The following is a 142,468-nucleotide window of genomic DNA, read 5'->3' on the forward strand; positions in this document are numbered from 1 at the left end:
ATTACTATATGCCAATTCACAGTCATTCCTCCTATGCATGTTCTAAAGAAAAAGTGTTATTATTTTCTTGGTTAGCTCTGGGACCTTCCTCTTTTGTATATAATGCAGGTTAAAAAATTAACAGACATAGAAACCAAAGAGGTCATGCTGGTCATCATATAGATAAGCACAGAAAAGGGATAAAAAGGATGAGGGCAGAAAGCCTTTCTTAGTTGAACATCACATAGGGTTACTCATGGTTTGGATGTGAAAATGAGAGAAATTGTGTACAGTTGTAATTCCAATCTGTAGGCAAATGAGATCAGAGATTGCAAGGAATGAACATTAAGTGTTAGAAATCATAGCAAGGCTTTGGTGTTACCAAGAAAACAGCAACAAAAAAATTGAAATATTATTTGATTTATTTTTCATTCTTTAAATTTTTTTAAGCAGTTTTATTTATTTACTTATTTTTTCGTGAGGAAGATCAGCCCTGAGTTAACATCCATGCTAATCCTCCCCTTTTTGCTGAGGAAGACTGGCTCTGAGCTAACATCTATTGCCAATCCTCCTCCTTTATTTTTTTTCCCCCAAAGCCCCAGTAGATAGTTGTATGTCATAGTTGCACATCCTTCTAGTTGCTGTATGTGGGATGTGGCATCAGCATGGCTGGAGAAGCGGTGCGTCGGTGCGCGCCCGGGATCTGAACCCAGGCCGCCAGTAGCGGAGCACGCGCACTTAACCACCTAGCCATGGGGACGGCCCCATTCTTTAAATTTTTAAAAATTAAATTTGTACATATTGAAGGTCTATGTTTTTATACAAATACACATAGTGAAATGATTACTACAGTCATGGTAGTTACCAAGTCATTCTCCTCACATTGTACCATTTTTGCGTGTGTATTGTGAGAACACCTGAAATCTACTCCGTTAGCAAATTTCCAGTATATAACACATTATTATTAACTATTGTCATCATACTGTACATTAGATATCTAGAATTTATTCATTCTGCATAACTGCAACTTTGTATCCTTTGACCAACATCTCCACATTTCCCTATTATTTCATATTGCCAACTTGGGTTTACATATAATATACATTTTTCTTAGTGCTAATCATACATTCTGAGTGTTATTTGTTTCCCCGAACAAGAGCAAAATTTCTGCAAGGCATTACCAGATTTTATGCCTTTTCTAGTTTACCGTACATTGCTTTCTAGTTAACATAAGTGCAATGGTAACTTGATTCTACGGTCCTGATATCATTAGCCTCAAGTCACCTTCAAAGCACAGACAACTAAATATCTTATACATTTCAAACTATAGTCATCTCTTCTTTTCCTTTTGTCTTGAGGTGTATGAAATGAGCAGTAATATTGCCCATTGAGTTTGTCCAAGGTCACCTCCCAGAGGAAGCCAATTACATTTTGACATGCATATTTAAGATAAAATATATGTGTATAAATGTTAATATGTATCTATTCATATACGTGTGCATAAGTATATATTCATAAATAATATATATTATCAACACACACATACATAAGGGATTAAATGTGGTTCTTTATGAAATTGGGCTCATGTAACACATGTTATTCTACAACTGGCTGTTTTTCTTCTAAACAATATGCCAAGAAAACCTCCAAGATAATAGAAACTTTGGCATATGGTTCAATGGACAGCTTACAGAAGAGGAAATGGAAATGGCTATTAAACATATGGAACCATTAGAGAGGCGGAGTCAAGATGGCGGCGTAGGCAGACTCTGAACTCACCTCCTCCCGTGGACACAGCCAATTTACAACTACTCGTGGAAAAATTACCCCTGAGACAGAACTGAAAACTGGATGAGAGGAACTCCTGCAACAACGGACAATCCTAACTGGGGTGGAAGAGGCAGAGACTCCCTTCCGGAGAGGAAAAACGCCGCCTTCACAAGCCGCCAGCGTCACGGCCGGCCGCCGGGAGCAACTCACAGGTACGCAGCCTCCCTGGAGGCGCGGGGCCCTGAGCCGGGGAGCACCCCCGCTGTGGGCATTTTGTGGACCCAGCACAATCGACACCAGTGGCATAATATCTGACCTTGCCTGCTACTAAAGCATTGGGGAGCACCCCCAGAAAACCCGGTTCACAAAGAAACTAAAACTGGCTCTTAAAGGGCCCGCGCACAAACTCACCCGTTCCAGAAAGCATCCTAAAATCACCAGAAAGAAAGGTGCACACTGCTTTGGTGACAAGAGACTCATCTAATAGGCCCTGAGTGCATCTCGGTGAGGGGTGAGACCTCTCCAGGGACTGGGACATTGGCGGCGGCCATTGTTGTGGCCTGGTGTGAGCGTGCTGACACAGACGCCATTGGAGTTTTCCCTGAGACCTGCTAGCCCAGGGTCTGCCCCACCGGCTAGAGCACCGATTTAATCCAGCTCAGCCAAGGCAGGCAGCCCACCCTAGAGACTGGCCCCACCTAACAACAAGCCCTCAGGCAACGTGTGGGCCTGCATAGATTGGTGACTGGATTTTCTGCAGCCTGGCAACTGAGCTGACTTGAGCGGGGCAGGGTGTGCACAAGGAGCGGGTGGAGAGTGTGGGGTGGTGGCGGAGTGTGTGGGGCTCCCGCCGTGGAGAGACTGGGTCCGCTTGGGGAGGTCGGGGTGCTCACACGGGGCAGGACTGTGTTGACTGTGTGTGTGGACCTCTGGGCGGCAGGGTTTGTCAGCTGCAGAAGACTTGTGCTTCTCAAAGACCCACATAGGGGGTTTGCCCCACCTTCGAAAGCCTGAAACAATTGGGTGCTCCAGTGCCTGAGGCCAGCCCCACCCAGCTGCAATCCTCAGAGAGCTGACAAGAGACCTAATAGGCTAGAGGTTTACAGCAATTCTAAGGTCCTGAGCCTAACAACCTGACACACTGGGGGCCTACTCACTTAAAAGAAATACTGCAACACAAATGTGGTATTAGAACTTACAGCCAACTGTGCTGGGGCTCCCCACACCTGATAAAGAGACTGAAGGGCCCACAACAACTACAAGCAGCTGAGCATTACAACAGCTGGCCAGGAGCATAACTCAGCCTCCCTGGGCGCCTATAGGGAGAGCTAACAGGCCACAATAGAAGGACACACGTAGCCCACATAGGGGCCACCCCTGGAACATTGAGAACTGAGGGAAGCACACTGGAAGACTCCTAAGCCATCACTTACATAAGGTCACCTATCCAAGAGCAGGAGACGTAGCTGACCTACCTAATACGTAGACACAAGCACAGGGAAAGAGGCAAAATGAGGAGGCAAAAGAATACATTCCAAGTAAGGGAACAGGACAAAACCCCAGAAAAGGAACTAAGTGAAACAGAAATGAGCAACCTACCTGACAGAGAGTTCAAACTAAGAGAGTTAAGGATGCTCACTGATCTGGGGAGAAGAATAGATGAACTCAGTGAGAACGTCAACAAAGAAATGGAAGATATAAAAAAGAACCAATCAGAAATGAAGAATACAATACTGGAAATGAAAAACTCATTAGAGGGACTCAAAAGCAGAGTAGAGGATACAGAAGAACGGATCAGTGAGCTGGAAGAAAGACTAGAAGAAATTACCCAAGGTGAACAGGTAAAAGAGAAAAGAATTAAAAAGAGTGAGGACAGTCTAAGGGACCTCTGGGACAACATCAAGCGCACTAACATCCGTGTTATAGGTGTCCCGGAAGGAGAAGAGCGAGACAAGGGGGCAGAGAATCTATTTCAAGAAATAATAGATGAAAACTTCCCTAACCTAAGGAAGGAAACAGACATCCAGGTACAGGAGGCACAGAGAGCCCCAAACAAGATAAACCCAAAGAGGCCCACACCAAGACACATCATAATCAAAACGTCCAGAATTAAAGATAAAGAGAGAATCCTAAAAGCCGCAAGAGAATGTCAAGTTACATACAAAGGAAACCCCATAAGGCTATCAGCTGACTTCTCAGCAGAAACCTTACAGGCTAGAAGAGAATGGCACGATATATTTAAAGTGCTAAAAGGAAAAAACTTACAGCCAAGAATACTCTACCCGGCAAGGTTATCGTTCAAAATGGAAGGAGAGATCAAAATTTTCCCAGATAAGCAAAAATTAAAGGAGTTTGTCACCAAGAAACCAGTGTTACAAGAAATGTTAAAGGGACTGATTTAAGGGGAAAAGAGAAGACCACAAATAGGAAAAATTATCTATTTCCACGATTAGAATATAATGGATACAAATGCACAAAAAAGAGGTTAGATATGATATCAAAAACATAAAAGGAGGGAGGAGGCTAGTTAAAGAGTACAGCTTTCAGACAGAGGTCAAACTAAAGTGACCATCAATTCTGTATAGAAGAAGTAAGGAACAGAGAAGGACTACTTAAACACTGAGGAAAAAAAAAAAAAAAAGTTAAAAATGGCAGTAAGTACATACTTATCAATAGCTACTTTAAACGTCAATGGACTAAATGCCCCAATTAAAAGGCATAGGGTGGCTGACTGGATAAAAAAACAAGACCCATATATATGCTGCATACAAGAGACACACTTCAGACCTAAAGACACTCACAAACTGAAAGTGAAGGGATAGAAAAAGATACTCCACGCAAATGGCAATGAAAAGAAAGCTGGGGTAGCAGTACTCATATCAGACAAAATAGACTTTAAAACAAAAACTGTAAAAAGAGACAAAGAAGGGCATTACATAATGATCAAGGGAACAATCCAACAAGAGGATATAACACTTGTAAATATCTACGCACCCAATGTAGGTGCACCTAAATATATAAAGCAATTATTAACAGACATAAAAACAGAAATAGACAGTAACACAATAATAGTAGGGGACTTTAACACTCCACTTACACCAACAGATAGATCATCCAAACAGAAGATCAATAAGGAAACATTGGCCTTAAACGACACCTTAGAACAGATGGACCTAGTAGATATATACAGAGCATTCCATCCAAAAACCGAAGAATACACGTTCTTTTCAAATGCACATGGAACATTCTCCAAGATTGATCACATATTAGGCCACAAAACAAGTCTCCATAAATTTAAGAAGATTGAAATAATACCAAGCATCTTTTCTGACTACAACGGTATGAAACTAGAAATCAACTATAGGAAGAAAATCAGAAAAGCCACAAATACATGGAGATTAAACAAAATGCTACTGAACAACGACTGGGTTAACGAAGAAATCAAAGAAGAAATCAAAAAATACCTGGAGACAAATGAAAATGAAAATACGACATGCCAGAATTTATGGGATACAGCAAAAGCGGTTCTAAGAGGGAAGTTTATAGCGATACAGGCCTATCTCAACAAACAAGAAAAATCTCAAATAAACAATCTAAAAATGCACCTAAAGGAACTGGAAAAAGAAGAACAAACAAAGCCCAAAATCAGTAGAAGAAGGGAAATAATAAAAATCAGAGCAGAAATAAATGAAATAGAGACCAAAAAACAATAGAAAAAATTAATAAAACCAAGAGCTGGTTTTGAAAAGATCAACAAAATAGACAAACCTTTAGCTAGACTCACCAAGAAAAAAACGAGAGAAGGCACAAATAAGTAAAATCAGAAATGAAAGAGGAGAGGTTACAACAGACACCTCAGAAATACAAAAGATTATAAGAGAATACTATGAAAAACTATATGCCAACCAATTCGACAATCTGGAAGAAATGGATAAATTCTTAGAATCATACAACCTTCCAAAACTGGATCAAGAAGAAGTGGAGAATTTGAATAGACCAATCACCAGTAAGGAGATCGAAACAGTAATCAAAAACCTCCCGAAAAATAAAAGTCCAGGACCAGACGGCTTCCCTGGTGAATTCTACCAAACATTCAAAGAAGACTTAATACCTATCCTTCTCAAACTCTTCCAAAAAATTGAGGAGGGGGGGAAGCTCCCTAACTCATTCTACGAAGCTGACATTACCCTGATACCAAAACCAGACAAGGACAACACAAAAAAAGAAAATTACAGGCCAATATCACTGATGAAAATCGATGCGAAAATCCTCAACAAAATACTAGCAAATCGCATACAACAATACGTTAAAAAGATTATACACCATGATCAAGTGGGATTTATTCCAGGGATGCAGGGATGGTTTAACATTCGCAAATCAATCAACGTAACACACCACATTAATAAAGTGAAGAACAAAAATCACATGATCATCTCAATAAATGCAGAGAAAGCATTTGACAAGATACAGCATCCATTTATGATAAAAACTCTGAATAAAATGGGTATAGAAGGAAAGTACCTCAACATAATAAAGACCATATATGAGAAACCCACAGCTAATATCATCCTCAATGGTGAAAAACTGAAAGCTATCCCTCTAAGAACAGGAACCAGACAAGGATGCCCACTGTCACCACTCCTATTTAACATAGTATTGGAAGTCCTAGCCAGAGCAATCAGGCAAAAGAAAGAAATAAAAGGGATCCAAATTGGAAAGGAAGAAGTGAAACTGTCACTATTTGCAGATGACATGATTTTATATATAGAAAACCCTAAAGAATCCACCAGAAAATTTTAGAAGTAATAAACGAATATGGTAAAGTTGCAGGATACAAAATCAACATACAAAAATCAGTTGCATTTCTGTACACTAACAACGAAGTAGCAGAAAGAGAAAGTAAGACTACCATCCCATTTACAATTGCAACAAAAAGAATAAAATACCTAGGAATAAACTTAACCAAAGAGGTGAAAGATCTGTACACCGAAAACTATAAAACATTTCTGAAAGAAATTGAAGAAGACACAAAGAAATGGAAAGATATTCCGTGCTCTTGGATTGGAAGAATTAACATAGTTAAGATGTCCATACTTCCTAAAGCCATCTATAGATTCAATGCAATCCCTATCAAAGTTCCAACAACATTTTTCACAGAAATAGAACAAAGAATCCTAAAATTCATATGGAACAACAAAAGACCCCGAATAGCTAAAGGAATCCTGAGAAAAAAGAACAAAGCTGGAGGTATCACACTCCCTGATATCAAAATATACTACAAAGCTATAGTAACCAAAACAGCATGGTACTGGCACAAAAACAGACACACAGATCAATGGAATAGAATCGAAAGCCCAGAAATAAACCCACACATCTATGGAGAGCTAATCTTTGACAAAGGAGCCAAGAACATACAATGGGGAAAAGAAAGTCTCTTCAACAAATGGTGTTGGGAAAACTGGATAGCCATATGCAAAAAAATGAAAGTAGATCCTTACCTTACACCATACACAAAAATTAACTCCAAATGGATTAAAGACTTGAATGTAAGACCTGAAACTGTGAAAGTTCTAGAAGAAAACATAGGCAGTACGCTCTTCGACATCGGTCTTAGCAACATCTTTTCAAACACCACATCTGACCGGGCAAGAGAAACAATAGACAAATAAACAAATGGGACTACATCAAACTAAAAAGCTTCTGCACAGCAAAGGAAACCATCAACAAAACGAAAAGACAACCTAACAATTGGGAGAAGATATTTGCAAACCATACATCTGATAAGGGCTTAATCTCCAAAATATATAAAGAACTCATGCATCTCAACAACAAAAAACTACCAACCCAATTAAAAAATGGGCAAAAGACCTGAACAGACATTTCTCCAAAGAAGATATACAGATGGCCAACAGACACATGAAAAGATGTTCAAAATCACTAACTATCAGGGAAATGCAAATCAAAACTACAATGAGATATCACCTCATGCCCGTCAGAATGGCTATAATTAACAAGACAGGAAACAACATGTGTTGGAGAGGATGTGGAGAGAAGGGAACTCTCATACACTGCTGGTGGGAGTGCAAACTGGTGCAGCCACTATGGAAAACAGTATGGAGATTCCTCAAAAAATCAAAGATAGAACTACCATATGATCCAGCTATTCCACTGTTGGGTATTTATCCAAAGAACTTGAAAACACCAATTTGCAAAGGTACATGCACCCCTGTGTTCATTGCAGCCTTATTCACAATAGCCAAGACTTGGAAGCAACCTAAGTGCCCATCAAGGGACGAATGGATAAAGAAGCTGTGGTATATATACACAATGGAATACTACTCAGCCATAAGAAACGACGAAATCCAGCCATTTGTGACAACATGGATGGACATTGAGGGTATAATGCAAAGTGAAATAAGTCAGAGGGAGAAGGCCAAATACCGTATGATTTCCTTCATTAAGTAGTAGATAATAACAACAATAAACAATCACATAGGGACAGAGATTGGATTGGTGGTTACCAGAGGGGAAGGGGGGAGGGTGGAGGGTGAAAGGGATAATTCGGTACATGTGTGTGGTGATGGGTTGTAATTAGTATTTTGGTGGTGAACATGATGTAGTCCATGCAGAAATAGAAGTACAATGATGTACACCTGAAATTTTTGCAATGTTATAAACCAATGTTACTGCAATAAAAAACAAAGCAAAACAAAAAAAAAACATATGGAACCATTAAAAACAAAAAATGCAAATTAAAACTACATTGCATACCTTTTAAACCGTCTTGATTGGCAAATGAAAATACCTTAATTAGGTCTTGGTAGAGGTCTGGGCAAACACACAGTCTTGTACATTGATATAATGTCACCTTCTCAATGAAGCCTACCTGAAATTTATAATCTCTCCTCCATCACTACCTTCCCCAATGTTCAACTGCTGATTCTGTTTATATTGATTTTGGCATTTTGAATGTTTTATGTTACTTAAACTTTCTCATAAATCTATGAGGTGGATAGTATTTGTATTAATGCGCATTACTGCTATAACAAATTACCACAAAATTATTGGTTTAAAACAACACAAATTTATTATCTTGCAGTACTGGAGATCAAAAGTCCAATATCAGTTTCACTGGACTGAAAGCAAGTTGTCAGTAGGGCTAGTTCCTTCTGGAGCTTCTAGGAGAGAATTCATTTCTCTACCTTTTTCAGCTTCTAGATGCTGCCAGCATTCCTTGGTTGATGGCTTCTTCTTTGCATCACTCCATCCTTTTGTTTCGGTTATCACGTCTCTGACTATTGACTCTTATCCTCTTATCTGTCTCCTATAAGGACCATTGTAATTATATTGGGCCCACCTGGATAATGCAGGATAATCTACCCATGTCATAATTCTTATTGTAATCACATCTGTAGTGTCTATTTTATTATGTAAAGTAACATATTCAGAGCTTCCAAGGATTAGGCTGTAGACATCTTTGTTGGAGGAAGTGAGGTATTGATTCATCCTACCACACCATTATTATACTCATTTTATCACCAAACTACTGAGGTGATCCTCTGCTATGTATCTTGTTTCTTGTTCAAGGTCACAAAGATTTAAGCGGCAAACCCAGGAGACGAACCAGGGCAATCTGACTGGAAGGTAGAGGTTGCTAACCATTTTGTTACTAACTCTTATGGTGTTTATTATGTATTGCTTATTTTCCTCCACCACAGTACATGTTCCATGGTCTTCTCCAGTTGCCTGTAACAGGTTTAGTTCCTGGTGGGAGTTAGCCCAGTGATCGCTGTGTTCTGAGGTAGACAAACTGAACACAGGGGCTGCAGGGGCCACTATGGAAACATTTCTTCCTGCCAGGGATCTTTACTTTGGCAATCTTGTGGAAATGCTTAAAAATTTCAGTACAGTATCCACCAATGAGACACTGTTTCTCTGTCCCTAGATATCAGTGGGAGGTGGTGGAGGGTGCATTGATAGTTCAAGTGTTCTTAGCTCTTGCTTTCAGACAGAATTTTTCAGGCAGTCAAACAAAGGCTTTCTCTACAGGGAGACAAGGAACTTGCCAGTAGCAATTCAGCATCAGCTGTAGCAAAATATAACACCCTCAACAAGTTTCTTTGTGGAATATTATTTGGGAGCTCCATCACTAGGAGGAGGGGGTGGATAGGGCATATAAGATTCCCAGAAGGCATTAAAGGGATGCAGTCCCTGCTGATTGCATTCTGAACTCCATCAGGAAGCTTGTACATGAGCCTGGGGAAATGTCTCTGACAGATCCTCCCAACTGGCCCGTGGGCACCTCTAGTATGCTGCCTACCAAACCCATACCTTCTGCACTCTGTGGCTGGCTCCCTGTTCATTCTCCCCAGGGTGTCAATGAGAGTCAGATTTTGTAGAAGGCTCAATAGCATGTGCAGAAATGAGGCCAGTGTCTGTGGGCAAAGGAGAAACCACAAACTTGAGTTCTATTGCCACCTTCAGGAAAACAAAAGAGCTGCTAACAGCAGTCAGCCTGGTACATTTTAGGATTGAGAGAAGACATATAAGCTTGAGAATTCTGCCACAAGAAAGAGCAACAAGCACGGAGAAGGTATACCCCTACAAGGTCTGAGAAAGCCTCAGAATCTTAACAAGACTAACAAGAGGTATCCCCACCCTGACGGCAGTTAGTAAACATTAGAGGAGGTAAATGGTATTTCAAATGTAAAAGCAGCAATGCAAAACTCCAAGGAGCATGAAAAATCAAGGAAACATGCTATCACAAAAATAACAGTAATCTTCCAGTAACCAAACCCAAAGACATGGAGAACTACGATTTACCCCATAAAAATTCAAAATAGCTGTTTTAAGGAAACTCAGTGAGCTAAAATAAAACACAGAAAGACAATTCAACAACATCAGGAAAGCCGTACAGAATCAAAATGAGAAATTAACTGAAGAGAGAGAAATCATTTTTAAAAAGCAAACAGAAATTTTGGAGCTGAAAAATTCAATGAATGAAATGAAAAATTCAATAGAGAGTATCAACAGCAGCATAGACAAACAGAAAAAAATTACAATAGAGGATAGGAACATTGAAATAATCCAGTCAGAGGGGGGAAAAAAAAGAATGAAAAAGAGTGAAGAAACCCTGCATGATCTATGGGACATCATGGAACAAACAAACAAACAAAAATCTGTATCTTTAGAGTTCCAAAAGGAAAAGAGAGAGAGAAGAGGACAGAAAGCTTATTTAAACAAATAATGGCTGAAAACCTCCCAAAACTGGGGAGAGATTTGGACATCCATGATATGAGTCTAGCAAATCACCCCATTTTTTCAGTCCAAAAAAATCTTACCCAGACAAGATATAATATAACTGGCACAAATCAAGTCAAAGAGGAAATCCTAAAATCAGCAAGAGAAGAGAACATTATAATCTACAAAGAACCTCCATTAGGCTATCAGCAAATTTCTCAGCAGAAATTTTACAGGCCAGGAGACAGTGTGATGATATTTTCAAAGTGCTGAGAGAAAAAATTGCCACCAAGAACGCTCTATTCAGCAAAGTTATCTTTCAGAAATGAAGGAGAAATACTTTTCCAGACAAATCACAGCTGAGACTACTCATCATCACTACATCTGCCTTACAAGAAATACTGAAAAGAGTTCTTTAAGCTGAAATGAAAGGATGCTAACTAGTAACATAAAAGCATATGAAAAAGCTTTTTCTGATAAAGCACTGATAAAGCCAAATATATAATCAAATTCAGAAAACTCTAATACTGTAAAATGGTAGTGTGTTGACTACTTAACTATAATATAAAGATTAAAGGGCAAGAGTATAAAAAATAACTATAGCTACCATAATTTATTAATGAATACACAATATAAAAATGGTAAGTAGTGAGAGGAGAATAAAAGGGTAGACTTTTACTATGCAATTAAAGTAAAGTTGTTATCAGCATAAAAAACTGTTACATCAATAAGAAGTTTTATGTATGTTTCATGGTAACCACTAAGCAAAACCTATAGTAGATTTATAAAAGATAAAGACAAGGGAATCAGAGCATACCACCATGGAAAATCACCACTTCAGAAATGAAGGCAACAAGAGAGTCAAAAAAGAACAAGGGAAGTACAAAACAACAGGAAAGCAATTAATAAGATGGCGCTGGTAAGCCCCTACATATCTATAATTACTCTAAAGGTAAATGGATTGAATTAGAGAATCAAAAGGCACAGAGTGCCTAGGTGGATTAAAAACAAACAAACAAACAAACAAACAAACCAAAACAAGACCCAAGTATATATTATCTATAGGAGACTCACTTCAGCTTTAAGTATACACATATGCTCAAAGTGAAGAGATGGAAAAAATTATTCCATGCAAGTAGAAACCACAAGAGAGCAAAAGTAGTTATACCTCTATGACACAGAATAGACATTAAGCCAAAAAAGGTAAAAAGAGACTAAAAAGGTCATTATATAATGATAAAGGGGTAAATTCATCAAGAAAATATAACATCATCACAAGAAAAAAATTTATAACTATGTGTGGTAATGGATGTTAACTAGACTTAGTGTGGTGATATTTTGCAATACATGCAAATATCAAATCATTATGTTGTACACCTGAAACTAATATAATGTAATATGTCAATTATATCTCAATAAAAAAAGAGGTAACAATCATAAGTATATACTTACCCAACGTTGGAGCAGCAACATCTGTTAAGCAAATACTAACAGATCTGAAGGGAGGAATACATAACAGTACAATAATAGAAAAAGACTTTAATACCCCACTTTCAGCAATGGATATGTCATCCAGACTGAAAATCACAAGGAAATATTGGGCTTGAACCATAATTTAGACCAAATAGACCTAAGAGACATATAAGACATTCCACTCAACAGCAGCAGAATACACATTTTTCTCAAGCATGCAGAGAATGTTCTGCAGGATAGAGCATATGATAGGCCACAAAACAAGTCTTAGCCAATTTAATAAGACTGAAATCACACTTGCCAAGCCATGCTGTGGCAGTGTCACATATAAAGTAGAGGAAAATGGGCACAGATGTCAGTCCACCTCCCATCTTCCTCCTCAAAAAGAGGAGGATTGGCATCTGATGTTAGCTCAGGGCTGATCTTTCTCACACACACAAAGAAATCTCAAAACAAGTGAAAGTGGACACACAACATACCAAAAGCTATGGAGTACTGCAAAAGCAGTTCTAAGAGGAAAGTTTCTAGAGATATATTCCTATATTAAGAAATAAGAAAGATCTCAAATAACCTAACTTTGCACCTCAGGCACTAAGAGAAAAAGAACAAACTCAGACCAAAGTTAGCAGAAGGAAGTAGAAAACAAAGGTGAGAGTAGAAAGTAATGAAATAGAGTACAGAAAAACAATAGAAAAGATCAATGAAACTCAGAACTGTTTTTTTGAAAAGGTAAACAAAATAGACAAACCTTTAGTTAGACTGGGAAAAAAAGAGAGAAGACTCAAATAAGTAAAATCAGAAATGAAAGAGGAGACATTACAACTGATACAACATAAATACATAGGATCATAATAGACTACTATAAACAAGTATATGCCAACGTATTGGACAACTAGAAGAAATGGATAAATTCCTAGAAGCATACAATATACCAAGACCAAATCAGGAAGAAATTGAAAATATGAACATACCAATAATGGGTAAGGAGATAGAATCAATGTAGTGTAAATGCCTGATGTTAAGCTACTGATTGCTGAGGCATCCGTTTCAAGATACATCCATCTAGAATAAACATATTGCCAGCTGTATGATGCAGACAGCAGCAAAACAATCTGTTAAGGAACTAGGCCCCCCACACCCATGAAGTTCCCTTTTCTGGAAACCCTAGACAACTCGATAATAATTGACCATTTGGTGTGACCGTGCTCCAGTCTCCCAAGCCCTGTTTCCTGCTCTTATGTTTCAAATTATCCAATAATGAGTGACCCTGAAAAACCCCAGATGCAACACCCTTGGACTCTAATAAAGGCAGGGCCCCAGGTCCTAACTCTTTCTCTCTCTACGCATGATCTTGCTGTGTGGCCCTCAGGTATGCCATTTACCTTCTAGGACCTGTGACCAATAAATCTTGTTCCTCAAAGCTTGGTTTTTGCTGAAGTGCATCCTGTAATAATGTGAAGAACTACAAGGGTCAGTCTAGCCATAACATTGGCCCCAGGGAAGGAAATGTCTATGGGATACACTATAAGTAACACAGGGCCCAGGCAAATGCCTTAGGCATTCCTAGCTGAGAGTACCAATATCAACAGACTGGGATCAACACAAAAATCAGTAACCAAAAACCTTCCAACTAAGAAAATCCCATGACCAGATGATTTCACTGGCAAATTCTGCTAAATATTTAAAGAATTAATGTTAATCCTTCTCAAACTCTTCCAAAAAATTGAAGAGGAGGGAACACTCCTAAACCCATTTTATGTTTGAGATATTTACCCTGATATAAAAATCAGATGAGGACACTACAAAAAGAAAACTACAGACCAGTATTCCTGATGACTATAGATGCAACAATTCTCAACAAAATACTAGCAAACGGAGTTCAACAGTAGTTTAAAAGGATCGTGCACCATGATCAAGTAGAGTTTACCCTTGGGATGCAACGATGTTTCACCATTTACAAATCAATAAATGTCATACACAACATTAATAGAATGAAAGATAAAAATTATGTGATCATCTCAATAGATGCAGAAGAAGCATTTAACAAAATTCAACACCTTTTCATGATAAAACCTCTTAACAAATTGGGCACAGAAGGAACATACCTCCACATATTAAAGGCCATTTATGACAAGTCCACAGCTAACCTCACACTCAATGGCCAAAGGTTGGAAGATTCTCCTTGAAGATCAAGAATGAGACCAGGGTGCCATTCTCACCATTCTTACTCAAATTTACTAGAAATACTAACTAGAATAATCAGTTAATATAGAGAAATAAAATTCATCTAAATTGGAAAGGAAGAAGTAAAATTGTCTTTGTTTGCAGACAATATAATCTTATATATAGAAAATCCTAAATACTCAATTAAAAACTCTTAGATATAATCAGCAAATTTAGTAAAGTTGCTGGATATAAATTCTACATATAGAAATCAGTTGAGTTTCTAGACACTAACAATAAAATATCTGAAAAAGAAATAAAGAAAAAAATCCCATTCACAATAACATCAAAAACAATGAAATATTTAGGAATATATTCAACCAAGGAAAGGTAAGATCTGTACACTGAAATCTAAAGGCATTGATGAAAGTAATCGAAGAGGACACAAACAAATGAAAAGATATCCCATGTTCACGGATCATCTGAATGAATATTGTTAAACATTTATACTACCCAAAGCCATCTATAGATTCCACACCATCTGTATCAAAATTCCAACGATGTTTTTCACAGAAATCGGGAAAAACTCCTAAAATATGCATAGAACCACAAAGGACCCCCCAATAGCCAAAGAAACCCTGAGAAAGAAGAACAAAACTGGAAGTACCACAGTTCCTAATTTCAAACTATGTTACAAAGCCATGGTAGTCAAAACAGTAGGGTACTGGCATAAAACATACTCATAGAGCAATGCAATAGAATCAAGAGCCCAGAAATAAACCCGTGCATATATGGTCAACTAGTATTTGAGAAGGGAGCCAAAAATATTCAATGCAGAGAGGATAGTCTCTTCAACAAATGATGTTAAGAATACTGAGTATTCACATGCAGAAAAAAGAAATTGGACTCCTATCTCACATCACTCACAAAAATTCACTCAAAATGGATTAAAGACTTAAATGTAAGACCTAAAATTGTAAAACTCCTAGAAGAAAACATAGAGAAAATGCTCCTTGATGTTGGTCTTGGTAACTATTTTTTAGATACGACACCAAAGGCACAAGCAACAAAGGCAAAAATAAATAAGTGGGCCTACATCAAACTAAAAAACTTCTGCACAACAAAAGAAGCAATCAAAAAAATGAAAAGGCAACCTATAGAATGGGAGAAAATATTTGCACACTACATATTTGATAAGGGGCTAATATCCAGAATATATAAAGAACTCACACAACTCAATACCAAAAAAAATCTGATTAAGAAATAGGCAGAGGGGGCGGGCCCCGTGGCTTAGTGGTTAGGTGCGCGCGCTCCGCTGCTGGCGGCCTGGGTTTGGATCCCAGGCGAGCACCGTCGCACCGCTTCTCCGGTCATGCTGAGGTCGCGTCCCACATACAGCAACTAGAAGGATGTGCAGCTATGACATACAACTATCTACTGGGGCTTTGGGGGAAAAAAATAAAAAACAAACAAAAAGAAGAGATAGGCAGAGGAACTGAATAGATATTTTTTCAAAAGAAGACATACAAAATGACCATAGGTATATTAAAAGATGTTCAACATTATTAATCATTAGGGAAATGCAAATCAAACCCACAATGAAATATCACCTCACACTTGTTATAACGGGTATCATCAAAAAGGCAAGAGATAAATGTTGGCAAAGACGAGAAAAGGGAATGCTTATGTACTGCTGGTGGGATTGTAAATTGGTACAGCCACTATGGAAAACATTATGGAGGTCCCTCAAAAAACTAAAAATAGAGCTACAATATTATCCAGCACTCTAACTTCTGGGTATATATCCAAAATAAATGACAACAGAATATTGTAGAGATATCTGCACTCCTATGTTTATTGCAGCATTATTCACAATAGGCAGGTTGTGAGAACAACCTAAGTGTCCAGCAGTGGATGAATGGATAAAGATGATATGAAATATGTATACACACATATTTGTATATGAAATTCTGAAGCCAATGACCCTACAAACTGTGAAAATTAAGAAGAGCTGGAGACCTACAAAAAGTGATTCAAAGATCTTTAAGGATAGGTAGAAAGAACCATTTAATCCTCTCTGAGACAAATTTTGTCCCTGGAAATAAAATCTCGTGATCATTGGTTGAAAGCTCAGGTGGTTGAAGAAATTCTCATGATCTCCAGACAGAAGGTTGAAGACCCAAGGTAAAGAATCACCTAAACAACAATTAATCTTGAGCTTCCAGAACTGGATCCTCAGGCATTTGATGATCATGGGGGAGTGTTTGTCGGTGAGCCTTGTTCCCTTATCTCTATGGAGAGAGTGCTGCTTCCCCAGGACAAAAGAGTCCCTTGCCTCTCTCTTCAGACCCTCCCCTGGGCTGCCGAGATCCTCCTCCTCCTCCATTACCAACCCACATTTCCCAGGGATCTAAAAGGAAAGTTCTGGGCAAGAGGATGTGATCTACTCCTCAGTTCCCCAAGAAGCCTCGGTGCAGCCATCTGAGCCTGTGTCCCCACCAAGGGGTTCTTGTCCTCCTTTTTGTCCTTTTGTCCCGGATTTTTCCATGGACACCACCTTCCGGAAAATGGCAGTGAGGCATCTCCTAAGTTCACCCAGCCAGACTTGCACCTAGTCATCAAAATTCTGAATAAACTGAGAACTCTAAATCAGCAGGTATCCACTTCTTCAAAAATATTAGTGAAAGGTATTTATTTACTTTCAATTAATATTCTTTTTATGTAGGTTGTTTTCCACTTGCTTCCTTTGCATCTTGACAGTATCATAATTTTTAGGCTAGTTTTATTAAACATCATTTAAGTTATTCTCATTCTATTCTATTTTCTGGATAATATAAGTGGCAAATTTTAATTTGATGAGCCTGTTCACTCTTTCCTAAGCAGTTCAGCCAGCGGAATCATTTGAAATATCAAAACACGCTTCCCTCTTATGATGTTTTCTGTACCACCATGGTAAGAGAAAGCAGAAGGTACTTCTGTGCCTTCATGTATGACAGTTGATTTATAGAAGGGTTGGTCATGGGGATTGAGTGGTGAGTGTGTGTGGCGAGCAGGTGGCTAGACAGAGGCAGGGCTGGTGCCTCAGTTGTCCACAGCACCATCCTGCAGTGGTTCCCTTCCCTACCTGGTCTCATCTCCCCCTCTCCTATCACTGATCATTTCCTGGGCCTACACCTCTTCCTTGTCCCAGTCTCTGCTTCTGAGTAACCCATGCAAGACAAAGGTCAGTGGATAGGGACTAACCCCTGGTCCCAGTGTGGAGAAGTCTCTGAGGTCTGGGAGTGAGTGGTGCTCAAGGCGGGGCCAAGGGGAGGAGAGACAGTGAGTGGTGCATGTGCCTCAAATTAACCTGTCCAGTGCGAGCTACAACTTCTCCTGATCTAAAAAGACACTGACACATGTTGTAGAGAATGGTTAGTCTCTCTTGGTCCTGGTGTTGCTGCAGGGTCCTGGGCCTCCACTCAGAAGTCACATGACCCTACAAGCTATGCTAGGAATCCTCTGATGGACACAATACTGACTGACTATGGCCTGAGTCCCTGCAACCTGAGACTGAGGGCAGAAGAGTATCTGGTGTCACCTTGCCCACATTCCTGCCTCGACTCAGAGACTCTCGTTTTCTCTGACACTGCCATCTTTGGCCTTCTGTTTCTCCATTGCCCTCCTTTGGAGCCCACCAAGTCTTTATTTTCTGCCTTTTTCCTTCTTCTCTCTTCTCCTTCATCCATCCTTAACATCACTGCACCCATAATCACTGAGAGCCTGCCCACTGGAAGGTACCCAGGCCCTTGTGGTGAGCTCAGAACGAAAACTCCATGTCTGCAATTAGAAAATACACCACAGTCTCAGGGTCACTCAGCCTCTCAACCCTGTGTCCATCTTCCCCATAATTGAGCATCAGACTCCCTTAGACATGCACAGATGGAAAGAGCCCTCTGCTTCCTCAGACTCAGGATCATAGCCCTGGATGATGACACATCAACAGTCACAGCATCACTAACCTTCCAAGCCCATCAGCAGAAAACAACATGAGCAGGGCAGGAAACCAGTCCCTGTAAAGCAAAGAGGCAGAGAAGCACTTGGAAGACTGTGTCCTGTCTCCATCTGTCTTCTTGGGGTCATTCCATGTCCAGAACCTTTACAGCCTCAGCTCCATTTGATTCTTGGTTTGATTGTGAGCTATGTGGAGACCACAGCTCTATTTTTAAGGAGTGCAGTTACAAGAGTTCAACTGTCCTGGAGCCTGGCTCAGCACCAAATCTCTGGTTCTCCTAGCCTCTGCCACTGAGGTCAACTGGTGTGAAGGGAAGGAGAGGTGGAGTAGGGAGTGAGGCACAGGCTTATGCTGGTGGGACTCATGGGTAGGAGTTCCCAGAGTACAGTCGGGGATTACAGGAGAGCTTTGAAGGGACATTGTTATTTGTCAATTTCATCCATAGGAATGAAGTTCTCCTGATAACTGTGCAAATAACAAACTTTTGTTCACTAGATCAGCCCAAGTGTCCTCCCCAATTATCTATAAATCTGTAAATTTGAATTCAGGATTAATTAATTAATTTTGTATGAAATACCATTTCCAGTGATTTTTCAAAATTTTCCTGATCCATATATTATGTTTAATATATTGTTAATATATTTTTTATTATGTTTAATATATTGTTTTCATTGCTAAAAATATAGAATGGAAATACTGCAACACAATAGACGTTAATGAAGAAGACATTCATCCCATCTTGCTCACTGCAACAAGGATCTTACCACCCAAGAGAGCAGTTCAGTCTTTGGAATTTTCTAATCATAAGACTTTCAGAGATGGAATTCCTATCATCTGGGCATGCTGCAACCCCACCAGGCTCTACTGCTTCAGGGCATGGGTGCTCTCCTTCAACCTAATAGGAGATCTATAAGGAGTATTCCTCCATGACCATGCAATGCTAAACACCAGGATGTGTCGACATGGAGAAAAACACAAAGGGTTTCATGGAGACCATGATTCTGCACAATGTAACATGGAAAGTGTGTTTTTGTGTCGTGTGTGTGTGTGTGTGATGGTGTGAGGGTTTGTGTGCATGAGTATGTGAATGTGAATGTGTGTGTGTGTTTATAAGAGGTTAAGTTCATTTCAACCCCTATCCCAGAGAGCCACTGCTCCATTAAAGAGTATGGTCTGTTTCTTCTTCCCATGCTTGTGGCTCAGCTGGACCCCCTTAGAGAAAGGTCAGTAGAGATGTTGGGTCAGCAAATGTTGGGAGAGAAGCCACTGCTGGGGGATGGGGAGTTCACAGTCAATGTGCAACAATAATAAAAGAGGGAACTTGACCATGGGCATAGAGAAATAAGTGGCCGTCAAGTGGTGAAGTGGTCATTATCAAGAAGTCCACATCTCCAGGCAGATAAGAGTGGGGAGAAGACTCTGAAGGACATAGAGGATAATCAGCAGGTCATGGGTCCCCAGGGAGAAAAGGATTCCAGTGCTCAGGAACTCAAGACTCCTGAGAGGGGGGGAGCTGAAGGTTACCATAGAACCCAGAGGCGGCCTCTAGAAAGTGCTGCTCCTGCTGCTGAAGTCACTGTTTAGACTGTCCCAGGGAGAGGCCTCAGTCATGTTCTGGAGCCCTGTCGCACCCTCACTTAGTCCTGAGGTAACGTCCCACAGGTCCTGGTTATGCCAAGGTGCTGAGGCTGAGTGGGTTCTGCCTGACCATTGCTGCACAGGTGTTGGTGCCTTGATGGGGGGCCTAAGTGAGCAGCCAATGCCCAGGACCAAATATTAAATATCATGACATGTGAAGATGGAGACAGAGATTGGAGTCATATATATATATAAGTCAGAGGAAACCAGGCACAAACTCCCAAGGGTACTCTCCCAGTGGACTCTCTTACTTCACCTTACCACATTGCCACACAAACTGTACATGCTCCTCTACCCTTCCAAATCCTCCCAATAGAGCTGGAACACAATTTTGGTTAGGTCAGTATTCAGTGCTTATGTTGTTATGACTATGTAAACATTATTCATTGAAGAGCTCAGTGGTGTATGTGATGATTACTCTTCTTTTACTTTTACAACATTTTGTTCTCTCTAGAAGTAGTAAATGTCTGTTTATTCCCATTTGCATAATTCTCTAGACCAGTCTAGATACTTATCATTGGCTCAACTCTAAACTCTCCCTGAGTTGTAAAAAATTAACTATCAATATAACCAAATACAAGACATAGTCTATCAATTTTATCTTCTTGCAGAAAACTCTCCCAAACTTCTCATTTACTCCTAACTGCTCTAGTTGCTCTTGAGATCTGGAGCAGAGCTCAGCTCTTAGAGTCTGCCTTCAACATTGTCTGAGGTTTTTCCTTCAGCTCTCTGGTTTGATCTTCTCCATCAACATCAGGTCTTCTTTTTTCTGGTTTACCCTCTTGCTTGGCAGAGCACATTTATTTTCCTGAGAAAAAATGCATGGGAGGTAAATTTTCAGATATTTTGCTTGTCATTTACTTGAAAGGTGGCTGGGTATAGGTTTATAGATTGTAAACAATTTCTCTTTGAATTTTTAAGGCATTTCTTTAATGAATTATAGTTTTCTTTGTTGCTTTTGAGAAGTTGCATGCCCTCCTGAATCTTGATCCTTTGTGTGAAGCCTACTTTTTTCTTTGGGAATCCTGACGTATCTTCTCTCTCAACTTGGTGTTAAAAGATTTCACTATGAATTGCCTCCATCATACCGAGCCCCTTCAATATGGAAACTCACGTCTTTTAATTAAAGGAAGTTTTCCTGAATTTTTTTGTGGGGATGATTTCTTCTTTTCTGTTTCCTTTTATCCTGGTATCTAGAATTTTCATTATTCACATGTTGGAACTTCTGGACTGTTCTTCTAAATTTCTTACCTTGTCTGTTCTATTTTACATCATATATATGTATAAATCATATATTTTGTCATAGTTATATTCTATCTTTATGCTGAGTGTTCTGTTGTCCATATCTGGTGTCATATGTAATTTGAAGGAGCTCTTTTTTTATGGACTACGTTTCTTAGAGCACTTTCAGGTTTACATGAAACCTGAGCAGAAAGTTTCAAGAGTTTCCAAATACTCTTTCTCTCCCTGCCCATAGTTTCCTCTATTATTAATATCTTCCATTGTTGTGATCTATTTATTAAAATTGATGAGCTGATACTGATAAATTATTATTAGCTAAAGCCCATAGTTTACATTAGGGTTCATTCTTTGTTATACAGCTTATAGATTTTTCCAAAGGCATAATATCATGTATCCACCAATACGATATCATACAGAATAGTTTCACTGCTCTACAAATCCTCTGTTTTCTACCTATTCCTCTCTCTCTCCTTTCCTATCCACCCCCTAGCAACCACTAGTCTCTTTACTTTCTCCATAGTTTTGCTTTGTCCTGAATGTCATATAGTTGGAACTATACTGTACATAGACTTTGCTGATTGGCTTCTTTCACTTAGCAAGATGCATTTATGGTACCTTCACGTCCTTTCATGGCTTGAATGCTCTATTGCAAACTAGGTGTGTTGCCCTCTGTTGGTCTTTTTAGGAGCAACAGCTGATTAAATTTCCTTAGTAAGAGGATGGGGCTCTTCTCAAAATGAGGAAAACGAGTGTCAGGGAAGCAGAGCAAATCTGAGGAGTGGCTGATCCAGGGATGGAGCTTCCATCACCTTTACTGACCTCTCACTGACCTGCATGCTCCCTTCAGCTGAGGGCCAATGAAGTAGAACTGGATGCTGCGTCAGCAAATTTCTTCCAGGGATGGGTTCCTGAGAGGACATGTGGATACCAGTCAAGCCAGTATCAGCCTCAAGATGTCCTCAAGTCATGCTGCCTGGTGTGGCTTCTCACCATGTCAGAAATCAAGCAAATGCTCAAAGACTGATGGACACATTCAATAGAACAAAGAATCTAATCATGAGTATATAATTGGGGCATCGAACAAATACAAATGGATTATAACTCATTAAATACAATTGATACATGATTCCATACTAATATAAATAAATAAATATGAGTAAATAAAAAATATTTGTGAGGCATGGATAGTCTCATATTTCAAAGGTTTTACCCACAAAATGTTTCCTAATTACAAAGCCGAGAAGAATAACTTTATAGTGGAAGAGACTGCTGGACGCTGTCTTAATCAAGTAATCAAAGTGAACATCATCTATAATGTGACAGATTTAAATTGTTTGCCACTGAAAAGGATGCAGTGGGAAAAAGAAGCATCATTCCATGATATTTCTGCCAAAGATTCAAACCTGAATCTAATCATGAGGGAATATAGACAAACTCAATTTCAAGAACTTTATACAAACATCTGGTTTACATTCTTCAAAAGAGACAAGGTCAAGGAATTCAAGGAAAGAAGGAGAAATTTTTTCTCTAAAGTTGATAAAATGGATACGACAATGTGTTTCAACATGTGACCTGCACTGATGTCTGAACTGGACACAAAGGATATCATTGGGATTTATTGGTGAGATACAAATGAAAAAGAGGGTTAGACGGTCATTGTGCATCTATATTAATTTCCTGATTTTATAGTTGTATTATAGGTATATAGAAGAATCACCTGGTATTTAGGAAATACATACTATCATATTTCAGGTCTTTGGAACATCAAGTCAGCTATTTACTCTCAAATAGTTTGACGTAAAAGAAATTCCTTGCGTGTACCTCTGACTCTTCTATATACTTGTGATTGTTAAAAAATATGTAAGTATATATAAATTATATATTTAAGGCAATAATGGCTATACAAGCTATATAAACGCTAGGCAAAAGAAGAACTGATATTGCCAGTGGACATCTGAAAAAGTGCTCAGTTCAGGCCAGCCCCAGTGGCCTAGCGGTTAAGTTTGGCGTGCTCCTCTTTGGAAGCCCAGGTTCAGTTCCCTGGCACAGATCTACAGCATTCATCAGTGGCTATGCTGTGGTGTTGGGCCACATACAAAACAGGAAGATTGATAACAGATGTTAGCTCAGGGGCAGATCATCCTCAGCAGAGAAAAAAAAAGAAAAGTGCTCAGTTCATTAATATTCATGGAAATGCAAATTAAAACTACAGTGAGAAATTATGACATACTCATCGAATGGTTAAAATGAAAAATAATAACTATATAATTGTTGGCAAAGAAGTGAAACAACTGACAATTTTTTTTATTTTTATATTTGTGAGGAAGATTAGCCCTGAGCTAACATCCATTGCCAATCCTCTTCTTTTTGCCGAGGAAGACTGGCTCTGGGCTAATATCTGTGCCCATTTTCCTCTACTTTGGAATGGACTACTTTTGGGACGCTAACACAGCATGGCTTGACAAGGGGTACGTTGGTCTGCTCCAGGATCCGAACCTGTGAACGCATGAACTTAACTGCTCTGGCACCAGGCCAGCCCCCACAACTGGCAATCCTCTAGGAAAATTGTAAATTGGTTCATTGGTTCAACCTTTTGGACAATTCTTGGCAGTTGTTCTAAAACTGAAAACATGCATAGTCAACAAGTACACTTGTAGGTAGGTACTGAAGAGAAATGCAATATATATTAGGATACCAAGAGGATATGTATACGAATGTTCATAACAGCCCCCAAATGGAAGCAATCCAAACATCCATAGCAATATATTTGAAAAAATAAATTGTGGAACGGTTATTAAACACTATGCAGAAGGCATAACTTAACTACTTCTATTGGCAAAACATGAAACATTATAACATAATGTCATAGACATGATAACTGAAAAAAAGCTAGATACTAAAAAAAAAATATATATATATGATTCCTTTTATTTAAAATATATGATATCCTTTTTAAAAATGGGCAAAACTAACCTATGGCATGATACTGAATACATTTAGAGAGAGGGTGGAGGTAGTGAGTAGAGGAGACATAAAGGGGATTCTGGAATCCTAGCAAATTCTTTTTCTTGACCTGTGTGTTAGTTGCACAGCATATGTTCACATGACAATTCATTGAGCTGTATATTTAGTGTGCAACTTTCTCTCTTGCATTATGCTTCACTGAGAAGGATTATTTAAAAAGAAAGAGTTCTAATTCACAATTCTACCCAAACCGAGGTTTGCTTTACTCTGTGACTATGGAGGGCTTCACACTGATGCCCTCCTGATCATGCATCTGGGCAGTGATAGGAACTCTTATCAATGTGAGAAATCACTGAACCAGGAGTTGGAAGCCTGGATTCTAAGACAAGATCTTGTACTAATTTTTTGGGGACATTTCACCTCAGCGAGTCACCAATTCCTTAATTTGTAAAAATAAAGTAGGGATTAGACTAGCAGATTTCAGAAATGACTTCTACCTCTAAAATGTCTATGATTCTTTCATCTGTGAAAATGTTACCGTCCAACGTGGGGCCTTTTGCTCGCCGCAAGACACACCAATAGTCAAGAGGCAAGGTGGTAGGAGAAAAAGGACTTTTTTTAAATTACAGACTGCTAGCAAGAGGGAAGATGGCCGACTAATGTCTGAAAAAAACCATCTTGAGGGGCACAAAGTCTTACAGCAGTTATATAGGCCGGTGGTTTACAGGGGAGAGGGTTAGGACTGTTGACCCTTGGGTGTTACAGACTGGGAGTCACCAAACCAGATCTTTCATTTGTCATTGATGATGGCTATTAGCACAGATTCTCTGTTCAGGGGTCATGACATTCCTAAGGAACTCAAAAGAACAAAGTTATCATCTTATCGCAGCTAGGAGGTACACACACAAGCAGGGGTCGTAAAATCTACAGAGCAGTTAGATCTCCTGGAGGGTACATATCCAGCTGGGTTAGTTTGTCAGAGGTCATTCAAAGTTATAACAGTTTTTCTTTTCTACAATATGGCTTCCCTTATGTCAACCTTGTCTTGAGCCGGTATCAAAAAGAGAAAGGGCCAGGCAGGAGCCTTCCCAGAAGGAAGGACAGGACAGAGACACCATCTCTTCAGTGATAAAATAATTGCTCTAAAGAGAACCATGGAGCTCATTTTACCCAACACAAGTTAGTGCACATCTTTCAGAGTCTAGAGCTGTGATCCAAGCACCAAATTACTACTTCTCTGAGCTAAAGGATTCACTGATACCTGGGATCACTCAAGTTCAAATGTTACAAAGCCATACTTCTCTAACTACAATTTTAATCAACTGGTGCTGCAGTCATTAACTAAATATTTGTTTTGAAGGTACTGGTTAGGGTGAATCCTGAATTATTGAATTGTAGTAGAGTCATGCATCATTTAATATCAGGGACACGTTCTGAAAAGTGCGTCCTTAGGTGATTTTGTCATTGTGTGAACATCATAGAGTGCACTGAAGGGGAACAAAATTTGCCACCCTAAAATGTGTCTCTTTACCATGAGGATTATTTTAGGATGATTTTTTTAAGAAACAAAAGAGTCAGAAAATTTTACCTACCCCTTCATTGCCTAAAGGAATTCAGATTAAAAAAACCTGTCTCAGGCAGCAAGCTACCACCTTATCATAACAAGAACTAGGAGGTAAACAGAGAGGAAACCAGAAGAGCCTATTTGTTCAGCTCCCTTCTGTGTTCTTCATTTTTTTGTGGCCAAACACTTGTTTTCCACACGTTTCCTCCTTTTCATCTACCTCTGAATTCCCTTCCTTCTCTTTGAAATCCCTGACTCTCTCCACCCCCAACATCTTCTTTTGTCTTTGGCTGAGAATGGTATTTAAGGTGAGGGCTTTGGCCATTTTTGTGAGTTATTCAGTTTTCCTGGGTTTCTATCATGTGTACATGTCATTAAACTTGTTTGTTTTTCTCCTGTTAATCTGTCTCATGTCAATTTAACTCTTAGGCCAGCCAGAAGAACCTGAGAAGGTAGAGGAAGATTTCTCCCTCCTCTACAGTTCTTACACAGACCTACACGTTATAGCCTACTACGCACCCAGGCTATATGGTACTAACCTTATGGGACCAGTATTGTATATGTGGCCCACGTTGTACACACATAGTAAAGGTTGAGAATCCTGGTGAACTGAATGTTTCCTTGGAAGGAAGCCTACAAGACTCAGGGGACACTGGCTCTAGCCTCAGCAATGCCATTTGCAGACACTATGTCCTTGGCAAAAGTGCTGAATCTCCAAGGGCCAGCTGCTTCATCAGTAAAACGGGAATAACTTTACCTTAGGCAAAGATAATGGAGGGAATCAAAAGAGTTATGATGGGTGAGAAAATTCTGTGTAAAATGTAAGTCTCCTTGTAAGCATGAGAGATAAACGTTTTGTAACTGAGATATTGACAAAAACGTAATTTTCCCTTAATATCTTAAAAATAACAGCAGCAATCAACTTAGAATAAATGTGATGATATCTTTACAGAATATTCCTTTGTACAACCATTATTATTAGGAATCAAGTAATTTATAGCATACCAGTGACATTTAGATCCTCATGACCATTAAATGTCATCTCCTATTTGGGTCTGCATGTTGTGTTGGTTCTGTGCTGTGGATCTGTTTAATGAAGTCTCTGTCTCCCATCCTGCATTGCATCCATGCCGGGTGTTCTGTCCATATTCTCCCTTCCCGGCTGTGCATACTTTGTTCCATTATTTAAGACAATGATAGGCCAAAAAACAACAGAAGCAGCTGTGTCTGGAGGTGACTGGGAGGTGGGAGAAGCCATAGTTCCTCAAGCCCTCCCCACCTAAATTTTCTGAGATTGGCTCTTCCCTCAGTTACCTGAGCAAGTTTCACCTCTTCAGTGATGGAGAGAAGAGAATCCTGATCCGTTTTTTCTTCTCTTGAGAACTGATGACCCTTTTATCCTTGGAATTAGATAAGGGGCATCCACTTAATGTAAAGCCTGTTGCTTTGTCAAGAGAGTCAGTGAGAGTATACATTCAGAGTAACCACTGTTTTAGGAGTTATGTTTTATTTTTCTAAAATTGTTTTAGATGCAGCTATGATGTAAGCCATTGTGCACCACAATGAGCATTAGAAGGTCTCAGTTCTAATCTCAGTTCTGCCGCCTGTGAGCTGTGTGTTATTGGACAAGTCTCCTGTTTTCCTAGAGTGTCCCTTTCCCCCTTTGAAAATAAACAATAATAATCTCTGCTTTCCAGTGTTTTGGAGGAGGTTTAATGGTAAAATGTGTATAAATTTACTTAGCCCCTACTAATTGCTAGGTACATGTTCGGTCCTTCATGATGTATGTGTTATGTTAGCTATTTTATGTTTAAGTAGCTGCAATTTTAGTTTACTACATCAAAATGTCTATCATAGTTTGATAAAGCATTACAGATTAACCATTTTTTATATAGAAGCCATAGAATACACTGCAATACAATATAAAGTCATAAATTCCCAACTGCTCATCAGTCTGAGAATCTAGATGTTGAGTAATTTTTGGATCAAATAATTTGCTGCAGTATTTCTTGATACTGCATATTGAAATCACCTCTGGTGTATTCTTAAAATAATTACCAATGCCTGGGCATAACTCATAACCAATTAAACAAAATCTTCATGGTAGAGCATTGCAAAAAAGGAGAAAAAGATTAAAGATCATTTTATTTTTACCTTTATCAGTAGGCCAAAGTCCACAAGGAAAGATTAGAGCTGACTCAGTTTATTTATCATTTTGTACATGACAGAATCACAAGTTGAATTGGCAGAGAGTGTTATAAAAGCTTTGGATTTCAGGCTCACAGTTGACTAAGTAAGAAGAGACAATGGATCCAGCTGTGGTCCTGGTGCTCTCTCTCTCCTGTTGGCTTCTCCTTTCACTCTGGAAACAGAGCTCCAGGAAAGGGAAGCTCCCCCCTGGCCCCACTCCTCTCCCTATTATTGGAAATATTCTACAGTTAGATGTTAAGGACATCAGCAAAGCCTTAAGTAATGTAAATATGTTTTATGCTCTCTGGTGGCTTACAAAGGGTAAGGAAATTAATGCTTACTTTTAAATAAAACATATTCTTGGAGGTAAAGTATTAAAATAGATCATTTTACAGAAAATACTCTCTGTGGATTTTGATGTTTCCGTTGTTTGTTTCATAGATGAGTGTCAGAAATATGGAATGAAAGAATGCATTTTGGGAGAGGAGAAATATTTAGCCATTTTAAGATAGAATCAAATAATAAAGTAGTAAAAGAAGGGGACGGTGTTGCCCTTCATTTTTTCGCAGTCAGTTGCTGTGATTTTTTGCCTGAAGATAAATGATAATGGAAGTGTTTTGTGATTAGAGATTTTACTCAAGAAGTCATCCACAGTATATGCTGTGTACATATGTTTTACATATATGTTTATTCAGATTAACCATGAAAATTACAGTTCTCTGAGAACCAATTTACATCTGGTGTCAAGAAAATAAGTGTTCATGATAAACATAAGTGAACAAAAGAATTATTCCATAAGGGCGTCTGAGTAGTTACAGAATCCTTTTTAACTCTGCAAAAAGCTGCCTTCTGAGCTTAATGAATGCTGAGGAAAGGAAGAAATTGTTGTTCTATGAGATGCTGCATGTCCTGGCACTGCTTCTGTGGTGCCCAGTCTCTTTCTGTTTTAATAACATCAGCAGATCACAAACTGGGCTGGGCATCAGAATCTCTGAAGTGATATTACAAAATACAGATTTCTAGTATTCATCACAAAGGTACTCAATCAAAATACCAATGGAAAGAAGTTTACAGGTGATCCTGAGGAAGTCAGCTATTTATTGGTCTCAAGGTGAGCATTGGAGACTGATGAATTGCTCAGAAGTCAGAGATCAAGCAAGCAGGGTTCAAATTTGGTCCTCAGCTTATTAGTTGTGGGGTGCTGGGAACAAAAGTCAATTTCTGGATTTCTAAACTTTAGTTTCTTTACGCGTAAAATGGGATAAATAAACGCAGCTCAGTCGTTGATGTGAGGATTAATTGTAACCTGTGTACCAGGTGCCCAGGAAATGGCTTGGCACTTTGGAAGCCCTCAACAAATGGCAGCTATAACAATCATCTCATGGTTATGTATAAAATTTAGAAATATTTGAAGTTGTGTGCAGCAGGAAAAAAACATCAAAAATACCATGATAATAGTCTCAATCAGGCACAATATGTACACCAAACAGAGAATACTTTTCTAATATTTGCATCTCCTCTCAACTTCCCAGCTGTCAAAGCCTACAGCCTTGTGTTCACTCTGTATTTTAGCATCAAGCCCACTGTGGTGCTTCATGAATATGAAACAGTGAAGGAAGCCCAGATTGATCTGGGAGAGGAGTTTTCCAGAAAAGGCAGTTTGCCAGTGATTGAAAGAGCTAATAAAGGACTTAGTAGGTATGTCAGTGCACATGTTGAGCACTGAGAGTGGAGAGGACGGAAAATAGGAATTTAAAGATCTCCTCAGCAGAACTTGGCCCAGCCACAGGGCTGCCAAGTGTCAGTTTCCTCCTCCTTGCCTAGGACCTCCTTCTCAGTTTCTGTTTCCCCTCCTGGTAGGAATCCTTTTCAGCAATGGGAAGAGATGGAGAGAGATGTGGCATTTCTCCCTCATGACCCTAAGGAATTTTGGGCTGGGAAAGAGGAACGTTGAGGATCATGTTCATGAGGAAGCCTACTGCCTTGTGGAGGAGTCAAGAAAAACCAATGGTGAGTGATTCTGTACTCTGTAACTCTGATTTTAACTGGCTATTCACTTCTCTAATGATGTCCTTGGAAACATTTCAGGGCAGCCCTCATTATAGGTAGTGGCTATCAGCCCTCATGTGGAGGAGGGAGGGTTTGAGGCAGAGAGCCAAGGAAGGTTTTATGTGTGTATGCTAGTGTGTGTACACTTATGATTGTGCATACAGTGTGGGTATAAAATGTTATTTAATCCTATTCTGTCCTGAACTTGTTTTCAAATCATTACATCATAAAGGTAGAAGGCTTTGAGTCTCATTTTTTCAAAGAGCTAAACAGCAATATTTTTCCCATCGCGTAATTGGGGTTCCCTATTCTAGAACATTTCACCAGGGAACACTTGTCAAGTGGACAGGGTGGGAATGAGCTCATCACATCCTTATGGAGCATGAAACAAGTGACATGTGCTCTCACTTTATTGACTGTATTTGTACAGTCAGCCTTACTGACATATCTGAGAGTTTCTTACAAAGTCCATTCCTACAATTCCCACCAGGAATGATGCTTATCTGTGGTTTTAGTTGCCTGGACATCTGTTACTGCAGCCCTTATCAACTGTGATTTCCCTATAAACACAAGAGTATTTAAAAACTATCAGCATGTTTTTTCTAATATTATTGATTACTTATGGTGTTGATTTTTATATATTTTAATAAATACGTGCCACAGCATTATTCTGCAAAATACACAAATATGAGTTTATAAAATGATTTATTTAACTAGATTTAAAGTATGTTAATAATGCTTTGCCGTAACTATCAGTAGGCTCTAAAGGGAGCAGAAGGGCTCCCTTTTGTGAATTTTACCTCCAAGAGCCCTACTAGGTTCTCAGAGGGAAGACTGGAGAAAAATTATCTCTTGCTTCTAGCAGGGGAGAGAAATATAGCCATTTTGAAAAATTCCCAGAGCATTCTTCTCTTCTTAACAAGGTCTGCCCTCAAGAGAAACTATTTTTCAGAGCCTACCCCCTGATGTTTTATAAGAACCTAACCAATCTCAAGGAAGGTAAATACAGTCATCCTCCCTTACTCGTGGTTTCACTTTCCATGGTTTCAGGTACCCGTGGTCGACTGCAGTGGAAAAATATTAAATAGAGTATTCCAGAATAAACAATTCATAAATTTTACATTGTGTGCCATTCTGAGAAACATGATGAAATCTTTTGCCATCTCATTCCATCCTGCCCTGGATGTGAATCATCCCTTCCATTAGTCACTTAGTAGCTGTCTGGGTAATCAGATCAACTATCATGGTACCACAGTGCTTGTGTTCAAGCAACACTTATTTCACTTAATAATTGCCCCAAAGTGCAAAAGTAGTGGTGCTGGCATTTCAGATATTCTCTTACTATGCCTAATTTATAAAGTACCTATGAAGAGTTTTGAGTAGTGCAGTGATGTATCTGGAGACAAATCCAAACAACTCGTTCTCTAGATTTATTACTTTAGACCAACTGGGTAAGTGCCCCACACCTTGCTGATCTGGCCCCAAAATGAGGATATATCACGAAGTGGGAAAGCACATGGGCATTGGGAGTGGAACTACCGATCATGTACAAAGAATGATTTTATCAGTCCCAGATTAGGCACCATTAAAGCTTCAATTGATCCCACAATGGTACCTTGAAATACAGACGGAAATGACTTTTTATTACCTGCTGAGAAAGGCGTGAATCAATCAGTCTTCTTAAAATTGCCACTGTCATCCAGGAAGTGGTGAGGGTCAAACATCTCTGTTTGGGGGAATTCTTTGCCATCATGTAGAACAGATGTAAGATATAGTAAAAGGGTAGTATCCTGACATGATCAGACAAAGATAAACTGAGTTATAAAGAAGTTATAAAACTGGAAAAAATCTTGGAAGTCACTTAGTTCAGGCTCTTGATCTGTATATGAGAAAACTCAAGTCCAAAGTAGGCAATAACATTTCCAGCCAGACAGACCAACAAACAAACAGGGATGTGTTTGATGTCAATGCAGTGATCTTACCAAACTGGCCTCCTATAGTGGTGGAAGTAGTAATGCTATGGACTGAATGTTTGTGTTCCCTCAAAATTTATATTTTGAAGCCCTAACACCCAATGTGATGGTATTTAGAGGTGTGGCATTTGGGAAGTAATTAGGCTTATGAGGACGGGGCCTTCATGATGGGATTAGTATGTATATATATATGAAGAGAGAGCAGAGTTATCTCCCCCCGAACTCCATTCCACCATGTGAGGGCACAGCTAGAAGGCAGCCATTTGCAAGCCAGGAAGAGGGTCATGACCAGGCACCGGTCTGTTAGCACCTGATCTTGGACTTTCCAGGCTCCAGAACTGTGAGAAATAAATGTTTGTTGTTTAAGCCGCCCAGTCTAAAGTATTTTGTTACAGCAGCCTAAGCTGACTAATACAACTGAGTATCTAGGTGCCAGAACTTCTGATCCCTTTTCCTTATCACCAAGTTTGGACACTGGTGTCTATTCCCACCTGCTGTTCTATTTCATCACTCAAGTTTTTATATGTCTCATATGTATATTATGGTTTTATGCGGAAGTTTCTGCTGGCTCTTGAAAATTCAGGATTATTTAGAATATATTCATAGGGTGTTTTTAAGTAGTAGTAAGTGTAATTAAAAATGACCTCTTCTGGGATGTTAAAAACAAGTACAGTAATAACTACTGAATGTTTAAAATAGACCATGCAACTGGTTTATATAAATTTAAAAACATGTGTGAGCTCTTCTTTACAGATGAATTAAAGATTAAAAAAATAAGGAATGGTAAAATTAGAAAGACCATCATTTTAAAATAGTTCTGGCAAAGATCATAAATTCAGGCAACTATCATCATTTAATGCTAAAACTATTGGGTTAATTATTTGGGAATCGAGATATTCACAAGGCCTAAAGTACCATGCCATAGATTTTAAAATTGATTACATATGAAAAATCACATCCCTACAACGGATGTTTCTGGAGGACCCTCTTTACTAAGTGAGGAACTCAACATCGCCAAGGTAGGGATAAGCTGATGTTATGTTTCCTCATCTCCCCAATATCATGCAATGGGAGATACGCAACATCACCTATGTCATTTTCTTGCCAAAAACATGTCACTGGAATCTAATCTCAAGAAAATAATCACACAAAAACCAAACTAAGAAACAATATACATGACAACTGGCTGAAATCTTCAAAAACGCAAGTACTTAAAGGAAAAAAGCAACAAACCAAAGGGAACTGTTCTTGATTACAAGAGACTAAAAGGACAAAATAATCAAATTTAATGCTTGTTCCTTGGTTGGATACATGATTCAAAAAAAAAATCCTTTGAAGGGTATTTTAGGAGAGTTCGGAAAATTTAAATATGGCTATGTATTAGATATTATTGAATTTATGATAAATCCTTTAGTGTATTATTGTTATGTAGAAGAAATTCCTTGTTCTCAGAAAAGACATACTGAAATATCTGGGGGTTAAGTATAGTAGATAAATAGATTGATAAACAGATATAAAAAGTAGATATATACGCACTTCATATTTATTTTATGTAACTACATTTATGTTGTTGTAATTTTTCTCCTAAGTTTTAAAAGTTTTCCAAAGTAGGGAAAAAAATTCCATCCCCATGTATCACATATTGCATTTATAATGTAGTTTTTAAAATCATTGCCTTGTTTGTTTTTAAAGAAGTAACATATGAAAATGCTAACATAAGGTAAAATGCAGATATATTTTCAATATATGGTGTTGGAAATTTGGATGTCCATATGGAAAAGAAATAAAGAATGGCCATTACTTCACATCATAAACAAAAATTAAGTTAACATGGATTATAGATCTAAATATAAAAGCTAAACTTCTAAAAATTTTAGAAGAAAAATAAAGGTACATCTTTGGGAACTTGCACTGCAAATAATTTTTAGATATGACACAAAGCACAAATTGTAAGAGAAATAATTTATTAAGTGGACTCCATTAAAATTAAAATTTCCACTCTTTGAAAGATATTCTTAAGAAACTAAAAAAATAAAAAGCCCTAGACTGGGTATAGATATCTGCAAAACACATATATGATAATGGATTTGTACCCAGAATGTGTGAATATCTACAACAATTCAATAAAAGGAAGGGAAAAACTGAATAAAAATAAGCATATAATTTGAATAGACACTTTACCAGAGATTATATATGACCACTCAGAACATGAAAAGCCAAATCTCAGTATTCATCAAAGAAATGGAAGTTAAACATATGTGATATAAATGTCACTACACACCATCTAGAGGGGCTAGAATTTAAAAAGACTGACGATGGCAAGTGGTGGATGGTACATGGACCAACTGGAACTCTAGTATGAATGTAAAATGGCACAGCCACATTAGAACACAATTAAACAGTTTTGTAGAAAGTTAAACATATGTTTATGTAACAATCCCACCCTTAGGTGTTTACCTATTAAAATGAAAATATATGTTCAAACACAGATCTCTATGCAACTATTTACAGCACCTTTATTCAATAGCCAAAAACTGAAAACAACCAAAATATCCATCAACTTGTGAATGGATAAATAATTTGTGATACTACATATCAAGGAATGCTGCTAAGCAATAAACAAGAAAAACTAAATAAATAAACAATGAAAAAAACAAACTACTGATAGTTGCAACTAGGATGAATCCCAATGCATTCTGCTAAATAAAACAGCCAGAAATAATAGGCATATATAACTGATTATAAATTATTCCATCTATGTCACATTCTATTTTATGACATTTTTGAAAGTCAAAACTATAGAGAAAGAAAACACACCAGTGGAAGTGAGAAAAATGGGTTTGTTGCAACAGGAGCATAAGGGGACTTTGAGGAGTCATGGAAATGTTTTATATCTTGATTGTGGTGGTGGTTACATTATGCACTTATTTTTATTTATTTATTTTATTTTTTATTTTTTAAAATTTTTTGTTTATTGCAGTAACATTGGTTTATAACATTGTATAAATTTCAGATGTACATCATTATACTTCTATTTCTGCATAGATTACATCATGTTCACCACCCAAATACTTAATACAACCCATCACCACACACATGTGCCGAATTATCCCTTTCACCCTCCTCCCTCCCTGCTTCCCCTCTGGTAACCACCAATCCAATCTCTGTCTCTATGTGTTTGTTTATTGTTGTTATTATCTACTACTTAATGAAGGAAATCATATGGTATTTGACCTTCTCTCTCTGACTTATTTCACTTTGCATAATACCCTCAATGTTCATCTATGTTGTCACAAATGGCTGGATTTCATCGTTTCTTATGGCTGAGTAGTATTCCATTGTGTATATATACCACAGCTTCTTTATCCATTCATCCCTTGATGGGCACTTAGGTTGCTTCCAAGTCTTGGCTATTGTGAATTACGTTGCAATGAACACAGGGTGCACTTATTTTGACTGTACACTTTATAAGGTACATTTTATTTTACATAACTTACATCTCAATTTACAAAAATAATATTACATTGTCACAAAACATATATGGTGGAAAGCAAGTTTCTCTCCCATCTAACCTCAGAATTTTATTTAGACTTTCAGAAATAACCATTTGCACTTACTAGTCATATGTCCTTCCAGAAAATAGGCCCTCCATATATATTCTAAGCAGATCACATAGATAAACTTATATACATTTATGTCACTCTTTTTTGACCTATTGTCTTTTATTTAAAAAGTATTGCTGGGGCTGGCATGGTGGCACAAGCAGTTAAGTGCGTGTGCTCTGCTTCGGTGGCCCAGGGTTCACAGGTTCGGATCCAGGGCGTGCACCGACGCACCACTTGTCATGCCATGCTGTGGCGGCATCCCATATAAAGTAGAGGAAGATGGGCACAGATGTTAGCTCAGGGCCAATCTTCCTCGGCAAAAAAAATAAAATAAAATAAAAGAGGAGGATCAGCATCGGATGTTAGCTCAGGACTGATCTCCCTCACACACACACACACACACACACACACACAAAGTATTGCTAACCGTCTCTGGGGTCTGCGGTTCCTATTAAAACACACACACGACCCCCAGACGAGGCCTCTTCCTACACCAGAGACTGGGGTGGTGGGGACTATGCCTCAGCAACTGGAATGTGTGCCCAGGGGGAGGGTGACCTGGAAGTCCTCTTGCTTCCCCACTGTCCCATGCTCCTCAAAATGACATCCAGCTGCCCTTTTGCCTCCCTCCTTTCCTGAAGATGAAGGAGAGGCCGTCTGATCTTCTGAATGCTCTGTGGAAGCCAAGTGCCCATAGGCTGGTTACCAGGCCCCCTGGCAGTGTTGATGAGATACCTCATATGCATTGTGTTCCTGTCCTGGTCATGGATCTTCTTTTCCATCTCCGTCAGTGTCTCCAGCAGTGGGTACCACTAATCAGCATCACCTGTGTTCTGGATGGCAATCTTCACCATGGGCAGGGAGTTCTCACTGAAGGCATAGGTCTTCCAATGCCAGCTAGGCTGCCCCCAAATGCTGCATGCAATGGTGGTGACAATCTCCTCCCTGCTCAGCCCCAGCTCCAAGCGCAGCTTCAGGGCAAGTTTCTCTGGAGTTCTCCTTCTCTGACATGTCCCATTCAACTGGTCCACTAGGGCAACGTTTCCCATGGGGTTGTTCAGCTTGATGATGACACTCTGGTCCGATTGGTCTTTGCAGAATTCTGTGGTTGGGTAGGACTCGATTTGCTGTGTGATGGCGGAGGTGATGGCTGGAACAATGGCGATTAGTTCAAATCCAGGTGGTCACAGAAGACTTCTGAAAACATCTCAGGGGTCATCAGCTTCTCATTTATGTTTCAGGTAAAGGTGTCCGGTAACTTCTGCTCATCTATCTCCATGTCCAGCCAGTTAGAGACCAATACCTCAGGCTGGGATGTGTTCTCATGGATCACAGGTGGTCATGATCATTAAAACAGAGACAGAAGGTTCTCTTCTTGTCCCAGCCCATGCGGTTCCTGTGAATGGTCATGGAGCGTGGCACAGTGTCCAGATGGTGAGAAATGTTGGGCAGGGTGGGCACCCACCGGCTGTTCCACTTAGTTTTCTGTTCCTTGAAGTAGGTGGTGGGCTCCATGCTGAAGGATACACACCTTGTACTTCTCATGGTTGCCATCCAATATCTCTTCCACCCCTGAGGCTTTTAACAGAGTCATGCTGGTGGCCAGGTTCGTGTATCCACAATCATGTGAAGATGCAACTATTTTCCTCCTTTCTTCCACGTTGGCCTTTCTCTTCTAGAGTGAGGGGCATCTATTGTACAGAAAGCTTTGGAAAATACCTTTGAGATCTTTCTGACTTTAAAATTAGAGAAACAAATGAGATAGATGGATTTTTTCTTCTTTTGGGGGAGGGGTAAGGAGGTAATAGTTTGAATAGCCTTTGTTTAAAAAATAAATAAATATATTTAAAACAGCCACATTTATATCTTTCTCACAAGAAACACATAAATTCAACTTTTCCTTGAAATCAACGTGGAAGTCAGAAATGAGTAACCCCAGTGTGTGTTCTACACAGGATCATGGGCATCCTTGGATATTTCAGAAGGTTCTTGATTCTGACAATGTAAATAAAGCTAGGATGAGAAATTACTACCTTCCACTGGAGAAAGTTAAGAGGAAAAAAAAATTTATGCTAGGTTGCTTTTATGACTGCTTAAATTTTTGATGATCTTGGTTTAACGGTTTCTCTCTCGTGCGAACTGCTGGCAGTGATCACTTCTTTTTTTTTTTTTTTTCTGTCAGAGAGCTCCAGCTGACCACTCCCCACATCTTTTGTTCAACCATAATGACCATCTTTTTGCTTCTTCTGGACTTTTTAGAAACCCATAACAGTTGCATGTGTGGTAGGAGGTGATGGAAAAGCATTTATGAGAATTTATTGGCACTTCAGAGACTATGTTTTCCCAGCTTGGGCTCCTTATTAACTGGCCAAGGTTTTGTCCAGAAAGAGCATCTCAACCAGAAGAACGTTTACCATGATGCTGGGCACAAGTTACTTATTATCTTCCTACTCTGCTTTGCCATCTCACCAGCTGTAACCCTTATTCTTCATATCATGTCCACCAGATCCATAGACCTGGTTTCCTCACTTTCTTGACATATCCATAAGTGTTTCACATACATGTTGCTGAATCAGGTTTTTCAGCTATTACCAACCCATATCATACTGTTTCTGTGTGGTCCTACCAAAACTGTCCCTTCAGATCCCTTTGCTTTGCCATTTGCAAAAATGTCTGAAATTGTCAAGTCTCGGTTTCCAGAAGACTTGGTTCCATTGACAGGACACATATGTGATGACCCTTTAGTGGCAATTATGACCTACAATGCCCAGGTTGTATGTAGTATAAAGGGAATTTTTAAATAAGTTGAAAAGTAAGCTGTGAACAAAATTAGAACTTTGTATATTTCTTAATTTTAAAATATGCTGATATGCCTTAAACTGTATTGTAGATCATTGTCATTGTGCTGCTTATCCGATGTGTTTCTAAAACTGTTGTGTAATCTACTTTAAGCATTAATGCAGCATAGTCATCTATGTGAGCTGCATGTCAAACATTTTTCTTTTTTAAAAACTAAAATAATTATATTGATATGAAGCATACAATTTTTTCAACTATGAAAGTAATCACTTAGCAAACATGACCGGTAATTTGGTGTCTGTTAAGGTGAGAGAGTAGTGGACAGGTAATCTATGCATATATCACTAGTGCCAAGACATAAAGTGGGGGAAAATATATTCCACTCCCCCCTTTTTTTTACCTAAATGAAAAGCACTACTTTGGATATTGCAGATATCAGCACATATACATCTGCCTCAATTGTGCTGCATTATATGAATCTGTCATTACACCACTGATGTACATTTAGGTAGTTTTCAACATCTCTTTATTAAGAGCAATGAAAAAATTTTGGACATGCCTCCATTTGCACACGAAGTAGGTACCAAGACTTTGACTTCTTGTATTATAAGAAATTTCATTTTGTATTTTTATAGATATTGTCAAATCGTCCTATGAAATAGATGTACCTTATAATCCTGCTAGCAGTATGTGAAAGTACTTATTTCAACATATCCTCCTCAACACAATGTTTTCTCATTTTTTGTATTCATCAATCTAAAGGGAAAAAATGGTATCTCATAGTTTTAGCTTGCATTTTGCATATGTTGCCTGGTTTAATTCTTGCCACATCGTATGGAAGTAAATAATATAGGTATTTTCAATAGTTTAGAAATGAGAGAACTGAGGCTCAAAGCAATAAGAAATTTACCCATGATGATAGCCTAGAATCACAGAGATAACGTTTGTCCTGAAGTCCTCCTGACTTTTGTGTCAAGTAACTTGTATTTCTGAAAACCTACTGGAGTTTTCCACTTTCAGGACACATTTGGCAGAAGACAGTACCTGATTCACTTAGAGAAGCCAAAGAGGAAATATTACTCTCTGCACAAGTGACACTGCTTCCACTCCTCTGCCCTAAGCATGCAACTTTGCTTCTGATCAAGCATTTTCCAGGCTGGGAAATAACCTGAATACTTGGAAATGGGTGTAATCTGGGCCTGTGAAATGCAAATGGTCATTTTGCAACTCAGAGGAAATCATTTTCCACAAAGTTGTTTTTATCAATCATTTCAAAATGATCTGTAGGGGGACAATTTTACCCTCTTCCTACTTTTCTGCTTCAGCTTATAAAATATGAACATTTGTCTTCTTAAAGTTATAAGAAATCAATCCCTCAACTGAAGACCCTGGAGCCCAATGTGTTTCTAAACTCTAATTGTTTAGCTTTTAAAAAAGATGTTATGATGTATATACCATAGATTTTATAATCCTTCAGATTGATTGTGTGATGGCACCATATAATAAAATACATTGATATTTCTTTTGAGAAGTATATGAATATTCATTCAAAGTGGGATTCATAAGGAATATTAATAGCATTACTTCAGCTCAAGTGAAGATTTGGTCAACAAATGAATTGCACCAAATATATATAGATATCTATCTCTATCTATCTTATCTATTTTATCTATCTATCTATCTATCTATCTATCTATCTATCTATCTATCTATCTATTAGTGGATCCAATCTGTAGTAGATGAAATTGGAAATTTTTTACCTGAATTGATTTGAAGGGTAGAATCAGCCACCCAGTGTTGCATCTTTATTTACTGGGCTGTCCCATGCAGAAGGGAATTAATGGGTCATTCCCTCAGGCTCGGACATCTCTAGGCTCAAACAGCACCAGGCACAACATGGGCCACCATGCAGAGTAGCAATTGGATGTGAGCTCAGAAGATGCAATGCTCCTCTCAAGCAGGTCTGCAAATCTGATGTAGTGGGTGGGGGAGATGGACAATCCTTATCTGATTCCTCAGTCTATTTCCCATTTAGTTTATTATAGGGGAGAAACAACTTTCATAATTCTTCCCTTCAAACTTCAACGTGAAAAAGAAAACTCTTTGTCTGGTTGTGTGCTTTTTTTTTTTTTTTGAAAAAAGAGTGGACTTGAAGCCCTAACCCTTTTACCATATCTCTGACAGGGGCAAGGACCATCACTTCTTGGTAAAGTCCTCAACTGTCTATTCCCCAGAAGGCGGCAGTGGTACTTGCAGTCTTAACAAACTCGCAATCCTTCTCGCCCTCCAAGTAGAATTCTCAGTTATTTTTTTATCATAATAGTAATATATGCTGGCTTAAATGGAATGGAATAGCTTGTAGCATACTAACTAGAAAGTCTGAATAATAGAAATCATGTTTTGGAGGGATTGGAAAGCTGCTGAGACAAAAATCTGTGGTAAATATGTGCAATTATGAGGCTTTATAGCCCCAAACTGGAAAAAACATAAAATCCTTCAAGCTGCCACATGTATAATTTTTGCACCTCTCTCATCCTGTTTGGTAGATAATTGGAACCATATTGTGAAAATGGGAACTTCAAGAGTGCTGAGACAGTGAATGAGAAACAAATCTTACCTTGGAGATGAAGTAAGTTTCTGAATTTAATGTCACAGATCACTGCATGGGGCATGCTGATGAGGATGACGTCATTGTATTTCTGGATGTGGTGCACCATGGCATCCATGTAGGGCATGTTGCTCCTATCCTGCATGCAGGGGCTTCAGTGTCTGCCAATCATATGATCAGTCTCTTCCTAGACTTGAGCTGATAAGATACAAGTAAGACTGATGGAAAAGGAGTAAAATGGCACATATGCTATAGGAATTCAGGGTTACATTAAACACTATGAAGGTGTCCCGACATCATTATAAACATAAGTTATATGCCCAGAAGTACACTTAGAGAATTGCTATAATATAGATACATATAACTCTTCTACAAGCTGGGCATTAGATATAGCTCTACATACCTATGTATTACAATACATTATAATTAATACAAATAGAAATGATCAAATGTTTGAGAATATAAAGTTAGGATAAAATTAAGTCAATAAAAATAAGTCAAGAAAGAAAAAAAGAAATTAAAATTAATTTTATATGAAAATAATATATGGTGTTTGAAAAACTAAATTTTACTAATAGTTGTATACGTATGGATGTGTGTGTGTGTGTGTAACTTGCAATGGTACCCTCTTCACCCTCCTCACATCCCAAAGGTGGCCACTTTGATCCATTTTAGTAGGTGCTTTTGAAATTTATGTTCATATTTTAAAATAATGATTCTATTTACTGACATCCATATTTAGACAATATCTAATGACCTTCTGATATGGGATATGAGGGCTTACTTGTCCACCTCCACTCATACAAAATATACACAGGCATACCCCCAAACCAACAAACACACGCGCACAGACACACACACACTTCCCCTCACTCAACTTTTTTCTAATATATTTACAACACAATATTTGGTAATATCAATAATAAATGTTTACAACATTATGAATATATAAGTCCTGTTCATTGGTGAACTAAATATGATTATGTTTCTTTTTTTACATATTTGGAGTTGAAAGTGTCTATTTCATTCCTAATTTTTAGATGCAGATTTGGAATTATTTCAAAATGCACAGGTAGATGTTTCAAACTCCTAGTAATAATTTTCCAAATGCTTAATCTTCAGATTATCAACAGTTCTCTCGTTCTTGGTGTCTCCTCTCACACCTGCTTTGTCCACTGAGCCCACTTTTAAATGGATACTCTCTAGGTCTGGTGCTCAGCACCTTTCTTTTTTTTTTACACTGGTAACATTGGTTTGTAACATTATATAAATTTCAGGTGTACATCAATCATATATCAATTTCTGTATAGATTACGTCATGTTTACCACCCAAAGACTAATTACAATCCATCACCCTACACATGTGCCTAATCATCCCTTTTGCCCTCCTCCCTCCCCTCTTTCCCTCTGGTAACCACCAGTCAGATCTCTGTCTTTATGAGATTGTTTGTTGTTGTTTTTATCTTCTACTTATGAGTGTGATAATACAATATTTGACTTTCTCCCTCTGACTTACTTCGCTTAGCATAATACCTTCAATGTTCATCCAAGTAGTCATGAATGGCTGGATTTCGTTGTTTCTTATGGCTGAGTAGTATTCCATTGTGTCTATAAACCACATCTTCTTTATCCATTCATCCCTTGATGGGAACCTAGGTTGCTTCGAAGTCTTGGCTATTGTGTATAATGCTACAATGAACATAGGGGTGCATGTACCTTTACGCATTGGTGTTTTCATGTTCTTTGGATAAATACCCAGCAGAGAAATAGCTGGATTGTATGGTAGTTCTATTCTTGATTTTTTGAGGAATCTCCATACTGTTTTCCATAGTGGCTGCAGCAGCTTGCACTCCCATCAGCAGTGTATGAGAGTTCCCTTCTCTCCACATCCACTCCAACACTTATTTCCTGTCTCATTAATTATACCCATTCTGATGGGAGTGAGGTGATATCTCATTGTAGTTTCAATTTGCATTTCCCTGATAGTTAGTGATGTTGAACATCTTTTCATGTGCCTGTTGGCCATCTGTATATCTTCTTTGGAGAAGTGTCTGTTCAGATCTTTTGCCCATTTTTTAATTGGGTTGTTAGTTTTTGTTGTTGAGATATATGAGTTCTTTGTATATTTTGGGTATGAACTCCTTACCAGATGTATGGTTTGCATTTATCTTCTCCCAATTGTTAGGTCTTTTCATTTTGTTAATGGTTTCCTTTGCTGTACAGAAGATTTTTAGTTTGATGAAGCACTTGACAAGACACAGCATCCATTTATGATAAAAATAACATGGGCATAGAAGGAAAGTACTGCAACACAATAAAGGCCATATATGACAAACCCACAGCTAATGTCATCCTCAATGGTGAAAATCTGAAAGCTATACCTCTAAGAACAGGAACCACACAAGCATGCCCACTCTCACCACTCCTCTTTAACATAGTATTGGAAGTCCTAGCCAGAGCAATCAGGCAAGAAAAAGAAATAAAAGGGATCAAAATTGGAAAGGAAGAAGTGAAACTGTTACTATTTGCAGATGATATGTTTCTATGTATAGAAAACCCTAAAGAATCCACCAAAAAACTCATAGAAATAATAAATGAATGTGGTAAAGTTGCAGGATACAAAATCAACATACAGAAATCAGTGGGTTTCTATACACTAACAATGAAGTAGCAGAAAGAGAAATTAACAATATAATCCCACTTAAAATTGAAACAAAAATAATAAAATACCTAGGATAAACTTAGCCAAAGAGGTGAAAGATCAGTACACTGAAAACTATAAAACGTTACTGAAAGAAATTGAAGAAGACGCAAAGAAATGGAAAGACATTCTGCACTCTTGGATTGGAAGAATTAACACAATTAAGATGTCCATACTTCCTAAAGCAATCTACAGATTCAACACAATCCTTATCAAAGTTCCAACAACATTTTTTACAGAAATAGAACAAAGAATCCTAAAATTTATATGGAATAACAAAAGACCCCAAACAGCCAAAGGAATCCTGAGAAAAAAGAACAAATCTGGAGGTATCACACTCCCTGATTTCAAAACATACTACAAAGCTATAGTTTCCAAAACAGGATGGTACGGGCACAAAAACAGATACACAGATCAATGGAATAGAATCAAAAGCCCAGAAATAAACCCACACATCTATGGACAGCTAATCTTCGACAAAGGAGCCAAGAACATACAATGGAGAAAGGAAAGTCTCTTCAATAAATGGTGTTGGGAAAACTGGACAGCCACATACAAAAAAATGAAAGTAGACTATTACCTTGCACCATACACAAAAATTAACTTAAAATGGATTAAAGACTTGAATGTAATACCTGAAACCATAAAACTACTAGATGGAAACTTAGGCAGTACGCTCTTTGACATCGATCTTAGCAACGTATTTTCAAGCACCATGTCTGATGGGGCAAGAGAAACAATAGAAATAATAAACAAATGGGACTACATCAAACTAAAATGCTTCTGCACAGCAAAGGAAAGCATCAATAAAACGAAAAGACAAAGTAACAACTGGGAGAAGACATTTGCAAACCATACATCGGATAAGGGGTTAATCTCCAAAATATATAAAGGACACATGCATATCAACAACAAAAACACTAACAACCTAATTTAAAAATGGGCAAAAGACCTGAACAGACATTTTTCAAAAGAAGATATATGGATGGCCAACAAGCACATGAAAAGATGTTCAACATCATTAACTATCAGGGAAATGCAAATGAAAACTACAATGAGATATCACTTCACACCCGTCAGAATGGTTATAATTAACAAGACAGGAAATGAGTGTTGGAGAGGATGTGGAGAGAAGGGAACTTTCATACACTGCTGGTGGAGTGCAAATTGGTGCAGCCACAATGGAAAACAGTATGGAGATTCCTCAAAAAATCAAGCATAGAACTACCATACAATCGAGCTATTCCACTGCTGGGTATTTATCCAAAGAACATGAAAACACCAATGCGTAAAGGTACATGGACCCCTATGTTCATTGTTGCATTATTCACAATAGCCAAGACTTCGAAGCAACCTAGGTTCCCATCAAGGGATGAATGGATAAAGAAGATGTGGTATATAGACACAATGGAATACTACTCAGCCATAAGAAATGATGAAATCCAGCCATTTGTGACAACATAGATGGACATTGAGGGTATTATGCAAAGTGAAATAAGTCAGTGGGAGAAGGTTATATACCATATGATTTCCTTCATTAAGTAGTAGATAATAACAACAATAAACAAACACATAGAGACAGAGATTGGATTGGTGGTTACCAGAGGGGAAGAGGGGAGGGAGGAGGGCAAAAGGGATAATTCAGCACGTGTGTGTGGTGACGGGTTGTAATTAGTATTTGGGTGGTGAACATGATGTAATCTATGCAGAAATAGAAGTATAACGATGTACACCTGAAATTTACACTGTTATAAACCAATGTTACTGCAATAAACAAAAAATTAAAAAAAAAATAAAAATAAATAAAAAAAGAAAAGCTATATGCCAACAAACTGGACAATCTAGAAGAAATTGATAAATTCTTAGAATCATACAACCTCCCAAAACTGAATCAAGAAGAAATAGAGAATCTTAAAAGACCAATGACAAGCAAAACAATTGAAACGGTAATCAAAAACCTCTCCAAAAGCAACAGTTCAGGACCAGAGGGCTTCCCTAGTGAATTCTACCAAGCATTCAAAGAAGACTGTATACCTATCCTTCTCAAAATCCTCCAAAAAACCGAAGAGGAGAGGAAGCATCCTAGCTCTTTCTATGAGGCAAATATTATCCTGATACCAAAACCAGACAAGGACAATACAAAAAAAGAAAATTACGGGTCAACATTGCTGATGAGCATAGATGCCAAAATCCTCAACAAAATATTAACAAATTGAATACAGCAATACATTAAAAGGATCATACACCATGATCAAGTGGGATTTGTTCCAGGGATGCAGGGATGGTTCATCAGCTACAAATCAATTAATGTGATATATCACTTTAACAAAATGAAGAATAAAAATCACATGAGAATCTCAATAGATGAAGAGAAAGGATTTGACAAGATACAACATTCATTTATGATAAAAACTCTTAATAAACTGGGTATAGATAGAAATCAGCTCAACATAATAATGGCCACATATGACAAACTCACAACCAACATCATACTCAACAGCGAAAAACTGAAAGCTATTTCTCTAAGAACAGGAACAAGACAAGTATGCCCACTCTATCCACTCTTATTCAACATAGTACTGGAAGTGTTAGCCAGAACAATTAGGAAAGAAAAAACATAATAAAAGGGATCCAAACTGGAAAGGAAGAAATAAAACTGTCACTATTTGCAGATGACATAATTCTATTTATAGAAAACCCTAAAAAATCCACCAAAATACTATGAGAAATAATCAACAAATACAGTAGAGTTGCAGGGTAGAAAGTCAACATACAAAAATCAGTTGTATTGTTATACACTAATAACGACCTAACAGAAAGAATGAGTGGTTGAACTTCCATGCCCTCCACTTTGGCAGCCAAGTTTCACAGGTTAGGATCCTGGGAGTGGACCTACTCCACTCACCAGCCATGCTGTGGTGGTGTCCCACATAGAAAAAAGTGGAGGAAGTTTGGCACAGATGTTAACTCAGGGAGAATCTTCCTCAGCCAAAAAGTAAACAAACAAACAAAAAAATCTAATTTACAATCACAACAAAAAGAATAAAATCCCAAGGAATAAATTTAACCAAGGAGGTGAAAGGCCTATATACTGAAAACTATAAGGCACCATTGAAAGAAATCAAAGACGACATAAAGAAATGGAAAGATATTCCATGCTCATGGATTGGAAGAATAAACATAGTTAAAATGTCCATATTACCTAAAGCAATCTACAGATTCAATGCAATCCCAATCAGAATCCCAATGACGTTCTTCACGGAAATAGAACAAAGAACCCCAAATTTATCTGGAACAAGACCCCGCATAGCCGAAGCAATTCTGAGGAAAAAGAACAAAGCTGGAAATATCACATTCCCTGAATTAGAACTATACTACAAAACTATAGTAATCAAGACAGCATAATACTGGCACAAAAACAGACACACAAATCAATGACTCAGAATTGAAAGCCCAGGAATAAAACCACACGTCTATAGACACCTAATCTTTGACAAAGGAGCCAAGAACATACAACGGAGAAAGGAAAGTCTCTTCAATAAAACTGGACAGTCACGTGAAAAAGAATGAAAGTAGATCATTATCTTATGCCATAAACAAAAATTAACTCAAAACGTATTAAAGACTTGAAGGTAAGACGTGAAACCATAAAACTCCTACAAGAAAATATAGGCACTCTTTGACGTCTGTCTTAGCAATATCTTTTCGAATACCGTGTCTACTCAGGCAAGGGAAACAAAAGAAAAAACTAAACAAATAGGACTACACCAGATTAAAAAGCTTCTGCAAGACAAAGGAAACCATCAACAAAATGAAAAGACAACCCACCTACTGGGAGAAAATATTTGCAAATCATATAACTGAGAAGGATTTAATTTCTAAAATATATCAGGAACTCATACAACTCAACAACAAAAAAAAGAACAACTGATCAAAAAATGGGCAGAGGATATGAACAGACATTTTTCCAAAGAACATATACAGGTGGCCAGCAGGCACAGGAAAAGATATTCAACATCACCAAATATTAGGGAAATGTAAATCAAAACTATAATGAGATATCACCTTACACCTGACAGAATGGCTATAATTAACAAGATGAGAAATGACAAGCTTTTGAGAGGATGTAGAGAAAAGGGAACCCTCATAGACTGCTGGTGGGAATGCACCCTGCTGCAGCCACTATGGAACACAGTCAGGAGATTTCTCAAAAAATTAAAAATCCAGCTATGCCACTAGTGGCTATTTATCCAAAGAATTTGAAGTCAATAATCCAAAGAGACTTATGCACCCCTATGTCCATTGCAGCATTATTCACAATAGCTAAGATGTGGAAGCAACCCAAGTGCCCTTCCATTGAGGAATGGATAAAGAAGATGTGGTATTTATATACAATGAAATACTACTCAGCTAAAAAAAAAGACAAAATCATTTGCAAAAACATGGACGACCTTGAGGGTGTGATGTTAAATGAAATAAGCCAGACAGAGAAAGATAAATAGTGAATGATTTCACTCATATGTGGAAGATAAATAAACACATGGATAAAGAGAACAGATTAGTGGTTACCAGAGGGGAAAGTGTTGGGGGTTGGGCGAGAGGGGTAAAGGGGCAAATATGTATGGTGACCAATAAAAATTAGACTACTAGTGGTGAGCATGATGCAGTCTATACAGAAACTGATAAATAATGTTGTACATCTGAAATTACATAATGCTGTAAACCACTATGACCTGAAAAAATCACTGGAGAAAAAAAGGAATACCTAGCAATTGGATTATAAATAAAATAGGGATACTACATCATCCAGCTATTCCACTACTGGGTATTTATACAAAGAACATGAAATCAATAATTCAAAAAGATTTATGCACCCCTATGTTAATCACAGCATTATTTACAATAACCAAGATTTGGAAGCAACCCAAGCGCCCTTCAACGGATGAATGGATAAAGAAGGTGTGGTATATATATACAATGGGATACTACTTGGCCATAAAAAAGACAAAATTTGCATTTGCAGCAACATGGATGGACCTTGAGGGTATTACGTTAAGTGAAATAAGTCAGACAGAGAAAGACAAATACCATATGATTTCACTCATATGTGGAAGATAAACAAACACATAGGTAAGGAGGACAGAATAGTGGTTACCTAAGGAAAAGGGATGGGGGGAGGGCAAAAAGGGTAAAGGGGCACATACGTATAGTAATGGATTACAGCTAGACTATTTGTGGTGAACATGTTGCAGTCCATATAGAAACTGAAATATAATGATATATACCTAAAATTTACACAATGTTATAAGCCAATAAGACCTCACTAAAATAATTTTAAAAAATTAATAAGGTAGATTTGTTTGTCTAAAATAAAAGTAACATGAGAAATTTTTATTTCACACTGAATCTCAGGCAAGGCAAACAAAAAAGTTTAAATTATAAAAGGCGTCCTTTTATTCCTTCATTTCATATATAGAAAACAGAAATAATTTTCTATATTAGGAAGTAGAGTCCACCATCTCCAATTAGCCCCCAAATTTAATTTATTTATACAAAACGACCTTCTTGTGGACCTCTGGGATATTATTCTGCATAGTCATCAACAGAATAATATTTTTTAATAAAGTTGAAAATTTGACTGTTACTTTGTCAATTTCATAATGTTATAGATAAAGAAATTACAGAAGAGGAAAGGTCTTCTTTTTGGTAGAGATATACAAAATGAAATGGTAATAAAATGATCAACAAACTTAATATTTAAAAAGCTCCCAAATTCACTTTTATAAATTTAATTAAAGATGACTTGAATCGCAAATGATGTGAAGACACAATATGGCATTGAATAATAGGAAATTTGTTGAGTTGTCTGCTTCTATGGCAGGCTCCTTTACACCTTTCAGGGTTCTAAACTTTCAAAAAAACTTTCATTTTAGCTAAGTAGGTGAAGAGTAATTTACAACACCTTGGGAATATGTGTGTGTGTGTGAGAGAGAAATTCTCAAGTAAAATCTGATTTGCAGTCTTTCCTTTCACTTTATTTGGGAGATAAATTTTAAACAGGGCAATTTGGAATCCAAGCAGGAAATCAGAGTCATTGTGAAAATCACTTCATAGGTTACTAGCTCTGGTAGTGGGAGGTAAATAATTACCGTTTAATTTTAATCCAAAATCCAATAAAGATGGGGAAAAATAAGCAAAACTGAAAACAGAGGCCATTATATTTAGTGAAAGGGGTTAATAATAGTTGAAGTCTAGTTAAATATATCATTATACAACTTGGTATTTGTGTATTTTGCAGAATTATGTTGTAGCATATATATTCATGAAATAAGTAATTCAATACACTAAGAAGTGGGTAATATGAGAAAATTGCTGCCAGCTTTTAAATAATGCCTTGTTTACATGAAAATTGTAATCGATGATAATTGCACAAACATATGCCAAAGCAATTAAAACCATATATTAAATTATAAACCACACATAGCATCATCACTAGTGGGAACTGCAGGAACAGATGTTGGAAAAAACCCTCAGACTTGTCAGTGAGGATGACACTACAAATATAGTCCAATTAGATGAGAGCACACGTCAGTTGGTTCAGCAAAATAAGGACGTGAAATGTTATTCACTCTTTTTTTTAAAACTAATTAATTAATGTATTTATTTTTATTGTGGTAACATTGGTTTATAACATTGTATAAATTTCAGGTGTACATCATTATACTTCTATTTCTGCATAGATTACATCACGTTCACCATCCAAATACTAGTTACAATCCTTCACCACACACATGCGCCTAATCATCCCTTTCGCCCTCCTGCCTCCCCCCTTTCCCTGGTGAGATGCTCTGGAATAGGTAACCCAAAGTTATGCTATGGGAAAAACAATGCTCTTTAACCTTAAAAAAATTAGACTCAAAACCTTCTACTTTTTTATTGTCATGATTTAAAAATAAACAAACAAAGCTGGGACAGAATAGGATTAAATGACCTTTTATACCCACACTGTATGCACAATCATGAATGTACACATACAACAAGCAGACATACACATAAGCTCCCTTGGCTCTCTGCTTCACACCCTTCCTCTTCTACCTGAGGGCTAGTAGCTGCTGTCTATATGAAAGATTTGGCCACCCCTGAAAGATTTTCAAGGACGTTATTAGAGAAGAGAGCAGTCTGTTAAGGTCAGAGTTACAGAACATAGAATCACTCACCGTTGGTTTTTCTCAACTCGTCCACAAGGCAGCAGGCTTCCTCTTGAACACGATCTTCAACGCTCCTCTTCCCCATCCCGAAATTCCTCAGGGTCATGAGGGAAAAGCGCCGGATCTCCTTCTATCTCTTACCATTGCTGAACACTATTCCTATCAGAGGATAAACAGAACATGTTAAGGGAGGTTCTCAGCCAGGAAGAGGAAGCTGACACTTGGCAACCTCATGGATGAGCCAAACTCTGCTGAGGAGCTCTTCGAGTTTCTGTTTTTTGTCTTCTAATCCCCATTACCAATGCTGAACTTGGACACACACACACACATACCGTGTTCTTTATTAGCTCTTTCAAAAACTGGAAAACTGCCTCTTGCCAGAAAACTCCTCTCTGAGATCAATCAGGGCTTCCCTCACTGCTTCATATCCATGCAACACCACGGTGGGCTCCAGGCCTAAATACACAGTGAACACAGGGCCATAGGCTTTTGATAGCTGGGAAATGGAAAGATAATGCAAATATTAGCAAAAGAAGTCACAATTTGGTCTATATTTTGTGCATGGTTCAGACTAATGTTATCATCATGTGTTTTATATTTTTATTCTGCTATCACAGCTTTAAATACTTCTGAATTTTATTCCTAAACATGATGATTATTATAGCTGCCACATATGGAAGGCCTATGATGTGCCATGCAATGACCTGGGCAATTGGTACACAGATTACATATAATCCTCACATCAACACATTCAGCAAGTTTATTTGCCCTGTTACACAAATAAAGAAACTGAAGTCAGAGAATTACAAATTCTTTTGCAGTGTACCGTGGCTAATAAATAGAAGACCCAAATTTGAACTTATGTTTTGTGAGCATCTGATGCTTGAGCGATTTATCAGTCCCCAGTGCCTCCCACGTTTGGAACACTATGAGGTTTATTTCCTCAGAATCACCTGTGGAACTTGTCCCACAGGTATTCTGATTTAGTAGCCCTGTAATGAATACTAGAAATCTATATTTTTAAAAAAGAGCCCAGATGATTCTAACACCTATTCCACTTTGAAACTACTGGTATTACTAACATAGAAGGAGAGCATGATGGAGGTAACGCCAGAACACGATGAAGAACAATTTCTTCTATCCTGCGGCATTCATAGGGTACAGATAGCAGCTTTGTGCAGAATCCAAAAGGACTCTGTTACAACCCAATGGATCTTGAATGAGTATTTATTTCACTCAATTATGCTGATCTCGAGCCTGTAGCTATTTCTTGACATGAGACAATTTACTTCAGAGAAGTTTAATTTTCATGACTAATATGAACAAAACCCATAGATCATAAAGAAGATAGCTTCTTGAATGAAATCGCTAAGATTTTTTTGCCTTCGGGTAAAATATCACAGCAAATGACTATGAAACAAGAGCAGCAGCACTCCACAATTTTACCCCTGTGTTATTTTGATCCTGTCTTATGATGACTTAAATGTTTCTCTTCTCTCAAATTGCATTACTTCATTCCACTATCTGACAATGACAAACTAAAAAAAACAATGGAAACACTAAAATATAGAGTGAGTATTTTCTGTACAATGATCTATTTTAATTATTTGCCACCAGGAATATATTTTATTTAAAAGTAAGGATTAATTTACTTACCCTTTGCAAGCCACTAGAGGAGCATAAAACATACTTACATTGCTTAAGGATTTGCTGATGTCCTTGACATCTAACTGCAGGATATTTCCAATAACAGGGAGAGGAGTGGGGCCAGGCAGGAGCTTCCCTTTCCTGGAGCTCTGTTTCCGGAGTGAAAGGAGAAGCAAACAGGAGAGACAGAGCACCAGGACCACAACTGGATCCGTTGTCTCTTTTTACTAAGACAACTGTGAGCCTGAAATCCAAAGCCTTTTTATATTCCCTGCTGATGCAACATGTTCCTCTTTGATACATAAAATGACCAATCAATCAGCTAAATCAACTCTAATCCCTTCTGAATGGACTTTTGGCATGTTGAAGAAGATAAAAACAAAGTGTTCCTTAGCCTTGCTCTTCTTTCCAAATCCTTGTCCTCGAGATTCTGGTATAATTGGTCTAGGATAGGGCCAGGAAGTGGTAATTAAGAAACAAACAAATGAAAATCCTCAGGTGGTTTCATGTGCAGCCAGGATAAAGAATCATTGAAGTAAATTATTTGATCCAAAATATAGCTCAACATTCTGGATTCTCAGACTCATGACTAGTTGGGAATTTATGACTTTAGGGGAAATCAGTTCATTCTATGTGTTATATATAAAAAATGTTTATCTTGTAATGTTTTATCAAACAATAAGATATGTTCTCCTTGAAAAGGGAAGCCTTTTAAATATTTTAATGTATTGTACTAAAGTTATAGCTGCCTAAACATAAAATAGCTATCATAACTCACATCTTGAATAACCATACATATGTCAAGTAAACAGCTGAGTAAATATACAGGATTTTTACCAATAATCCCCCTAACCATCACAGGAGAATAGAGTTTATTATCTTTTATTTTTAAAATGGATAAAGGGTGACTCCTGAATCACACACCTCGTAGGTGGCAGGACTGAGATTAGAACTGAGACCTTCTGTTGCCCATTGTGATACACTATGGCTTACACCACAGCTGCCTCAAGAACCATTTTAAAAAAACAAAACAAAACTTCCAAAAAATTAATTACTCTGGATTTATACTGCATTGAACATGTTCACAAAATAACAGGCTTCACATTAAATAAATGGCCCTTATTTGACTCCAAGGATAAAATGGTCATAGATTCTCCATTCTATTCCTCTCTCTATCACTGCAGAGGTGAAACTTCCTCAGTGTAACTGAGAGAAGAGCCAATCTCAGAGAATTAGTGGGGAGAGCTTGAGAAACTATGGTTTCCCCTGCCTCGCAGTTACCTCATGACACAGCTTCTTCTGTAGCTTTTTCGGTCTGTCATTGTCAGAAATAGTGAAATGAAGTACAATATGCAGATGGAGATTGTAGACAGAAAAACAGGTGTGGGTTCAGTGGAGGGTGGAGGCAGGGACTTCATTAAACAGACCCACAGCACAGAACCACCACAACAGGCAGACCTGCAGATCTAAAAGGAGATGACTCTTGGTGGTCATGAGGATCTAAATATTACCAGAATGGTATACATTAGTAGATAACTAATGGAAATGCTTGTACCAAGTCATATTCTGTAAATATATCATAGTATTTGTTCTAAATTTATTAGTCCAGTTATTTCTAAGCCCATTTAGGAGGGGGAAATTAAGATTTGTTAAGACCCCTGTTATAAAATGTTTTAGTTCTCATGTTTGCAGGGAGACTAACAATTAGAGAATTTTCGCACCTATCATAACCCTTTTGATTCTCTAAATTGTCTTTGCCTAAAGTAAAATTATTCCCATTTTAATGATGAGGAAGCTGGCCTTGGGGTTTCAGCACCTTGGCCAAGGACACACAGACTGCAGGTGGTAGAGCTCAGCCCCCCTCCGCCCCCCCTCCGAGTCCTGCATGCTGCCTCCAAGCAAAACATTGAGTTCAAGCAAGTTCTCCAAATTTACTGAGTGTGGAATATGATTCACTATTCCATGATTCACCCTAAAAGTGATGTTAAAAATAAACATTAATTTAGTTAATAATTACAGCAACTGGCGATTATAATGGGGCTCAGAAAAGTTTAGTTTTGTAACCTTCAGAACTTGAGTGAGTCCAGGTCTTGGTGAACGCTTTATCTAGGACAAAGAGAAGCAGTAACTTGCTGCTTGACTCACATAGATCTAAACTCTAAGAGATATTCACTAGTTTATTTTAGATAAAACAAGCTCAGTATCTCTCTTTAGAGTAATTGTTTTATTCCCGGAGAGACAAGTATCTCTGTCCTGGTCCTCCTTCCCTCTGCTGAGGTTCCTCCCTGGTCCTTTATTAGAATAAAAGAGTGATAGATAATTTGGAGATAGAAAATATCTCTGAGGTCAGCTAGTCTAGTCTTTATTTTTAGGAATGGGCAATTTGTAACTCAGTGAAGTGTCAGCAATGCATCTGTTCAAGACCTTGCCTTAGAATTCTCGTTTCCTTACTCCAAGTTCAGTGACTTCTCACATTGAAGAGATTTCCCATTGCTGACCAAATAGACGGACACGAGAGAAACAGTGTGAAGGCCTCCATAGTCAGAGTAATGCAAACTTTAGCTTGCCTTGAGTTGCGGATTAGAGCTGTTATTATTTTAATTAACAGACTTTATGTTTTAGAGCAGTTTTAGGTTCACTGAAAAATTAAGCAGAAAGTACAGAGGGTTCCCACATACTCCTTCCCACACTCATGCATAGTTTCTCCCACTGACAACATTCCACAACAGAGTGCTCCATTTCTTACAATTGATGAACCATTATCAACACATCATTATTAGCAAAACGTGAAAAAACTATGTTTAGTTTTTTAAAGAAACTGCCAAATTGTTTTTCAGCTGGCTGTACCATTTTTCATAACCACCAGCAATGAATGAGAGTTCTTGTTGTTCCACACCTTGCCAACATTTGGTCTTGTCAGTGTTCTAAATTTTAGCCATTCTAGAGTTTTGTAGCATTCTCTCATTGATTAAATTTGTAATTCCTAATGACATATGACTTTGAACATCTTTTCACACGCATATTTTCCATCCATGTATCTTCTTTGGTGAGGTGTCTGTCAGAATTTTGCCCATTTTTCTTATTGGGTTGTTCATTTTCTTATTGTTGAGTTTTAAGAGCTCTTTGTACATTTTGGATAACAGTTCTATCTTATCTGATACATCTTTTGGGAATATTTTCTCTTGGTCTGTGACTTTTCTTTTCATTCTTTTGACAGTGTCTTTCACAGAGCAGAAATTTTTAAATTTAATGAAGTGCACTTTATCAATTCTTTTTTTTTTTATGAATTGTACCTTTTGTGTTATATTTAAAAAGTTATCACTGGGCATCAGCAAGATGGTAGAATAGAAGATTTCCCACTCATATCCACACACAGAAACAATAATTTTTACAGCAATTCATGAACAAAACTACCTTCATAGGAGATTTGGAGTTGAAGAAGGAGGTTGGAAAACCCCAGTGGAGCCCAAGACCTAAGAGAACCATTCTGAGAAGGCAGACCTGCAACCAGGTGGTAGGCTTGCAAACCAGGGTCCTGACAACAGATCTGAAAACAGATCCATCCCTCTTTGCACTCAGCTACAGCCCCATTAGCAATGGTGCTACCTCTAGCACCATCTACCAAGTGACCCCAGAGGAACCACACCCACCCATGCTTTAGGGAATAAGCCATCCAAACTTGGTCCCAGCTGTGGACCCTGAAGTAGGCTATGATGCTTCTCCAACCCCTTTCAGTCATGGTCCTGAAGCCATCCTGTCCACTAGGGATCCAGCAAGAGTCATGACCATCTGTGTTCCCAGAGGTTGGCCTGCCAACTTCAGTCCAATGACAGATCCTGAAGCAGCCCTATAACTCATTTCCTTTCCCTCTCAGTCACAGTCTGGGGAATAATCCTGCCAAGGGATCCACCCAGTGACTCAGCAAGAGCCATCTCAGGGAAGCAACAGGAGCCACACCTGTCCTTGTATGTGGCAACAGACACATATTCTGCAGACTCAAGAGTGGACCATGAAGCAGACCTTTGTTCCAACACTAGCCCTACTGAGCAAGCTCTTGGAGGCAATCCCATATGCTTAGGGACCCAGCAGGATGCACGTCCCACTAAGTACCTGGTAACAAACCATAGACCCCACTGCAGACCCAGCAGTAACCACAATAAGTGGCACCAACCCCTCTCACCTGAGGTCACAGAGGCAATCTTATAAGCCAAAAGACCAAACAGAAGAAGATTTTTACCTGTTGAAACCATTATGTAAAGTCGAGAATACAGGTTTGTTACTGAAATGCATAGACACAAACACAAGGCTATGCAGATCATGAAGAATCAGGCAAATGTAACATCATCAAAGGAAACTAATACAGCTCCAATAACCACCCTAAAACAAATAGAGACTTATGAATTGTCTGAAAATAATTCAAAATAATCATTTAAAATAATCTCAATGAATAAGAGAACACACGTAGACAACTAAACCAAATTAGGAAATTAATACATGAACAAAACGAGAAGTTTAATAAAGAAATGGAAATCATCAAAAAAAAAAAAAACAAATAGAAATGCTGGAATTGAAGAATACAAGACTGAACCGAAATTGCAACAGAGAGTGTCAAGGCAGCCTTGATCATGCAGAAAAAAAAAATCAGGAAACTGTGAGGTGAGACACTTGAAATTAGCGATTTAAAGGAACAAAAAGAAAAAAGAATGATGTACCCAACATAGGATCACCTAAATATATAAAGCAAATATTAACATATCTAAAGGGAGAAATAGACAACAATACAATAATTGTGTGGAAAAACCCCAATTTCACCAATAGGTAGATCATCCAGAGAGAAAATCAATAAAGGAACTTTGGGCTTACACAACACTTTAGGCCAGATGGACTTAATAGACATTTACAGAACATTCCACCAAAAGCAGCAGAATACATATTCTTCTCAAGCACACACGGAACATTCTACAGAATAGATCATATATTAGGCCACAAAACAAGTCTCAATATATTCAAGAGGATTGAAATTATATCAAGCCACATGGTATGAAACTAGAAATCAATTATAAGAACAAAATTGAAAATTCAAAAGTATGTGGAGATTAAACTACATTCTACTGAACAACCAATGGGTCAGAGAAGTTTAGAGAGAAATAAAAAAATATCTTGAATGCAGATCAAGTTCATTCTCATTACTTGTTTATCTTAGACTATTCTCAATATTGTAGGCCGTAAAGTATATTCATAATCATGGATAAAATTAGAAAAATAACACCATTAAAAGGAGCAGCAACAAAAGTCTGTTTCTAAAGTATGCAGGCTTAAATCAGACACGTGAAATAAAAAGAATGACTATAATAAGAGGAAGAAGCCATATATAAGAATCCAAGTTCTATTTTGTATAAAATGGCTATGTTACTTTGGAGAAAATGAAGTTTGATGAAATCTATTTTCTCATCTTGATAATAATATTCAGAGTTGTTACTTTAATAATAATGTCATCTTAATATGGTTCTTTGCTTTCTCTCCGGTGTATAGGTAATTATACATTCATATCACAAGCGAAAAAACAACTTTATACCCCCTATAGTATCCAACAAGCCTGTCAATATATATGAATAACAGCCATTAACAGAGAAAATATCCCTTTGTAAAATTTTAATTGCTACTCATCCTCATCCATATTCACCACCTACACCCTCTGTTTTAATTTTTGTTAATGTACATCAGTTTGTCCAATGGCTAAACTTCATAAGAATGAAATAAATCACAATGTGCATTAGAAAAAAAATCTCGAGACAAATGCAAATAGAAATGCAAGATACCATTTTTTGTTTTATTTTTTTTTTTATAAAAAATGCTGTTTTATAACCACAACAAATTAGTACAGAGAATGCCCTGTGAAAAACAACACAATAAAGATTCAAAGATAAAGGTATTCCCTTAGGTAAGGCTGAAGATTTCAGTCTCTGTTATTTTGAATTTAGGCTGCAGTCATTGTTTTTGGATGTATCACTGGGTGCGAGGCATAAAACTTATAAGATACAGAAAAAGCAGTTCTAAGAGGGAAGTTCATAGTGATGAATACCTAACGTAAGAAATGATGAAATCCAGCCATTTGTGACAACATGGATGGACATTGAGGGTATTATGCAAAGTGAAATAAATCAGAGGGAGAAGGTCAAGTACCATATGATCTCACTCATTAAGTAGTAGATAATAACAAACAAACACATAGAGACAGAGATTGGATTGGTGGTTACCAGAGGGGAAGCGGGGAGAGAGGAGGGTGAAAGGGGTGATTAGACATATGTGTGTGGTAATGGATTGTAACTAGTATTTGGGTGGTGAACGTGATGTAATCTATGCAGAAATAGAAGTATAATGATGTATACCTGAAATTTATACAATGTTATAAACCAATGTTACCACAATAAACAAAGAAAAAAATAAATAAGAATATCTGAAATAAAAAACATACATTTACACATCAAGCAGCTAGAAAAAAGAAGAAGAAAGCCCAAAGTTAGTAGAAGGAAAGAAATAATAAAGATGAGAGTGGAAATGAATAAATTAGAGAATAAAAGACAACAGAAAAGATTAATGAAATTAAGAGCTGTTTTTTTGAAAAGATAAGCATATAGACAAATCTTTAGCTAGACTCCCAAGAAAAAAAAAAAAAAGAGTACTCAAATAAACAAAACCAGAAATGAAAGAGGAGATGTTACGACTGATACCACAGAAATACTAAGGATCATGAGAGACTACTCTGAACAATTATACACCAACAAATTGGACAATCTAGAGGAAACAAATAAATTCCTAAAGCATACAGACTACCAGACTGAATCATGAAGAAATACAAAATCGGAACAGACTAATTAGTAATAAGGAGATTGAATCAGTAATCAAAAACCTTGCAACACACAGCCCTGTGACCACAGTTAATTACACTATATTGCATATTTGAAAGTTGCTAAGAGAGTAGTTCTTACAAGTTCTTATCACAAGAAAAAAAATTATAACTATGTATGGTGATGGTTGTCAACTAGACTCATTGTGGTGATCATTTTGCAACATTCACAAACATGGAATCATTATATTGAATACCTGAAACCAATATAATGTTATATGTCAATTGTACCTCGATTAAAAAAATAAAAATTAAAAAAGTAGATAAAATGAAGGAGCTCACATAAAAAGTTGGTACTGGATTTTTATAAGAATCATAATAGGTACAACATAACATAAGCATTGAGAAGACTCATTGCATTAATTCAGGTCAGAGTCTAAAGGGGTTTCAGAAAACTAAGCATAAGCAGCCTCCTCCCATCTCCATGGGAAAACATTAAGGATCAAAATCAGTTATAGCCTTGTCCAATAAAATGTCTAGAATCATTGAACACAAGTACTTTGCTGCTCCAGTGATCCCTTGAGACAAAAGGACAGCATTTGGCTCTTGGAAAGCTTTGCCCCAGGAAGTCCTTTTTCTAGCAAAGGTGGCTTTGCCCTTCCCTAGGCTCTCCAAGACAGTGCATGTGCACTAACAGACAATGAGTTTCACCTGATACTAAGGATGCCAGTAAATTGAAGCAAACGTCATTCAATGAGTTAATTAGTAAAACCTTTTTTCTATGGAACTTCGTAAATATATCCTTGTGTTCACATTCTATTCTCATTGTCAAGATTACACAGTTTCAGAAGATAAAAAGTTAAATAATTAATACAATGAATTTTTAAAAATTTATTTCTTTCTTTTATCTCCCCCTCTGGGATCATTGTTTTCTGTGTATTGTTACAGCTAAGTGGAACTTAAAATCATCTTTTGCCACATATTTTCTCATATTTTACCCAAGAATTAAAGCCAACCTCATCAGGTGTTTACATCTGTAAAACAATAACAGGCATAAAGAATCAATATTGAAATATTTTTATATGTGCTTTTCCTAACAACTTAAACCAAATATGCAAATTGTTTGTTGATTAAACCATCAATCTTTAGTGCGAACAGAGACTTTTTGAGACATAGATTTCTCAGTTCCACATGCTAGCCCACTCTACTATTCCTATTTTTTTAAATCGAGGTATAAAAAACATGAAGGACACAAAGAATATGTCAATGTGATGTATAATCACTTTTAAATCATTCCCAACATACTAGAAGGATCCATTTTGTCTCTTTGCTGTCATAGTTCCCAGAGAAAACCACTGTTTCTGACTTTTTTCACAATATATTAGTTTTGTCTCTTCTTTAATTTCTTATAAATGGAATCATACAGACGCAATCTTTGTGTTGCTTCTTTTGTCCACCATTGTGACTGTGAGTTTCATCCATATGTGCATGTAGCAGTAATTGCTCTTTTTGTTGGTGCATAATCAATTGTATGAATATACTACAATAGATGTACCCATTCGCTGTAGATGGGAAATTGAGTTTTCAATCTGGACAATGAGGAATAAAGCTTTTATAAACATTCTTGTACATCTTTATTAGTAGACATATACACACAATTCTCTTGAGTATATAAATAGGAGAGGAATTACTGAGTCATAAAATAAGAACATGTTTTTCATAGCCATTGTCAAAAGTTACCCAAACTTGTTGCAATTCTTGCTATTTTTAAAATTAGGCAGTTTCCCAGGATACTTGTCTCTAAGACAAGAAAAAAACACCAAAAACCTCCCATCAAACAAAAGTCCTAGACCAGATGGTTTTGCTGGTAAATTCTGCCAAAGATTTTATGAAGAATACCAGTCCTTCTCAAACTCTTCCCAAAAATCGAAGAGGAGGGAACACTTCCAAACTCATTTTGCAAGGCCAGCATTACCCTAATACCAAAACCAGATAAGGACATTACAAGAAAAGAAAATTACAGGCCAATATCCTTGATGAACATAGATGCAAAAATTCTCAACACAATAATCAAACGGAATTCAACAATATATTAAAAGGATCATACATGATGATCAAGTCATATTTACTTCAGGGACGTAAGAATGGTTCAACATCTGCAAATCAATTGATGTGATACACCACATTAACAAAATGAAGGAAAAAAATCATATGATCATCTCAATAAATATAGAAAAAGCATTGAACAATATTCAACATTCATTCATGAGAAAAACTCTCATCAAAGTGGGTACAGAGGAAATGCATCTCAACATAATAAAGGCCATATATGAAAAGCCTTCAGCTAACAACACACTGAATAGTGAAAAGCTGAAAACTTTTCCTCTAAGATCAGAACAAGACAAGAATGCCTATTCTAGGCACTTTTACTCAACATAGTACTGCAAGTCCTAGTCACAGCAATTTGCAGGATAGGAAGTCAGTACACAAAAATCAGTGTGTTTCTATAAACTATGAATGAATTATCAGTAAGAAAAATTAAGAAAACAATCCCACTTACAATTGCATCAACAAGAATAAAATACCAAGGAATAAATTTACCCAAGGAGATGAAAGATCTGTACATGAATACTATAAGATATTCATGAAAGAAATTGAAGAAGACGCAAGTCAATGGAAGGTATCCTGTGCTCATGAACTGGAAGAATTAATATTGTTAGAATGTCCATACTACCCAAAGCAGTCTACATTCAATGCAATCCCTATCAAAATTCCACTGGCATTTTTCACAGAAATAGAACAAGCAGTACTAAAATTTGTAGCGAACCACAAAAGACTTCAAATAGTCAAAACAATCCTGAGAAAGAAGAACAAAGCTGGAGGCATCACATTCCTGATTTCAAGCTATATTGCAAAGCCATCTAATCAAAATGGTATGATATTGACATGAAAACAGACACAAAAATCCATGAAACAGAATAGAAAGCCCAGCAATAAATCCACATATATATGGTTAATAATTTATGACAAGCGAGCCAAGAAAATACAATGGTGAAAGTATAGCCTCTTTGATAAATGGTGGTGGGAAAAGTGGATAGCCACACAGAAAAGAATGAAACTGGATCACTACCTTACGCCACGCATAAAAGTCAACTTAAAGAGGATTAAAGACTTAAACATAAGAGCTAGAAGATTGGGGATAAGCTCCTTGACATTGATCTTGGTAAAAAGTTTTTGAGGTTGACAGCAAAATAAAAGGCAACAAAAGCAAAAATAAACAAGTGGGACTACATCAAACTAAAAAGCTTCTGTACACCAAAGGAAACCATCAACAAATGAAAAGGCAACTTATAGAATAGGGGAAAATATTTGCAATCATGTATCTGATGAGAAGTTAATATCCCAAGTATATACGGAACTCGTACAACTCAATAGAAAAAAAACAAAACAAATAACCTGATTAAAAAATGAGCAGAGGATTTGAATAGACAATTTTCCAAAGAAAGACATCCAAATGGCCAACACGTACATGAAAAGGTGCTCAACATCACTAATCATCTGGGAAATGCAAATCAAAACCACAATTAGATATCACCTCACATGTGTTATGATAGCTGTAATCAAAACATCAAAATATAAGTGCTGACAAAGGATTGGCGAAAAGGGAACCCTTGTACACTGTTAGTGGGAATGCAAATTGTTACAGTTGTAATGGAATACATTATGGAGATTCCTCAAAAATTAAAAGTAGAACCACCATGTGATCCACAATCCCAGTTCTGGATATTTATCTGAAGAAAACAAAATCAGTGTCTCAAAGAAATACCTGCACTCTCATATTTTTTTGTGTGTATGTGTGTGAGGAAAGCTCACCTTGATCTAACAGCTGTCGCCAATCTTCCTCCTTTTTTTTTTTTTTTTTTTTTGTGAGGAGGACCAGCCCTGAGCTAACATCCAATGCCAATCCTCCTCTTTTTTGCTGAGGAAGACTGGCCCTGGGCTAACATCCGTGCCCATCTTCCTCTACTTTATATGGGATGCCACCACAGCATGGCTTGACAAGCGGTGCGTTGGTGCACGCCTGGGATCCGAACCGGTGAACCCCAGGCCGCCGCAGCGGAGTGCGCGCACTTAACCGCTTGCGCCACGGGGCCGGCCCCAGTCTTCCTCCTTTTTTGCCAGATGAGGATTAGCCCTGTGCTAACTGGCTAAGATTAGCCAGTCTTCCTCTATTTTGTATGTGGGTGGTTGCCTCAGAAAGACTGACAGGTGCTATAGTTCCGTGCCTGGGATCTGGGCCCAAGAACTCAGGCCGCCAATGAGGAGTGCACTGAACTGAACCACTATGTCACAGGGCCAGCCTCTGCACTCCCATATTCTTTTTTATTTTAAGGAAACAATGTACATTTTTTCCGTATTGTCAGTTGCCTGCTCTTTCCCATTGTCTGCCATACCCTTCTCCCCGACATGCTATGCCCCAGTCATACCGAAATTATTTCAATTCCTTAAAAGCACTCCCATATTCTTTGTGCCATTATTCAAAATAGCCAAAATATGGAAACAACCTAAATCTATTGTTAAATAAATGGATAAAGAAAATGTGGTACATACTTACATAAAGCATATTATATGAAATATAATGGAATTCTATTTTGTACTTTATATAATTTATAATCCATATATTTATTTTTAATCTATAATTTGTATTCCATCATTTAATTTAATTTATGATTTATATAATTTATATCCCATAAAATGGAACAGTATGGAATGTAATGGAATATTATTCAGCTATTAAAAAGAAAGAAATCCTGCCATTTGCAACAATGTAGATAAACCTGGAGGGCATTCTGCTAAGTGAAATAAGCTGGACAGAGAAAGAGAAATACCAGGTGGCTTAACATCTATGTGGAATCTAAAAAATAATGTTGAAATCACAGAAACAGAATAGAATGGTGGTTGTCAGAGGGTAGGGGTGAGGGAAATGGGGAGATGTTGGTCAAAGGGTACATACTTTCAGTTATAAGGTGAATGTTTTAGAAATCTAGATATACAACATGGTGACTATAGTTAATAATACTGTGTTGTATACTTGATATTTTCTGAGAGAGTAGATCCTGTGTTCTCACTACACTAAAAAAAAAAGTAACTATGAGGTGATAGATGTGTTAATTAACTTGATTGTGGTAATCTTTCATGATATATCTGTATATCAGACCATCACCTTGTACCTTAAATATATATAATTTTTATTTGTCAATTATACCTCAATAAAGCTGGAAAAATAAAATAAAATTTCTACTTAATATTTTAAATATTTTCTATTTTTTATGGTGATATTCTTCATATTTCCATTTATTTCTATAAAAGTTTTCACCATACTTGCTATATTGCCACTTTCAGATAATTCTAATACTTTGATTTAACAGGTTTTTCCTTCTATTGTCTACTTTTTATTCTCATACTTTTTGTATGTATCTTGTATGTAGGTCAGGTTATTGATCTATGTTTTACTTTGTTGAAATATAAAGTACATCCAGTAAAGTGCATTAATCTTAAATGAATTTTGACATACGCATACAGTTTCATAAGCATCCACTTCAATAACTAGAACATTTCCCAACACCGCAGGAGGCTCTCTCATGGCCTTTTCCAGTCCATTCACCCTAGAGAATAAACCATAATTCTGACTTCTGTCAATGAAGGTTAGTTTTGCCTTTTCTAGTAATGCACAAAGATAGTACCTTACAGAATGTACTTTTTTTTTTTTTAATGAGGTCATATTGGCTTATAACATTGTGTAAATTTCAGGTGTACACTATTATATTTCAGTTTCTGTTTAGACTGCATCCCCTTCACCACCAATAATCTAGTTTTTATCCATCACCATACCATATATGTGCCTCTTTATCCCTGTGCTGTACCCCAATCCCTCCAACTCTGCTAATCACTAGTCTGTTCTCCCTATCTATGTGTTTATCTTCCATATATGAGTGAAATCATATGGTATTTGTCTTTCTCTGTGTGACTTATTATCTTAACATAATATCCTCAAGGTCCATCCATGCTGTCACAAAAGGCACAATTTTATCTTTTTTTATGGCTGAGTAGTATTGCATTGTATATGTATACCACATCTTCTTTAACCATTCATCCATTGATGGGCACTTGGGTTGCTTCCACATATTGCCTATTGTGAATAATGCTGTGATGAACATCGGGATGTATAAATCTATTTGATTGTTGATTCCGTTTTCTTTGGATAAATACCCAGTAGTGGGGAGAGCTGGATCATATGGTAATTTATTTTTAATTTTTGAGAAATCTCCATACTGTTTTATATAGTGGCTGCACCAGCTAGCATTCTCACTAGCAGTGTATGAGGGTTCCTTTTTCGCCACATCTTCTCCAACACTTATTATTTCTTGTCTTGTTAATTATAGCCATTTTGACAGGTGATATCTCTCTGTAGTTTTAATTTGCATTTCCATAGTAGTAATATTGAATATCTTCTCATGTGTCTGTTGGCCATCTGTAAATCTTCTTTGGGAAAATGTCTGTTCATATATTCTGTTCAGTTTTTTGATCAGGTTGTTTGTTTTGTTGTTGTCGTTGTTGAGTTGTGTGCATTTTTTATATATTTTGGGAATTATCCCCTTGTTGGATATGTGATTTGCACATATTTTCTACCAGTTTGTAGGTTGTCTTTTCATTTTGTTCATAGTTTCCTTTGCCATGCCAATGCTTTTTAGTATGATGTAGTCCCATTTGTTGATTTTTTTCGTTTCTCTTGCCTGAGTAGACATGGTATCTGAAAAGATGCTGTTAGACTGACGTCAAAGAGTGTACTGCCTATATTTTCTTCTAGGCGTTCTATGGTTTCACATCTTACGTTCAAATCTTTAATCCATTTTGAGTCAATTTTTGTTTATGGCATAAAATAATGGTCTACTTTCATTCTTTTGCATGTGACTGTCCAGTTTTCCCAAGACCATTTATTGAAGAGGTTTTCCTTTCTCCCTTGTATGTTCTTGGTTACTTTATCAAAGATTAACTGTCCATAGATGTGTGGTTTTATTTCTGGGCTTTCAGTTCTGTTCCATTGATCTGTATGTCTGTTTTTGAGCCAGCAACATGCTGTCTTGATTACTATAGCTGTGTATTATATTTTGAAGTCAGGGATTGTGATGCCTCCAGCTTTGTTCATTTTTCTCAGGATGACTTTGGCTATTCGAGGTCTTTTGTTGTTCCATAGAAATTTTAGGATTCTTTATTCTATTTCTGTGGAGAATGTCATTGGGATTCTGATTGGGATTTCATTGAATCTGTATATTGCTTTAGGTAATATGGACATTTTAACTATGTTCATTCTTCCAGTGACTGAGCATGGAATATCTGTCCACTTCTTTACATCTTCTTCAATCTCTTTCAATAATGTCTTTTACTTTTACTTGTAGGTCTTTCATCTCTTTGGTTAAATTTATTCCTATATATTTTATTCTTTTAGTTGTGATTGTAAGTGGGATTGTATTCTTGAGTTCTCTTTCTGCTAGTTTATTATTAGTGTACAGAATTGCATCTGCTTTTTGTAAGTTGATTTTGAACCCTGCAACTTTGCCATAGTTGTTGGTTATTTCTAATATTTTTCTGATGGATTCTTTAGGGTTTTCTATATATAGAATCATGTCATCTGCAAACAGTGAGAATTTCATTTCCTCCTTTCCAATTTGAATTCTTTTTGTTTCTTTTTCTTGCCTAGTTTTTCTGGCCAAAACTTCCAGTACTATGTTGAATAGGAGTGGTGAGAGTGGGCACCCTTGTCTTCTTGTTCTTGTTCTCAGTGGGATGGCTTTTAGTTTTTGACAGTTAAGTATGATGCTGGATGTTGGTTTGTCAGATATTTTCCTTATTATTTTGAGGTACTTTCCTTCTACACTCATTTTATTGAGAGTGTTTTTTGTAAGTGGATGTTGGATATTGCCGAGTGCTTTCTCTGCATCTAGTGACATTATCACATCATTTTTATTCCTCATTTTGTAAATATGGTTTATCATATCAATTGTTTTGTGGATATTGAACCATCCTTGCCTCCCTGGTATAAATCCCACTTGATCATGGTGGATCTTTTTAATGTATTGCTGTATTCAGTTTGCCAATATTTTGTTGAGGATTTTTGCATCTATATTAATCAGCGATACTGGCCTATAATTTTCCTTCTTTGTGTTCTCCTTGCCTGATTTTGATATCAGGATAATGTTGGTCTCATAGTATGAGTTTGGAAGCACTCTGTCTTCAATTTTTGGAATAGTTTGAGAAGGATAGGTATTAAGTCTTCTTTGAATGTTTGGTAGAATTCTCCAGAGAAGCCATCTGGTCGTGGACTTTTGTTTTTTGGCAGGTTTTTGATTACTATTTCTATCTCTTTACTTGTGATTGGTCTATTCGGATTCTTTATTTCTTCTTGATTCAGTTTTGGGAGGTTGTATGAGTCTAGGAATTTAACCATTTCTTCTAGGTTTTCCAGTTTGTGAGCATAGAGTTTTTTATACCATTCTCTTATATTCCCTTTTTTTTTTTGTGGTATCTGTTGTAATTTCTCCTCTTTCATTTCTGATTTTATTTATTTGAACCTTGTCTCTTTTTTTCTTAGTGAGTCTGGCTAAGGGTTTGTCAATTTTGTTTCTTTTCTCTAAGAACCAGCTCTTAGTTTCATTGATCCTTTTTATTGTTTTTTTTTAGTCTCTATTTAATTTATTTCTGCTCTGATTTTTATTATTTCCTTTCTTCTACTGACTTTGGGCTTTGTTTGTTCTTCTTTTTCTAGTTCTTTTTGGTATAGGGTAAGCTTGTTCATTTGAGATTTTTCTTGTTTGTTGAAATATGCCTGTATTGCTATAAATTTCCCTCTTAGTACCACTTTTGCTGCATCTCATAAGAGTTGGTATGCTGTGTTTTCACTTTCACTTGTCTCTAGGTATTTTTTGATTTCTCCATTGATCCAATAGTTGTTCAGTAGCATGTTATTTAGTTTCCATATATTTGTGACTTTCCCAGATTTTTTCTTGTGGTTCTTTTCTACTTTTATAGCATCGTGGTCAGAAAAGATGCTGGACATGATTCAATATTCTTAAATTTATTAAGGCTTGCTTTGTTTCTCAACATATGGTCTATCTTTAAGAATGTTCCATGTGCACTTGAGAAGAATGTGCATTCTGCTGTTTCTGGATGGAATGTTCTATATGTATCTATTAAGTCCACCTGGCCCACTGTTTCATTTAAAGGTGACGTTTCCTTGTTGACTTTCTGTCTGGATTATCTATCCATCGATGTAAGTGAGGTATTGAGCTCCCCTACTATTATTGTGTTGCTAGCAATTTCTCCCTTTAGGTCTGTTAATAGTTGCTTTATGTTCTTTGGTGCTCCTGTGTTATGTGCATATATATTGATAAGTGTTATATCTTCTTGGTGAAATGTCCCTTTTATCCTTATATACTGCCTTTCTGTGTCTATCACCTTTTTTATCTTGAAGTCTGCTTTGTCTGATATAAATATGGCTATACCCACTTTCTTTTGGATGCCATTTGCTTGGAGTATCATCTTCCATCCCTTCACTCTGGGCTTATGTTTGTCTTTAGAACTGAGATGTGTTTCCTGCAGGCAGCATATTATTGCATCTTGTTTTTTAATCTGTCCAGCTACTATGTGTCTTTTGATGGGAGAATTCAATCTAGTTACGTTTAGAGTGATTATTGATGTATGAGGACTTAATACTGCCATTTTTTCTGTTGTTTTATGGTTGTTCTATATTTCCATTGCTTGTTTTCCCTTGCATTTCTGACTGTCATTTCCATTTGTTAGTTTTCTGTGAATGGTTTCTCAGTTTTCTCTTTGTTTATGATTTGTGACTCTGTTCTGATTTTTTGCTTTGTGGTTACCACGAGGTTTGTATAAAAGATTTTGCAGATGAGATAGTCCATTTTGGATAGCCTCTTATCTCCATTAGGCTATGCGAGTTCCATCACTCTCCTCTTTCTCTTCTATGTTTTCCTTTTGTGTGTGTGAGGAAGATTAGCCCTGAATTAACATCTGTTGACAATCCTGCTCTTTTTCTGAGGAAGATCAGCCCTGGGCTAACATTCGTGCCCATCTTCCTCTACTTTATATGGGATGCCGCCATATCATGGTTTGACAGGTGGTGCATAGGTCTGTGCCTAGGATCCAAACGTGCAAACCCTGGGCCACCAAAGAAGAAGAGCGGGTGAACTTTACCACTATGCCACAGGGCTGGCCCCACTTCTTGTATATTTTTGTTGTCATAAATTATCCTTTTTTGTGTTGTGAGTTTGTGACTAAATTGTAGTGGTTATAGTTATTTTTGGTGCTTTCTTTCCCTTTACCTTTTATGTTATAATTAAGTGTTTGTTAACCTATTCTTACATAGAGCTGGAATTTTCTGGTTTTGTCTGTTTGTTTATCTCCCAGCTCAAACTTTGTAAACTTCTGCTTTTTTTTTTAGATAGGAGGGCTCTCTTCATCATTTCTTGTAAGGCAGGTCTAGTGATGATGAACTCCCTCAACTTTTGTTTATGTGGGGAAGCCTTTATGTCTCCATCATATCTGCAGGATAATTTCACTGGATAGAATATTCTTGGATGATAGTTTTTGACTTTCAGTATTTTGAATATATCATTCCATTCTCTCCTAGTTTGTAAGGTTTCTGCTGAGAAATCTGCTGAAAGCCTGATAGGAGTTCCTTTGTAGGTTATTTTCTTCTGCCTTGCTACCTTTAATATTTTTTCTTTGTCATTGACTTTTGATAGTTTTAATATTATATATCTTGGAAAAGATCCTTTTGCATTGATATAATTAGCAGTTCTATTATTTATTTTTTTGTGAGGAGGACTAGCCCTGAGCTAACATCTGATGCCAATCCTCCTCTTTTTTGCTGAGGAAGATTGGCCCTGGACTAACATCTGTGCCCATCTTCCTCTACTCTATAGGGGATGCTGCCACAGCATGGCTTAACAAGTGGTGTGTTGGTGCACACCTGGGATCCAAACCTGCGAACCCCAGGCTGCCGAAGCAGAGCACGTGCACTTAACCGCTGTGCCACTGGGCCAGCCCCAGCAGTTCTATTATTTAAATGTACTGGTATGACCAATTCCTTCTCCAGGTTTTGAAAGTTCTCAGCTATTATTTATTTGTACAAGCTTTCTGCTCCTTTTTCTCTCCCTTCTCCCTCTGGGATATCTATAATCCTTATGTTACTTTTCCTCATTGAGTCGGATATTTCTCAAAGAATTTCTTCATTTTTAAAAAATCTTAGTTCCCTCTCCTCCTCTACCTGAAGCATATCTAGGTTTCTATCTTCAAGGTCACTAATTCTCTAATCCATAAGGTCAGCTCTATCTTTTTATGCTTTCTGAATTTTTTAAATGTCTTATTCATTGTGTTATTCATATCCAGAATGTCTTAGGGATTTTTTAGAGCTTCAATCTCTTTGGTGAAGTATTCCTTCTGTTCATTAATGTTATTCCTTAGCTCATTGAACTTTCTTTCCATGTTTTCTTGTAACTCATTGAGTTTCTTTATGACAGGTATTTTGAATTCCTTGTAAGTTAGATTGTAATCTTCTGTGACTTCAGGGTTTTTTTTCTGGAAATTTTTCATTTTCTTTCTGTTTTGCAGTGTTACTGTAGTTCTTCATGTTTTTTGATGAATTGATCTTCCTCTGGTACATTTGTGGTAGTAATCACCTTTTCTTATTTGGGTACAGCTTTGGTTACTTTGGTTCTGGTCACCTGGGTCTCGTGTTTCTCCCCTGGCTCGGACATAGCTTGTGGGGAACAAGTTGCATTTTCTTCCAACTGAATATCCATTTTATCAATTATTGAGATTATCCTTTTCATACTAAATTAAGTGGCACTCTCACGTTATCATATAGGTGTGAGTCTGTTTCTAAACTCCATTCTATTCCATTCCAAGTTGCTATTTTTGTGCCAATACCACATTGTCATAATTATTATAGCTTTAAAGTAAGTCTTGATATCTGGCATGTAAGTTTCCCATCCTTCTTCTTCTTTTTTAGTACACTCTTGACTATAAAAATTTCTTTACATTTCCACACAATTTTGTATACAATCGGCCAATTCCCACAGAAATTTTTAGTGAATTATGCTTTAGTATCTATGAAAAATAGAGGTGCACATGTATGTGCAGCCACTTCACATCTAGGAAACTGTCCTAAAGAAATAGTGCAGGAATAAAAGAAGATGTATGAACATTGTAGCATTTTTATATTCACAAAGGCTTAAAAATAATCTAACTATCCTTGCATAGGAAAATAATTTTAAAAATTATTACAGACACACAGCAGGGTACTGTGAGATACATTTATTTGTACTGCTTGTAAAACTATCTATGATATGTTATTACATAAATGTCACCACCAAATCATAGCATATTATATATAACACATGTGTATATAAACATATATATAAAACATGTACATATATGCATATATATGTTTATATATACACATACACATAAAACACATGTACATTTCTGCATGTGTGTGTTCAACTATAACCATACATACATATTATCTTCTTTGCCTTAATATGTCTGTATGTCTATGTATGGGTATGTGTTTGGGTGTGTGTGTTTAGCCACTATGGGAAAAGAGGAGGATATCCTTGGGTAGACTAGCAAATTTAAGTTTTATCTCTTGTTATTTCCCCTAGTTTGAATGATGTTCCCCTGTTTTCTCCTTGCATATATAAATACATATACTTACGCTATACAAACATACATACACACACATCACACATATAATTATTTCAGAAATTATACATGCTAAACTGTTAAGAGATCATTCCCTTGGAGAACTAGATAGGAGTAAGAGATGAGTGAATTTCATATTTTATTTTTTAAAAAAATACTTAAACTCATGGGATAATCTCCAGTTTTTAATTTTTAATAAAACAAAATATGACATTTATAAGGTGCCTTCCATGTTGTATACACTGCAGATGAGATGTAGCTTAAAATCTCAAAATTGTATTTTAGAAAGAATTTTATTGGAGACAAAACAGTGAGCTTTATTTCATGCAGAAAAATTTGAACTGAACCTTGAAGGATGGGGAAAATTAGAAGATACAGAGCTCAGGAATATCATTTCTGCTCTTAATGGAGACATAGATAACGGCTAACACACAGGACAGAAAGCATCTGATTGTTCAGATGAGGCTAGAGAGTCTTGCTATGAGATCTGGCAGCCTGCCCTTTCTTCAGACCGGAATGAAGCAGAGCTCATAGAAGGGTGGTACAGAGCCTACCCCACTGATAAGTGGAGTGGTGTCAATGTCCTTTGGATCAACCAGAGGTTTCAAGGTAAAATGCTGTAACATGTTGGTTACATGAGGGCCAGGCCTTCTCCAAGACAAGCTCTTTTTCCTAAAAATGACACATAAAGCAAATATTCATTTAACTCTATTTATGTGTTAGCACACAGGGAAGCTTAAATAAATGCAGAATGAATAAAGAAATATATTAATAAAAGACTAATTAATGTATGGCTTCTTCCATCTACACCCAAACCTGGTTTCCTTCATTTCCTCAGCACATATTTCTCTCTGTATGCTATATGAAAAAATCTTTTGTTTACACTCACATTGGAATTGCTTTGCTGAGGCTTGCCAGTGACGTACTTCTATACACACACACACACACACGCGCACACACACACACACACACCTATCCCAATAGGCATGAGACACACACTGTAATTTTCCATCTACCTCTCAAGGCTCCATAGTAGGTCTATGTCTCTTTATCTGGATTCTAAAGGATAATCTTAACCTTGTCATGTCCCTGCTTTTAAAAAAAAATATACAGCTTATCATTGCAAAGGATAAAAGCAAATATCAAAAACTAGCCACAAGCATTATTAACTGTTCATTAATCCCCAAATAGACTGGCAATTTCAAATGTTAACTGAGATTCCAGTCATTTCTCAACTGAAATAGTTTTTCTCTCTTCTCTGCATGCTGATATTATCCACATGCTTCTAGATCCAGATCAGATGTTATTTATTCAATGCAAACTTCCTTGATGTGCTCAGGGTATAGAATTATGGAAAAAAATCTCATATTTTTGTCCCTTTCAGTTACTTTGGTAGGAAAGACCCTTCACACTTTGCTCTTCTCCTTGCTTCTCCTTTGGCATGTGCTGAATATTATTCATTTCTCTCTCCACCAGATCCATTCACTCTGTTTTTGTCTTTGATGCCTAATCTGTGATCTGGAAACTGATTCTATGGACTGCATAAACCCAGAAGTTAGTTCCCTTTTGGGTTCTGAATAAATTCAGAGGATTGAATGCATAGACTGTCATTTCCATGTGGACAAATTAAATAGAAACTGAAGATTCATTCATTATAGGGTAATGGTCTAGAAACTCCTATTGGAAGAATTCTCCAAAAGATAATTGGAAGAATTCTTCAAAAGATAATAAGTATAAACCCCAAAATACATACACACACAGAAACACAAATTCTAAGGATGGGCAGAATCATAAAGGTACTGAAGTATAGAAAACTCTTTAAAAAAGCAAAAGGTACTAGGTGAGTTTTCCATTTTCTTGTTGGTATGTTGAGGACAGGCTCCAGGCAGCAAAATATTAGGTGACTAACGCTTGACTATAAGCCAGCAGTCTCACTCATTCTTCAAACCAGTGGCAACACTCAGGTCCATCACCTGCATAGAAGCTGAAAAGAAAGGGGACAAATCCCAGAAAAGAAAGAGCCAGAGAGGGTGAACTCTAAATTCTGTCTAGGAAATCTCCCAAATCCCTGGATAACCCTTGAATTAGGCATGTGTAGACTAAACTCCAAATAACTCACCTAAAGTTAATGGAACTAAAACAAAAATTCAGAGTTTTGAGTTTGAGGCCAGCCCAGTTAACTGCCTGCTAAAAGGAGCAAGTGGACAAAACCCAGCGTTCTTGAAAGAAACATGACTGAATCAAGAATCCCTGCAATATATCATTCAAAATATCTAGGATACATTCCAAAATTATTAGACACACACACACACCAGGAAAATATGACCCATATTCAGGAGAAACTATGGAATAACACTAATGCTAAAATAATACTGATAATGAAATAAACAGATAAGAATTTTGAAAGATGTAATATAACTATAATCAAAGAAATAAAGGAAAATAGTCTGAACATTAATTAAATGTCAATGTTATAATAAATATAGAAGTTATGAAAAGAACCATATGAAAATTCTAAAAATGAAATTTATAATTGATGAAATTAATTGTTAGATGACCTTTAGAGCAGTTTGAATATGAAAAAAGAAAGATTTGGTGAATTTGAAGATAGATCAATAGAAATTTTCCGGCCTAAAGAATAGAAAAAAAATTTTTTTAAAGATACAGGACATCAGGAACCTGTGTAACGAAACCATAAGTTGACTGGGGTGCCAAAAAGAGAGAAGAAAGAGGGCAAAAAATATTTGAGGAAATAATGGACAAAAGAATCTTCAAATTTAGACAAAGACAAGCAGAATAAATAAAAACAAAACCACATTTAAATATTTTGTAGTTAGAAATAAATCAAAGACACAGAAAATTTGAAAGCAGTCAGAGAAAAATGGCACATTACCTACAGGGGAATAATAATTTAAATAACTGCTAACCATTCATCAGTAACAATGGAAAGCAGAAAATAGTAAAATGAAATTTTTAAAATGCCAAAAAGAAAAATAAAATTTGAAGCCTTCAACCCAGTATTCTATATCCAGACATTCACCTGTTTTTGTAAATAAAGTTTTATTGGACACATTCCTGCTAATTGGTTTATGTATTACCTATGGTCACTTTCATGCTACAATGGCAGAGGTGAGTAGTCACAACAGAGACCATATGGCACACAAAGTCTAAATATTTACTATCTAGCCCTTTACAGAAAAGTTTCCCAACCCTGGTTTAAAGCAAAAATAATAACATAGATGGTAGGATTATAGTATACAGAAATATTATATATATTATAACTATAACATAAAGGTAGAGGAGAGGGTTAAATAGCCATATATTGTCGCAATGTCCTTTTATTTTTAATTGAGGTACAATTGATATATAACATTATATTAGTTTCCTATGTACAAAATAATGATTCAATATTTGTGTACACTACAAATAGTCTTGTATTTTAAACAAAATTTTATAGTACTAATTTTAAGAAGAGTGTAAAACTTTAAGGACACATATTGTAATCTCAAGAGGAACCACTAAAAAATATATATAGATGACAATAGATGTTTATAATCTTAAAATATTCTAGTTTTCCGGAAGAAAGCAGGAACAGAGAAACAGAGGAATATAAAACAGAGGGGCAAACAGAAAACAATTCTTTAAAAATACAATTAATCCAGAAGAAGGCAGGAAATGGGGAAGAATGGAATATAAACTGAGTAGATGAACAAGAAACAAATGATAGACTTGTAGACATACCCATTATATTAAATTATAATGAACTAAACATTCAATTTTAAAAAGCAGAAGGCACTTAACAGATATATACAGAACATTTCATCCAAAAGCAGCAAAGTACACATTCTTCTCAAGCACGCAGGGAACACTCTTTGGGACAGATCATATGTTAGTGCACAAAAGAAGTATTAATAAATTTAAGAAGATGGAAATCATACCAAGCATCTTTTCTCACCACAATGGTGTGGGTCTAGAAGTAAATTACAAGAAGAAAACTGGAAAATTCACAAATATGCGGAGATTAATTAACAAGCTACTGAACAACTAATGAGTCAAAGAAGAAATCAAAAGAGAAATCAAAAATACTTTGAGACATATGAAAATGGAAATACAACATACCAAAACTTATGGGATGCAGAAAAGCAGTTCTAAGAGGGAAGTTCATAGCAATAAATATCTATATCAAGAGAGAAGAAACATCTCAAAGAACCTAACTTTACACTTCAAGGAACTAGAAAAAGTAGAACAAATGCAGCTCAATGTTAGTAGAAGGTAGGAAATAACAAAAATCAGAGCAGAAATAAATGAAATAGAGACTAAAAGACAATAGAAGACATCAATGAAACTAAGAGCTGTTTTTTGAAGAGATAATCAAAATTGACAAACCTTTATCTAGACTCACCTAGAAAAAAGGAGAGAGGACTCAAACAAGTGAAATTAGAAGTGAAAGAGGAGATATTACAACTGATATCACTGAAATAAAAAGAATCATGAGAGACAACTATGAATAATTATACACCAACAAATTGAACAACCTAGAAATAATGGATATATTCCTAGAAACAACATACTAAGACCCAAGAAGAAATCGAAAATCTGAACAGACTGATTACTAAGAAGGAGATTGAATCAGTAGTCAAAAACCTCCCAACAAACAAAAGTTTGGGACAAGATGGCTTCACTGGTGAATTCTACCATACATTTAAAGAAAATTAATACTAATTCTTCTCAAACTCTTCCAAAAAATAGAAGAGGAGGGAACACTTCCAAACCCATTTCAAGAGGGCAGCATTACTCTGATACCAAAACCACAAGAAAAGAAAATGAGAGGCCAATATCCTTGATGAACATAGATGCAAAAATCCTAAACAAAACATTAGCAAACTAAATTGAATAATACATTAACAGAATCATGCACTATGATCAAGTGGGATTTATTTCAGGGATGCAAGGATGATTCAACATCCACTAATCAATCAATGTGTTATACCACATTAACAATATGAAGGATAAAAATTATATGATCATCTCAATAGATGTAGAAAAAGCATTTGACAAAATTCAACATTCATTCATGATAAAAACTCTCATCAAAGTGGGTATAGACAAAATGCACCTTAACCTAATACAGGTCTTGTATGACAAGCCCACAGCTAACATCATACTCAAGGGTGAAAAGCGGAAATCTTTTCCTCTAAGATCAGGAACAAGACTATGATGCCCACTCTCATCACTTTTACTCAATGGAGTATTGGAATTCCTAGCCAGAGCCATTTAACAAGAAAAAGAAATAAAAGTCATCCAATTAAGAAAGGAAGAAACAAAGCTGTCACTATTTGCACATGACATGATATTATAGATAGCAAACCCTAAAGATTCTACCAAAATAGTTAGAACTAATAAATAAATTCAGTGAAGTTGCAGGATCCAAATCAATATACTAAAATATGTTTCCTTTCTACACACTAAAAACAAATCATCAGAAAGAGAAACTAAGAAGAAAATTCCATTTACAATGGCATTAAAAAGAATAAAATACCTAAGAATAAATTTAACTAAGGGGATGAAAGATCTGTACACTGAAAACTATAATACATTGATGAAAGAAATTGAAAAAGACACAAATAGGTGTAAAGATAGTCTGTGCTCATGGACAGGAAAAATTAATATTGATATAATGTCCATGTCACACAAAGATATCTATAGATTCAAGCAATTTCTATCAAGATTCCAATGGCATTTTGCACAAACAGAGAACAAATAATCCTAAAATATGTATGGGACTATAAAAGACTCTGAATAGCCAAAGTAAACTTGAGAAAGAAGAACAAAGCTGGAGGCATCACCCTTCCTGTATTCAAACTATGTTTCAAAGCTATAGCCATTAAAACAGTATGGTATTAGCATAAAAACAGACATAAATCAATGGAACAGAATAGAGAGCCCAGAAATAAGCCCACATATACGTGGTCAATTAATTTATGACGAGGGAGCCAATGATATACAATTGGAAAAGGACAATCTCTTCAGTAAATGGGTTTGGGAAAACTGGACAACCACATGCAAAAGAATGAAACTGGACCACTATCTTACACCACACACAAATATTAACTCAAAATGGATTAAAGACTTGAATGTAAAACCAGAAACGATAAAAGTTCTAGATGAAAACATAGGTGGTGACCTTCTTGACATTAGTTTTGGTGATGATTTTTGGATTTGACACCAAAAGCAAAGACAAGAAAAGCAAAAATAAACAAATGAGACTGTATCAAACTAAAAAGCTTCAGCACTGCAAAGGAAAACATCAGCAAAATGAAAAGGTAACCTACCAAATGGGAGAAAATATTTGCAAATCATAGACATGATAAGTGGTTAATATCTAAAATATGTAAAGAATTCATACAACTCAATAGGAAAAAAAGTCCAATTAAAAATGGACAGATGATCCTAATAGACATTTTGTCAAAGAATACATATAGATGGGTGACAGGTACATGAAAAGGTGCTCAACATCACTAGTCATCAGGGAAATACAAATCAAAACCACATTGAGATATCACCTCACACTTATTAGATTGGCTATTATCAAAAAGACAAGAAATAACAAGTATTGGCAAGGACGTGGAGCAAAATGAACTCTTGTGCACTATTGGTAAGAATGTAAACTAGTGCAGCCACTATGGAAAACAGCATGGAGATTCCTCAAAAAATTAAAAATAGAACTACTATGTGATCCAGCATTTCCACTTCTGGGTTTATATCCAAAGGAAACAAAGTCAGTGTCTCAAACAGATATCTGCACTTCCATGTTTATTGCAGCATTATTCACAAGGGCCAAGACACGGAAGCAATATAAGTGTCCATCGACAGATGAATAGAAAGAAAATATGTTGTATGTATATACAATGAAATATCCTACAGCCATAAAAAAAGAAGGAAATCCTGCCATTTGCAACATCATGGATGAAATTTGAGAGCATTATGATAAGTGAAATAAGTCATATAGGGAAAGACAAATACTGTGTGGATCACTTACATGTGGAATTTTTGAAAAGCTGAACTCATAGAAGCAAAGAGTAAAATGGTCATTGCCAGGATCTGGGGTTACAGGAAATAAGGAGATGTTGGCCAAAGGGTACAAACTTCCTGTTATAAGATATTAAGTTCTGGGGATCTAATATACAGCATGATGCCTATAATTAACAATACTGTACTATATACTTGAAATTTGCTAAGAGAGTAAATATTAAATGCTCTCGCCACAAAAAAATTATATGAAGTGATGGATATATTAATTAACCCTATCATGCTAATCATTTCATAATATATATGCGTATGAAATCACATGGTGGAGCAAGTTGAGTTAGATGGTAAAACAGAATTGTTGGGTAGGATTGAGGATACATTTGGGGTTGGCAATAATAATACCAACCTGCTGTGCTGTATGGTACTTTCCAGAAGGGATCAGTAGCTCAAGGGCAGATATGGAGGAAGGAGACTGTTGGATTGGACTTTTGACAAGTAAGTGAAACAGATAGTTGGAAAGGTAGGGAGAGTATAGGATACTGGTTAAGGGTAAGAGTAACAAAACGTACACTGGAAAGCAGGGGAGTGGACCACAAATTGGACTAACGGACAAGCAGAGTGTGGAGCTATCAACATATGGAAAATCCTGTGGGAGTCAAGCTCTATTATATTTATAAAATTGCATCAAGAAACTAGAAGGAAAGGAGCCTGTGTGAAGAGGATGAGATGCCTGAGTTATGATTGTGCAAGACCTGTAGAAGCTCAGGCAATCAGTAATTCTACTACTGCGATAGTAGACAACCTAAGATTCCTAAGGAGAAATATAGATGAAATAGCTCTTACCATGGGAATAAGCTATTCTTTAATTTTAATGTCCTGAGTTGCTACATGGGGCAAGTTGTTGGGGACGAGGTCATTATATCTCTGGATCTCATGTACAACAGCATCCACATAGGGCATGTAGGTCTTGTCCTGCATTCAGAGGCTCTGGTGTCTGCCAACCACATAGTCAATCTCTTTCTGGACTTGAACTGGCAAAGTAGGAATCAGAATTGATGTGAAATGAAAAAGAATTTTGATTTGATCTTCTTAAGCGCGTTAAATTGTGGTGGGAGATGGGGAGAAGGCAAAACTACATACGGCTACTTCCATAAGGAAAAAAAGAAACAATTTCAGTTTCCTGGGCAAATTGAAATTTCACCACAGACTTAAATATATGGACATATAAAACACAAGTGTACCATGAAATTCATTTCTCAGCTCTGAATCTCTATTTTGTGTGGTAGACTCAGGGGTCTGAGACCTTCAAGGCTCCCTATAGACCATGTAGCATATCCACTTTGTGTATGCCAGTTTTTGTTTTAGATGTGTAAGTTCAGAGAGGGTAAGAACTACTCAGTACAGTCAATGCTAAATAAATAGAACAATTGAAAAGGATGTTTAGTTAACAAAATATGTAGGAATAAGATGTAAGTTAACATTTATTTAGAATACAAGATATGTTAGGCATAACTCACTATTTATTATATTACTTTATAATTCTCAAAATAATTCTATATGTTTGGTATCATTTTGTGCATCTTAAAAATGAGGAAAAAGGTCCTGAAAAATAAATATATTTCTTAAGGACACCCAAGTCTGATATCTGCAAAGTATATCATATTAATAACGTGTAGTTTAAGCAGGACTATTCATTAGTTAAAATAAACACTAACTTTTTCCTGTGAGAGAAGAATTTTATGAGTATTAGAAAGTATTATCATCTCCTTTAAACAGATGGGAGACCCAGATATGAAGAAAGGTAGTTAAGAGTCTGAGGTCAAAAAGCTAACTACTAGTCAAGTCAGAATCTGAAGCCACTGTTGTTAGAATCTATAACCCATTTTCTCCAATGCTATGTAGCTACTTTGGTCAAATGGTATTTATCTACTACCTGAAGAATGTGACTTTGTAATGGAGCATGTGAAAATTTTGTGGTTTGATAGTTATCAAGAAGAAAAGGTTAGGAGTTTCAGAGAAGTTTTCAATTTCACCTTCTCAGGTTGAGAGGTTGGAGTTGTATCAAGAAGAATGTGATAATATAAAGTTTTTAGGAATTACTTACAAAATCAGAATGCTCAGTGGAATGGCACAGTAAGGGATGAAGATGGGAAGAAAGAAAAGGAAAATATAAATAGACACGATGCAAGAAAAAATCCAAATGGAAAATGAAAATGGAAGCATGGGAAAATATGACACAAGAAGGGTTTTTGCAATGTATATGAGATTTAAAGGTTTGGAGAAAAATATCATATACTATTTATAGTCATAATAAACATAGGTCTTATAAGAGTTAGTGAAGTTATTTGGCTGAAAGGTATTTGTCTGTATCACAGGAAAGAAACACAGCACCATCATATTCCAAAATGTGTGTGAACAAAGTAATTTTGAGGCTATGCTTCTAAGTCACACCACTTGGAAAGCATGTCTTATTTATAGTGGGAGGGCAGAAACACCTTCAACAAAGTAGAAAAATCTGGTGCTGATGTCATGGAGATAAGCTTTATGATATTTAATTGTACTGAAAGTGTCTTAATGCGCCAAAGCATAAAACATGATATAGTAGTGAAGGAAATACTCTCTTAGATGAGGACTCCATAAAAAAAAGAGGAGGAAAAATGAAAAGATTGCATTTGCAAGAGAAATTATGTTTGTGAAAAAAAATTTTCCCAAAATGGTATGTTTGAAAAGAATTCTTTATTTGTGTATACAGGCATACCTCGTTTTATCGTAACTCACTATACTGAGCTTTGCAGATACTGGGTTTTATGCAAGGCCCTCCACCAGCAAAAGGACTCATTGAAGGCACAGATGATGGTTAGCATTTTTTAGAAATAAAGTATTTTTTAATTAAGGTAGGTACATTGTTTCTTTAGTCATAATGCTATTTCACACTTAGACTACAGTATAATGAAAACGTAATTTGTATATTCACTGGGTAACCAAAAAATTCATGTGACTCACTTTATTGCAATATTTGCTTTATTGCAGTGTTCTCAAACTGAACCCACAATATTTCCCAGGTACACTTGTAACTTTTTTTTATTTAGAGAATGACACAATTTGACAGAGAATGATTGTAACTTTCTTGAGTCAAGCCTTATGTTGCAAATGCTTTTGAGTAGAAATATCTTCTGGCAGAAATATATTTATCTGCACATGGAAGGTATGTCAAGTGATATCTTTATGAGAAAGAGGAAGGGTAATTATTTCCAGATCCTTAGACAACTCTGCTTACCACATCTGTCTAGAGGCAAATCAAGGACTCTCCGCCATAGCAAGGAGAACAATGACCTCTGCCCTTCAAATCTCTGCTGCTGTTTAAATATTTCATTCTTTTTTTGTGCTATAATCTAATTTGAGTTTAATTCATCCAGTGATAGGAAGATGTACTAGTAAAGGAAAATATTATCATACATTGTCTAGGCAGGTAAAGATTGGGATAGTTATTAGTGTTGGCTGCCAATTTCTATCCGGAATTTCATCCTGCCCATCATCTGTGATCATACCTGTGACCTCTGGATGCTTCAGCAGGAACAGGAGTCCATATCTCACGGTGGTGTTCGTTGTCTCTGTACCTACACTAAACACAACCCAAATGGTAGTCATGAAGTTGCCCACAGTAAACTCAGACTGTTTATTGTGTTTTTCCTTGGAACGATGTATAGGAATTACTTGATAAATAAAAAAGTCTCAGAGGTAACATAAACTAACTCAATATAACATCATTATTTGCTCAATTTATGCCAGATATTAGAAAGTGCCAAAACTGAAGGCAAGATTAGATGAGTTGTTAGCATTCTTTCAAACTATTAAAATATAATCAGAGTTACAAACTTCCAAAAAGTCATTTCTGATTCCTTTCTCACCCACTAGAGCCAATCAGTTCCTCTATAATTTCTTATAATCATAATTTTTATCAAGTCGTCACTGCTACTCACTGTCAATTCAAGCACCTGTTGTCTATTTTATCATGTCTAAGTTTCTCTTTCAAGCCTCCAGAACCACCCACCCCCAAACTGCATCACTATAACCCACCTCATCAGTCATTACACCCACGACATTTCCTCAATTACTATTAAGATAATAACTATCACAACACTATACTCCAAAAAGAAAAACTCAGCAGGGATCAAAAAGTAGAAGTTATAAGAGAAAAAGGTTCTGCTCAACATGTGAAAGAAAATTCCAACAGTTAACAGTTATCCAGTAATGAAATGGGCTTCCCCAAGACTGTGAGGTCCCCATAGCTAGGTGGAATCAATCAGAGTCTGGGTGAACATACCTCATGAAGCTGAGAAAATCACATTCACTATGGGGAAAGTTGAACCAGTTAAGAATGAGCACTTCTTGAAATGTAAATTAAGTGCACAAAATCATTTCCCAGATAATATGTATCAAAACCCAATATTCAGTGACTTAACTAATTCTTTATTAAAAGTTTATCCTAAGAAAGTAGTCAGAGATATACAATAATTAATATGGATTGCATTATTTTTATATTAATAGCAAGAAAGAACTGAAAACAGTCGATCTGGCTAAAAGTAAAAGACTGGTTAAATAAGTTGTGATACATCTAACATAATGGAATACTGTACTATTCTGTTAATAATGTCCTTGATAAATATTAAACATGTGAAAATATTCATTTAGTATATTAAATTTAAACATAGGTTACAAAGCAATATACACAGTATGAGCTTTATGTTCTTATCCCATCTTCTGCCAGGTCTCCCAACCATTCCCAGGTAATATGAGTCAAAAGGCCAAAGGATGTTCACTAACACTACTGCCATTTCCAGAAAATTATTCCAAGGAAGAAACTGGAATCATGCAAAAATTTGTAATAAATGCATTTTATATTAAAAGCAGCAAAAAAAAAAAAAAAAAAACGAAAAAGGATAACAACCTATCTGGACAATAACACAGTATGGGTTTAAAAACACAATGTCAAGTCACCATATAGAATATCATATTATTAAATTAAAAATGTTCTTCAAAATATTTAAATATTGAGGTTAAAGAACCACACATATCTTATGATCCTGACCTTACTCCTTCCCATCCCTTTCTCCTCTACCCCTCCAAGTCCTGCATGTGCATACACATATACTCACACTGGGTAGATTTGTGCTACTGTGGTTCCCTCCGTCACACCCACTCTCCTCCAGGTGAGCTGCAGTGCAGCCCTATGCACTGAGAAGGACTTGGTGTGAATTCTACCACTGAAACACCAATGTTTTTCTTTTTTCAATTTCCTTGAGATATAATTGACAGAAACCACTGTGTAAGTTTAAGGTACACAGCATAATAACTTAGCATACATGTATTGTGAAGTGTTTGTGATGTTTCTCAAGAAGTTACTAGAGAAATTGTTTAGTTTTTACCAAAATCCATGTTTTCATCTTCTTCCTGTGCACACAGATAAGCACATTTCCCAGCTCCTCTTACAGTTAGGTGTGGCCCTGTGACTGATTACCCACCATGGAATGTGAAAGAAGTTTTGTGTGCCACCACCATACCCGGCCTATTAAAAACACTATTTGCTCTCTTCCTTGTTCCGTGCTCCTTCTACTACTATGCAAAAAGATGAATCCAGGGTGACACTGGAAGACACATGTTGATATAAAGCCCTTATCAACCTGGTGCCTGAAAAGGCTGTTATGTTAACCAATTCACCTCTTACTACTCTTTGTGAGCAAAAAGTAAACTGGTGTTATACTTGAGCCGTCATATCTTCTGTAGTCTATTTGTAATAGCATTTGTGTGCCCAAATTATTACTATTAATTACATAAAGAAATACACACCATTGTTTTTTCAAATGTTTCCACCAAACACAAGGCTTTGTCTTGAATTCTGTCTTCAATATTCTTTTTCCACATCCCCATATTCCACAAAACCGTGAGGGAAAAATGCTAGATTTGCTTCCATATTTCTCCTCTGCTCAAAATAATTCCTATCAGGACAAAAAAAAAAATAGAGAAGAATAACTTCCATTGCCATGAATTGCAGCTGAGAGTCCTCATCTTGGAAAACGATAATGATGCTTAAGCAGAGATGTAGATAAAGTGGTTCCAGCCTCAGGAATTCCCATTGAGCCCTACTTTACCTGCCTCCATTCTTAACTAAGCTTAGTATCTTACTGTCAAGACACTTGGGTTTACATGTTACTAAACTCCTCTTCCATTAGCTCCTCTAAACCTCAGAATAATTCTGTGAACCAAGTGTTTTGACCCCGTTATATGGATGAGGATGTTGAAGATCACAGAAGCAAAATGCTTGCTCTATGATCACACAGCTAATAAATCATGATGAGTCCAAGTCATAGGTTAAAATTTCAGGGCTGACATTTGTGCATTGTAAGCGAATTGTAGTAGCAACAAGAGGAGTCAATTCTCAAGAGAAGGAGAAACAGCACTTGTGCATTGGAAAGAAGCTCCTGAAAATCTATTCCTCAGAGAAGGGACATAGCCACAGCCTTTCACATTTTAACATTCCCCCTCTATTTGTTGAATCTCTTCCATGAGATGTGATCTGAACATAAGAAAGTTCAATATCAGACTTCCAGAGCAATGACAAGATCAGGGGGAAAAGCAATGCTCATAAGAAAATTGTCCAGAAAGATATTAAAGAACAATGTAGAGGAGGAAATGACCCCATTCAGGCTTTTTCTTTTTTTTTCAAGAACCCAGTGACCCACCAGAGGATGGGATAGTTTAAGGCCAGCTCCAAAAACAAATGGAAGATAGTTCAAGTACTTAGTTTAAAAGCTGTATCTAATATCAATTCCAATCCATACTCACCATGTGTTTCTCCAGGATCCTCTTTTCAGAGCATATTTGTGCTTTATGCTCTTTATTCTATAGGATTCAAATATTTCTTACACTTTTTTAGAAGAATAGAAGACTGAAGGCAAGGTTGGAAATATTCTAAAGGTACATTGGTTCCATGCATACTGTATATCTAAGTTTCCTAAAATTGTCTCTTGGCAACCACGACTCAGGCCCGAAAGCAAAATGTTTGGTGAATAGGATAGTTTAGTCATTTTCCTCCCTTCTCTTTTCTCTCTGTCTTTCTCATTATCTTAAATGAATAAGGCTTAGTCACAAGTTCAGAAAACATTAGTAGTTAGATAATTTGCTTTCATTGCATTTAATGTTTCATGGAGACATTGTGTCACCTTTATAATTTTAAATATGGATTAATGATCCTCTATAGAAAATGTTGTAATTATGACATTTTCATAAATTTCTCTAAATACTTATAATTTTTCAATTCCTTAGCCTATTAGGAGTCTTTGCAACTTAGAAATCCACACATATTCCCCCAAATAGAAGCATATCTAATCCCTGGGTGATTTTGTCTAACACTGGGAAACTGCCTCTGCCAGAAAACTCCTCACTCCGATCAGTCAGGGCTTCCTTTACCACTTCACATCCATGCAACACCACAGTGGGCTTCTTTCCTCTTTCTTTTTTTTTTCTCTCTCTCTTTTTTCTCTCTCTCTCTTTTTTCTTTTTGTGAGGAAGAGCAGCCCTGAGCTAACATCCATGATAATCCTCCTCTTTTTTGCCGAGGAAGACTGGCCCTGAGCTAACATCCGTGCCCTTCTTCCTCCACTTTATGTGGGACGCCGCCACAGCATGGCCTGACAAGCGATGTGTCAGTGCGCACCAGGGAGCCAAACCTGTGCTGCCAGTAGCAGAGCACACACACTTAACCGCTATGCCACGGGGCCGGCCCCTTCTTTCCTCTTTCTACTGTGTCCATGTTACTTGGTTTGTGGTCATATACTTACTTTCATGATTGTTTCATAAATACCTGCCTTCCTTCTACACTGTAATTTCCATGATGCTAAGTTCTTTTTTTTTATTCACCATTAAAAATCCCTAGCATCTAAATAGTTCCTCATACAAAGTAGGCATTCAATAACTTGTTGAATATATAATATATTCAAAATAATTACTATTCACATTTAAAAGAAATGGAATTTAAAGCTCAGAGAGATTTTAAAAACCTGCCCAAGACTCTGAGTTAACAAGTGAATGAGCTGGTGTGCTGATACGATCTCTTCGAATCCACAGCCCAAAATGTAATGATCATAGACCAGGTCATATCATATCCTATTGCGTCAATAACAATATATCAAAGTTATCTTGCAGAAGAAATGAGCACAAACTGCAAGTCATTTAGCTGGAGCATGCTAAGAAGATGGAAACCTTCTCCTCAGATGACCTCAAGCTGCCTAGGAACCAAAGGTTCCCTAACTACAGAACTCAATATGAAAATATGTGGAGTGGGGAACCTAATGAGAAGCAAGGGGCCCCTTGATTTGTAGCACACTGGACTTACAAGACTGTCACACTCCCATCCTCCAATCAGACTATGCCAAGCTAGAGTTTAGCATAACCACTCCAACTCCCAACTCCTTAAATGCCTGCCCCTGCTTCTGCTCAGGAAGACAGATTTGAATTGAACCTTGCCTCCTGTCTCCTTACTGGTCAACCTTGCAATAAAGCTCTTTCTTCTCTCAAAAGTGGGTGCCTTGGTATTGGCTTCTATGTGCATCAGACAGCAAGCCCTTGCTCGGTAACAAAAACATGGGGGGAAGGAGCTTCCAGAACTAGTGCTTTGGTAACTAACTGTCTCAGGAAAGACAGATTTCAGATAATTCCTTTGAGATTTAGAGAGCTGTTGGTACATAAATAGTTAGGAGTAGAGTATTTATTCCTTCATTCATTGACCAAATATATAGAAACTGAAAATTTCTGAATCTTTAGTTGTTTCCTTGGTTTCAAATCACTATGTGCTTTTAGGAAATTTTTAGCGTTTTGAATTGTAAATCAGTAGATTTTTTTAAATTGAAAGCTGTTTCATTTCCATTAGAGTTCACTAAAGACTAATTACTAAAAAGGGACCTAGGTCACAATATGGACAGGGAATTCCTACTTTTCACAATGTCAACAGTCATCTCATGGATCTCATTTCCTTCTAGCAGCCTTCTATGTGTATACTGTTTAAAATCATGTCTGGGTGTTCAATGGACACTTCCCTTTAAAATTACTTCTTTAAAACATGGTGTCTAAGACCATATTATATTTGGAAATAAAGCTGTCTTATTTACTTATTGCAAACAATTGCAAGAAAATTTGCTTATAGATTTGCTGATGTTATTAGTATTTGTCTGTAAATTATTTCCAATGATTGATAGATGAATGGGGCCATTGGAAGCTTGCTTTCTCCATAGCTTCGATTCCATGGAAAAAGGAAAATCAAACAAGCAAGAAAAATCACCAGGGCTGTGAAGGGATCAACTGATGTGCAATTGAAAGCTCCAAACCCAAAGATTTTATAAACACCACATGCAAGCTGATCACCAAGATTGCACTAAGTCTTTGGACTTCTGAATAACTAGTTTTTTATCTTCAGTGCACTTTGGCCTACCAGGAGAGATTAAAACAAAAATAGTCACCTTAGTATTAATAAATATCTAATTTTGCAGTGGAAATCCCAACTAAAAATAACTCTCACTTCTTCAGAGGTGGCCATGTTTTAATAGTGAATTTGAAGGCTATCAGATTTTAAGAGGGCTAGAATTCATTATCTCGACAAATAATGAAAGAGAATGTCTCTTGTGTCAGAATTCATCATCATATGAGCAGAAGAAAGAAGTGCACTCTTAGGGCCCTTTCCCAGAAGTTCCAGAGAAAGGCCAAAATCAGAGACAGAAAGGAGGAGGCAGGGTAAACAGAAGGGTATAGAGAGCTAGTCTTGTCTTAGAGAAGAGTAGACATATCCCAATTCTCTTGACAGAGCCCTTTTCTGTACGTCAGGAGTCCTGACACCGCTTAGTCCCAAACGGGGTGCAGGGTCAACAGACAGTAGATGGAAGACAGGAACCTACCAAGTCAAGGAAAGAAATCACTCAAAAACAAAAGTGGAAAGTCCTTTGGCTGCAGTTACCCATCTGTCTCCTTGTACATCCATTTCCAATGAGGGTCCTATAACCAGAGCATGTATTGCCAGTTCTCACTTGGGTGAGGAAATATATTCTGACATTCAATATAGTAAATATTTGACAGTGTCTAGAAACTCACATATGTGAAAAAAAATTCAAGGGTTGAAAAATATTTGAGGAAATCCAACAGCATAACTAACATGAAATTTAAAAATCAGAATACTAACTCCAGAAGAAGTTAACTTAGAGAAAACAGAAAAAATGTTAAAATAAGTATAATATTGTCAGATAAATTTAGCCACATCAGAAGAACAAGTTATTAAAAAAGAAAAGTTCTTGGTAATTAGAGAATATGAGTGCAAATATATTTTTTTAAATAAACAGATATGCTGAGTAATATACAAGATTTAGCAGTGGTTTGATTTTTTTAGCAGGAAGATATTGGGAAAACAAGAGTTTCCCAAAGAATAGAGTGCAAAATACTAATTATGAAAACTATAAACAAAGTTAAGTGGTATGGACAATAGTTCTAGAAGTTCCAGTGAATTCTCAATAGGAATTTCAAGAAAAGAGAAAAATTAATTGAATGTAAAAATAAGCAAAGAAAATTATCCTAAACTGATGAAAAATCTAAAGGATCCACCAAGTTCTAAGCAGGATAGTGGTATGAAGAACCACACTCCCACAATCTTCTGAAACCTGAGTACATGAAGAAAAACAAAAACAAAATCCTAAGAAGTTCTAGAGAGGAAAAGGAATTTATAAAGAATGAGACTCAGTTTATAACAAAGGTTCTCATATACAACGTTTCTATTAAGACTAAAAGCAAATCCTGTGTATCAAAAATTAAGTGCAAAATAACAATGATGAAAACCACAAAGTGAAGTGGTATGGATAATAGTTCTAGGAGGTTCTTCATTGCTACCAAGTACATCAATAACATTTATTTTGGATAAATTTGGATATTTACTTTGGATTACAATTATCTAAAATAAAAGTTTTTTTGAATATTTAAGTGTCTCAATTTCATAATATAGCTACATCAATATACAACAAGCATATAACCAACACCACAAGATTGAATGAAGAAATATTTTAGAAGCTCTTCTGTACCAGATATTTTCCACCCTGTTAGTTCACTTAATCTTCAAAAAATGCTTTGTGACAGAAATGATGAGGCTGTATTACCTTGAAAAGAATCATATACCTCCTAGCCTAGCTAAATAAGTGGAGAGCTGGAATTTGAACCAAGGACACCTGACACAACACATATGCCAATTATAATTTCAGAAAAGAAGGAATGAGTGCCCATACAACAGCAGCCTGGAGGCAGAGAAGTCCCCATCTTAGCAGCCATGCACCTATAGAGCCCAGTACAGGACTTCCAATGTTGCTTAATCTTCTACATTGCTGATGATGAACTGTGCTCAGTCTTGCAGCAGGAAGATTCAATCTAGAGGAAGTCAGCAGGAGGTCCTGAGAGACAAGAGCTTCCCTCCATAGCTTCTGCAGCAGCAGAGAAGCAAGGCTAATAAGCAGTCACCAGGTATGAGAGCTTAGGGTAGAGAACGGGGAAATAACTACATCAAAAACACTTCAGTCTGGAAAGACCACCATGTCCAGATTCCACAGACAAGAACATAATAGATTTAGATCAGCCTCTAAAGGTAATAATATCAAAGTGCCACTTTATACCACACAAAGGAACCTAATTTAAAAAGTCTGTAAAATGACTATTAGACTTTTAAATAAAATGCCTAGAATTTTAATGTGCTTTTTAAAAAGAAAATAAATTACTTTCTGTAATTCAAAAGGAATAATTCTTTTTATTAGTAGCATTCTGTGAAGTTTATGAAGCACTTTTGTGAATATCTTATTATTTGAATCTTATGATGAACCCACGAGGCAGGTATATTTTATGCATTTTATACATGAAGAAAGTGAGAGTCAGAATTGAAGAGATTCACCCAAATTTCCACTTCTAACAGGGTTAGGACTTCAACTCTGGTTTTATAACTTGTGAACTCTGCACTGGAAAGTGTTTCAGTTCAATGACATTCCACAAACATGTGTTGAGTAATTATGTATCTTGCAGTCTCACATCGGCATTAAAAATTTTGTTTAAAATTAAACTGTTACTAAGTCAATAATTTCACCACTGGTAAATAAAAATGAGAGTTCAGCAAAGTTTGTCCCTTTGTAATCTTCAGAACTTCAGGAATCCAGGATTCAAAGATTCAAAGAACTAGATTTCACTGAAATGCAGTTAGCTGTCCAATCCCATATCTGATATACACTGCCTCATGACATTTCTGGTCCTGAAAGAAGAGCAGATTTTAAAACTATGTATATTATGTATATATATATAATATATATATAGTTTTCTCTATCTCTCTCACACACACTCTCTATCTCTCTCTCACTGTCTCTCTTCAGAGCAATCCTTTTGCCAGAGGAACTTGTGTCTTAGCTCTGTCTATGAAGCCCTTCTAGTGTCTCATATGCTTTGCCATTTTACTCCTCAAAGAAGGAAGAAAGCATGGAAATAATTGAACTGGAATAGATCTTAGACATCATCTGATGAAATTCTTTACTTTCTTGTTGTAAGAGCAATGTAGTAATGGCTCAGAGAGGCAATGACCTTTGCATATAGTCACACAATGAGTTAACATCAGAGCTGCTAGTTGAAGGGTCTTTGTTTCCTCAAATATGAGATTTTTTAATCACCTGAATGTGAAGAAATTTTAAACATGATATTGAACACAGGAAACACTTGCTTTTAAATTCTAACTCTCTTATACACAAACATGAGATAGCTGAAAAGTTGTGAAAGTTAGTGATAAACCTGTCTTACCCTAGATGGTGGGGACATCAAAGTTTAGGAAGCAGAATTCTTTTGCCTGAAACCCTCAATCAGAGCTCAAAAAGAAACTGAGCTACTAATACTAGATGTATTCTTTTGCATTTTGTTCTTGGTCATCATCAAAATCCTTAATAAATCACATGGGAATATTTGAGTACAGTATCTATTTTCTAGGTACGCTGGCCAGGATTCTTATTTGAGAGTAGGTAGAGGACAGGCATAAATGTGAGTCAAAGATCATCCCATCCCCCAAGCTGGCATTGCTCAGTGCCAAGAGGAAATTTCCCAGCTAGAAAGAGTTCCCCTTACCAGGAAAGGAAGACCAAGTGGGGAACTAGCTTCTCCAGCCTTCCGGGTCATCACACAAAGGTCCTGCTTCGGTTTCACCCCATCCAGACTGGCAAAGCTGGGATATATAGAGATGGCTAGGAAAATGGAAGAAATGCAGGGGCTGCTAATAGCAGCCACACAGTGGGAGTGATGCAGTTAACAGTGACCTTCTCAGCAGACAATCCTAGCAGACTTCACCATCAAGAAAAGCAACATCCACCTTGGACCCCCTACACAATGACATCACTGTTTGTCCCACAGGTATTCACATTTGCTGATATCAGATGCTGGATTTCCTCCAGGCTCCCTGCCTCCAACCCCAGCTAGAGTCTGAAAACCAAACCAGAAGCCATCTCAGGCTTCTGCTGCTGTGTGAGTGCAAGACACCAAGCTAGATTCCCAGGCTGACATCCAGTGCTGGGCACACACTTGGACCTAGCCCCTCCAGCTGTTCACATGCACACTCACAGACTAATCCCCATCACCGACATTCACTGTAGTGCACACACAGTGGGGAGAGTGTGAAGTCATGGAAGGGCACGCTGACAGCCAAGGCCCCTGCCACTGCCAGTGAGCCCTTAGAGTTCCTGATCCTTGCTACTTTCACTGGCCCCTACACACTACTTGTGTGTCTCCACCTGGCCTCTGCCCCAACATAGGACCTGTAGCTAGCCCCTTCGGCTGAGTGTATGCACTCCAACAGCTCTGGCCACCAGTGAGCCTGACTTAGCCTCTAGCTACAAGCCTTGAAGGCAACACTGAAGACTCCTACAGACATGGCAGCCATTGTGGACCCCTGCCAGTGCTCATTAAGGTTCACACAGGTGTCAATGTTGTGGACATCTGTGGCCTGAGCTGAAGAGACATCACACCCCTCAACAATGTGCTGTCACAGACTCCCATACTTTGCACCCTACACCACCTGATTTGGGGTCACAGCATACTCCAGCATGCCCCCACCCACAGGCGAAAGTCTTCTCTTACCGAAGTCAGTTCATAAAGACTGGAAGAGGTGATCATTTTTTCAAATGTGCAGACACCTATGAAAATCTTCGGAGATCGTGAAGAATCAGGGAAAAACGACTCCACTAAAATATTACAGTAAGTCTCCAGTAACTTCCCCTAAAGAAACTGAGATCCGGGAATTTCCCAACAAAGAATTAAGGTAATTGTTCTAAAGATGCTCAGAGAGCTACAAGTGAACACAGATAAACAATTTAATGATATCAGGAAAGAATAAAAGAAGAAAATGAGAAGTTCAACAAATAGAAAACATAAAAAAGAGCCACACAGAAATTTTAGAGCTGCAGAATAGAATGACTGAACTGAATAATTTAATAGAGGGTTCCCACAGCAGACTGGAACACGCAGAGGAAAGAATCAGTTATCTAGAATACAGATCAATTGAAATTATCATTTCAAAGGAGCAACAACAACAACAAAAACAGTGAAAAGGAATATAGAAAGTCTATGGGACTTATAGGACACTATCAAGAGGAATAATGTACACATCATGGGAGTCCCAGGAGGAGAAGAGAGGAGAAAAGGGGTGGAGGGTTATTTAAAGAAACAATGGTTGAAAACTTCCCAAATCTGAGAAGAGATTTGGGCAACCAAGTTCATGAAGCTAATAGGTCATCCCAAAATATCAATCCTAAACAATCTTCTCCAAAACATATATAATAAAACTGTTTAAAATTTAAGACAAAAAATTTTAAAATCAGCAAGAGAAAACATATTTCTCTCATAAAAGGAAACTCCACTTAGGCAATTAGCAGATTTCTCAACAGAGACCCTGCAGACCAGAGAGAATGGGATGATACAGTGAAAGTGCCAAAAGAAAGAATCTGCCAATAAAGAATTCTGTACCCTGCAAAGTTATCCTTCAGAAATGAAAGTGAAGTAAAGACTTTCCCAAATAAACAAAAGCTGAGGGAATTCATCACCACTAAATCTGCCTTACAAGAAATGCTGAAAGGAGTTCTTTAAGTGGAAATGAAAGGGCGCTAATAAGTAACATGAGATCATATGAAAATGTACAACACACTGGTAAAGGTAAGCACATAACCAGAATAATTTTCTTTCCTACATCTTTTGTCACTCATAGCAGTTCGCTTCTCCTAAATATCACTTTTAGAATGTTTCTCAGACTGCAAAATACCGTGAGATTATTTCACACAGAATTCCAGAAATTATTTCATTCTTCCGTCATGGAGAGTAGAGTATCTATCTTCCCAACTACAGCGCTGGAACACTACTCTGAACATTTCACTGTGCATAATGGATTCTGAAAGAATGCACACTGACAAACAAAGTGGGCACCAGTTAAGAAAAAAATACTGACCTCTAAGACAACTCAAGCTGGCTGTGTCTGTCCCAAATCACTCTCATGAAATGGGATTCTGCGCATATTTGGGAAAATGATCACATCTCCTACTCTACGCTCTGCCCTTCAGTTTTTCCTATCATTCTCCCCTTTGTTCTATTTCCTGTCTCCAGACCTGCCACTAAATTGAGCAGAAGACAGCCAGGGACACATAATTTTAATGTTCATGACACTTTTAAGAAAATGAATGAAGGTGAGGACTATGCATGTCTTTACAACTTTCATAATTCTATTGTTCTGTTCCAATTCATTTTTTGTGTTATTGAACCTGTGGTCTTAGGATGTTTCCACATAAGAAAGAGTCCATATCTCAGGGTTGAGTTCATTATTTCTGTCTCAGAATCAGAAAAGTCAGATACAATCATTATCATGTTGTCATTGGTAAATTTTTTAGCATTGATTGTGCTTTCTCTGGGAGTGATTAGATGAAATTATTTGACAAAATACTTGCCCAATATATGGCCCAATATAGAGAAACAACAATCTAAGTTCCCCTGAATACATCCATCTCCCAAGGGTATTGGGAGATTCAGTGGTTTCTTACACCTGGTTTATCAAAATTAACCTAGAATAAAAATAAAATAATGTTTCCTAGAATAATTAAGTTATATTTAAATATATTATTGGGGAGACAGCTGCCAGTAATTCAGATATCAGAGGACTTGGAGCCCTCCTTACTCTGGGAGTAATGAAGAGGCTTTACAGCATTCATGACACTCTTGAAATATGTACAAAAGAGCAAGGGCTGAGTACCAGTGCAAAGCATGTCAGGTCAGGACAGGGTAAAACTGTGACATGTGCCTCTGGTTCAAACAACCAATCATTCTAGCATCCCCAACCCAGATATGTAGAGACTGCTAAGGTCCCTACTGGAGCATCCAAACCCAGCTCTACTCAATGTGTTCCTGGCTGTATCACTTCCCCAAAGTTTATTCATCCCCCAAACCCACATTTCCTCTCTTCCAGGTGGTGCTTCCTGCTCCCCAGGGTAAGATCAGATAACTAGTTTGAGGATCAAGTCTATCAAGTGTTGATTGGAGGGAAACCTCATGGAAATGGACGCTTTTCAACAAGGTTCTTGAACCACTACTGAATGGTATGGGCAGTTCTTTGAAAGTTCCAGAATACCTTATGGAAACCAAGCCTTGGAATAGAGTGAAAAACCCTTTGATAGGAAGTCATTGAGCTTTGATTACGGCCCTATTTCTACTCTTATGAATAACACATGGTTCAGAGAAGAAGCCTCAAAAAATTAAAAAATATTTTTAAGTGAATGAAAATCAAAACACAAGTTATCAAATTTTGTTGGATGTGGCAAAGAAGTGCTTAGAGAGAAGTTTATTGCATTGAAAGCATATTAATCTTATATACTAAAAGGAGAAAGATCTAAAATCAATAATCTAAGAATCTAAGAATCTAATAATTCACCATAAGAAACTAGAAAAAATAGAGTAAATTAAATCCAAATTAAGCAAAATAAAAAATAAGAATTAGAGCAGAAATCAATGAAATTATGATAGGAAGTCAATAATGAAAACCAATTAAACCAAAAGCTGGTTCTTTGAAAAGATTAGTAAAATCGATAAGCCTCTAGCCAGGATAACTAAGTGAAAAAGAGAAGAAACAAGTTACTAATATCAGAAATGAAAGAGGAGATATCATTACAGATCCCATGGACGTTAAAAGGATAATAAAGGAATATTATGAACAAGTCTATGCCCACAGATTTGATAACCTAGATGAAATGGACCAAATTCTTTGAAAGACATAATTTGCCAAAACTCACACAACAAGCAATACATGATCTGAATAGGGCTATATCTATTATGGAAATTGAGTCAATAATTAATAACCTTCCAAAACAGGAATCACCAGGCCCAGATGGGTTCACTGGTGAATTCTATCAATCATTTAAGGAAGAAATCATACCAATAATGTACAACATCTTTCAGAAGACAGAAGCAGAAGCAATACTTCCTAAGTCATTCTATGAGGCCAGAATTACTCTAATACCAAAACCAGACAAAGAAAGTACAATAAAAGAAACTACAGATCAATCTCTCTCATAAACATAAATGAAAATTTCCTCAACCAAATTTTAGCAGGGAAGTGAAATCCAACAATGTATACAAAGAATCATACACCATGACTAAGTGGGATTTATCTTAGTATCTTAGGGTATGCAAGGCTGGTTCAACACTAAAAAATCAATTAATGTAACTATCACTTCAATAGACTAAAAAAGAAAAATCACATGATCATATCAATGCATGCAGAAAAAGCATTTTACAAAATCCACCACTCATTCAGTATTAAAATAATATCAATAAACTTAGAATAGAGGGGAACTTTCTCAACTCTATAAAGATTATCTACAAAAAGACCTACAGCAAACATCATACTTAATGGTAAGAAACTCAAAGCTTTCCCACTAAGATCAGGAACAAGGCAAGGATGGCCCGTCTCACCCTTCCTTTCAAAAAAACACTGGAAGTCTTCACAAATGCAATAAGGCAAGAAAAGGAAATAAAAAGTATTCATATTGGAAAGGAACATATAAAACTGTTTTCAGATGATATAATCAGCTACATCAAAAACCTGGAAGAATCAACAAAAAAACTCCTCAAACTAATAAGCACGTAAATTTGCAGAGTACAAGATTAACATACAAAAGTGAATTGCTTTCCTATATACCAACAGTGAAGACGTGGAATTTCAAATTAAAAGCACAATTCCATTTACATTACTACCCTGATAAATGAAACTTGAAAGCAACCAAGATGTCCTAGCAAGCCATGAAAAGACATGGAGAAAACTTAAACGCATATTCCTAAGTGAAAGAAGGCAATCTGAGAAGGCTACATATTACATGATTTCAACTATGTGACATTCTGGAAAAGGTAAAACTATGGAGACAATAAAAAGATAAGTGGTTGCCAGGGAAGGAGGAGGGTGAATAGGCAGGGCACAGAGGATTTTTAGGGCATTGAAAATACTTTGTATGATATTATAATGATATTATATGATATATGTCATTATACATTTGTTCAAACCCATGAAATGTAGACGACCAAGAGTGAACCCTAAGGTAAAGTATGCTCTTTGGGTGATTATGATGTGTCAACGCAGGCTCATCTCTGGTAAAATTTGTACCATTCTTGTAAGTGATGCTGATAATGGTGGAGGCTATGCATGTGTAGGGGTAGGAGTATATGAGATATCTCTACACCATCATCTCAATTTTTTTATAAACCTAAAAATGCTCTAAAAAATAAAGTCTCTTAAAAATTAATCTGGACTATGGAAAAAATGTTGAAAGAAATTAAAGAAGGCCTATATAAATTGAAGGGCATCCCATATTCATCTATGAGAAGGCTTAATATGGTCAAGATGGCAATACTTCACAAAATTATATACAAATTTATTGTAATTCCTATAAAAATCTCAGATGGCTTCTCTTTGGAAATTGACAAGCTGACCCTAAAATTCATATGGAAACTCAAGGGACCCAGGATAACCAAAATAATCCTGAAAGAGAAGAACAAAGTTGGACAGCTTACACTTCTCAATTTCAAAACTTACTAAAATGCTATGTAATTAAGACACTGTGGTACCAGTATAAAGATAGACATGCGGTTTAATGGAATATTATTGGCAATGCAGAAATAAACCCTAATATGTATAGTCAAGTGATTTTTGACATTTGTGCTAAAGCCGTTCATTGGGAACAGAGTCTTTTCAACAAATGGTGCTGGGGCAATATCCACATGAAAAAGAATGAATTTGGGCCCCCACCTTGCACAATATTCAAAAGTAAACTCAAAATAGTTGAAAGACCTAAACTTAAAAGTTTAAAGTGTATGGAAGCATGGATGTAACTCTTTATGACCTTGTATTAGGCAGTTGAGCAAAAAAAGAAAAATGATGAATTGGACTTCATGAAAATCAAAAACTTGTGTTTCGAAGGACACCACCAAGAATGTAAAAAGACAACCCAGAAAATGAGAGAAAATATTGGCAAATCATATGTCTAATAAGAATCTTGTATCTTCAATATATAAGAAATTTTACAAGTCAATAATGAAAAGACAAATTGGGCAAATGATTGAATAGACATTTCTACAAAGAAGCTATACAAATGGCCAGTAAGCATATGAAAAGATGCTCAACATCATTAATAATCAGGAAATGCAAACCAAATCACAATGTGATACCACTTCACAACACGCTAGGATGCCTATAATCAAAGGACAGATAACAAGTGTTGGTGAGGATGTGGAGAAACTGGAACACTTATGCATTGCTAGTGGGAAAGTAAAATGATGCAGCCACTGTGGAAAACAGTTTGGTGTTTCTTCAGTAAGTTAAACATACAATTATCATATGACACAGCAATTCCACCCATAGGAATATACCAAAAGAATTGAGAATATGTTTTCATGCAAAAACTTGTACATGAATGTTGATAGTAGCATTATCCATAATACCAAAAAGGTAGAAACAATCCAAATGTCCATCCACTGATAAATGGATAAATAAATGTTTTATGCCCATAAAATGGAATATTATTCAGCCATAAAAAGGAATGAAGTATAAAACATGCTACAACATGAATGAACCTTGGAAACTTTAGGCTAAGTGAAAGAAGCCAGACACAAAAGATCACTCATAAATTCAACATATATGAAATATCCAGAACAGCAGATCTATAGAGACAGAAAGTACCATTAGTGGTTGCCTAGGGCTGGAGTGGTTGGGGAGATATGGGAGATGACTGCTAAAAGATACGGGGTTTCTTTCTGTGGTGATGAAAATGTTCTGAAACGGATTATGGTGATGGTTGAAAAACTCTGAATATACTAAAAACAATTGATTTGTATACATTAAATGGGGAATTGTATGGCATGTGAATAGATCTTAATAAAGCTGCTACCAAAAACGTAAGCTATACTCTAAATATTAAGGGCAGAGAAACAATGTTGTTTTAAATACAGTATTGAGAAAATAACCATTTGTAATTGAAATATCAATGACTTTACAGCCCTCCTTAATGGAAGTGATTAATGGAGAGGTTTCATAGCATTTAGGGATCCCCTCCTAAATGCATGTAAACTTCCAAAAACCCATGTAGGTACATTCTTATGGGAAGGTGTCAACACCTTTAATGAAATTCTCAAAATAACTCAACCCCAAGAAGAAGAATCATTGTCCTAGCAGGAGATAAAGCAGGGGTAATGTGCTTCTTCCCTCCAGTTTCTTCAAACAATTACATCTTCTTCACTGCATTCAATCTCAAACAAGTGATTTGAACAGTCCAGCCCAAATTCCAGGGATAATTCTTTGAATGTCATCTCCTTCAGCATCTGTGACTCATTTCCTATCTTTCCCTAAATGATTTTTCATTTCTTCCCATTGCTAAAAACTGCTTAAATAAATATTAGTGACCTCAGAGGAAGGAATTTCCTTCTCCAGCATTAGCTCTTTTTAGCGTGTTCTGGATTCTGCCTTTCCTCTGTTCAACCAGGAGCTTGCAACCTCACAGCTGTACTTATGGTTTCCGTCTTACCCTTCTCACTCAGATTTTAAACTTGACCATAGCATTATTCAAATTCACCATCCAAATCTTACCTTCCTTGGTTAAGGTTCTCACATAGGACATCTGGTCTCATAAGTGAAATTTCCCCCACAAATCCTTATAATTTGGCTCCCTTCCTCCCCTCTTTACTAAAACCGCTCTCTTATAAGGCTCCTCTAACACAAATTCTAACCAAATCCAATGACTTTATCAGGTGTAGAATTCTTCATTTCCTAATTTTATCTGACAAGTTTCCTCTAAAATGTTGATTCAACTTAGACTTCCGTGGGACTGCACAGTTGACTTTCTTCCTAAAATATGAGAACTCCATGAGATGAACAATCTTGATTTTATTTCAGATTCCTCTATGTTTCTATGGTCCAGACTGTCATCAAAAAAATCTAAGGACATGAAATGTCTTCCAGTTGGTCCTTGAGCTCCATTCTCAACATACAGGTCATTATACAAACTCCCAGGTTAATTTTCCCTGATAATTACCTGCATTCAATTCTTGTTCTGGCTTACATCTACCTAATCAAATTAAAACTTTCCATGCCAGCATTCAGGCTTACAGGTTACTTGAGAGACACCAACCCACAGCACCATATCTGCCCCAATTCATTTGTGGTTACTCTAAAAGAAATTGTCTCTTTTCCATTTACCTAATCTCTTTGCCAAATACATCTTCTAATCTCCTCTTACACTATTCAACCTATCTGAAATTCCCTCCCCTGACCCTCACTTCAAGTATTTCAGGATCTACATCAAACCTCATGACGTTCAGGAAGCCAACCTAGGTTAAACCGTTCCCCTCACTCCCCATATATTATACAAATGATATAATAATCATTTTCATCTTCTTTTTATGGCTTGATATTTTGTATTTTATATCATGTTTTTAATATTCCCATTTCACCTGAAGTATGCATTCTGTTTATCCTCAGGCAGATTATTAGCACTCAATGAAAAGGATCCATGTATTATAATTTTTAAAAAAATTCATATTCAAATCTTCCATGATGCCCAGTATGGGTCCATGTACACAATAAATATTTGATGTGGTTTTGCAGAAGTACTTGCCTGACCATTTAAAAATCCCTACATTATTAGTCAGAGCTTTTCAGAGAAACAGAACCAATATGATATATCTATATATTATATTTATATATACATATACATTATATATATATACACAGAGAGAGAGAGCAAGAAGAGAAAGAGAGAGAGATTGGTTTATTATAGCAATTGGCTCACACAATTATGGAGGCTGAGAAACCCACGATCTCCAATCTGCAATTTGGAGACCCAGGAAAGACAACAGTATAATTTATTCTGAGTCCAAAGCCCTGAGAACCAAGAGTGCCAATACGCAAGAAGTGAAGAAGTTGGATGCCCCAGCTCAAGCAAAAAGAACAAATTTGCCCTTCCTCTGCCTTTATGTTCTATTCCATCGTCAAAAGATTGGTTAATGATCCAACAGATTGGATCACCCTTAACTGATAAAGGTGATCTTCTTTACTCAGTCTACTGATTAAAATGCTAATCTCTTCCAGAAACACCCTCACAGACACACTCAGAAATGTTTTACCAGCTATCTGATCATCCCTTAGCCCAGTCAAGTTGACCCATAAAATTAACCATCACACCTGTTAATTATCGAACTAATCAATGAATCACAAAATGCAAATGCAATCAAATAACTGAGCTGTCATTAACATTTTACCTGTTCCATTTTGATCAGAAAACAATCAATGAGATCCCAAGGATTGTTAATGTCCAGGGATATTCGGTGTTCTTTTATTTTCTCCAAAATACAACTTCTTTTTTTTGGCAAGGAAGATTGGCCCTGAGATAACATCTGTTTGTCAAATGTCCTCTTTTTGCCTAAGGAAGATTGGCCTTGAGATAACATCTGTGCCAATCTTCCTCTATTTTGTATGTGGGTCGCCTCCACAGCATGGCTTAATAAATGATGTAGGTGTGCTTCCAGGATCTGCACTCATGAACCCAGGCCATCGAAGTGGAATGCACTGAACTTAACCACTACACCACTGGATCTGCCCCCAAAATATAACTTTTTAAGTTAGCATAATTTTCAAGAAATTTGTTATAAGTTCCTGGGAAATAATAAAGGAGAGCAGGAAAATTATTGCAGATCTAAAAGAGAAAACAATACTTAATGAAAAAACCATTGGCCTGGATGGCCACTGAGGGCATGCTGTTGGGCAGTGACCAAAATACTTTACAGAAACTGATCTTTGGGGTTTAACTGAGAAAAACCTGGACAGGGAGCCAATGGGCTTGAATTCCAGCTCTATATTTGGGCATTTGTTCACTTGTGTGTAAAATAAAGGGCTTGACTATTTTTCCCAGATGTTCACTCCATGACATTAAGCTCTGGGCTGGACAGTGGTATTCAAACATTCCCCTCACATCTTGATCCACATAGATTTTTGGACTTGTCAGAGAAATTAGCCTAAATGATTTCTCACAAAAAAGGGATCTTGGCCTTACTTGGATCCATGGAGAGTTCAGAATCCTGATGTTTTTGTTGACTATTTCCATCAATTTTAGAAATTTCTGATCTGTATAATCAAACAATTGTGGGAAATAATGGAGCAGATCACATTGCAGGGAGCACAACTCAGGATAAAAGTGGGATCACAGGGTGAGGCTAAAGAATTGGAAATATATTTTTAATATCATTAAAATATACACATAAAAGTCGTGGTCTTTGAGGCAACAGGAAATGGTAATTCTAGAAACTCCAAAGCAATATTTACATAGAAATTACCTAATTAGGTAAATTCAGCATACATAAAATCAACATATTGCTTTTCCCCGAAACATGAATTGATCATCCCATCATATCTAATTTAATAATGGTTTCTCCAATACTCCATTCATGTTCATTGCCTGTATTTGTGCCCTTCTAACACAAGGTACCTGTTATTTTGGAGGGAGGAATTTAAAATTAAAGTGGCAATTTTCTTAAAATATAGCATTAGGTTCAGAGCAACATTTTGTGGAAAGTATTCCCATATACTCCTTCCCCCCACACACAGACAGACTTCCCCACCATCAACATTCTGCACAAGAGTGGTACATTAGTTACAATCAATGAACCAACATGGACACATTAATATCAGTCAAAATCAATGGTTCACATTAGGGTTCACTCTTGGTGTTCATGTTCTATGGATTTGACAAATGTATAATAACATGTATCCACCATGAAAGTATCATACAGAATAGTTTCACTGCCCTAAAAATCACATCCACTGTGCTAGACCTATTCCTCCCTCTCTCCCCCTAATGCCTGGCAACAACTGATATTTTTATTGTCTCCATAGTTCTGCCTTTCTCCTGAATGACAGGTCAGGAGACCTGTCAGGTAGTTGGAATCATACAATATGAAGCCTTTTTAGAATGGCCTTTTTTCACTTTGTAATATGCAAAATGTAATACGTTTTTCCATGTTTTTGCACCTTGATAGCTCTTTTTTTTGAGCTAATAATATGCCATTATATGCGTGTACCACAGTTTGTTTATGCATTCACCTATTGAAGGACATCATGGTTGCTTCCAAATTTTGGCAGTTATGAAGAAAGCTGCCATGAATATCCTTGTGTAGGTTTTTCTCCAAGCATAAGTTTTCAGTTCCTTTGGGTATATACCAAGGAGTGCAATTGCTGGATTATGTGGCAAGAATATGGTTAGTTTTGTAAGAAACCACCAAAATGTTTTCCAAAGTGGCCGTACAGTTTTACAGTCTCAAAAGTAATGAATGAGAGTGCTTGTTGCTCCATATTCTTGTCAGACTTCATTGTTGTCCGTGTTTTGGATTATGGCCATTCTAATCAGTATGTAGTGTTATCTCATAGTTGTTTTCATTTGCAATTCCCTAATGACAAATATGTTGGGCATTTTTTCATATGTTTACTTGCCATATGTGTATCTTCTTTGGTGAGGTGTCTGTTGAGGTATTTTGCCCATTTTATAATCCAGTTGTTCATTTTCTTATCGTTGAGTTTTAAGTGTTCTTTGTATATTTTGCACAAAAGTCCTTTATCAGATATGTCTATTGTTAATATTTTCTTCCAATGTTGGCTTGTCTTCTCATTTCTTCACAGTGTCTTTCACAGAGCAAAAGTTTTCAATTATAATGAAGTCCAACTTTTTGATTCTTTCTTTCATGGATGGTGCCTTTTGTGTTGAATCTAAAAAGTCGCCATCAAAACCAAGATCATCTAGATTTTCTCCGACGTTATCTTCTATTAGTTTATATAGTTTTGCATTTTACATTTAGGTCTATGATCCATTTTGAGTTAATTTTGGTGAAGGGTATAAGGCCTGTGTCTAGATTCATTTTTTGGCATGTGGATATCCAGTGATTCCAGCACCATTGTTGAATAGACTATGTTTTCTCCATTGAATTGCCTTTACTCCTTTGTCAAAGATCTGTTGATTGTATGTATAGGTCTATTTCCAGGCTCTCTATTCTTTTCCATTAATCTTATTTGTCTCTTCTTTCACCAATACAACACTGTCTTGATTACTGCAAATTTATATTAAGTCCTTAAGTCTGATTGTGTCAGTCCTCTGACTTTGTTCTTCAACATTGTGTTGGCTAGTCTGTGTCTTGGCCTCTCCATAGAAACATTACTATTAGTTTGTTGATATCCACAAAATAACTTGCTGGGATTTTAATTGGGATTTCATTGTATAGATCATGTTGGGATGAAATGACATCTTGACAATATTGAGTCTTCCTCTCCATTAACATGAACTATCTGACCATTTATTTAGCTCTAATTTGATTTCTCTTATCAGAGTTTTTTTAACTTCCCCAAATAGACCTTATGTATATTTTATTAGATTTACACCTAAGTTTTCATTTTTATATGCTAACATAAATGGTATCCTATTTCCAATTTCAAATTCCAGTTGCTCATTGTTGGTATACAAGAAAGCAATTGACTTTGTATATTAACCTTGGTGTTCTCTGAGCTTCCTGGATCTGTGGTTTGGTGTCCAATACAAATTTTGGAAAATTAGCAGTCATTATTACTTCAAATATTTCTTCTCTTCCTTTCTGTCTTTCTTCTGTTTCTGATACTTTCAGTATGCATATGTTACATCTTTCGTGTTGTGCCACAGTTCTTGGATATTCTGTTCCATATTTTTCAGTCTTTTTTCTCTTTACTTTTCAATTTTGGAAGTTTCTATTGATGTATCCTCAACTTCAATGTTTTTTTTCCAGTGTATTAATGAGCCCATCAAAGGCGTTCTTTATTTCTATTACAGTGTTTTTGATTCTAGCATTATTTTTGATTCTTTCTTAGAATTGTCATCTCTCTGGTTACATTACCCATCTGTGCTTGCATATTACCTGCTTTCCCCCTAGAGCCTTTAGTATATTAATCATAGTTATTTTAAATTCCTGGTCTGATAATTCCAACATTCCTGCCATATCTGAATATGGTTCTAATGCTTATTCTGTATCTTCTAACCATGATTTTTCGTCTTATAGCATACCTCGTAATTCTTTGTTGAATGCCAGACATGATGTAAAAGGAACTGCAGTAAATAGGATTTTAGTGATGTGGTGGTAAAATGTGGGGATAGGGAAGCACTCTATAGTCCTCTGAATAGGTCTCAATATTTAGCGAGCTTGTGCCCCTGGATTGTGACTTTCCCAAGTGCTTCTCAGCCCCCCTGCCTTAGGTGGGACAGGAAGGTTAGTGAAGTCTGGAATTGGGTACAGTAGTCCCCCATTATCCACAGGGAATACATTCAAAGACCCCCAGTGGATGTCTGAAACCACGGATAGTATCAAACCCTATATATACTATATTTTTTCCTATACATACTTACATATGATAAAGTTTAATTTATAAATTAGGCACAGTAAGAGAATATGTGCATTGACAGCATCTCTGCTCTTGTGCTTTGGGGCCATTATTAAGTAAAATAAGGGTTACTTGAACACAGGCACTGTGGTACTGCAACAGTTGATCTGATAACCAAGACAGCTACTATGTGACTAAAAGGAAGGCAGGGTATACACCACGGATACAGCAACAAAGGATGATTCACATTCTGGGTGGAATAGAGTGGGACAGCCCAAGATTGCATCACACTACTCAGAATGGCACAAAATTTAATACTTATGAATTTTTTATTTCTGGAGCTTTCCAGAAATAAGTTAATAAATAAGTTAACAACTTTCCCAAACAGTTAATATTTTTGGACCTCAGTTGACCATGGGTAACTGAAACCATGGAAAATGAAACCATGAGTAAGTGGGGGCAACTGTATGTACCTTTCTTGAGATTGGTTAGTTTCTTATAAAACATCAGTAGATAGGCTCTGGAAAGTAGTTTCTCTTGAAGGCAGTCCTCGTTGAGAAGAGCAGAATGCTCTGGACCTGTTTCGAAATGGCTATATTTCCCTCCCCTGCTGGAAGCAAGAGATAATTTTCCTGCAGTCTTCACTGTGAGAACCTAGCAGGGCTCCTGGAGGTAAAATTCACAAAAGTGAAACCTCCTGCTCACCTTAGAGCCAATTTATAATTAGGGATTACTAGGTAAAGCATTATTAACGATACTTTAAATCTAGTTAAATAAATCATTTTATAACCTCATATTTGCGAATTCTGCAGAATTATGAGGTAGAATATATTTCTTAAAATATATAAAAATAAATGCAGTAAATAATCAGTAATATTAGAAAAAACATGCCGATAATGTTTAAATACTCTTGTGTTTACAGAGAAATCACAATTGATGAGGGCTGCACTAAAAGATGCCCAGGCAATTAAAACCACAGATAAGCATCATGGCTGGTGGGAATTGTAGGAATGAGCCTTGCAAGGAACTCTGAGATGTGTCAGTGAGGCTGACTGTACAAACACAGTCCAATAAAGTGAAAGTACATGCCACTTGTTTCATACTCCATGGATGTGATGAGCTCATTTCCACCCTGTCCACTTGACAAGTGTTCCCTGGTGAAATGTTCTAGAATAGGTGACTCAATTATGCTATGGGAAAAACATTGCTCTTTAACTCTTTGAAGAAATGAGACTCAAAGCTTTCTATCTTTATGGTGTACTGATTTGAAAACAAACAAAGCTGGGGCAGAATAGGATTAAGTGACCTTTTATACCCACACTGTATGCACAATTATCAGTGTACACACACAAGCATGGATACGCGAAAGTTCCGTTGGTTCTCTATTTCAAACCCTCCCTCTTCCACATGATGGCTGGTAGCCACTACCCATAATGAAAGGTTTGGCTGCCCCTGAAATGTTTCCAAGACATCATTAGAGAATCGAATAGCCACTTAAAGTCAGTTACAGAGTACACAATCACCCACCATTGGTTTTTCTCAACTCCTCCACAAGGTAGTGGGCTTCCTCTTGAACTCAATCCTCGATGCTCCTCTTCCCCATCCTCAAATTCTGCAGGGTCAGGAGGGAGAGGGCTTCCATCTCTTTCCATTGCTAAAATGATTCCTACCAGGAGGGGAAATAGAAACTGGGAGAGAGGTCCTAGGCAAGGATGAGGAAGCTGACACTTGGCAGCCTTGTGGCTGGGCCAAGTCCTGCTGAAGAGATCCTTAAATTCCTGTTTTCCATTCTTGCCACCTCATTACCAATGCTGAATATGCACACACACACCTACCATGTCCTTTATTAGCTCTTTCAATCAAATGCAAACGGCCTCTTCCAGAAAACTCCTCTCCAAGATCAATCACGGCTCCTTTCACTGCTTCATATCCATGCAGCACCACAGGGGGCTTCAAGACCAAATACACAGGGCTATAGACGTTTGAGAGCTGGAAGATGGAAAGGAGATACAAATATTAGAAAAGTATTCTCTGTTTGGTGTACATATTGTGCCTGATTCAGATTATTATAATCATATCTTTGATGTTTTTATTCTGCCACACACAACTTCAAATAATTCTAAATTTTATACATAAACACAAGATGATTGTTATAGCTGCCATTTATTGAAGGCTTCTAAAGTGCCGGGCAGTTGCCAGGACACCTGGTACACAGGTTACAGTTACTCCTCACATCAACAATTGAACTAGGTTTATTTACCCCATTTTATAGGCAAAGAAACTGAAGTTTAGAGATCCATAAATGGACTTTTGTTCCCAGCATCCCACAACTAATAAAAAAAAAGACCCAAATTTGAACCCTGATTGCTTGATCTCTGACTTCTGAGCAATTTATCAGTCCCCTATGCCCACCTTGGGGCCAATAAATAGCTGACTGCTTCAGGATCACCTGTAAACTTCTTTCCATTGGTATTTTGATTCAATACTTTTGTGATACTAAAAATCTGTATTTTAAAATATCAACCCAGATGATTCTACTGCCCAGCCCAGTTTGGGATCTGCTGGTGTTATTAAAACAGAAAGAGAACGGGCACCACAGAGGCAGCGCCAGGACCTGTAGCATCTCATGGAAGAACAATTTCTTCCATTCTGCAGCACTCATTGTGCTCAGATAGCAGCTTTTTGCCAAGTTAAAAAGGATTCTCTCACCACCAGAGGCCCTAACTGAGTAATTCTTTTGTTCACTTATGTTTATCGTGAGCACTTATCTACTTTCTTGACGCCAGGTGTAATTTGCTTCTCAGAGAACTTTAATTTTCATGGTTAATCTGAACAAACATATATGTAAAACATAATTATATAGCGTATACAGTAGATAACTTCTTGAGTAAAATCTCTAATCACGAAACACTTCCATTGTCATTTATCTTCAGGCAAAACATCGCAACAAAAATACTCCCTTCTTTTATCACTTTGTTATTTTTATTCTACCTTAAAATGGCTAAATGTTTCTCCTCTCCCTAAATGCATTTTTTTCATTCCACTATCTGGACACTGATCAACAAAAAACGCAAGGGAAACATCAAAATCCACGGGGAGTGTTTGCTGTAATATGATCTATTCTAATACTTTACCTCCAAAATATGTTTTATTTAAAAGGAAACATTAATTTCCTTACCTTTGCAAGCCACCAGAGAGCATAACACTTACATTGCTTAAGGATTTGCTGATATCCCTAAACTCTAACTGTAGGATATTTCCAATAATAGGGAGAGGAATAGGGCCAGAGTGAAAGGAGAAGGCAACAGGAGAGACAGAGCACCAGGACCACAACCAGATCCATTGTCTCTTCTTACTTAGACAATCATGAGCCTGAAATCCAAACCTTTTGTAACACTCTCTCGTTTCAATGCCTGCCTGTTTCACGTACAAAGTGGTAAATCAGCTAGATCAGCTCTATCTCTTCTCGTGGACTTTGGCCTACTGAAAAAGATAAAAATAAAATGTTCTTTAATCTTGTTCTTTTTTTTCAGTTCTCCATCATGAAGACTCTGGTTTAATTGGTTATGAGTGGGGCCCAGGTATTGGTAATTATTTTAAGAATATCCCAGAAGTGACGTCAATATGTAGCCAGGATTAAGAAATGCTGAAGTAAATTATTTGACCCCAAAACTTCTCAACATCTAGATCCTAGGCTGAGGACCAGTTGGGAATTTATGACTTTTTGTTGCATTGCAATGCTTCATCACACACTGTGATGCTTTTAAAAGGAAAGATTTGTCAGATAGTTTGATGTACTGAACTAACATTGCAGTTGCTTAAACATAAAATTACTAACATAACTCATACATCTTGAAGGACCAAACATGTATCTAGCAATTAGTAGGTGCTAAGTAAATTTACACACCTTTTACTATTAAGCCTCCCCTAAAACACAGGAAAGCAGAGATTATTATTGTTTGTTTGTCAAATGGGGAAAGGGAGACTAGGAAAACAGGAGAGCTATCCAGTATCACACAGCTCACAGGTGGCAGAGCTGGAGTTAGAACTGAGACCTTCTGATGCCCCTTGTGGTGCACTGTGGCTTACACCACAGCTGGTTCTAGAACAATTTTATAAAAACAAAACAAAACTCTTACAACATTGGTTACTCTGAATATACACGACCACTGACCCTCTTCACAAAGTAACAGGCTTTATATTAAGTAGGGATTCCTTATCTCATTACAAGGATAAAAGGGCCATTGGTTCTCAAGAAAAGAAAAACAAGATTGGGATTCTCCCCTCTCTATCTCTGAAGAGGTGAAACTTGCTCAGGTAACTGAGGAAAGAGCCAATCTCAGAAAATTTAGGGGAGGAGGGCTTGAGAATCTATGGCTTCTCCCACCTCCTAGTCATCTCCAGACACAGCTTGCTTCTGTTGCTTTTTTGGTCTATCATTATCAGAAATAATGGAACGAAGTATGCACAGCAAGGAAGGGAGATTATAGACAGAACAACAGGTATGGATGCAGTGCAGGATGGAAGGCAAAGATTTCACTAAACAGACCCAAAACACAGAACCACCACAACATGCAGACCTGAACAGGAGATGACATTTAGTGGTCATGAGGATATAAATATCACTGGTGTGATATAAATTACTTGATCCCTAATAATAATGGTTGTTCAAAGGAATGTTCTGTAAAGATATCATCACATTTATTCTAAGTTGATTGGTGCAGTTATTTTTAATATATTAAGGGAAAAACTAAGTTTTTGTCAAGATCTCAGTTACAAAATGCTTACTTCTCATGCTTATAGGGAGACACATTTTACAGAGAATTTTCTCACCCATCATAACTCTTTTGATTCCCTCCATTATCTTTGCCTAAGGTAAAGTTATTCTCACTTTAATGATGAAGCAGCTGGCCCTTGTAGATTCAGCACTTTTGCCAAGGACATAGTGTCTGCAAATGGCATTGCTGAGGCTGGAACCAGGGTCCCCTAAGACTTGTATGCTTCCTTCCAGTGAAATATTCAGTTCACTGGGATTCTCAACCTTTACTGTGTATGTACAGTCACGTGCTCGATAAAAATGTTTTGGTCAATGGCCACATATGTGATAGTGGTCCCATAAGATTAGTAGCATATAGCCTAGGTTTGTAGTAGGCTCTACCATGTAAGTCTGTGTAAGTACTGTAGAGGAGGAATAAATTTCCCTCTATGTTTCTAGGTTCTTCTGGCTGGTCTAAGAATTAAATTGACATGAGAAGATTAACAGGAGAAAAACAAACAAAAGTTTAATGTCATACGTACATGATAGAAACCAAGGAAAACTGAATAACTGATCAAAATGGCCAAAGCCCTCACCTTAAGTACCATTCTTAGCTAGAGACAGAAGATGTTGGGGGTGGCAAGAGTGAGGGACTCTGAAGGGAAGGAAGGCAATTCACAGGCAGATGAAAAGGAGCAAATGTTTGGAAAACAAGTGTTTGGCCACACAGCAACAGAAGAACACAAAAGAGAGATTAAGGAACAGGCTTCTCTAGGTTCCTCCCTGTCTACCACCTAGTTCTTGTTATGCTAAGGTGATAGCTTGCTTCCTGAGACAGGTTTTTAAAATCTGAATTCCTTTAAGCAATTAAGGGGGAGGTAACAAGAAAAATTTTATGAGTCTTTTGTTTCTTAAAAATAACCAGTAGGGGCCCTCCCAGTAGCATAGCAGTTAAGTGCCTGCACCCCACTTCAGCGGCCTGGGGTTGGGATCCCTGGTGCGCACCGACACACTGCTTGTCAAGCCATGCTGTGGCAGCATCCCATATAAAGTGGAGGAAGATGGGCACAGATGTTAGCCCAGGGCCCGTCTTCCTCAGCAAAAAGAGAAGGATTGGTGACAGATGTTAGCTCAGGGCTAAGCTTCCTCACACACACACACACACACACACACACACACACACACAAAACAATCAGCATAAAGTAATCCTCATGTTAAAGTGACACATTTTGGGGTGGCAAATTTTGTTCCCCTTCAGTACACTCTATGATGTTTGCATAACGATGACATCACCCAATGACACATTATTCAGAACATATCCCCGTCATTAAGTGACACATGATTGTACTATAATTCAATAATTCAGGATTTACTTTAATCAGTACCTTCAAAATAAATATTGAGTTAATAATTGCAGCAACAGTTGATTTAAATGATAGAAAAGTTTGGTTTGGTAACATTGGAACTTGAGTGATCCCAGGTATCAGTGAATCCTTTATCCAGGACAGAGAAGTAGTAATTTGGAGGTTGGCTCATAGCTCTAGACTCTGAAAAGTGCGCTAAATTATGCTGGATAAAATAAGCTCCATGGCTCTTTTTAGGGTAATGATTTTATTACTGAAGAGATGGTGTCTCTGTCCTGCCCTGCCTTCCGGGAAGGCTCTTGCCTGGCCCTTTCTCTGTTCATAGATGAAAGGATCATATTTTAGAGGTAGTAGTCATTTCAGAAATCCACTAGTCCAATCCCTACTTTATTTTTACAAATAAGGAATTGGTGACTCGCCGATGAGAAATGTATCCAACACATTAGTGCAAGATCTTGTCTTAGAATCTAGGTTTCCAATTCCCAGTTCAGTGATATCTCCCATTGAAGAGATTTCCTATCGCTGCCCAGACGGATGGCCAGGAGGGCATCAGTGTGACACCCTCCATAGTCACAGAGTAATGCAAACCTTGACTTGGGTGGAATTGTGAATTAGAACTATGTCTTTTTTTTTTTTTTTTAATTCTGTGTATAATTTTCTTTTTTTCTTTCTTTTTTTTTTTTAAATTTTTTGTTTATTGCAGTAACATTGGTTTATAACATTGTAAAAATTTCAGGTGTACATCATTGTACTTCTATTTCTGCATGGACTACATCATGTTCACCACCAAAATACTAATTACATCCCATCACCACACACATGTGCCGAATTATCCCTTTCACCCTCCTCCCTCCCCTCTTCCCCTCTGGTAACCACCAATCCACTCTCTGTCCCTATGTGTTTGTTTATTGTTGTTATTATCTACTACTTAATGAAGGAAATCATGCGGTATTTGACCTTCTCCCTCTGACTTATTTCACTTTGCATTATACCCTCAATGTCCATCCTTGTTGTCACAATTGGCTGGATTTCATCGTTTCTTATGGCTGAGTAGTATTCCATTGTGTATATATACCACAGCTTCTTTATCCATTCATCCCTTGATGGGCACTTAGGTTGCTTCCAAGTCTTGGCTATTGTGAATAACGCTGCAATGAACTATGTCTTTTTAAAGAAACTTTTTCATTGAAGCATGATACAAGAGAGAAAGTTGCACACTAAATGTACACCTCAGTGAATTATCACACCAACATATACTATGTAACCAACACACAGGTCAAGAAAAAGAATTCACCAGTCCCCCAGAAGCCCCTCTATGTCTACCCCACTCACTACGTCCACCCTCTCTTTAAATGTATTCAGTATCATGCCATAGGTTAGTTTTGCCTGTTTTTAAAAAGGATATTATATATTTTAAATAAAAGGAATCATGTATATGTATTTTTTAGTATCTAGCTTTTTTCAGTTAATATTATGTCTATGATATGTTATGATGGTTCATGTTGTGTAAAGGGAAGTAGTTATGTTTTCTGCATAGTGTTTTATAACTGTTATATAATTTATTTTTGCAAATATATTGCTACGGACAGTTGGACTACTTCTATTTGGAGGCTGTTATTAATATTTCTATACATGTCCTCTTGGTATCCTAACGCATTGCATTTGTCTTCAGAACATACCTATGAGTGTAATTGCTGGTTACGTATGTTTTCAGTTTTAGTGATTACTGCCAAGAATCGTCCAAGTGGTTGAACTAATTTACGATTTTACTATAAGAGTGCCAGTTGTTTCATTTCTTTGTGAACTATGAGTAGTTATTATTTTTTCTTTTTAACCATTTGATGAGAATGTAATAATTTCTTACTGTAGTTTTAATTTCCGTTTCCATTATGATCCATGAGCTGAGCACTTTTTCAGATGTCCACTGGCAATATCAATTCTATTTTTGTCTAGAGCCTGTATAGCTTATATAGCCATTGTTGGTTCAAGTATATAATTTATATATACTTATATAATTTTTAACAACATAGAGTCAGAGCTACATGCAAGGAATTTTTTTTACTTCAAACTATTTGTAAGTAATTTGCTAACTTGATGTTCCAAAGGCCTGAAATATGTTAGGATGTACTTCCTAAACACTGTGTGATTCTTCTATATAGTACAGCTATCAAAGTCAGGAAATTAATGTTGATGCACGACGACCATCTAACCTTCATTTTAGTTTATATTTCACCAATAAATCCCAGTAATATCCTTTGTGTCCAATTCAGACACCAGTGCAGGTCACGTGTTGCAACACATTGTCATATCCATTTTGTAAACTTTAGTCTGGAACAATTTCTCCTTCTTTCCTTGAATTTCTTGACCTTGTCTCTCTCCCTCTCTTTTTTTTTTTTTGTGAGGGAGATCAGCCCTGCGCTAACATCTGTGCTAATCCTCCTCTTTTTGCTGAGGAAGACCGGCTCTGAGCTAACATCTGTTGCCAATCCTCCTCCTTTTTTCCCCCCAAAGCCCCTGTAGATAGTTGTATGTCATAGTTGCACATCCTTCTAGTTGCTGTATGTGGGACGCGGCCTCAGCATGGCCGGAGAAGCGGTGCGTCGGTGCGTGCCCAGGATCTGAACCCGGGCCGCCAGTAGCGGAGCGCGTGCACTTAACCGCTAAGCCACCGGGCGGCCCTGACCTTGTGTCTCTTGAAGAATGTAAACAAGATGTTTGTATAAAGTTCCTGAAATTGAGTTTGTCTATATTCTTTCATGATTAGATTCAGGTTATGGATCTTTGGCAGAAATATAATAGAATGATGCTTTCTCCTACTGCATCCAATTAGGTGACAAGCAATTTCAATCTGACCCATTACAGATGATGTTTACTTTGATTACTTGATTAACACAGTGTCTGGCAATCTCTTCCACTGTAAGGTTATTTTTGTCACTCTTGTATTAGCAAGCATTTTTTTTTAATTTTTTGTTTATTGCAGTAACATTGGTTTATAACATTGTAAAAATTTCAGGTGCACATCATCATACTTCTATTTCTGCATAGATTACATCATGTTCACCACCAAAATACTAATTACAACCCATCACCACACACATGTACCGAATTATCCCTTTCACCCTCCTCCCTCCCCTCTTCCCCTCTGGTATTAGGAAGTATTTTGTGGGCATATCCTTTGAAATATGTAACTATTCATGGCTCATAAAGTTTTTTATTTATTCATTGTGTATTTGTTTATATCACAATGGGACCATATATTCAATTGTACTTAATGAATTATAATCCATTTGTATTTGTTTGATGTTCCAATTACCTACTCATGTTTGGATTCTTTGTCCTTTTGACATGTGCCCATCAATCTTTTCCAATTCCTTGATTTCTCGCACAATGAAAAGCAATACTATGGAGCCTGCCCTGAGGATATCCAGAGGCTGACATTGGCTTGACTGGTATCTACATGTCCTCTCAGGAACCGATCCCAGGAGGAAATTTGCTGACAGAGTATCCAGTTCTATTTCATTGACCCTCGGGAGGGTCCAGGTGGAAGTGAGAGGTCAGCAAAGGGGATGGAGGCTCCATCCCTGAATTAGCCACTCCTTAGGTTTGCTCTGCTTCCCTGACTCTCCTTTTCCTCATTTTGAGAAGAGCCCCATCCTCTTACTAAGGGAATTTAATCAGCTGTTGCTCCTACAAAGGCCAACAGAGGGCGAGACACTGGGTTTGCAATAGAGCATTCAAGCCGTGAAAGGACATGGAGGTACCTTAAATGCATCTCGCTAGTGGAAAGAAGCCAATCTGCAAAGTCTACATACTGTATAACTCCAACTACGTGACATTCAGGATAAAGCAAAACTACAGCGAAAGTAAAGAGAATAGTGGTTGCCAGGGGCTAGAGAGGAAGGGAGGGAGGGATGAATAGGTGGAACACAGAGGATTTGTAGGGCAGTGAAACTATTCTGTATGATATCGTATTGGTGGATACATGACATTATGCCTTTGGAAAAATCTATAAGCTATATAACGGAGAGTGAACCCTAATGTAAACTATGGGCTTAAGTCAATAATAATTATTGATATCAGCTCATCAATTTTAACAAATAGATCACACCAATGGAAAACATTAATAATAGAGGAAATTATGAGCAGGGGAGAAAAGAGTATTTGGAAAGTACCTAGACTCTCTGCTTGGCTTTTGTAAACCTGAAACTGCTTTAAGAGAAATGTAGTCCATAAATAAAAAGAGAACACATGCAAATTAAATATAACACCAGATATGGACAACAGAACATTCAACATAAAGATAGAATATAACTTTGAAAAAATATATGATTTATACCTACCTATGATGTATAGTAGAACAGAAAAGGTAAGAAATTTAGAAGACCAGTCCAGGAGTTCCACCATGTGAATAATGAAAATTCCAGATACCAAGGAAACAGAAAAGAAGAAATCACCTCCACAAAAACGTTCAAGGAAATTCTCTTTAATTAAAGGACATGAGTTTCCAGATTGAAGGGGCTCAGCATGATGAATGAGGCATTTCATAGTGAAAATTTTTAATACCAAGTTGAGAGAGATATTTCAGGATTTCAAAGGAAAAAAATAGTCATACAAAGGGTCAAGATTCTCAACTTGACTTCTCAAAAGGAACACAGCTTCTCAAAAGGAACACAGCAACCTATAATTCATTAAAGAAATGCCTCAAATATTCAAAGAGAAATTATTTACAATCTAGAAACCTATATCCAGCCACCTTTCAAGTAAATGACAAGCAAAATATCTGAAAATTTACCTCCCATGTACCTTTTCTCAGGAAAAAAAAGTGCTCTGCCAAACAAGAGGGTAAACCAGAAAAAAGAAGACCTGATATTGACGTAGAAGATCAATCAAGAGAATTGAGGGGAAAACCTCAGATGATGTAGAAAGCAGACCCTAAGAGGTGAGCTCTGCTCCAGGTCTCGAGAGTAACTAACGCAGTTAGGAGTAGGTGAGAAGGTTGGGAGGGTTTTCTTCAAGAAGATAAAATTGATAGACTATGTCATGTATTTGATTGTATTGATAGTTGATTTTTGCAACTCAGGGAGAGTTTAGAGTTGAGTCAATGATAAGTATCTAGACTCATCTAGAGAAAGAAGCAAATGGAAATAAACAGACATTTACTACTTCCAGAGAAAACAAAACATTCTAAAAGTAAAAGAATAATCACCACATACACTACTGGGATCTTCAGCGAATAATGTTTACATAGTCATGACAATATAAGCACTGAATACTGACCTAAGCAAAATTGCATTCCAGCTCTATTGGGAGGATTTGGGAGGGTAGGGAGCATGCTCATTTGTGTGATGATGTGGTAAGATGAAGTAAGAGAGTCTACTGGGAGAGTACTCTCAGAAGCTTGTTCCGGGTTTCCTCTGACTTGTATATACATGACTCCAATCTCTTCCATCTTCACATGGCATGATATTTAATATTTAGTCCTGGGCATGGGATGCTCACTTAGGCCCGCTGTCAGGGCACCAACACCTGCACAGTGATGGTCAGGCAGGACCCATCCAGCCTCAGCACCTGGCCATAACCAGGACCTGTGGGATGTTCCCTCAGGACTAAGCGAGGGTGCCACAGGGTTCCAGAATGTGCCTGAAGCCTCTCCCTGGGATAGTCTACACAGTGATTTCAGCAACAGAAGCAGCTCCTTCTAGAGGCTGCCTCTGGGTTCTATGGTAACCTTCAGCACCTCGCCTCTCAGGATCTATGAGGGAAGGGAGTTTTGAGTTCCTGAGGACTGGAATCCTTTTCTCCCTGGGTACTATGACCGTCTGATTCTCCTCTGTGTCCTTCAGAGTCTTCTCCCCACTCCTGTCTGTCCTGAGATGTGGTCTTCTTGATAATGGCAACTCAACCACTTAATCACTACTTATTTCTCTATGTCCATGGTCAAGTTCCCTCTTTTATTACTGTTTAACATTGACTGTGATCTCCCCATCCCCAAGCATTGGCTTATTGTCCAACATTTACTGACCTAGTATCTCTACTGACCTTTCTCTAAGGCGGTGCAGCTGAAGAGGAAGCATGGGAAGAAAAAGCAGACCATACTCTTTAATGGAGCAGTGGCTTTCTGGGATAGGGGTTGAAATGAACCTAACCTCTTATAAACACATACACACACACTCACACACTCATGCACAGAAACTCTCACACTTAGACACTTACACACATACACACCCTCACACACTCTCACAGAGACACATAAACGCACTTTTCATGTCACATTTCAACCCCTCTCAGGGTTGAGAGGCTGAGTGACCCTGAGACTGTGGTATTTTCTCTAATTGCAGACATGGAGTTTTCATTCTGAGCTCACCATAAGAGTTTAAGCAACTTCCAGTGGGCAGGCTCTCGGTAAATGTGGGTGAAGTGATGTGAAGGATGGGTGAATGAGACGAGAGAGAGAAAGGAAAAAGACAGAAAATAAAAGACTGGGTGGGCTCCAAGGGAGGGCAATGGAGGAACAGAAGACAAAGATGGCAGTGTCAGAGACGGAGCGTCTTTGAGTAGAGGCAGTAATGTGGGCAGAGTGGCACCAGAGACTCTTCTGCTCTCAGTCTCAGGCTGCAGAGACCCAGGCCATAGTCAGTCAGTATTTTGTCCATCAGAGGATTCCTAGCATGGCTTGTAGGGTCATGTGACTTCTGAGTGGAGGCCAAGGTGAATGGACATTCTGAGCCCTGAAGCACCACTAAGACCAAGACAGGCTCACCCTTCTCACCTACAGCATGTATCAGTGTCTTTTTAGATCAGGAGAGGCTGTAGTTCCCACTGGACAGGTTAATTCAGGGCACATGCTCTACTATCTCCCCTCACCTTGGCCCCACCTTGAGCACCACTCACTCCCAGGATTCAGAGGCCTTCTCCACATTGGCGCCAGAAGTCAGTCCCCATCCACTGACCTTTGTCTATGAGTGGATTACCCAGAAGCAGAGACTGGGTCCAGGAAGAGTATTTACACCCAGGAAATGATCAGTGATAGGGGAGGGGAATGTGAGACCAGGAGGGGAAGGGAACCACTGCAGGGTGGTGCTGTGGACAACTGAGGCACCAGCCCTGGTTGTGTCCAGCCTCTTGCTCTCCAAAAACCCCCATCACTCAATCCTCATGATCAATCATTCTTTAAATCAATTGCTATTTCTAAAGGCCCTGAAGGACCTTCTGCTTTCTCTCACTATAGTGGTACAGAACACATGATAAGACGGAAGCATGTTTTGATATTTCAAATGATTCTAGTGGCTGAACTGCTTAGGGAAGAGTGGCAGTCTCATCAAATTAAAATTTACCATTCCTGTTATCCAGGAAGTACAATAGAATGAGAATAACTTAAATGAGGTTTATCTAATAAAACTAGCCTGAAAATTATAATACTGTCGGCACTGTTCATGTAAGCAGTAATCTTTACTATACATATTAAAGCTTTTGTTTTTATTATCTTTAAACTATATCAGGGTATAGGGCATTTAACCAGTCTCTGAGACAAACTGCACGTGTTACAATGTTCCTTGTAAACAAGAACATTGGTCACATGGGAGGAAAAACAGAAGATTATTGAGAACTAAGACCAGACCTTGGAGGCCCACCTGGAAACCGGATGTCTTAAGAAACCACATTCCAAAAATAGTTTCATGCATGCCTGCATGTCCTCTCCCCTATACAACTGGCTTGTAGTCTTTGTTCTGGGCAGATGGGCTTTGAGGATGCTGGTCCACCATCTTCCATTCTTGCTTGCAAACATGAAAAAACTCTTTCTATTCCACCTACTGGCTTCCTGACTTATTGGCTAGGCTCATGGCAAGCAGAACGAGCCCATTGCTTGGTAACAATTTTTGGCAACTCCACTGGGACTCACCTTCTGCTTGTGGCTAGTGGACCTTGGGGAGTGCCCCGGGGAAGTCTCAGCAGCTGCCTGGAAACCCTTTTACCAGGGGATGGGCCCTCTGTGCCCCCTTCTAGCTCCAGCTGCCTTCATTGCCTCTTCGATGGAATAGAAACAGAAAACAGACACAGCGGATCTGCATATGTAGTAGGGTAAGTTGCCTCGGCCGGCCCGCCAAGAACTCCCTTTCTTTTGCGTGGGAATCTCCATAGGGATATCCTGTCTGTTAGGTTCAGGAGCTGACCAGCAGGAGAAATAGTAGACGGACTACCTGGAATCTATTAGAAACTGGGCCGACCCATCTGTTAGGTTAATGGATCCTTTCTGTTTGCGTCTGTGGTGCGTGTGTGCGTCAGTGTCTGAAGCCATGGTACTGGGGGTATGCCATCAATTCCTGAGAAGAGAGCTTTGGGGCCCCTTTTGTCTAGGTGGGCTGATTACAGCTACAAGCCCAAGTAAGAGAAGGAGGTTTTTCTATTGTAATACTGTAAGGCCACAATACTCTCTGGGATCCAGGGGAAAGTGGCCTCCAAATGGGTCTTTGAATTCCTAAACTATTTTGCAGTTGGAATTATTTTGTAAAAAGGAGGGGAAGATGATGAAATGCTCTATGTTCAGGCCTTTATGTTGCTTTATCAGGATGGCCAGAGAGAAGGAAAAGACCTGGTGATGGTGGTGAGGAGCAAGTCACAAGGAAAAGGCTCCTCTGTAGAGAAGGCTGGGGGTAACAGTGAGGAGGGTGATATCATGGTATTGAAAACACTTAGCCTGCCAGCCAGAGGACATGGGCTACAGGCGGCACCTCCTGTGGCCCTTCCTCCACCTCCCCGTGCTTTGGGCATGGCGCAGGCTGGAAATGGTCGCCAATGGGTTTAACTTTCCCATAGAAGGCAAGGCACTCAATTTGGCCAAGAAGCCACCTCTGGGGCTGGGAAATTTCCCTTGCAGCAATACCCCGTGGGTGTGAATGGACATGGTCAACTGGCTGGTTTTATTTACAGGCACAATCCCTTTTCCACCGCCGATTTGTTCAACCGGAAAAACAATAGCTTACCTTATTGAGAGGATCCCTCCCAAATTACTGAGCTTTCTCTTCCATTTTTGCCACTTACCACCCATCTTGGGCAGATATATACATCATTATTAACATGCTCTTGATGGGAGATGAGAAGTGAATGGTAGTCAACCAAGCCTGTGAAGAAGCCCATAGGCTCCATCTAGCGGATCCTAATGGCACTCCAGACACTAATGACGCAGCACCTATTGCTGAACCAGGGACCCAAATGAAGCAGCCAGGAGGATTAGGCTGGAACACTATAAAAACCTGTATCCTAGCAGGTTTGAGGAACAGGGTCCCAAAGCAAAAGAGCCTAAATGAAGTTCAAGGAATTCAACAAAAGTCAGAAGAAGACCCATCTGAATTTCTAGAGAGAATCTATCAGGCATACCAGCGATATATGAATGCTGATCCAGAGGCCCCCGAGGACCTCAGAATGGCTAATGTGACTTTTATAGGGCAAAGTGCTCCTGATATTCCAAGATATCTGCAAAAATTAGATGGGGCCCGAGCTGGCCCTGATTGCCTAGTGGTTAAAGTTTGATGCACTCCGCTTTGGCGGCCCGGGTTCGGTTCTCGGGCACAGACCCACACCACTTGTCTGTCAGTAGCCACACTGTGGCAGCAGTTCACATAGAAGAACCAGAGGAACTTACAACTATACACAACTATACTGTGGCTTTGGGGAGGAAAAAAATAAAAGGGGGAAACTGGTAACAAATGTTAGCTTACGGCAAATCTTCCCCTGCAAAAAAAAAAGAGAAATAGATAGGGCCTTAGGAATGAACCCTTCCTGGTTGGTTGATGTTTCGTTTAAATAACAACCGAGAATGGATGACCAAGCAGGAGGCTGGAAAGAGCAGTGCTACTCTCCTCCTGGCCGTAAGTTTGGAAAGAAAAAGGGAGGAGAATACCACGGGGGTGGCAATATGCGGCCCTTGGGAAACAATCAATGTGCTTATTGCAAGGAAGAAGGACACTGGAAAAATGAATGCCCTAAAAGGGAAAAAGGAAAGAAGTCTGACAAAGGGGCTTCCCAGATGGTTGAGAGACGTAATTGTTCAGATGAGGACTGATGGGACCCAGGGGCTCCGGAGACTTGGAGTCACCCTCTTCTAATATCCCCACAGCAGCCCTGGGTAAAACTGACAGTGGGGAATAAATTATTGATTTCCTGGTGGACGCTGGAGCCACATATTCAGTGCTGAACACCAAAATGACTAAAGAGATGTCTAGGGTGACTCCAATTACGGGAGTACCCAGTGAAGTGCAAAATCATGTTTCCTACAGCCTTTAGAATGTCACATAGAAAGTCAAATTCTCAAAGGCAATTTCTTATATATGCCTGAATGTCCAATACCCCTTTTGGGACGAGATCTGTTGTGTAAATTAATTGTTCAAATCACTTTTTCTCCTGGTCAACTGGACATTCAAGTCCCTCCAGAACAGACTTTGAGATTGCAGATGGCCTTGTTGGCTCTCTGAGAATCAGACACTGAACTGTTGACTCCAATCTCTACGACCAGATAAGGCACAAAGTGTGGGCATACAGAAACACTGGAAAGGCCAAAACACAGTGTCAGTGGAAATTCACCTCAAGAAAGGGACGGCCAATCCTATTCTCAAACAGTATCTACTAAAGCAGGAGGCCCAGAAGGGAATAAAAGACATTTAAAAAAGATTTTAACTGGCAGGACTTATCGGGCTACACCAGTTGCCTTACAATACTCCTATACTGCCAATAAAAAGCCTGAATCTGATGAGTACAGGCTTTTTCAGGGCTTGTGGGCCATCAATGAGGTGGTGCAGGACCTGTAGCCAGTAGTGCCCAAATCATATACTCTGTTAACTAACATACTGGGGCATTATGAATGGTTTACTGTCCTGTGTCTGAAGGATGCATTTTTATTGTGTTCCTCTGGCTAAAGAAGTTCAACTGGTTTTTACCTTTAAATGGCGAGATCCGGACAGAGCACAAAACAATATTGATGGACAGTACTCCCTCAAGGTTTTAAAAATTCCCCCACTATATTCAGGGAAGTATTAGCAAAAGACGTAAGAGGCCTCAAATCAGATAATGGACTATTGCTACAATATATTGATGACCTCTTGCTTGCAAGCCCCACTTATGAATTATGTCTAGAGAATACCGTAAAAAACCCTTAACTATTTAGCTGACTGCAGATACAGTTTCACCAAAAAAAAAAAAAAAAAAAAAAAAAAAGATAGGCCCAAATATGTAAACAGAAGGTAACATATTTGGGTTGGGTAATTTCTAAGGTCAAAGAGAGTTATTGCCAGATTGAAGAGGGCTATAGCATGTCTTTCCCCCCAAATACCTGGCATCAGCTGCAGGGATTTTTGGGTATGGCAGGTTTTTGTTGCATTTGGATTCCAAATTATGGCTTAATTATCAAACCCTTGTATGAGGCTGTAAAAGGGCTGGATTCAGAATCTTTATAATGGACTAAGGAATGCCATTTGGCCTTTGGTGGTATAAAGGCCAAACTGATATTGCCCCTGCTTTGGGCCTTCCTGACCTTGTAAAGCAGGTCAGCCCTTATATATGTGAGAGACAAGGTATCAGCCTAGGAGTACTAACACAACACTTGGGAAATACCGCCAGCCAGTGGCATATTTTTCAAAGCAGTTGCAACACACTGCTAAGGGATGATCACCCTGTCTTCGGGCTGTGGCAGCTACCTGTGATATTCTCCTGGAAGCTGAAAAATTTATCCTTGGACAGCTCAATACCATGTAAACACCACATCATGTACTTGCCTTGATGAACAAAAGGGAGGGAACTGGTTGACAGCTGGAAGGATGGGAAAATATCAAGACATCCTCTTGTATAATCCAAATGTGAGGTTAGAGGTGACTGCTGCTTTATATCGCACTACCTTGATACCTAATGAGACAGCACAACCACTGAAACATGACTGCCTACAGGTGATGAGCATGGTTTATGCTAGCCACTCTGACATGAGGCACCAACCCATGGTGGACCCTGACATAGAGCTCTTCATGGATGGAAGGGGCTTTATGGATCAAGGTAAATAGTGAGCAGGCTATGCTGTAATGACATTACGCAAAACTGCGGATGCTCAAGCCTTGCCACCTGGCACTTATGCCCAAAAGAGAGAACTTATTGCCTTAACCAGGGAACTTCTATTATGAAAAGACAAATGGGCAAATGTCTATACAGAATCCCATTATACCTTTACCATAGTACACACCCATGGAGCCATCTGGAAGGAGAGGGAGCTCCTTACTACAGACAAAAAGGACCTTAAACATGCTGCAGAAATTTTACAGTTACTTAAAGCAATCCACTCCCCTTCCACTGTAGCTGTTGTAGACTGCCCCAGACATCAAAAGAGACAAGCCTCTTTGGTAAAAGAAAATAGGCTGTTGGACAAGGCTGCAAAACGGGGAGCCAGGGGAGATATTGTGACTTTTCTTGGCTCTTTACTTCCCGAAATTGACATACCAGAATATACAAACCTGTTTATTCCCCAAAGGATATGAAACAAGCTGAGGGATGGGGATGTCTCCAAAAACGCCCTTCAGGGTAGAAATATAACAAACAAGGACAAATTTTGATCCCTGAAAAATTATTATACCCCATCTTCAGGCACCTGCATGAAAGTACTCATTACGGACAGGATGCCACTGTACAATGGACCAAAGGATATCTGATAGGGCCACACTTAAACTTACAAAAGACCATTGAAGAGGTAATAAAGGGCTGCCATTTTGTGCTCAGGATAACCCAAAACCAGGGTCAGCACTGGCCTCTGTGGGAGTCCAATACTGGGGCTGATGGCCAACTAAGGATTGGCAACTGGACTTTACTCAAATGTCATGCGTATCTGGAAATTTCAAATACCTCCTCCGCTTTGTTGATACCTTTTCAGAATGGGTTGAGGCCTTCCCAACCTGGATGGAAAAAGCCTCATATGTAGTCTGGGCACTATTAAAAGACATTATACCTAGGTTTGGACTACTGAATACCCTACAGAGTGGCAATGGGCCAGCCCTCATATCTAAGATTACACAACGGATGTCCCAGATTCTCAAGATACAGTGGTACTGTCATACTGCTTGGACACCTCAATCCACTGGACAAACTGAGAAAATGAACCACACCCTAAAGAATACTATAGCCAAAATGTGCCAGGAAACACATTTGACAGGGGACAAAGTACTGCCTCTTGCTCTGCTCTAGGTCTGGGTGGCTCCCTGAAGTGTGCTTGTGTTAAGCCCTTATGAGATTTTATATGCTCAGCCATTCCCTAGTATCCACCCTGCCCTCTGTATCCCCTACTGTTTTGTAGGATGTGCTAATAAAATCATATTTAAAGTCATTTAATTCTGTTCTAACCATGGTACATGAGTATGCTTTTTCCAGGTTAAAACACACTCCAGACATAGCAGTCCACTCCTTCACACCTGGAGGTGCTTTTAAAGACGTGGAGGGAGCAAGGACAAGAGGACCAACTGTCTGCTAAGTGGACTGGACCCAATGAGGTGCTGCTGACAACACATACTGCTGTTAAATTGACTTGAGTCAAACCATAGGTACATCATTCTCGAGTTAAGCTGGCACCCACCTCACAGGAAAGTAACTCTTCTGTCACTGACACTGATTGGAAAATTGAACCCTTAGAAAATTTGAAATATGTCTTTAAAAGAAACATTTAGATTATGGATCCACACACTTTCCTGATGATGAGTCTAGCCTGGCAAGATAATGCCCTAGTTAGAATAACTCAGACCTTAGGCACTTCTACCAAAGTAACCAATTGCTGGATTTGTCACCCCAAGCCTCACTCAGTGCATGATCATGGGGATCCATTAGTGTGCCCTGTATTTGATCTTTCAGGACTCACCTCTGTCTGGAGTCATGATCCTAAAAAAAATCATGAGTTGTGTACCGTGTTAGGATCACACAATTCTCTTCTGAGGTAACACGTAATCCTCCATGCTTTTCTATCCCAGTGAAACAGGTGCAAACAAAACCAATTACATCATGACCCTAATACCGGGAAAAACCTTGCCCAGGGCCCTGTCGTAATACCTGTAACAGGTGATTTAATAGATTATCCAGGCAATACTTGCGGAGAAAATGCAGCCATTTAGATTAGTGAAACTAACCACCATATGTGTTGCCCCCCTGAGCGATATATATTCATATGCAGAAACTATGGAGTACTTTAGGCATATAATTACTTGCGCAATGCCACAGTTTCAGGACTGTTTATTGGACACGTTAATAACTCCTTTTACTCTTCATCCTGCAGAAGAAACCAAACATTGGACTATTTCTTTAGAGTTATTTTCTTGACCAGAATGAGACCTTTCTGGAGGAATACCAGATGGGGATGCATACTTCTTTGGTTATAGCCTGCTTCCCTGCTGGGTGTTTGCAGCCAATCGATACGTTCTTTGAAATCTGTCCCTGAACTCTTTAATTATAGCTAACGAAACTGCTAAATCTCTTGCTTACTTACAAAAATCTCTTGATTCCCTGGCAAAAATGGTGTTAGATTGTAAAATTGTTTTAGCTATGTCTTGGCTGAACAGAGAGTGTTTGTGTAATTGCCAATACATCCTGCTGTTTGTGCATCAACACCTCCTCCCAAGTGGAAACCAGTATTAATAAAATCAGAGAACAGGCTCCTAGGCTCCAGTGGACACTCGACCATCAAACCCCATTCTTGCCAGGATTCGGAGACTGGCTTACTAATCTATTCTCCTGGATACCTAATGAAAATTAAATTTGTGTTAACAGGCTTAATTAAAGGAGGACTAACTTTCTTACTAATTAGTTTTATTTATTCCTTATAATAAAATTGGGAATCAAATGTGCTTATAAACTATTCTCTAAACTGTGTGTCAGTTCAACAACTCCCTCTCCAAAGTCATGGTGGCCATCCAACTCACTTTAAAACACGTGTGACTCTGTTTCATTTGATGATCCCCCTATGCCTACCGCATTCAAAAGGAAGTAGCCAGACAGACAATGATGACCCTGTTCCGGTTACCAGCATATGATTATGCTGGATTACAAATGACAGTGGGGAATTGTCAGTGCCACTCACATAAGCAGTAATCTTTTCTATAGATATGAAAGATTTTGTTCTTATCTTTAAACTAAATCAGGGTATAAGGCATTGAACCAGTCTCTGACACATGTCCAGTCTCTCAAAAACAGGAACATGGGTCACAGGGGAGGAAAAACAGAATATTATCAGGAACTAAGACCAGACCTTGGAGGTCCACCTGGAGACCAGATTTCTCAAGAAGCCACATTCCAAAACTAGTTTGATGCATGCCTGCACATCCTCTCCCTTATATAACTGGCCTGTAGTCTTTGTTCTGGGAAGATGGGCTTTGAGGATACTAGTCTGCCATCTTCCATTTTGCTTGCAAACACAAATAAATCCTTTCTTTTCCACTGACTTGCCTCCTGACTTATTGGCTAGTCTCACAGCAAGTAGAATGAACCCATTGCTTGGTAACAATACTATCAACATGCACGGTGAGAAAGAGGAAAACAACTCACATAAAAAAATTTTGATTGAAATCAAATAAACATGATTCACTAATATTTTTGAAGAAGTAGATACCTACTGATTTAGCACGCTCGGTTTATTTCAGGATTTTGACAACTAGGTGCAAGTCCAGCTGAGTGAATTTAGGAGATGCCTCACTGCCATTTTCTGGAGGGGAGTGTCCATGGAAAAACCCAGACTGAAATGACAAAAAGGAGACAAGGACCCCCCGGTGGGGACACAAGCTGAGATTGATGCACTCAGGTTTCTTGTAGAAGTCAGGAATAGATCACATCCTTTTGCCAGGAACTCTCCTTTTACATCCATGGGAAAAGTGGGTGAGAAAAGGAGGAGGAGAAGGATCTTGGCAGCCAAGGGAAGGGTCTGAGGAGAGAGGCAAGGAAGGTTCCTCTCCAGGGGAAGTAGCAGTCTCTGCAGAGAGATAAGGGAAAAACGCTCACTGACAAATGCTCCTGCATAATCATCAAATGCCTGAGGATCCAGTTCCGCAAACTCAAGATTAATTGTTGTTTAGGTGACTCTTTATTTTCTGTCTGTAACCTTCCACTGGAAATCATGAGAATTCCTTCAGCCACTTGAGCTTTCAACCAATGATCATGAGATTTTATTTCCAGGGACAAAATTTGTCTCAGAGAAGAATAAATGGTTCTTTCCACTTGTCCTTAAAGACCTTTGAATCACTTTTTTGTAGGTCTCCAGCTCTTCTTAATTTTCACAGTTTATAGGGTCGTTGGCTTCAGATCTTATTACATATAAATATATATGTCTCACATCTTCTTCATCCATTCGTCCACTGCTGGACATTTAGGTTGTTCCCAGATCCTGCCTATTGTCAATAATGCTGCAATAAACATAGGAAGGCAGATATCTCTATGATATCCTGTTTTCATTTCCTTTGCCTGTATCCCCAGAAGTTAGAGTGCTGGATAATATGGTAGCTCTATTTTTAAATTTTTTGAGGGAGCTCCATACTGTTTTCCATAGTGGCTATACCAATTTACATTCCCACCAACAGTGTAAAAGCATTCCCTTTTTTCCACATCCTCACCAACAATTGTTATCTCTTGCCTTTTTGATGATGGCCATTCTAACAAGAGTCAGGTGATATGTCGTTGTGGGTTTGATTTGGATTTCCTTAATGATGAATGATGTTGAGCATCTTTTCATGTACCTATGGTCATTTGTACGTCTTCTTTTGAAAAAATGTCTATCCAGTTCCCCTGCCCATTTATTAATCAGATTTTTTTTTATTGAGTTGTATGAGTTTATATATTCTGGGTATTAACCCCTTATCAAATATATGGCATGAAAATAGTTTCTCCCATTCCATAGACTCCCTTTTCACTTTCTTGATTGCTTCTTTTGCTGTGCAGAAGCTTCTTAATTTGGTGTATTCCCAATTATTTATTTTTGTCTTTGCTGCTTGTGCCTTTAGCATCATATCTAAAAAATAGTTACCAAGCCAAATGTCAAGGTGCATTTTCTCTGTGTTTTCTTCTAGGAGTTTTACAATTTCAGGTCTTACATTTAAGTTGTTAATCCATTTTTAGCTAATTTTTGTGAGTGATGTAAGATAGGAGTCCCAATTCATTTTTTTGCATGTGAATATTCAGTTTTCTTAACACCATTCATTGAAGAGGCTATCCCTTCCCCATTGAGTATTTTTAACTCCTTTGTCAAATACTAGTTGATGATATATGCATGGGTTTATTTCTGGTCTCTTGATTCTATTGCATTGTTCTATGAGTGTGTTTTATGCCAGTACCATATTGTTTTGATTACTATAGCTTTGTATTATAATTTGAAATCAGGAAGTGTGGTACCTCCAGCTTTGTTCTTCTTTCTCAAGATTTCTTTGGCTATTTGGGTTCTTTTCTGGTTCTATACAAATTTTAGGATTATTTGTTCTATTTCTGTGAAAAATACCCTTGGAAATTTGATAGGACTTATGTGGAATCTATGGCTTTGGGTAGTATGGACTTTTTTACAATATTCATTCGTCCAATCCACACAGATGGCATATCTTTCCACCTGTTTGTGTCCTCTTCAGTTACTTTTATCAACGCCTTATAGATTTCAGTGTACAGAACCTTCTTTGGTTAAATTTGTTCTTCAGCATTGTCTTGTTTTTGATGTATTGTGAATGGGATTGTTTTCTTTATTTCTTCATCAGATATTTTATTGTTAGTGTCTAGAAACTCAACTGATTTCTGTGTGTAGAATTTATCTTCTGCAACTTTACTGAATTTGGTGATTATATCTAATAGTTTTTTACTGAGTCTTTAGGATTTTCTATATGTAAGATTATATCATCTGCAAATAAAGACAATTTTACTTCTTCCTTTCCAATTTAGATGCCTTTTATTTCTCTGTATTGCCTGATTATTCCAGCTAGTATTTGTAGTAATATGTTGAGCAAGAGTTGTGAGAATGGGCACCTTTGTCTTCTTCTTGATCTTAGAGGAAAATCTTTCAAGTTTTCATCATTGAGTATGAGGTCAGCTGTGGAACTGTCATATATGGCCTTTATTGTGTTGACACATGTTCCCTCTATACCCAATTTGTTGAGAGTTTTTATCATGAAAGGATGTTGCATTTTGTCAAATGCTTTTTCTGCATCTATTGAGATGATCGTATAATTTTTATCTTTCATTCTATTAATGTGGTGTATGACATTTATTGATTTGTATATGGTGAACCATCCTTGCATCCCAAGGATAAATGTTACTTAATCATAGTACATGATCCTTTTAATCTGCTGGTGAATTTGTTTTGCTAGTATTTTGCTGAGAATTTTTGCATCAATATTCATCGAGAATATTGGTCTGTAGTTTTCTTTTTGTATGGTCCTTATCTGATTTTTGTATCAGGCTGAGGATGTCAAATATATAATGGGTTTAGGAGTGTTCCCTCCTCTTCAATTTTTTGGAAGAGTTTGAGAAGGATTGGCATTAATTCTTCTTTAAATATTTAACAGAATTCATCAGTGAAATCACCTGGTCATTGGCTTTTCTTTGTTGGGAAGTTTTTAATTACTGATGTTTGTGTTGATCCCAGCCTATTGATAGGGATGCTCTCAGCTAGGAATGCCTGAGGCAATTGCCTAGGCCTGTATTATTTGTAGTGAGCCCCAGAGACATTTCCTCCACTGTGGCCAATGTTGTGGCTAGACTGGCCTTGTGGTTCTTCTTTTTATTGCAAGATGCACTTCAGCAAAAACCATCAGGGAAGTGTGAGGAACAAGATTTATTACTCACAGGTCCTGGAAGGTACACGGCATACCTGCACTGTTGGGAGGGCCCACAGTAAGGTTGCAGGTAGAGAGAGAGAAAAAACTAGGACCTGGGGCACTCCCTTTATTAGAGTCCAAGGGTGTGGTGTCTAGGGTTCTCCAGGGTCATTCATTATTGGCTAATTTGAAACATGAAGCAGGAGTCAGAGTGCAGGAGACTGGAGGCAGCATCACCCAAATGGTCAATTATGGACGTTGCCCAGGGTTTTCTGAAAAGGGAACTTCATGGGTGTGGGGGCCCTAGTTCCTTATCTGCTTGTTTTGCTAGCGGCTGTGTCATACAGCTGGCAATATGTTTATTCTGCATGGATTGATCTTGAAATGGATGCCTCAGCAATGCTTAGCTTCATGTCGGGCTCTTACACTACATTGATTCAATCTCCTGACTCATTATTGGTCTGTTCATATATTCAATTTCTTTCTGATTCAGTCTTGGTACATTGTATGTTTCTAGGAATTTATCCATTTCTTCCAGGTTATCCAATTTGTTGGCATATAACTCTTTATAGTAGTCTCTTATGATCCTATGTATTTATGTCGTATCAGTTGTAATGTCTTCTCTTTCATTTCTGATTTTATTTATTCGAGTCTTCTTTTTTTCTTAGTCAATCTAGGTAAATGTTTCTCAATTTTTTTGTGTTTTCAAAAAACCAGTTCTTAGTTTCATTGATGTTTTCTATGGTTTTTCTGTTCTCTACTTCAGTTTTCTCCACCCTGATCTTTGTTTTCTCCTTCCTTCTGCTAACTTTGGTCTTAGTTCGTTCTTTTTCTAGTTCCTGCAGTGCAAAGTTGGGTTGTTTGAGTTCTTTCTGTTTTCTTAATATAGGAATTAATCTTTAGAAATTTTCCTCTTAGAACTGCTTTTGCAGTATACTATAGCTTTTAGTATGTTGCATTTCCATTTTCATTTGTTTCAAGGTATCTTTTGATTTTCCTTTTCATTTCTTCTTTGACCCATTGGTTGTTCAGAAGTATGTTGTTTAATTTAGAACTATTTGTAGATTTTTCAGGATTCCTCTTTATTTCTAGTTTCATACCATTATGATCAGAAAAGATACTTCGTATGATTTCAGTCTTTTTAAATTGGCTAAGACTCATTTTGTGGCCTATCATATGATCTATCCTGCAAAATATTCTGCGCATGCTCTAGAAAAATGTATATTCTTCTGCTGTTGGATGGAATGTCTTATATTTCTCTTAGGTCCATTTAGTCTAAAGCATGGTTCAAGCCCAATGTTTCCTTGTGATTTTCAGTCTGGATGATCTATCCATTGCTGAAAGTGGAGTATTAAAGGCCCCTTCTATTATTGTACTGTTGTTTATTTCTCCCGTCAGATCTGTTAGTATTTGCTTAATATATGCTGCTGTTCCAATGTTGGGGGAGTATATATTTATGATAGTTATAGCTTCTTTTTTAATTGTGATATAGCTGACATAAAAAATATATTAGTTTCAGGTGTACAATATACTGATTTGATATTTGCATATATTGCAAAATGTTAGCACACTAAGTCTAGTTAACATCCATCACCACCCACAGTTATAGATTTTTTTCTGGTGATGATGTTATATTTTCTTGATGAATTTACCCTTTTATCGTTATATAATGACCTTCTTTGTCTCTTGTTACCATTTTTAGCTTAATGTCTATTCTGTCTGGCAGAAGTATAACTATCCTTGCTCCCTTTTGTTTCCTACTTGCATGGAATATATCTTTTTCTATCCCTTCATTTTGAGCCTAGGTGTGTACTTAAAGCTGAAGTGAGTCTGCTAGAGGCAGTATATACTTGGGTCTTGTTTTTTTTGTGTTTGTTTGTTTTTTATCCATCCAGACACTCTGTGCCTTTTGATTGTCAAATTCAATCGATTTGCCTTTAGAGGAATTCTAGATATGTAGGGACTTACTAATGCTATCTTCTTAATTGCTTTCTGGTTGTTTGTTCTCTTGTTCCTTTTTGACTCCCTTGCAGCCTTCCATTCTGAAATGGTGATTTTCCATGGTGGTATGCTCTGATTCCCTTGTCTTTATCTTTTATAAGTGTACTATAAGTTTTTTCTTTTTTGTTACCATGAAACTTACATAAAACATCTTATAGATATCACAGTCTTTTTATGCTGATAACGATACTACTTTAATTGCATGCAAAAGTCTACCCTTTTACTCTCCTCTTTTTTTAATGTCACTATTCACCTTTGCTTATGTTGTGTATTCATTAACAAATTATAGTAGCTATAGTTATTTTTTATACTCTTGCCCTTTAACCTTTACGTTATAGTTAAGTCGTTAACACAATACCATATTACAGTATTAGCGTTTTCTGAATTTGACGATATATTTGCCTTTATCAGTGTGTTGTATATTTTCATATGTTTTCATGTTACTAGTTAGCACCCTTCAATTCAGCTCCAGGAACTCCTTTCAGTATTTCTTGTAAGGCACATATAGTGGTGATAAATTCTCTCAGCTTTAGTTTGTCTGGGAGAGTCTTTATTTCTCCTTCATTTCTGAAAGATAACTTTGCTGGATAGAGTATTCTTGGTGACAATTTTTTTTCTCAGCAATCTGAAAATATCCTCATACCGTCTCCTGGCCTGTGAATTTTTTGCTGAGAAATTTGCTGATAACCGGATGGGGATTCTTTGTAGATTATAATCTTCTCTTCTCTTGCTGCCTTTAGGATTTTCTCTTTGTTTTGATTTATGACGGTTTTATTATATTGTGTCTTGGAGAAGATTGTTTTGGATTGAAAAAGCAGGGTGATTTGTTAGCTTCATGATCTTGGATGTCCAAAACTCTCCCCAGTTTTGGGAAGTGTTTAACCATTATTTCTTTAAATAAGCTTTCTGCACCCTCCCCCTCTCTTTTCCCTCTGGAGCTCTAATGATATAGATATCATTTTCTTTATTGTGCCTCTTAGATCATGTATGTTCTCTTCACTCTTTTTCATTTTTTTTTCTATTTTTTTCCTGACTGGATTATTTCAATGTTCCTACCCTCTATCACAAATATTTTTTTTCTGTGTATCTCTTCTGCTATTGACGCTCTCCATTGAATTTTTCATTTCATTCATTGAATTTTTCAGCTCCAAAATTTCTGCTTGCTTTTTAAAAATGACTTCTATCTCTTTGTTTAATTTCTCATTTTGATCCTGTATTGTTTTCCTGATGTTGTTGAATTGTTTTTCCCTGTTTTATTGTAGCTCACTGAGTTTCCTTAAAACAGCTATTTTGAATTCTTTATTGAGTAAATCATAGATCTCCACGTCTTTTGGTTTGGTTACTGGAAGATTATTGTTATTTTTTGTGATATCATATTTCTTTGATTTTTCATGTTTCTTGGAGTTTTCCGTTCCTATCTTTGCATCTGACATACCATTTACCTCCTTTAACTTGTATTAACTACCTTCTGGGGAGAAATATCTCTTGACAGTCCTGCTAAGATTCTGAGGTTTTCTCAGGCTTTGTATAGATACACCTGCTCCACGCTTGTTGCTCCTTCTTGTGGCAGAATTCTTAAGCTTATATGTCTTCTCTCAATCCTACAATGCATCAGGTTGGCCGCTGTTAGCAGCTCTTTTGTTTTCCTGAAGGTGGCAATAGAGCTCAAGCTTGCGGTTTCTTTTTTGCTCACAGATACTGGCCTGATATCTGCACATGCTATTGAGCCTTCTACAGACTCTCACTCTCACTGCCACCCTGGGGAGCATAATCAGGGAGCCAGCTACAGAGTGCAGAAGGTGTGGTTTTGGTAGGCAGCATACTAGAGGTGCCCATGGCCAGTTGGGAGGATCTGTCAGAGAGGTTTTTCCAAGCTCATCAACAAGCTTCCTGATGGAGTTCAGAATGCAATCAGCAGAAACTACATCCCTTTGATGCCATCTGGGAATCTTATATGCACTATCTGGTCCACCATTTTTAGTCATGGAGCTCCCAACTTAATACTCTGGATGCTTCAAGAGAAAAAGGAGTCTCTGGCAGCATCCTGCACAACTGCGGAAGCTGGGAATCCTGTGGACCTTGAGGAAGGAGTGATGCTGGCAGTCAAGCTACTCCTCTTACCCACTTCCATGTGTCCAAACTCTTTATTTCCTCCAACAGAGAGCTAGAACTCTGTGTTCTCCTGGATGCTATTGGCAGGTCATCAACAATTTCTCCATCCTCTGATTCCATGTTATCACCTGTGTTCTTCTACCCCAGGGAAGCTGCTAGGAATTTGATCTTGAGCCTGTGACCTGTGGAGACCTGAATTCACTTTCCACTCGGGCTCTAGAGCTCACTGTGGAGTCTCTGAGCCTTTTTTCAGTTGCCCATAATAGTTTCAATTGCATTTTAGCTTCTACTTGTATTTTGATGGAATTGGTTTCATCTATCACAGCCTGGATCTTTCTTGCTAGACTAGACATCATCTATTCTTGCTCTGAATAGTGATAATTTTTTAGTGTTGTTTGCTACAGTGCACATAATGTTCCTTAGCATAAGAGTGGGCATGTCCAGGGTATTAGCCTCTCTAGCCTTTGTATGTTCTTACACTCCAGGATGAAACTTGTTGAGGGTGCTATATTTTGCTACAGCTGGTGCTGAAGTGCTACTGGCAAGTTCCTTGTCTCTCTGTAGAGAAAGCCTTTCTTTGACTGCCTGAAAGCAAGAGCTAAGAACAGCTGAACTATCAGTGCACCTTCCACCATCTCCCACTGATATCTAGGAACAGTGAGACTTGCTGTCTCATTAGTGGATTCTGCCATGAAAATTTTCATAATTTTCACAAAATTGCCACAAGTACAGATCCCTGGCAGGATGAAGTTTTTCAGTAGTCGTCCCTACAGACACTGTGGTCAGTTGGTCTACCCCAGACCACAGAGATTACTAAGCTAACTTCCACCAGGAATGACACCTGTGCCAGGCAACTGGAGAAGACCATAGAACATGTATTGTGGTGGAGGAAAATAAGCAATAAATAATTAACACCATAGGAGTTAATAGCAAAAAGCTTAGCAAACTCTGCATTCCAGACTGCCCTGGTTCATCTCCTGGGTCTACCACTTAAAATGTTTGTGACCTTGAACAAGAAATAAGATACGTAGCAGACCATCTCTGCAGTAGTTTGGTGGTAAAATGGGTATAATAACTGTGGTAGGATGAATCAAAACCTCACTCCCTGCAACAAATATGTCTACATCCTAATCCTTGGAACCTCTGAATATGTTACTTTACATAATAAAATAGTCACTGCAGATGTGATTACAATAAGAATCATGACATGGGTAGATTATCCTTCATTTCCCAGGTGGGCCCAATGTAATTACAATAGTCCTTCTAGGAGAGAGATAAGAGGATAAGAGTCAATAGTGAGAGACGTGATAACTGAAACAAGACGATGGAGTGATGCAAAGAAGGAGCCATCAGCCAAGGAATGCTGGGTGTATCTAGAGGCTGAAAAATGCAGAGAAATGGATTCTTTCTTAGAACTTCCAGAAGGAACTAGCCCTACTGACACCTTGGTTTTAGTCTAGTGAAACTCATACTGGACTTTTGAACTCCACATGTGTAAGATAATAAATTTGTATTGTTTTAAGCCAATAGGTTTGTGGTAATTTGTTATCGCAGTAGTGGGCATTAATGCAAATACTATCTACCTGATAGAATTATGATAAAGTTTAAGTAATATAAACCATGCAAAGTGTAAAAGCAATGTAATGTGAATCAGAAGCAGAAAAATAGGGAAGGTTGTGATGGAGGAGAGATTACAAATTTCAATAAGATACTCAGGTAGCCTTCATTGAGAATGTCACATTATGTCAATATACAAGACCATGTGTTGCCCAGATCTTTGCTGTCATTGAATTAGCATATTTTCATTTGCTAATCAAGATGGCTTAAAAGGTATGCAATGTAGTTTTAATTTGCATTTTTTGCTTTTAACTTGTTTCCCTACGTTTAGTATCCATTTCCATTTCCTCTTCTGTAAACTGTCCATTGAATCATTTGCCAATGTTTCTATTATTTGGAGGTTTTCGTGTCATATTGTTTAGAAGCAAAACAGCAACTTCTAGAATAATATGTATTATATGCACCCAATTTTATAAAGAATCCCTTTTAATCCCATATGTATGTGTGTGTTCATAATATATATTATTTAGGAATATATACTTATGCACACATACATGTATAGATATATATGAACATCTATACACATATATATTATCCTAAATGTTACTATGTATATTTATATCAAAACATCATGTTGTACACCCTCAATATATGCAAATTTACATTTTAAAAATGTAAACAATGAAAATTTAAGTAATAAATAACATTTCAAACTTTTATTTTGTGTTAATGGTAACACCAAAACAGAGCCATGATTTCCAACACTTAATGTTCCTTCCTTGCAATCACTAATCTCATTTGCGTACAGATCGGAGCTACAGCTGTACACAGTTTCTCCCACTTTCACATCCAAACCATGAGTAACTCTACGTGACACTCAACCAAGAAAGCCTTTCTCCCTCATCCCTTCTATCCCCTTTCTGTGCTTATCATTATTAGGACCAGCATGATCTCTTTGGATTCTATGTCCTTTAATTTTTTAACTTGTATTATATACAAAAGAGGGAAAGTCTGAGAGCTAACCCAGAAAATAATAATACTTTTTCTTTAGAACATGCAAGGAGAAATGACTGTGGATGGATATATATGAAAAAAATTATGGGGAGTGATATCAGTAAGATTACGGAATAAGAAGTGCCCTGTTCATATCCCCCCTCAGCAACAATAATTTGGCAGGCATTCACAGATAAAATTGCCCTTGTATGAAGTTTGGGATCCAGCTAGAAGATTGCGAAACCCTGATGGAATCCAAGATTGAGGAGAGACATTTTGAGAAGGCAGTTCCACAACCAGGGGGCTGACTGCCCGACTGTGGTCACAGTTACAGACCCAGAAACAGCTCCATACCTCAAGGACTTGGCTACATCCTTATTTGACCTTGATCCTGTTACCAGTACCATATGCCAGACGACCTGGCAACTGTCATGCCTACCCACATCTTAATTGATAGGCACACAGACCCTGGTCCTGGTTGTGAACCCTGAAGTGGCCCTGAACTTTAGCCTATCTTGGCTTCAAACTGGAAGACCCTGGAGTTAAACCAATCAAACTCAGTGTGACTGTAGATTATGAGAGGACCCAATAAGTGGGCTCTAGCCCCTCCCAGCCCAGTCCTGCAAACATTGGGATCCAGCAGAAGAACTCCTGCCTGTGCCCACATAGACACTAAAAGGGCCCTATATTCAGCTCCAGTCACTCCAGCTATGGTAAGAGAGCAGTCCAGCCTGCCCAGGGACCCAGCAGAAGGTATTCCTACTTGTTACCCCCAGAAATCCTGAAAGGGCCCTATAGTAGCTTTCAACTGCTCCAGCTATGTTGAAGGAGCAGTCTAACCTGCTCAGGGACCTGGAGGGAGACACGCCCATCCATGCCTCCAGAACCACATCCACAGACCATAATCTTGTCTGTAGACACTAAAGCAGCCCTGAGACTCAGTTCCAGCCTCTCTCAGCCACAGGGCCAGTCCTCCCCCCCCTACCTGGGGACAAACAAATGACCCTCCCAGGGACTTAGCAGAACCCCTCCCAGTGACTTGGCAGGACCTGCACCCACCCATGCACCTGGTAAGAAGCCTCATGTCAGAGGATCTCATTGTGGACCCTGAAGCAGACCTTTGTTCCATCACCACTATACTGAACAAGGTCCTGGAGGTGGTCCCATCCACCTGGGGACCAGACAGAATACATGCCTGCCTGGGACCCTGGTAGCAAGCTCACCAGTTACAGAATCCACTGCAGACCCAGAAACCAGCTCATAACCAGACTCCACCCCATACACTGTGATTTCAGAGATAATTCCATAAGCCTGAGGAACCAATGGGAGAAGGTATTTATCTGCTGAAACCAGACTATAAAGACTGGAATCAAGAAATTCAATATAGAGCTTCAAGCACAGACTCAATCATGCAGAAGAAAGAATCAGTGAATATGAGACAAGTTATTTTAAGATAGCCATTAAGAGTAGCAAAAAGAAAATAGAGTGAAAAAGAGTGTCCTTTATGAATTACAGGACAACACCAAAGGAACTAATATACTCACTATTGGAGTCCCAGAAAGAGAAGAGAGAGAGAAAGGGGCAAACGTTTATTTAAAACATTAATGCCTGATAACTTCTCAAGTCATGGGAGAGATATGGACATCCAGGTATGGAAGCTCAAAGGACCCAAGGCAAAGAAGACTACCTTGAAACACCTTATAATCTAAATGTTAAAAGACAGAAATAGAGAAAGGATTTTGAAAGGTGCAAGAGAAAAATGACACATCACATACAATGAAACCCCAATAATGATATCAAGGGGTATCTATGCAGAAAAGTTGCAGGCTAGCAGGGAGTGGGATGATATATTTGACATGCTGAAAAAAAACCCTGCCAACCAAGAATACTATACCTAGCAACACTATCCTGCAAAATAAGGAAAGAGAAAGATATTCCCACAGAAACAAAAGCTAAGGAGTTCATCAGAACTAGACCTGCCTTACAAGAAATGCCAAAGGGAATTTTTCTTTTTTTCTTTTTTTTTTTTTTTTTGTCAGTTGGATACTTTTATTTTATTTTATTTTATTTTTATTTTTATTTTTATTTTTTTTTATATTCACAACATTCCTTTATTTTTGTTGTTGCCCTTACAAAGACAATAATCATCTTACATTTAGTGTGAGACAAAATTGTAAGAAAAAAATATTTTGATCATTAATGGTAGCATTGCATATATGATATCCAATTTTCCCACAGAGTCCAAGTGTGGGAAAAGAAGAAATTGTTTTAGCATTCCCTTGTTTCATAAAGTTTAGGTTGCTTCTTTCTGTTTTAATTTTTTTGTTTATTGCAGTAACATTGGTTTATAACATTGTAAAAATTTCAGGTGTACATCATTGTACTTCTATTTCTGCATGGACTACATCATGTTCACCACCAAAATACTAATTACAACCCATCACCACACACATGTACCGAATTATCCCTTTCACCCTCCTCCCTCCCCCCTTCCCCTCTGGTAACCACCAATCCAATCTCTGTCCCTATGTGTTTGTTTATTGTTGTTATTATCTACTACTTAATGAAGGAAATCATATGGTATTTGACCTTCTCCCTCCCAAAGGGAATTTTTCAAGTTGAAATGAAAGGATGATTAGTAACAACACAAAAACATAAAAGTATGAATCTCACAGGTAAAGGTACATATATAGTTAAATTCAAAATACCCTAATAGTATTGCTGGTGTGTAAATCAATTTTATCTTTAAAATAAAAATTTAAAGACAATAGTATTAAAAATAACTATAGCTACAATAATTTTAAAAATGAATGCACCCAATATAAAAAGATGTATGGTGTGACGTCAGTAGCAAAAAACAGGTGAGATAAGAAGTAAATGTGTAGAGCTTTTTTTATACTATTGAAAGTAAGTTCTTATCAGATTAAAATAGACTGTTATAACTAAGAGATGTTTTATGTAAGCCTCATGGTAATTACAAAGAGAAAAAGCTGTGGTACTTACACAAAAGATAAAGAGAAATGAATTAAAGTGTTGAAAACATACTAAATATCTTTTATGAGCACAATGGTACGAAATTATTAATCAGTAACCAGAGGAAGGGAGGAAAATTCTCAAGTTGTGGTGATTAAACAACACATTCATGAACAACTAATAGGTCAAGGAAGAAATCAAAAGGAATGTCATAAAATCTCTCAAGAAAAGTGAAAACAAAACCACAACATAGCAAAACTTACGGGATGCAGCAAAAGCACCACTAACAGAGAAGTTTACAACAATAAATGCCTACATTAAGAGAAAAAGAAAGATCCCAAATAAATAAACTAATTTTATACCACAAGGCACTAGGAAAAAAAGAATAAACTAAACCCAATGTTAGTAGAAGGAAGGAAATAATAAAGATTTGACCATAAATAAATGGACACCAGGAAAGCAACAGAAAATTAATGAATGAAACTAGGAGTTGGTTTTTGAGAAAGATAAATAAAATTGATAAACTTTTAGCTAGACTAACCATGAAAAAAAGAGATAGGACTCAAGCATAAGGAAATAAAGAGAGGCATTACACTGATACCACAGAAATACAAAGGATCATGAGAGACTACTATGAATAATTACATGCCAACAAAGTGAATAACCTAGAAGAAATGGATAAATTCCTAGAAACACACAACATACCAAGACTGTTCATGAAGAAATAGAAAATCTGAACGACCAATAATGACTAGGGAGATTGAAGCAATAATGAAAACCTCCCAACAACAACAACAAAAAATCCCAGGACCAGATGATTTTACTGGTGAATTCTACCAAAACTTTAAAGAGAAAATTTATGTCAATCCTCAAAATCTTCCAGAAAATTGAAAAGCAAGAAACACACCCAAACTCATTTTACAAGGACAACATTACCCTGGTACGAAAGACACGTAGGGATACTACAAGAAAAGAAAACTATAGGCCATTATCTCTGGTCAATATAGATGCAAAAATTCTCAGCAAAACATTAGCAAATTGAATTCAACCGCACTAAAATGATTGTACACCCACCATGATCAAGGGGGATTTATTCCTGGGCTGAAAGAATAGAAACAAATCTATGTGATAACACCACACTGACAGAAATAAGGATAAAAATTATATGAGTCTCTCGATAGATGCAGAAAAAGCATTTGATAAAATTCAACACCTTTTCATGATAAAAACTCTCAACAAATCCAATACAGAAGGATTATATCTCAACTTAATAAAGACCATATGTGACAAACATACAGCTAACATCATACTCGATGGTGAAAGATCAGGAACAAGACAAGAGTGCCAACTCTCACCATTCATATTCAAAATAGTAGTGGAGTCCTAGTCAGAGAAACTCAGCAAGAAAAAGAAATAGAAATAGAAATAGAAATAGAAATGAAGAAGTAAAG

The 142,468-nt window shown here is 37.5% G+C and overlaps 3 pseudogenes; all 3 read right to left on the reverse strand.

Moving 5' to 3' along the window:
- Nucleotides 1–17,068: 17,068 nt before the first annotated feature.
- Nucleotides 17,069–109,813, reverse strand: LOC101405238 (cytochrome P450 2C9-like; annotated as a pseudogene).
- On the reverse strand, nt 36,360–41,378 carry LOC101404965 (SWI/SNF-related matrix-associated actin-dependent regulator of chromatin subfamily B member 1-A pseudogene; annotated as a pseudogene).
- On the reverse strand, nt 51,162–57,057 carry LOC147916872 (cytochrome P450 2C19-like; annotated as a pseudogene).
- Nucleotides 109,814–142,468: the final 32,655 nt, after the last annotated feature.

The sequence above is a fragment of the Ceratotherium simum genome, chromosome 6 (assembly GCF_057802395.1).
Source record: "Ceratotherium simum simum isolate JZ-2026a chromosome 6, ASM5780239v1, whole genome shotgun sequence".
NCBI lineage: Eukaryota > Metazoa > Chordata > Mammalia > Perissodactyla > Rhinocerotidae > Ceratotherium > Ceratotherium simum.